The sequence below is a fragment of the Podarcis bocagei genome (assembly GCF_964188305.1).
Source record: "Podarcis bocagei genome assembly, chromosome: 10".
NCBI classification, from domain to species: Eukaryota; Metazoa; Chordata; class Lepidosauria; order Squamata; family Lacertidae; genus Podarcis; species Podarcis bocagei.
The window spans coordinates 53,846,779-53,982,451 of NC_138135.1; the positions used below are offsets into that span (position 1 = coordinate 53,846,779).

Genomic DNA, 135,673 nt, shown 5'->3' on the forward strand with positions numbered 1-135,673 from the left:
TATGACTGAAATTGCAGGCCCCAATTTTACATGCATTTGGTCCCTTTGTGCGGTTTCGATGCCTTTGAGACATTTGACCCCTCTCTGTTGTAGTCTTATTATGAATTGACCTTTCTCTTTTTCAGCCTGCAAAATATGTGTTTCCTTTTATTTAAAAGACTGTTATTTTCTTTACAGAATTATGCCGTTGCTGTTTGCTTCTTTCTACACCTTCGCACTGTAGGTAATTCCTCACAATAAAGCGTATGATTAAAAGAGGATATTTGGTACCTTATCACCACGCTTTCCCTGTAAGGTCAAGGGGAAGTTCAGATAGAAGATATCTGACACAGCCTGGGTGCCTTGCTCTCTCGGCAAGCTGTTTCTGCTTTGGTTTTCTCTTAACATCTGTGCCTTAAAGAGGATCTCGCACATCTCCACCCGCACCCTAGTTTGCCGAAATGTCCTTTCAGGCTCCCTCTGCCATTTCCACACACTGTATTTTGCAACAGAGCAACAATTAGCAATACGACTCCGGTGTGAGCTGCTATTTTCAATTTGTGCTTCACAAGCGTATGCTCGCTTTTATCCCTGAAACATAGCAATTCTCTTTGCTGTTGCTGCTGCTGGAGCTGTTGCTGGAAGGAAGTGCCCCCAAACAGAGAAGGAGCAAGGAACTGACAGTAGGCATCCAGGCATCTGTGTGAACAAGTGTTTTGGGGTCTTGAGAAGCTATTCATAGAAGGATAGGGGGGGCATGTGGAAATACCCACTCTAATTAAGACACACACAAAATGTGGAAGTCTTGTTAACGGTTAGCAAAGAGTTCACAAATCTAACAAGGGAAAGCACCGATTTGAAGATGGGAAATGACAGGGGTTTGAATAGTTCTGCAAGCTACGAATAGTTGGCTGCAGGCAAAAATTTCCACAAATACAGTATGCAGAAAACGCTTCTCTACATCAAGACCAGTCTATGCAGACAAAGAAAAAGATTATGTGCAAGTAACTGAGGGGGAGACAAAAAATAATAACTGAAAGGGGGCAAATAAACCTTTTGTGAAATGGTTGCTGGAACAGCACAGACATTTCTTGGCGCACGTGCATAAATCATTTGGGGCAGGCAGAAATCTATTTCAGATTATACCAATTGCGCAGTTGTGTCAAGAACCGTGAAGGCCTGCCTTCAAAGTTAGTGACCATCGTTTTATCAGTGATCCTACAATAATTAAAGATTTGCAGTAGGATCAAATTTTTAAAAAGGAGAAGTTAAGCTGGTGATTAAAAGACGTGAGAGTAGGTTGCAGGTGAGCCAACCTGAGGAGAGATACCAACCACTTGTCAAACACCCAAAGGTGTGACACCTGGGGAAGGTCCCCCAGTGAAGATCTCAATACATGAGCAAGTTCATATGGTACAATGATGATCCTTCAGGCAACCAGGTTCCATGTAGAGCTCTAAAACAGGGGTAGCTAATGGGGTGGTTGCTGGACTGCAGCTACCCAGTGTGGTGTAGTGGTTAAGAGCAGTGGACTTGTAATCTGGTGAACTGGGTTCGCATCTCCGCTCCTCCACATGCAGCTGCTGGGTCACCTTGGGCTAGTCACACTTCAAGTCTCTCAGCCCCACTCACCTCACAGAGTGTTTGTTGTGGGGGAGGAAGGGAAAGGAGAATGTTAGCCGCTTTGAGACTCCTTTGGGTAGTGATAAAGCGGGATATCAAATCCAAACTTTTCTTCTTCTTCTTCTTCTTCTTCTTCTTCTTCTTCTTCTTCTTCTTCTTCTTCTTCTTCTTCTTCTTCCAATTTCCCTTTACCATTGGTCATGCTGGCTGGGTTTGATGGGAGTGGTGGTTGGGTTGTCCAACAACAGCTGCAGGGCACCACACTGCCTACCCTTGCTCTAAACACCGGCACTTTGAATTGTGCTGAAGATTGTTAGGATGTTCTCAAACGCTAGTCATAGCAATCTAACAGCCATATTCTGGACTAACTCAAGCTTCCAACAATAGGGCTGCCATATGTCTAGGTTTCCCTGGACCGGAATTTAAAAGGCGGAATTGACCCCTGGGGAGGAATTTCTGAAAGGCGGCACTTAGTCCTGAAACTTAGGCAAGTCAGTCGAAAAATCGCTTTTTGTTGGCGTTTTCGTAAAAAGAAAAGAAAAGCTGAACAACTTTGGGGGTATCCTGGTCTTTACTTTTTGAAATATGGCAACCCTATAACAAGCCATCAAAGGCAGTCAGTGAGAAGCTGTCAAAGGCATTGCAGTAATCAACAGTGAAATCCCATATATGTGAAACCCACTTATTCTCAAGGAAGCATGTTTAGGATGGCTGCCTAAGTCTGAAGCGTGAATGACAAGGGCAGAATTCTGTTGTTGACAGAAAAAAAGGCTGGCGGTTCTGTTTAGAAACCCACAACAAATGTTCTTGATATACAGTGTTTTCATTTGCATATTGAACCTGAATGCACCTAAAGGTGGACCTTAAAATCATGCTGAATCTTCAGCCACAACAAAATCTTTATGCCCCTAAAATCTAATGGAGATCCTTCTTTGGCAAAGTTGTTTGCACTTCATTGGCAGTGCTTCTCAAACTTTCTTATTCTTCCATGAACCACTTGAAAATGGGCTGAGGGTCTTAGAGGACCAACTTAAGGATTTTTCTGCCTGTTGTAGTAATGGTAATTCACTGCACTAGATGCTGTGCGATTTAATTGTATTTTTATTGCTTCTTTTCTTTCTTATATATTATTTTATTGTACTACAAGTTGAATTCTATACAATTCAAATTGTAATACAATATATAATAAAGAACAGAAGCAATAAAATACAGTAAAGATCAAAAGGAATATTTAAAGTGATGAATGTGCTTTCTCCCACCTTCAGCTACAAATCCACATGCATGCTCCAGAACACCTGAATGAAGCTTGTGCATCACTGGTGGTCTGTGGACTTCACTTTAGGAATCCCTGATATACAGCAAATCATAAAAGGCAGAATTCCTGTTCTTGCTGTTTGTTGTTGGGAGATGGCAGTGCAGACAGGAGGCAGCTCATTTGGAAGGATGCAAACATGTGGCTGCTGAATGGATAGGTGGCTTTGGTGTCCTGATGATGTCACCAAAGGTACATAGCCAATTTTAATTTTTTTATCTCATGTAAGCCCATCATGTGACATATCATATTAAAGCCCATGAAGTTCTGAGGAGATCAGTATTTTTAGTTTTGAAATATCTCATTCTGGGCTGAGTTTTAAAGGTTTTTGAGTAGTCCGGCAAGGCCCAAATGGGTGTTTTTTATTCATTTCAAACCCACATAACTAAAAAATGGGATGAAATAAATCAATTAAAATTTAAAATTTAAACTTAGTTTTGATCATTCAGCAAGTATACAAAATATTAAGTAAAATTGATTGCATGAGGTTAAAAAAAATGGACCACTTGTTATGGAATGATCCAGCAAGGCATTGCTTGTGTGATGCTGACTAAAGTGGCCCCTATATTCACTGGCACTTCCTAATCATGTCAGATAATGAAAGAAATTCACCTGCATGCTTGTTCAATCTGAAATGGTGTCCAGCTAGCAAACTTCCTCACTAATCCCCTGGCGCTGGGTATGTAGATATTCCTGCTGCCATTACGTTTTCCGCATGAAATCTTATTCCACATCATGCGACTCACACAAGTAGGCTACCTGTTCCTGCACTTGTTGTTCATGCTAATTGGCCCTAAGTTTTAAAAGCCAGCAGGCAAATAAAACAATGCAATGACATTTCAAGATTCCAGTGTTGTTTCCAACAGGGACATGAGAATGACTTATGGCTGGAATTCATAACCATTGCATCCTTGAAAAACGCAATGAATAATCTTGGTGATTACTCTGTTGTGTACATCTTTTGTCTTTTAACGTTGCTCCTGACAGACCGGCATCTCTCCTAATGTTCCTACTAGTGGTGTTCATTAATTACTACACAGAGAGTACTTTGTACATTTCTGTTAAATGTCAACAACAAAGGTGTTTAGACAGAAATGTTGTAATGTTGTTGTGATGTTGCCGCCACCAATTCATAGCTTCAACTCTGCTTGATTAACAGTCTAATTTTTAAGCTTTCTATACCTGCAAATAAATTCTTTTTAAAGCAGTAGTAACTGATCTGGCAGTACGATGTTATAAACAATGACATTATACTGCTCTTTAGTGATTGTTATTTTCAAGCAGTCTAGAAAGAGATGGTGGCGAATATGCTGATGACTGGATTATTAGAAAGATTTGACTTGAAAAAGAGAACATCAGCTTAGCAGTTATCCAGCATAGCTATTGATGGATACATTTCAGATTCATGTTTAAATTGCAGAATGGACGCTTACCCCTTCCACTGGGTAGGAGGTTGTTGTGGATCCTCACACTTGGTCACCATCCCGGGGCAGTAAAAGACGGAATGCACATGGCCAGGTGGCCATTGTGGGAATTTGCCTTGGCTGCCTGGGGTGATGGTTCAAGTTCCCGCCAGCTGCTGCAGTTCAAATTGGCCTCCTCGGAGATAGGTACCTCACTGGCTGAAAGGGCATGTCTGCATGCATGCCCTGGCACCTGATGGGGCATAAAAGCCAACAGTGACTTCATTCCATGATGCCTATGTTCTATCTCCATTGCCTCTAGTTTCTGGTAACTCCAAGTGGGAAGAGCACTGTTGCACTCAGATCCCGCCTGCAGGCTTTCCATAGGCATCCAGTAGGCCACTGTGAGAACAGGATACTGGTCTAAATGGGCTTTTGGCCTGATCCGGCAGGGCTTTTATTGTGTTCTTACATTCATCCGTATCTACTCCAAAAGGACCAAGACTTAACACTTGCATTTCCAACAACAAATAAGCAGCACTAGATATTCTGTAGTGCTGGGAATGAGAAACTCAAAGGGAAGAAGATCCCCGATGAATGTGTTTATTATTAATTTGTTTAGATAACTCTTACTTTACAGTTTTGGGGAGAAAAAATATATTTAAGACCTCAAATACAACATTACAAAATGCCAGATTAGAACATTACAAATGAAAATCTGATTAAAAAACGCACTAGAGACCCACATTTAAAGGAGGACAACCTGGAGCTAGCCTTGATATAGGAATTTGGACAGTGGTATTTTTCTAGAAATATATGAGCTGGAACTCACAATTAACACCTCCATTGTTTTCTTATAATGGCAATGGCGCCCAGCTGAGAGGTGCCGGAACTGAGTTCCAGCGAGTTCTGGCTGAAAAAAAGGCCTGGACTTGGGAGCTGTGTGTAACATGGTGGCCCTTGAATAAGGAAGCGGAGCCCCATTTTGGCCAACATAACGGACCTGTGAACCTTTAGAGAAGTAAAATATTGTGATGGGCCCTGAGCTTAATGAGCCTGCAAAATCAAACTCGTAACATTCATCCACTTGACTGTATCTGGATAACTCATTCTGTCCCTTCACAAAAGTTGAGGAACAGAGCCCCAGGTGACCTGGGAGAGGCATGAATTACTCTTTACTGACAGTTGGCTTCACGTCAGTTCCATCAAATTGTGACAGGCGCTGTGTTGGAAGTTGATTGTCGGACTGAGGCGCCTCTGAATGAGGCAGGTTGGGGCAGTGCAAAAGTGCCAGAAGGTTGCCTATGGAGATAACAAATGTGAATGCCTTTGACCACAACCGTGACTCAATGCTGCAGGGTGTCAGAAGACATGCCATTTATGTCCCTCAAGTTGGAAGCTGGCCTGATGATAGCACCGGCTAATATGTAGCAGACGTTGTTAGCTATTGGTCGTTAGTTTCCTTGTCCCTGTGAGGCTATTGAGCACCTCTACACTTAACTGAAATGCCCAAGTCTATTAGAGAATATCATTCAAGATATGCCACAGTCTTTCTGGATATTTGCTGTAGTCTCTCCTAGGGAAGCAGCTGAAGCAGGAATCTCTATATGAGACTACAGGGACAATTTTGGCTTCTGGCCTGACATAAAAGCTAGGGAAATTCTAGTACCTGCAGTTTTGGGCTTCTTACAGTGCAGGATGTCATGATAGATTGTCAGTGTCTTGGTTATAATGGATACGTCTGAGCTGAGCATACTCAGCCTGCTTTTAAGCATCTGGTTTAATTGCTTCTATCATGCACTCAGCTTGTGGTATATCTTGTGTTTCTCTGAGCTGATGGCACTCGCAGAGTCAGGCAACTACCGCCACAAGCCGTTATTTCCAGTTGTTTTCTTAGGCATAGATTTCATCAGGCGTACATCTCTTTTTGGATCTTTTATTTTTTTGCTGAATATTTCACCAGCATTGTGATCACTTGCTCAGATGCACCCACTGTGAATGAATGCCATATGGTAGGGTGGTGAGGAACTCAACTGCCATCAACCCCAGACAGTATGGCCAACAGTCAGAGATGGTGGAAGTTGGGGATCCAGCATTATTTGGAGGGACATAAGCTCTTCATTCTTGTGCTATGGTGCTCTTTTTATAGTGCTAAGAGAAATCCCAGGATAGGATGCTGTGTGCATGTCATAATTTTGCAGTAGAACAAGAAAAACTACAGGGGAAGTCATCAGAATTTGGATCAGCTTTCCACAGGATTTAATTTTAATTTTTCTTTGTTTGGAGTACACAAAGTTCTGAATGTGATCATGTGTGGATGATCAGGAGTAACATTTAGCTGCAAAGGAAATAGCAGCAGCAACTATTTTTATATAATATAAACAATGTTTGTTATTATTTTCATTGTCACCAGTGACATTTGGAACCCCACTTTTTCTTCTAATAGTTCAAGCTATGTACATGACTCTCTCTTATGTGTTTTCTCTCAAAAACCCTCTGTTGCAGGCAATTGGTTCAGTCACATAGCTTCATGGTGGCATCTGGATGCAGTGGCGTAGTGTGTGGGGTGGGGCACAGGGGCTGTTGTCCTGAGCACAAAATTGTTACGAGCATAAAATCTAAACACTTGGTGCTGCCTCAATGCAGCTGAGTGCGTCCGTTGTTGGGCTCCATTAAAAATGGCTTCTCCATGCAAAGCAGGAAATGACCTCTCCAGACAATGGAACAACTCTTCTTTTCTTATCTCTGTGGCTGCAAACTCCTGGGTGGTGCGGATGCTGTTAAGCAATTGAATGATCATGTGTACTTCGTCTGCTTCCCACCCAACCTTCAGGATGGCCCCGGGCACAGGCAACCTATGCTCTGCCACTGTCTGGTTGTCTCCTTTTCTAGACTGCACACAAACCATACTCTTAAAGCACACCCTTCCCCAAAGAACTCTAGGAACTGTAGTTTGTTAAGAGTGCAGGGAATAGCAAGGGGTAAACAGCAGGTGGCGCTGTGGTCTAAATCACAGAGCCTCTTGGGCTTGCTGATCAGCAGGTCGGCGGTTCGATTCCCCGCAATGGGGTGAGCTCCTGTTGCTCAGTCCCAGCTACTGCCAACCTAGCAGTTCGAAAGCACACCAAAAGTGCAAGTAGATAAATAGGTCAGTAGTCCTCTGGCGGGAAGGTCAACAGTGTTTCTGTGCGCTGCTCTGGTTTTGGTGTTCTGCTGAGCCAGAAGCAGCTTAGTCATGCTAGCCACATGACCCGGAAGAACTGTCTGTGGACAAACGCCGGCTCCCTTGGCCTGTAAAGCGAGATGTGTGCCGCAAACCCAGAGTCGTCTGCCACTGGACTTAACTGTCAGGGGCCATTTACCCTTTTAAACAAGAAATCTCTTTCTATATGCACGCACACACACTTTAACTGTATGATGTGTATGAAGCTCACTACATGACTCTGAACTGAATTGTCACTCCATCTACATTTCTATCCATATGAGATGCTAAAAGAGCAGTTGCTCCCTTCCACAGTCAAAACTATGTCCTAAGTTCTACATCTCCAGCAGAGGGAGTAGTCCTTTGTCACCACTCCACATTAACTGGATTAATTTATTATCATCCGTGATAAATGCCGTTGTTTCTTGTTTCGACACCTAGATGTGGCTCATGATGCCTCTGTGCAAAAACACCCCCAGGGTACGATCAAATCGATGGCAATATAACATAACATGAATCACAGTTTACAGGCGGGGGGGGGGGCAGGGATGAAAGTAGCCTCAGGTCTGTCTGTCAAATAAAGTTTTGAAAGAAACCTTAGCAAGTGAACCTATGACAATGTTGGGATGGGATTTTTTTTCCTTCGGAAATTCTTTTAGCACTAACTCACAAGGCTTTTCTTATAAATAAGCTATTAGAAACACCACTACTGTGTTTGTAATAGAAATGCTCACTGATCCTTGACTGTAGAGGTATCATGGCACTTTTGAAATAAATTCTATCCTTATCTAAAGTTGCTCCAACCCAGAGGGTCCTTGTGCAGGAAACGGCTCTGCTACATCCAAGAAGTTTGCCGAATGCAAGAGGTTGTTTCTCTCTCTCTCTATTCACTTCAGTGTCAAGGATTACTTTGCACCAAGACTGTACTTCCCATTCTGCCTTTATGAATTCATAAAGGCAGAATGGGAAGTACAATTTAAGAAGCACACACCATCTTTGAAGTAGCATGTAAATCCAGAGTCCTGTAGGGGATCTGGTATAGCGAATTTCCCACTAGACACCTGTGAATGCACTCCAGAATCATTTGATATCACACAGCGATTGGGGTACACTCTGTCAGTTTGCATTTCTTAGTGCAGAAAGTATTGAACAGATGTGTTCTTTCCTATTCTACTTAGTTCAAGAGGGTTGTGGAAGCTTCTCTGCGTGAAAGAAACAAGCAGAAGGTTCATGATGTTTGGGTTATTCCTTCAGAGAAGCTGAGTACAGCTGGCTTAAACTGGTCATGTTATCTCTTTCTGCCCAGGTCATGCTGACTATAATAGTGAGGCCAGAAGGAGTCTGGGTTTCACTCTCTCTTTCTGTCTCTTTTTCATTCTGGTGTGGTGATCTATATATAGTGTTAAGGTTTTAGACTTGTTGTAAGTTATTTTAAATTTAAGTTAAGTCTGCTGCAACTGGTTTTCTATTGACAGTGCCAATCCTGAATGTATTGGATTTGTGACCATTATGCACATTTGCCTTCAGTAGCAGTAAAGCTCTGCTGGATGAAGGACAATTGCCTCTGGTTTATTTTTGGGGAATCCTGCAACATGTTTAAGTTTTCACTGTGCTAACTATACATTGGAATCTACTCTGGATCAATATTGAGTAGAATTTCAATGACACACTCTTCAGCCATACATGGGACATCTAAGGAGAAAGGCAAAAACACCTGCTTTGAACAACACACTTGTGCACTGCAAATACGGAGCTTCTCCTGGTGTTGTCGTGGCTGCAAAAGCCATAATACCACCCATGGATGTTAAATGAAGGTCATTTCCATGCCATCCATCTATTTGGCTGTGGAAATTTCTGATGGCCCAGAGGAATGAGGCAAACCCAATATCACACTGGGAGGACACCTCTTTCTGATACTATGGCTTGCATTCAATGTAGCACTAAAGGTGAGCTTCCATCAATGCAAGGATGCACTATGCTTCCTCAAAATCTGGTCTGGGGATTCCTCCAGCTCAGATTCGGAGGCAGTATGGGGCAAGCATAATGGGAGGAAAGGAGGAAATTCCCGTTGCACTTTGTTGTTGTTTAGTCGTTTAGTCGTGTCCGACTCTTCGTGACCCCATGGACCAGAGCAAGCCAGGCACTCCTATCTTCCACTGCCTCCTGCAGTTTGGTCAAACTCATGCTGGCAGCTTCGAGAACACTGTCCAGCCATCTCGTCCTCTGTTGTCCCCTTCTCCTTGTGCCCTCCATCTTTCCCAGAATCAGGGTCTTTTCCAGGGAGTCTTCTCTTATCATGAGGTGGCCAAAGTATTGGAGCCTCAGCTTCAGGATCTGTCCTTCCAGTGAGCACTCAGGGCTGATTTCCTTAAGAATGGAGAGGTTTGATCTTCTTGCAGTCCATGGGACTCTCAAGAGTCTCCTCCAACACCATAATTCAAAAGCATCAATTCTTCAGAGATCAGCCTTCTTTATGGTCCAGCTCTCAGTTCCATACATCACTACTGGGAAACCATGGCTTTAACTATACGGACCTTTGTTGGCAAGGTGATGTCTCTGCTTTTTAGATGCTGTCTAGGTTTGTTGCACTAATAGGAATCTTTGTGCTGGCTTCCACTACCTCAATGGTTTGGTTGAATATGGCCCTCTGGTTCACAACTCCACAACTGAGGTATGAGACAAATAATCCCACAATGCGCTTGTCATGGAAGAGTGAGAAGACACCCTCTAGTCGGGAAGCTAGAGGAGGACTTTATTGCTTCTCTCCAACTAGAACAGAGAAGCAACGGGGAATCTGCAACACACCCCTGATACAGCTATGTCAGGCGCCATCTAGTGACTAAACTACATAGTGACACTATCCACACAATTGCCTCCTCATTTGTTTTGTAGCACTACTTTGAAATTGTTTTGAAGTTCTTTTTCTCCTACAACTGTTCCAGGGAGACCTTCCCAGAAATCAAACATCAAGCAATGCCTATTCCCTCAAATAAATGCAGGCATTATGGTATGATTTTAACCTTGAAGGGAACGGGCTGACTTACAGGACGCCAGAGTTGTTTTACATAGCATTGTCATTAGGAAGTCTCTTGAGCAGAAGCCCTTGGGAAATGGTGCTGAACCAGTCGGCAGTAGCTGCTATTCACAAGTGGTTTTCAGGGAGAGATGCAAATAAAGATGACTGCAGTAATGAGTATTATACCACTCCTAGGAATAATACCATGAACAAACATAGAGGTCAGCATACGGAGTCTGGAAAGAAAAGCTCCCACTAGTATCACAGAAAACATAGCTGGAGTCTTAAAAAGTAAAGCCAGGCAGACAAACAAGGATGAACTGTATTAATGAGTTCCCCTGTTTCTACAATAAATTACGCATTCTCAACTGAAGATCAGTGGTACAGTGTACATTAACAGTTTTCTTTTTACAAAATAAGTTGAAGAGGCACCTCTTCAAATCATCAGAGATCAAGTTCAAAGGAAAAGCAAGCTGTAGTTCAGTATGGTGGTACCTCGGGTTACATACGCTTCAGGTTACAAACTCCGCTAACCCAGAAATAGTACCTCGGGTTAATAACTTTGCTTCTGGATGAGAACAGAAATTGTGCTCTGGTGGCACAGCGGCAGCGGAAGGCCCCATTAGCTAAAGTGGTGCTTCAGGTTAAGAACAGTTTCAGGTTAAGAACGGACCTCCAGAACGAATTAAGTACTTAACCCGAGGTACTACTGTACTCTCTCCAACACGTTCAATTTCAGCTAACACCTTTAAAAATAAAATAAAAAACTATTTAATCATTTTTTCAATAATAACAACCACAAAACACACATACAACAAAATCCACAATAACACTAATAATACAATTTAACATTACAAATTTGAGTATTGATATACCTATGACTACACCTTTTAATCAATATTTCCCCACCTCTCATCCCCCTACTTCCCACCACCGTCCGCCTTATTGCTTAAATATTCCTTCCAGATTTCTTCATATTTATCCATTCTTAATTTGCGTTGACATGCAATTTGTTCATATGTGGCTAGTCTGTCCATATTGTCAATCCATGAGCTCAATGGAATCTTTTTGCGGCTCTTCCAATTCATCAGAACAAGTTTTTTTGCTTCTAATATGGCACGGTACATCCATTTTTTTGGACCCCTTTTAATCTCCCACGTTTCTGGTATATAATTTAGAATTAAATTCAATTCCCCTAAATAACAATTTCTTTTTATTATTCTTGCTATATATATCTTCACCTCACACCAAAATGATCTTATCATTGGGCAGTTAATCATAATTTCAGCTAAGACCTTGCAGGAAACACACACACAAACACACACCACCTCCACCATCACAACTTGTTGTCAGTCAAGAGATGGCCTTCTTCTGTCCTGACTTTAGGCCCATGCCCTTCAACAATTCTCCAATGAAAATAGGGATGTCCTATTCAACAACAACTTTATTATTTATACCCCACCCGAGTGGTTGGCACAACCCAGTCAGATGGAATCCTGTGCATTTGAATGTGCATTCCTCCCATATTAACCTGCCCATTCATTGAGAAAAACTTCTTCTTCAGGTGATCTCCACAATGGGGCATTAGGCCATTTGCTTGGTTGTGATGCTCCACTTCTGGAACACATTCACCAAGGAAGCTCACTTTGGAACCTATCCCATTTTCCTTTAGGTACCAGGATTAATTCATTTTTAATGTGTGTTGTCCCTGTTATATCTTGTTTTTTTTGCTTTATCTCTTTAATTCAAACTTCTTAGGATAATTGATTGGAAAGGTGATGTTCAGATATGCTAAGTAAACAAATAAATACTATGGCTTGGATTCAACATAGTGCACTGGGGCTGTCCTTTCTCTCCTCCCATTGCACCTTCCCCCAAATCCACTCTGGAGGGTCAGGAAACCCCTAGAACAGTGCGGAGGAGGGAGATTGTTCTGTCCAGCAAGCAGAAATACTTCTGCCAACAGAATGATCCGAACAGCATGATGTTGAATGCCTCCCTATGTTTACCAATGTAATCATCTGGTAGGAGAGACCTAAATTGCTTTAAACTTCTGTTTGGAAAGACACCTGGAGGTATTGCACATGGTCCGTTCCAACAGTGAAGCCATATGCCTACCAAAGTTTGATTTAAGCAACAGCAATAAAGCCCCAAACATTTTCTAAGTATTAATGAGAATCTCGGACTTGTTAAAAGCCTGAGGTAGAACCTTAGGCCATTAACCCCAGCTGGCCGTTAAACCTCAAGAAATGCCCAGGGCTTAGGTCATTACAATTATTCTGAGTCTCCCGCATCCACCCCCTGAAACTCTTCCATTTAATACTTCAGTCTCAGCAATGTTATTCTTTCAGCTTGCCTATTTGTCTTGTTTATATTAGTGTCACTGTAAAGAATGATGGAATAGTCCACAAAGTTTGAAATGCAGTCTACGTCTGAAAGAAAGTAAAACTCGGGGAAAGTTTGTATTTACAGGCATGGATGGATTGCAGCCTGATAAAGTGCCAATTTGTTCACACGCCACGTTTGGGCTCAGAAAGTACAAGGTGAAATCAGCAATGCTGATTCAAGACTAGGCAAACCGGACTGTCTTAGGAAAGTGGGAGAGCACATCAAAAATATCTATAGCTAATGCTTCCCCCAGTTATCAAAAGTCTGCTTTGAAGGAAAGACAATTGGAAAGGATTGTAGAGTCATAGTAGCCCTGTTCTTTGTCCATTTGACTAAATACATATGGTGGGATTGGGGTTACAGTGGCTGGCCCCAACCTCAGCCTCTACATAGGGAACCTTCAGTTTGAGGAGCCACATTCCCTTCTGGACCGTATTCCAGGGGACACATGCTGGGGGAAGGGCTAGGCAAGAGGCAAAAGTGGACAGAGCAACAAATACGAATTTTACCTTTCTCTGCTAGACTAGTTTCTGGACACACACCTTTCACCTAGGTGAGCAAGAAGCGTGATCAGAGATCAATGACAGATTCCAGCCAGGCAAAAACTAGGAGGGTGCAAAGCAGGGACTGTGAGGGCTGTGTGGCCTCTGGATGTGGGCTCTGATTGCATAATGGCATGTATATAGGGCTCTGCTCACGATCCGTATAGTTAAAGCTATGGTTTTCCCAGTAGTGATGTATGGAAGCGAAAGCTGGACCATAAAGAAGGCTGATCGCCAAAGAATTGATGCTTTTGAATTATGGTGCTGGAGGAGACTCTTGAGAGTCCCATGGACTGCAAGAAGATCAAACCTATCCATTCTGAAGGAAATCAGCCCTGAGTGCTCACTGGAAGGACAGATCCTGAAGCTGAGGCTCCAATACTTTGGCCACCTCATGAGAAGAGAAGACTCCCTGGAAAAGACCCTGATTCTGGGAAAGATGGAGGGCACAAGGAGAAGGGGACAACAGAGGACGAGATAGCTGGACAGTGTTCTCGAAGCTGCCAGCATGAGTTTGACCAAACTGCAGGAGGCAGTGGAAAATAGGAGTGCCTGGCTTGCTCTGGTCCATGGGGTCACGAAGAGTCGGACACGACTAAACGACTAAACAACAACAAAGTGCAACGGGAATTTCCTCCTTTCCTCCCATTGGAGGAGTCGGACACGACTAAACGAAGAGTCGGACACGACTAAACGACTAAACAACAACAACAACACTCATGACCAGGCCCTTGGCATAGCCAATGTTGGTGATAACATCTCACCTTCACCCAATTGGGTGCATTTCTGGAGGGTCACCTGACATGATCCCGCTCCACGCTGTACTGTCAATGTGTGAAGAAGAATATAAGAAGAGGGCTACAATTTGTTCTGCTACATGAATGCAGAAGAAAGTGTGCAAGCAAGTTAGTAATGTGAAATTCTAAACCAGTTCCCAAGACAGATTGAAACAAAAACAAAAAACTTTTCTCCCACCCTTTTACCCATTGACAGACCAGAAATACTGTTCACAAACACAAGTGGGTGTAAGGTATGTTTCAGATTTTGGAAACAAAAAAGATTCCTGCTGCATTCAACTTGCCGCATTCTACAACCAAACCCTACCAAAGACCAAAAATGTCCACTTTGCACATTAGCAATCTAAACTCCCAGCCGATATTTTTTAAAGCTCAGCATGAAAGCTGAACTGTGAGACTTTTCTTGCTTGCTTTTGTTCTCTTGTGGTCACTTTATAAAGCAATAAAACAAATTAAAAATTCAGCACCACGTTTTAATTCTTCCACTCATTTCTTGATTCTTGTTTCATACCATGGCTTCTTTCCCTCAGACGCTGCCCCACTAAGCCTTTCTTTAATTCAGAGGCTTCGGCAATTTTATTTTTTTGAATGCCCTGGTTTGACATATCTGTCCCTGACTTTGCATTCTGTAAATAATAGAGCATCTCTGCCAATTCAAAGCCTTTCAACCCCAAATACACCATATTCTTTCAGTGTCTGAAATACCCAAAGGATTTTTCTGAGAGAAATCTTTCCATATCTGTACTAAAAGAATCGCTTTAGGCCCTCAAGGTAGCATGTCTAGACAAGCAATAAACTACCTAATGTGCCTTTATAAAGTTAATTAAAATGAATTTTACCAAAGGGCTCAGATTAACCATGGCCAATACATATTAGTGCATATGGCAAGCAATGTCTCTTGGCCTCAGCGGTATAGCACACTAATGAAAACCAAGTTGCATCATTGGGGAAGATATTGACTATTTAATTTCTAACCAAGCATGTTGCCTATCATGAAACTGTGGAAGCTGCTTGAATATGCTCACATGTGATTTATGTATATTGATTGGATTAAAGAGGCAGCTTGTTCAAACATCATTCCTACTATCACAGTTTTTCAATGCAGAATAGGCTTAATGTAAGGAATAGCACAAAATGTTCTGTGTGTACATGGGGTGCCCATAATGTGCTTTGCTGCACTTACCACCCTAGATCTGGTAAATGTAATTTGATACACACACATTTATGATTGTCACATGTGACAACATGTGTGTTTTCTGCTGTTTCTTGGGCTCAACAATTTAAGCTCTGGGCACTACAAGTTAAGAAGAATATTCACCAGCTGGAACATATGCAGAGGAGAGTGACCAAGATCTGGGTCTGGAAATGAAACCTAATGAGGGATGGCTGAAGGAATCGGGTATGTTAAGCCTGGAAAAGAGGAGACCTACAGGAGCTATGATAGCCATCTTCAGATATCTAAAAGGCTGTCAAATGGAGGAGGGAGCAAGCTGGCATTCTCCTGCTCTGGAGGGTAGGACTTGAACCAATGGATCCATGTTACAACAAATGAGATTCCAATGAAACATCAGGAAGCACTTCCTGACAGTAAGAGCTGTTTGATAGTGGAACGGGCTCCTTTGGGAGGAGGTTGGATAGCTATTTGTTACGGATGCTTTAGCTGAGTTTCCTGCATTGCAAGGGGTTGGGCTAGATGACTAAAAGCTGGTTCCTGTTCTTCTTGAATTACGTCAGAGGCCTCAGTGGAGGCCTTGTGGCAGAAGAAGCCTCATCACAGCATTGGCTGTGGCCTTGGTCTTGCCATGACATTGAAGGAGGAAGCGGGACTTCTGTGATTGACACCAGAAGCTGGGGAGACTTCTGTCAGTCCAAGATATTCTGCTCAAAACAGGACAGTGGCAGGTTTGCCTAACTTGCTCACCCCTTCTCCTGGGTCCCTCTCCACCCCCTGCCTCCGCTGCCAGTCCCTGACACCAGCCATCCAACATGACTGGAAGTCATCCAACCTCATATCTAGTTTGGTTCAACAACCAACAGCAGGAGAAGACCATGATCATGGCTACAAGACTCCTTAATGCACACACTTAATGAGGTTGTTGATTTTAAGTAAGAACCCGAACAATTTACCTCTGCTACCTTGTTATGTCCAGACCTGTAAATAAGCCTTTGGAAGATCTCTGAAAATAATAATCAGCCATTATTCTTTCTTGAGCTAGAAGTTATCTTGAGCAACAGTGAATGCTTTGCTTTTGAATTTATTCCTATATTATTCTTTATTTTCCTCCTGTCAGAATTAGTCCATATTGTCCCTTAAACTAAGAATAGCTTTCCTTTCACACAGTGCATGATTTCAGTAAAATCTCCCCATTCATCCTCGGTCTTGATTTTTAGCATTTCCATTATGGAGTATTATTTCCTGTTGTGGTTTTTCAGCTCTTTGAGAGAAGGCACGTTTTAACAGCCCCTTTGTTTAGGGGAGGAAAAAGAAAAGAAAGGAAAAAGAACCCAGCAATCACAAATCTTCAAGTGTGTTTAGTAAGCGTCTTCTTTTATTTTTTTCCTCAGTTCACTGTTTACCACCTGTGGGTTTTCTTCATTTCTAGAAGACGCTATTATCTCAAATGGCCTATTTCTAATTGTGATGGATTTAATTGCTTGGATACAAAAGTCTGTTGCTAGCTGGACAAATTTAGAAAGAGAGGCTACCAGGGTACACATGTCTTGGGATGAAATGGGAATTCTGCTTATTGCTTCTGTCCTTAACGACAGTGGATGTCACCAGGTTTATGAGACCATTTCTGGAATTATTGTCCCCTTAAGAAGTATTTCAATTCCGGACCATCTCGGTGGGGGATCTCCATAAAAAACCTTCCTCCCCCCATATCTTTTCCCATTCTGTACTTTATTTGAAATGTGTGGTGTCACAGCAGCAACTTTGCCGCCAGCCACTGCTGCTTCGACTAGTTTTGGAAGCTGACAACAAAAGCACATATGCCAATATTTCTTGATTTAGGAAAAAAAGAAGAAGACAAAATGCAAGTAGAAGGGACTGTGTTGAAATCTCACCAACCAGATTGAAGCACTTCTAACAACAAAAATGTTCAAATATGGATGCACACCAAGAGTATAAATGCCAAGTTCAGCTTCACTACTGCTTGTATATTATTATTATTATTATTATTATTATTATTATTATTATTTATTTTCATTTCTGTAGCACTTCATATTTAAAAAATAAATAAATCTCAAAGCAGTTTACAACACATTAAGACATCCAGTAAAACAAATTCAAGCTTCAAGGAAAATATTTCAGATCCTTCTTCTGAGTGATTTGCTTTCCTCAGTGGCCAACATGGCACCCTGAGATCTCCACATGGTCACAATTGGATCTGCACCAGTCGCAAAACGCACCTGGCATCTGGCTAATTTCTAACACTGCCCCTGAGGTATGATCTCTCCGAGCTGCCTCTTCGAGACTGATTTTTTATTCTTATCCTACTCATTCAGGCCACTAGCGGTTCAGTTTGTCTTCAGCTGATTCCGAAAGTGCTAGCTAGAGAAAATCAGGGTGGCGTGTGGAAGAGAAAGGAGATATTGGGGCTGAGTGTCTCTACACCTGAGGGCTCCTTAGGTGAACAAGAGCTTTGACGCCAAAGTAAAGCTAACTTGGCTCATTCCCCTTACATTTGAACAAAACCAGGTGATTATCCCAGGATCTCTGTGGAGTATATATGCAGTGTGTACATCATTAAAAAAGAGATCTCTTGTTTTCATACATCACAAGGCATGTGTGAAATACTCTTGGCACTAATGGTTGCAATATGTGTCGAAATAGTTCTCAGCTGTGCCACATCTCAAAGCAGTTTTAAAATCTTCCACAACACGCACGTAACACCCTGCTCAAAAAGAGCAAGCACGTTTATTATAATGGTGCCAACTGAGGATGGAGAACATTCACCGCCTTGAAAGAGACAGCGTCCAATGGACCCACATCAAAGCCTTGTGCAGCATTAAGCCATAATTTACCTGGCACAGTTGTGGAGGTGCTGAGATAGACCGAGACGATTCGCTCATATCCTAGACTAAAAAACCCCAGTCTTTCTGAACCACTGGGAATCTTTCCATATTGGCATCCAGGGGAGTTCAACACATGGAGGTGAGCAATCAGTGAAACTCATAATAATGCTGCTGCTATGAAACCCCAAGACGGAACATAATCCAAGCTAGTAAATCCTCTGTTTGAGAACAGCAATTCTTGTTTATGAGCTCTTTAGAAATTCTATTTATCAGCAGAAGGCTGCTTGCTGGACTCTTTGTGTTGCTGTTTATTAGAGTATGATCTGATAACGCCTTTGTCCAGCTTTAATTATGCAAGATTCTGCTCCCCACCCCACAAATAAAAACAGACAGTAATTGATAGTGGTTTTTTCATTGTTTTGGATGGGGCTTTATCATCTTGCTGGGGATCAAGAGAAAACACAGTTAACTGCCTTTGTCATGCATAACAAATACAACCAGTTCCAGCCGCAAACATAGACTTCTCCCCATCTTTCTCTTCCCTTCCATCTTTTCCTCTCTCTCTCTCTCTTTCTTCATTTTTTTACAAGGATCTCCTGGTGGTTTAGATAAGCTGTTGATTGTATTAATTTTGTTATCAAAACCAGTAAGGTAACTGCACCTTCTAATTCAGTGATTTATTATCCTTTGTCAGCTAGGTAGAGATGGCCTTTGATAGCAGGAGAGAAAGAGGTAGAAAACTGTGGCAGACCCTTTCTGTTTTCATTGGGGGTTTGGACAACCATTTATTTTGCTTAAATTTGCAAACAACAACTTTAAGAAGCAATATGAGGTGGGTTGTTTTTTCCCCTAAAAAAAGAATTTTAGTAAAACACCTTTCATTTCAAATAGTTGCATTACAGACTTTGGAGATTCCAAAGAGGAACTTCTATGACCGTTTTCCAGAAACATACATGCTTGTGTATGCATTGATGTAAATACTTGTCAGGCTTCTAGGAATCTGATTCCTCCCACAGTAGCAGCCAAAAAGCAGAGAAACAATAAAAGTTCTTACCATGTAATTTATTAATATTCACAGAGAGAGACAAAGGAATACAGTCTTCCCTAAATAATGGCATTGTTCCAAGTCCCACCTCCCCTATGTCTCTCCTGTTCTACGTCACCCCTGCACCGGCTAATCTGAGCTTTCTGCCTCTGAGCTCTCTGTTCTACTACCCTCAATGCTTGCCTGGTCCTGGGAGAGGGGGGTGGGGTCAGGAATGCTTTTCAAGCACACTGATTCTGTCAGCTGTCTCTCCCCTGGTGCTTCTTCTTTCTGCTGTTCCTCTCCCAGTATTTCCCAGCTTCTCCCCTCTGCAGCCTCTGAACTATGCCCTTCTGCAAACCACTGTTCTAAATCTATACTGTCCTCCTGTTCTTGGGAAAGTTCTGGAGAAGGTGGGTGGGGGTGGCTCCCACTATTCCTTCTCAGTCCATCCCCTGACATCACTGCAAGTTTGTTCTGGATAGAATGCATAGGATAACAGACAAGGATGACCACAGGAAATTGGTGAGATCCACTGCTCAAATTTTCAGTGAAAATTATAGATTTAGGACACAATCTTAACTCCTGAACTTAGGAGGACTTATTTCTGAGTAGACATATGTAGTTCTCAGAACACAAGGACCTATTGGAGGGGTAACTGTGACCTCGATGCTGAAGTGAGTGTGTGTAGAAGCATTCAAAGTCTAAGGAACCATGGAAGCTATACCTCCCTTGCATTTTTGCACCTGAGACACTGGCATGGCAGCACTGAAGGTCTAATGGAGGTCCCATAGGATGCATTTTCACCACATCCAGCTTGTAAGTTTGGATGTGAAAGGGAAAAGGATAGGCAGCATTGGGAAAGGCTAACATCTGGCTAGGCTTGCTACAAATTGGGCCTGAACTTTGGCAAGGACATGACTTGTTATGGGCTCAGGGTTCTGAACTGGGAAATCCATTTCTGAAACTTTCAGATTGAAACTTTGGCACATTTGTGAACCAAAAACCTTAAACCACTTGGGACTAAAACCATCTTTTTAGAACTGTCTTCTGTATGAAACATTATTTGTCACAAGTGGTTTTTTTTAATGAAGTATTGTTTTTTCCAGAATCTTTAGTTCTTTAAGGTACCACCTGTGCCTTATCTGTAAAAGGTGGGGGGAGTCCATTCTTCACTGATGGATGCTGTATAAATATTATGGTCAGGGGTGAATTCCAAGGTTAAACAGGGAAGGTGATATATACTCGTTTGATGAAAGGGGCAGACGTTTGTGTTCAGATCAAGCCCATGTGCAATTGGGCTGTGATTAGTCACAGTCCATTCAAAGGGCATACATGACACTGACAAATATTTCCAATGACAAATGCCTAAAGCATAAAATAGACACTGGCGATACTTGGCATGCTGACCTCTGTCCATTCAGAGCCATATTTGACCTCTTAAAATAATGAAAAGTTCTGAAAAATTGTTCACATATTGAAGAGCAATGGAGGGTACAAAGCTACAAGATTATGATGAAATCATCCATTCTCTTGAAATTTCGTTCTAGCCAAGTAAGGGTTAGGACAATATGGACATGAGATGTCTTTCTGAAGGAAAACCCTGTATAGGGAAGCTTTTAATGTTTGCCGTTTTACTATGTTTTTAATATGTGCTGTAAGCCATCCACAGTGGCTGGGGAAACCCAACTGGATGGGTGGGATATAAATGATAAAATTATTATTATTCTGGAATTCATCATGCACACTTTTGACCCCTGCACTGCAAAACTGGCCAGACCAATTTTACTTACCATGAGAAAAACACACTGCTTGTTTAACAATATATTTGCATAACTCCCAGGTGCGTGAGTAAAAGGAAATGTTTATTGCTTTTAACCCGTTTTCACAAATGCACATCACAACAATGCACACAGCAACAAAACACCCCCCCCTTGCTCCATGACCTACAACATTTCCAAATTTAGCAAGGAAATATGAAATGAGATCAAAGAGCAACTCAGAATGAAGAGAAGGATGCCTGGGCATAAGATGAAGCAAGCAAAACATCATTCCAGGAGATGGGAACCACTATCACCCTTATTCATAGAATGATAGACTTGTAGAGTTGGAAGGGCTTCTCATCTAGTTCAACCCCATGCAATGGAGGAATTTCAACACATGGTCCTCAATCCAGTTTGAAACCATACTGGCTCCTGCTTAGCTTTGCAAATGCACTAGCAGTTTTATTGCTGCGCCACTAGGAGGTCATATACATTTTGAACTTCTGATAGGTCACTAGTGCTAAGTTGTTCATGTTTAACATGGATGATTTCAGTAACCACTCACAAACATTTTACTGTATCTGTAAGATTTTCCACAGTGAAACAAAGAACCAAAACCACTGAACACCATTTTGGGCAGAGTGGCAACAGCTCTCTCTCCTCTTGTACCGCCATCTTCATGAACAGGATGCAAAATGCACAATGTTTTACAAACCATGACATTAGAGTCTTGCTACTGAGGCATGTTGTGATTTGCAATAATTTAGACAGCTGTTTGCACTTTGAATCTTTTTTGCATATACATACATACCTCAAAGATAAAATCAATAAAGTGTGTACAGCCATAAATCAGTCTCTCCCCCCCCCCTCTTCTACAATACAGTGGTACCTTGGTGTCAGGGAATTGCCATCAGTGCCGGAGGGAGAGAGCGAGCTCCAGAGGGATCCCAGAGAGCGTCCCGGGATTGGGAGAGGCAGCCCATCTTCTGGGGAAGGGAATCAGCGCAGGTCCAGTGGAGAAGGGGGGCAGATGGGGGAATCTGAGAGGGAGTCACATGACTCCTTGCCGGGGACCAGCGGGGAGAGGAAGGGTCCTCCCCTGCCTACGCCCTCCTTGCGCAGAAGGCTTCCGCGCAGGGAAAGTAGGAGGAGACTGGGCGTGAAAGAACTTCTTTGCTGGAAGAAGTTTAAGAAACGCCCACTGACGGATTCTGCCAGCGATTGAGACAGCCACGGGTGAGTGGCTGTCCGGACAGAAAAGGTTCACTTAGGCAACTCAGCCAGGTGTGGGCACGGGCTTACGCACGAGCAACCCCTTGAACCATTACACTTGGCTTACAACCATAATCCGTTCCGGAGGTCCGTTTGTAAACCAAAACAGGCTGTAACCCAAGGCGCGCTTTCATCAATGGGGCCTCCAAAAATTATTTGTTCGTAATAATAATAAAAAAGGGTTGTAATCCAAAAAAAAGGTTGCAAACCGGGACAAGCACTTCTGGGTTTGACGTGTTTGTGATCCAAAATCTATGCAAACCAAGACGTATGCAAATCAAGGTACCACTGTGTTTCAAAGAAGGACCTGACATTTGTAATCAGAACTAGGTTCCAATGCAGTTGATGCAACACTATTGGTGCTGCTTCTCATACTTAAAATAAACCACATAGGGAAGGAATGCGACTCTTCCCTACCTGACTTATTTTAAGACTCTTGACTGAGTCTTGTGGCAGCTTAAAAGACTGACATATTTAATATGGCATCAGCGTGTGCTGGCTGGAATCTGCTGCGTTGAAAGTTCATGCCACAATAGCAGCCTAAAGAGAATCCAAGCCTGAGCTGCAAAGGAATCTGAACTTGCTGCTGCTCTGGTTTTACCTGTCTAACTTCTGATGTCATAAGGCATCAAGTGATGGGCAGGCAGGCAAGGTTGTGGCTCAACCAGATTGGGGGTGGTGGCAAATGGTGGGCTTAGTTAGGCCTACTGACTGGAGGTTCACCACTGATGATGTATAGCTTCCTTCAGCCAAATAATTCTGCACATAGGATGGACGGTGTGGAGAAAATAAATGGCCCCTTCAGATGCAGAGCGTCTCATGAAGGTACTTCACACAAATCTAGAAAGTGGCAAAACTGCATGAAAAGAGATTCATTATAGGTATTATTTACACTTGAGACACTTCGCTTTTTAAAAAATAGAAATAAAAATAAAATAGGCCCAACTCAGGGTTGAGATACCTGATGAATTTAATGAATAGAGGCTTCTCTTAAACCAGTTATCTATTTCTGAGCCTCTGGTACATGTTGCTATCACCCTTTTCAAGCTTATCCCCCTGACTGTAAGAAAACAGAGACGGACATGGTACATTGGGCTAGAAACTTTAGTCCTCATCTAAAATTCATTCATTCAAAAGGTAGAGGCAAATAGCAAAAATGAGCACAGATGCTCTTTGCTAGCAACTGATGGAATTTTCAAGACGAGCTTTAAATAATTTATGAGCTTTACCGAAGAGATTTTGTTTGTTTGTTTGTTTGCTTGCTGGTAAAGGTGGTACTATCTATTAATGGCATCGCCTTTCCTTCCCCCAAGGTATTCGTTCGATATCTGACATTTTGTTTTGTGCCGGCTTGCATCGCACAGAAGAGACAGTTGCGGGGAATTCTTTTTTTAAATCGCCATTATTTAATGATTATAAATTTGCATTAGTGGAACTTCGTCATCGATGGCACTGTGAGCCTCTTAAAGTTAAGGAATCGCAGCTGCATTTGGCCACTTACCCTGCAAAGGGCTACAACTCAATGGTGGAGCACACACTTTGTATATCATTGATCCCAGGGTCAACGCCGGCCTTTTCCAGGTACGATGAAACCCTGGACAGCTGCTATCAGCCAGTGTTGAGGCAATACTGAAGTAAATGGTGTGGTGCTGTGTAAGGCAGCTTCCTATATTCCACCCAAAATAAATACTCATTTTATTTAAAATGTTACATATAATCCCGCACACTGTCCAAAGTGAAGAATGTATAAAGGCTGTAATCTTACTCCTACAGAAATCAACGGCAAAAATCCATTTATATAAATAGACAAGGAATTCAGGGCAAAGCACAGACCCTCCAGGAATCCCTATTTTCCAAGGACAGTCCCGTATTTAGAGAAGCCATTCCGGTTTCTGATTTGAACCCAATATGTCCCGCTTTTCCTTAGGATGTTCCTATTTTAATCAGAGAAATGTTGGAGGGTATGGTGTTATGTATCCCCGAGCCGAGGAGATAAGTAACTATACAACCTTTAGAAGACATCTGGAGGCAGCTCTGTATGGGAAAGTATTTTAATGTTTAATGTTTTATTATGCTTTTATATATGTTGGAAGCTGCCCAGAGTGGCTGGGGCAACCAGTCAGATAGGTGTGGTATAAATAATAAAATTGTTGTTGTTGAATAGGATGTCCCTATTTTCATTGGAGAAATGTTGGAGGGTATGAAGATGTGATACAGAATCCTGTCTAATTATTGTGTGATCTGATTCATGAGATGGTTAAATCTGCTGAGAGGGGAGATGGTCTTTCTAAATGAGGACTGCTAGCCCCGTGCTTTCTGTAGTGAGTGATGCTGACAGGCTGTCCTGAATAAGAATAAGAGGGGGATCCTAGACTATGGTGAATTTTTTGTTTGTGAACAGAATGGCCTGAAGGGATAACCATATGTCAGAACCTGAGGAAGCAAACACCGCTTTCGTTTTGCCATAATTCGCAAGGCGCATAAGGGCGTTTGCAGCAAACAGCAGCAGAGGGGGAAGCCCCCAAATCATACCCATAGATTCTCTGACTGCTCTGTTCATTTCTTTCTAAGGAGATGACACAATCTCTCCAGGTGTGTGCGTGTGTGCGTGTGTGTTTGAGGGAAGTTTGAATGGATGTGATAAAAGAAAAGCAATTACAGTGGGTCAAGAAGCTACTCTTGTGAAATGTTAAAACAGTTGGGAATCTCTTTATCCCCTTCCTAATCACAATTGAATTCATTTAATTTTTTTTTTATAAAAAAAGAAACTCTAACCCCTGACATGGACGATCATTTAATTCTTCAAATATGTGTCTAATGAAAGGTTTGGCTGGCAATAAATCCTTTCAGAAAGGACGGAGATGTACGTAGGACAGAGAATGGAAGATTAAAGCAGCGCAGGAAAAACTACAGACTTGATAACAATGAGGGTTACACTTAGCTTACGTTTGTTAGCAAAGAGAGCTGGAATATATGAGAACGGTGTTCATTCCTTTCCCGGTGGCATTTTGCAAAATGTGGCTTATGATTAAAGGGGGAAAGGTTTTATGCTGCTCCTTTCTGTTCTCCCTAGAGGTATGCCTGCATTTAATCATATTTTTTTACAGAAAGTAAAAGTCACAGAATTCTAGAGGAGTGAGCAGGCGAAAGAGACAAAGAACAGTGTGAGGAATATCTGAAAGATATTTTTATCAATAGATTTTTATCAATAGATTGTTCCTTCCATGTACATTCCACTTTCCTTTTCCTATGGCTAAAATGTACTGTTCATATATAACTAACCAGGCATTTTAATTTAAGCCTCTTTACCCAAATATTCTGAGTTGATTCAGTCTCAATGATAGTCAAATAGTGCAGAAGCATGTGAAGAGAGCTTTCTGATTTTTCATTAAGATCTATCTAGACATGCTCACAGGAGGTTGCAGGTGCATTATCTACATTTAGGGTTGCCACACACCTGGAATTTCCCGGATACATAACTGGAATAATGCAGTCGAAAGCAGTGTCCGGGTGGAAAACTGCTAAATGTCTGGCAGTGTTGTTTTTGCTGATTTCCCTCAAAAATACCTCAAAAACATACACTTTCTTCACAGTTTTGCACAAAAAGCTCAACAACTTTTCTGTCTGGATTTTCACTTTTTGAAATATGGCAACCCTAAACTAGACTCACTGCCACTGTGCTTTTTTAGGATCTGAAAAGCAGCAACAGAAGGAGATTGAATGCAGTGATTTCTTATGGAGGTGAGAGCTTCTTCGAATGCATGGATCATTGCTACCCGCAAAGGCTCTGTGTATACCTTGAAGTGCACAAGAGGCTCTATAATTTGTACCCTGTCCATCTAACTGGGTTGCTCCAGCCACTCTGGGCAGCTTCCAACAAATATAAAAGCATCATGAAACATCAAGCATTCCATCCCTGCTGTAGAACCATTTCCTGGCCAAAAAATTATGAAAAATGAAGAAATTCCAGATTTTGCATGAAGTTAGCCTGGCAAACTGGTGCAAGGGCACACTATACATACTTTTCCTGAATACTGTCAGAGCTGAGTCTGTACTTGGCACAATATGCTCAGGTTTAATGTCTTTAAAGGAGCTGCAACTCAATATTGCCCACATATCCAATGAATATTCTTGGTAAAGAATACTCATCACATAATATTTCATGAGAATTTAGCCTGGCAGGTCATTTCTACTTCTTCTTTGCAATGTCTACAAATATTGACTAGATTGGCATGAACAGCCTCCTTGCTCCAATTTTATTTTTAATTAATAATTTCACAATACTTAAGACTGATCTCTAAAGAGGAGCATGGCTGAGTCAAAAAGGAACTTAACATTCATGGGATATGTCTCTAAATTATGTGACCAGCTCTTGAGATGCTTTTCCTTATTAAGACCCCCCTACCCTCAATCTTAATCTAATAGAAACTTAATCAAATCGTAGAAGCTTTCCCTTTCATAATATTGAACCATCTTATCTCACATTGATATTCACACACAGCTCTCATTAACAGTAATGGCAGTAACATGAAGATATCAGGGGAACAATATAATTCCTTAAATGATAGCACTTCGAGTTCTAAACAGATGAGACTATTAGCAGAATATATGTGCTTTTCTTCATATTCCTGCTTTGCGATTTGTGGAGCATGGGTATATTCCGTCCTAGGATCTAGTCATTTCTCTGCTCTGTTTGTCAGTACATCTGATTAGTGATCAGATGTGAAGAATTTTCAAAAGTTAAATAAAAAGGAAAGCTTCTCTGTTTATATGGATGGAGAATAGTTGTTTACCTTTCTAACCAGCCTGTTTTGCTGGGTGGCTTACAGACAGCTAAAAAAAGGTAGAGACCCCTGACCATTAGGTCCAGTCATGGCCGACACTGGGGTTGCGGCGCTCATCTCGCTTTATTGGCCGAGGGAGCCGGCGTACAGCTTCTGGGGCATGTGGCTAGCATGACTAAGCCGCTTCTGGCAAACCAGAGCAGCGCACGGAAACGCCGTTCACCTTCCCGCCGGAGCGGTACCTATTTATCTACTTGCACTTTGACGTGCTTTTGAACTGCTAGGTTGGCAGGAGCAGGGACTGAGCAACAGGAGCTCACCCCGTCGCGGGGATTCGAACCACTGACCTTCTGATCGGCAAGTCCTAGGCTCAGTGGTTTAACCCACAGCGCCACCCGCGTCCCTTGGGATGCCTTAAGAATAGCTGAAATGTGATCCCAGCATGACGCTCCATTGAACAGCTGGAAAGAAGCATTCTGCACCAGCTGCAGCTTCTGGACTGTCTTCAACGGTAGCTCCACATAAACAGCATTGCAGTAGTCCAAACATGGCATTATGAGACCATGGGTTATTGATGTCAAGCTGTCCTGGTCCGGAAATAGCCACAGATGACACACAACTGAAGCTGGGCATAGGTACTCCTTGTTGCTGGGACTACCTGGATTGCCAATGACTGCTTGGAATCAAGGAGCCCTCTCAAGCTATGAACCTGTTCTTTGATGGGTATCCAGAGCAGGCTGTCTGCCTAATTCCCAAACACACTGTGGTTAGGTGACTAACATGCTATAATTCAGAAACCCATGCGGGACTAGCTATTGCAGAAAAATATATATTAAAGCATACCTTCAGCAGTGTGTGATGGAGGAAGCTCAGGCAGTGTTCTTTAAGGTGATACAAGCCCTGTTTTTCCATTACTGTCCCTGTCATTGAAATCGCAGGGAGTGTGACAGACCTCTGCCTGCTAGCTACCCCATCCCCACTCCACTATCTCTCTGTCCATGCATTGAAGGAAGATCTGAAGAGGAGGCCCTGCTGTATCCACACTGGCTCATCCTGATGTAAAACTCTGTACAGAGACTCAATCCTTTTGGGGGGGGGGCGAAGGGAGCCAATATGTGTAAAGCAGAGTCCCCTCTTCATATCTTCTGCCCCAGCATGTGAGGCAGGACCAGCAGGTGGGGAAAGAGGAGTGAATCTTTGGAAGCAGGGCCAGATTTAGATGAAGAGAGGCCCTAGGCTACTCCACTTGTGAGGCTCCTCCCCACCCCCCACCCTCACAACTAGAAGAAAATAGAAGTGTTATAAACAAAATTGAGTGAAGCCAAGGATGATGACGGGCATTTAAAATTATGCAATTCACAATTTCTCCTCTATTATTATTGTTAAATACCATGGTGATTTTAAAAAATGCATTAAATTAACACTGAAAAACTTAACTTAACTTTGTAAACTGAACTTTGTAAACCTTTTGAGACCTGGGCAGGCTGGGTCTTCCTGACAAGGCATCTGACCCTCACCTGAATCTCATAGCTTTCTTGAAGAGTGCTTTGGTCTGCCCACCAGATACCAGGCATTCTATTATTCAAATTAGGTCCCAGTGTTTTTGTTACAATCTCCTTTTCAATTAAGTAATCAATTCTAATCTAGAATTTAAATTCTCAAAACTTTCCTATTTGTTAATTCGAGCAAGTAAACTATTGCTCTCACTTCATTACAAATAGTGTTTCTACCTGCAACACACTTGAGCAAACCTGCTCCTCTTCCTTTCACAGATATTTTGTTGCCATTTGCCACTGTTGCTGCCTCTGATTAGTTATCATTTAACTCTTAGGGGGAATAATTAGCACCACACATCATGTGCATGGAAGTTTCCAAACCAATTAACCAACTAGAAGGATTACTGTTAATAGCACCAGTTCTACTATAATTTGATATTGCTGGATAGTTCTAATGAACTGCAAAAGCATTTTTAGTTTGCTTTCTGTTGCCACCCTAGAACTTTTCTTTATTAGTGCCACTTTGTTTTGTACGATTCCTTGCAAATAAAGGAAAACAACTTTTCTGCTTGTATATGTTGATAATATAATTTTGGTTACTGAGGACAAACAAGATTGTACAAAAACAAGGTTGGGTGCAGGCCTGGCCAGGACATAGGCGTCCTGACTGTGACAAAGGTAACCTATGTGCTTGCTTGCTTGCTTAAAAGCTGTTGGGAACTTCAAGGTCCCTGCTCTCCCTTCTTATGGTCTTTGTACTGGACCTGGAGACTCCAATAGAGAGCATTCCATGTCAAGAAGGAGGGCAAGTGGGCACTCTATCAAATAACAGGGCAGGAGTTACACGGAGCCTTTTCACTGGTGGTGCCCATTGTATGCCTCACTCTTCCCAGACCTGCTATCTTTTGGCCTGTATTTTGGAGCTTTATAATTTAGGAAGCCTTTGGAAGAACTGTTGACAAGTCTTATCAGTTGCTGACATATGAGCGGATTTTATTTGCTGCTATTCTGGGCTTCTGGTGCACCACGGTTTACACCAGCGTAATAGAGTTGGCCAGGATGCCAGAAAGGATACAATTTATAAGCTTTCTCCATTATCTGCACAGCAGGGAGTGTTCAGTCAACAGTGCAAAGGCTGAGCTGAAGCATTTCCTGCTGGTTACCTCATTCAGCAATAGGGGTCACTGTTTGGTAGTACCCAATTGGTTAGCTGTCAGATTCTAGAGCTCCCTATTGGTGGCTCTTAGATAATTCACAAAATACAGAGTCCATTCATAAAACACAGTGTTCATTCATAAAGCAGCAACATAAATCTCTATTGCTACATATTGGGTGTATATTTCAGTGGTTGAACGTACAGGTTTATGGCCATGCTGTAGTGTAGTGCTTATGAGACTGTGAATAAAAGGTGGCTGGGCTCATTGTCTCGGGGTTTGTGGGGAGGGGGGAAGAGGGGACAAAACTTATTTCCAATAAGTGCCCCCCTTATTTCCATAACAAGTCCTTGAGTCTGTACTCTGAATAGTGACACCAGGAACTTAGAAGGTGCAGGTCTTGTCAGTCCAACCCCTGCACAGTCTCATCAGGGCTGACCTTAAGGCAATTGGAGCAATTTGGCCAAATTGGGCCCCGCGGGCTGATCCTAAGGGGGCTCCCGCACCAGGGCAATGTAGATGGATTTTATTTATATCTATAAGATTTTGTAGACTTTGACTGTGAACTGGGGCCCTACAAAAAAAATAAATATTCAAGTTGCACCCCACTGCTTCAAATTGAGCCCCACTGGCTAGCCCTGAGTCTCATAGTTGCTGGGCCTGAGTTGCCCTTGCACATGAAGTCTTGGGTTTACAGTTTTGGGAGAGGGGAGACTGCAGCACTGGGGAGAGGGCAGGCTGGCGAGGCCCCCTAGATTTAGAGGCCCAAGTTGTCCTGCCCTCACATGAAGTCTTGGGTTTGCAATTTTGGGAGAGCGGAGATTGCCCGCTGGGGAGCAGGAGGGCTGACAAGGCCCCCTAGATTTAGAGGCCCTAGGCTTCAGCCTACTTAGCCTATACATAAATCCAGCGCTGTTTGGAAGGAGGTTCTGCAAGGTTGCTACAGAAAAAGCATGTTTCAAGGAAAAATCAGATTAAAAGAAAACAGTATTCCTAGGGAGATGGAACTGCACATTCTAGGATAGCAGTGCTAAATAACCTAGATGCTAAAGTAACTACAATAAGGACAGAGTATATGAACTTTGAGCCATGTAGCTGGAAAAGACCTTGCAATGTTGAAACTTAGAGGAATTCAGATGGGAGTCTGAAAGGTGATGCAAGGATTTTGCAATCTCAAAAATTTTCCAAGTTGGTTTTACAGTCCAGAGAATACCTATAGCCAAGACTGTGCTATGTAATCAAACCACTAAGTTGAGACTATAAAAACTGTAGAGAGAAACCATAATTGGGCAAAGATATATGTAGCACCCCAAGGAGCTGTATGGAGCTTCATCATCGTCCTGCTCCACCATCTCTCTATGCTACAAGACTAATCACCTATTAGAGGAACGATCTCTACAGAGCATGTGTGAATACAACTGACTAAATGAAATTAATAGATGCTTTTGCCAACTGGTACCAGTGCCTTGGTCTCTGTGCATGATACCCACTTCAATTCATGGCAAGTGCAATGTGGTGCAGAAGGTCAAACCCCTTCTCCCCCTTCTTCCAATGGTCTACTGCGCTAAGCAATAAATACAAACTAGAGATGAAAAACAGAGAAAATATAGACATCAGATGAGGCCGAAAATTATGCATAACGGTGATTGCCAATAAAAATCAATAACCAGTGGAGTTAATACAATATAATAATTGACTATCATAAAACCATTCAACTGTGTTAAATTAGTAGGTAGGCAAAGTATGATGTTACTAGAGGCCAAAGGGACTAGGAGCAATATAATGACAACCTTTTCTCCTTTAAATACCATGGTTTTAAATAAATATGCTATAAAAGGAAAGCAGAGCTTGCCAGTTCAGCGCCGGATATCAGGGGTGCTTTCCCAGCCATCTGCCATAATTTGGGTCACTTTGGTAAGAGTTGCAGAATGACGTGAAAAGTGCAAGAACCAGTTTACCAAGCAACTTCTTGCATGCACAAACAGAGCCCTCTTAATGCAAAAGGCCTATTTGGTCCCATCTGAGTAGCCAGAATCTTTGGGGCTTTGATAATGTAGATGTAGATGTGAGTGGGCTTAACAAAATAAATTAAGATAGAATGGGAAAACCTAGCAATACAGCAGCAAAGTCCATTTTTGACCTGGAAAGCAATGACTGAGTGTATATGGGCAAGTATACTTAGAGAGGATTATCTTTGTCTGATAGCCCACTGAGCAGTGTATCAATCTGCTTTGCATATCATTTCCTAATTTGATAGGATACCTGTCAACATTTTGCTCATTTTTTCATTTGACACCTAAATTCATCCTGGTTGATCTGGGAAAAAAACCTTGAATATTTAGGTCCAAGGAATGAATCATTTACCTCTAGTGATCCTTTGCAGACTCAATCATTATTATGATCATGATGACAACAGCGACTCCTGTTCCTTCATTGATAACCATCACATCGGCCAAGAATGTCTGAGCAAATGGACAGAAGCAACTCCATTACGGATCCCTTTAACAGGATACCCTATTTCTGGAGGGAAAGTGAAGGTACAACCCCTTCCCAATCCAACCAAGATTAAGGTTGCCCAATGCCTAAACTGCCAAAGTTGTGAAGATTGCTACAAGGTAGGCAAAACCTCCAGGTCATAGCCAAGTTGCCTGATAGGCAAATTCCTACCCAGCCCTGAAAATACAGCAACGGCCATTGCCATGGCAAGGTCAATTCAATGAACAAATGCAAAATTACAGGTGTAGGTGGGTGGGTTGATTCGATGAGGAAGAGCTGGGTGCTGGTGACTGGAGTGGGCTGAATTCAAATCCCCCAGAAGTGGACCTGAGGGAAGCCTGATTGTTCCCTTGGGCCCACCCCCTGAGAGCCCAGACCTCCGCACCAGCTTGCCATTGGCCAATCCCGCAAGCTGGCACGGAGCAGGATTTCAAGCCAGGAGTGCGAGCCGATGCTCACGCTCCAGCAGGAACAGCCCTGCATCGTTGGCAGGGAGAAGGCACTGGCCACCCCACAAAGCCGCCACACCCCTAAAAGGGGGTAAACCGACTTAGGTGTCATGGCTCACAGTCATTCAAAGCATTATATTCAATGGATGGATGGATGAATTCATGAAAACACTGGAGATTGTTCCACTACCCTCTCACCCACCCAGAAAAAGAAGCACTTCTGGGGACTGCTGTCGATATGTTCAGCCTGAACAGAGAGTCAATATTATTACTGCTACATTCCTGTGTTGCCAGTTGTGAGCTTCCAATATTGTGCCAGTGTTATGGCTAGAAGACTGTAGCAAGGAAATCTAGACAGACCAAAAGAAAAAGATAAATGAATCTGCTGGATCAGACTAAGGGCTCATCTAGTCCACCATCTGTAAAATCTTCAAATCGGGTTTTTAAAAAGGTTTTTGTTTGAAAAGGAAAGGGAGCATGCGGTGCTGTAAAATCTAATAACCCAGTAACTTTCCTTTATCTGCATGCATTGAATGACACTGATCAGGTGCCTTTGCCCTGCTATTCTGTTGAGGCTGGCAGCAAATGTCACTGTTATGGGACTGGTGAGTACTTGAGTCTGACAGCCTGGCCAGTGACAAAGATTTATTACCTAGTTTATCTAACAGATGGAATGTTGCCCAGTAGCGACAAGTGAGGGTTCTGAGGCTCGGTGTTATGACCAAAGTAATGGGATAATTCTCCTGAATGCAAACATAATTTTGGGCAAAGAAAATAAATATGCAGAAGTAGCTCCAGAGGAACAGTTCAGACACCAGCGTCATTCTGTGTATTTCAAAATAACTTATTCATGTAGATGCATGAACATTTCTCCTGAGTGCAAGAGAGTCATTTCTTCAACTACCTATCCAACTACCTATCTTCCTTCACCAGGTATAATTCAAAAGCACACCACCTATTTACCACAGTCCTTTTGAGGCCTCTGTGCAAGAAGCTTGCAAAGAAGAGATACATATGCAGCAAATGTCAAAGGTGTGTGTATGTGACAGAAAGAGGTGGGCAGGGGGAGAGAGACCAGACACAGGTGTGTGTGTGTGTGTGTGTGTGTGTGTGTGTGTGTGTGTGTGTAAGGGTATCGGGGGTTGCTCGAGAGCAATCAGGCAAATGCCTCCCTGGTCGGCTGTAAAGCCTTGTTATTGGTATCAAAAAAACCTTCACCATGCAGAGCGCCACTATTCCGTGTCTTGCTCATTCACTGGCAGAATCTGTGAGTGGGTGGTCTTTAAATCTTCCCCAGCAGAGTAGTTTCTTGACGCCCAGTCTGCGCCTCCCCTCTCTGTGCGGAAGCCTACTGCGCAAGGAAGGCGTGGGTAATGGAGGACCTCTCTCCTCCCCGCTTTGCTCAGGCAAGGAGTCCTGGCACCACCTCGCCTCCCCCGAGCCCTGAAGCTCCTCTCCACTGGAGGCATGGTTACTCTCCTCCGCTGAGGAGGTGCTGCTTCCCACGATCTTTGGGGGCTCTCTGTAATCCATCCGTCTTTCCCCCTCTCGCCCCTGAGCCGATGGCAGTTCCCTGACAGTGTGTGTTCCAGACTAAGGAATTCCCAGAGACTGAGTGTTGTAAGTGCATGTTCCAGCCTCTCCTCTCTCACATTTCACATGTCACAATCAAAAGTTTAAGGACATAAGCAGTTCATACTGATTGGGCCTTCTTCATGCAAAGCAAATTCTCTACCACTGAGCTATGAGAAGTTATGGCTTAGCCACACATGCAAAGGATTGCACTGTGTGTATACTTTGTCCATAGATGCTTCCCTCACCTTCTCTTGGCAATTCCAGAGAGGTTGTAGGAGTGGTTCTCCTCACCAATGCATGTTTTTTTCTTTTTTCTTTGCAGCATCTGCAAAAGATCATTTGCCTCAAAATGCCAGCCTGTATTTAATTCAGATTTACCTCTTCCATGGGAAATCTGGCCAGTTAAAACAAAAACCTGCTGCTCACAATTGTAGGTGATATCTGAACAATCTGTTTGCAATATTAAACACCCGTTTAGAAGCTAGACACGTTACTAGAACTTGGCACACCTATATCCAAAGAGGTTGGGGTTTCCTCACTCTGTTCCTTTTCAGGTAAACACGGATCAAACGAGATGATTATTGTGGCACAAATATCACAAAGCTAAACAGAAAACTTTTTTTCAAAACAAAACATTTTTTATTTAGAAGATGGAAGTACCAGCAACCATGGCACTTTTGAGAAATACATTTCTATTTATAGCATTAGCATCTGCGCAAAGTTGGAAAATAAAATACTTGTTTCCTCCTGTTCCTGTACATACCCCAGTGATGGGACAGCAATGCTGTATGTTAGTTGCTTTCAGCCATGTAAGCTGGCTAGAGGGGAACTTCAGTGCAATATATTTTTGGACACTTGCTTCCCTGTTTCTCAGTCCACAAATACCACAATATTCAGTTGGGTGTGATGTTTGTCAGTAACATGGATGCCTTGCATTCAGTCTTTCTCTAACCTACCTTGAAACATAATCGTATGGTGAAATAAAGGATGCTCACATCCTGTGACATTTGTTTGTAAAGCTGACATTATTGCGTTGAATTTAACATATATATTGCTGTCCATAAGGTGGAGCATGGATGCTCTGGCAATACTTCTTTGCTCTTCTTCTCTTTCTCATGGGACTTCATGAAACTGCAACACAGAACAAAAGGATTGCCTCTCAGCCTTCAGCCCAGCCACCCATTTCTTCCAGATAAAATTATTAAGAATAGGTTGGGAGGATCTGCAGATCAACAGCCTGTCTGTGCTGATCCCACAGCAGTTAGTCCAGCCCTGAGAGACTGGTTCTTCCAAACCTCAGCGCCTAGAGTACCCAAAAGGAATTTTCCCAAGAGAAAAAAGTAAGTTGCCTATAGGGCAAAATATGGCCTATCGGGTACTAAGGCTCTGTACACACTATTACTCTGAGGCACATTTGAAGCACATTTTTACCCTCAAAGAATTCTGGGCTTGTTGGTCTGAATTCTAACTGTGAGGGGTAAACTACAGTGCCCAGAATTCTTTGGGGGAAAATAATGGGCTTCAAATAGGCTTTAAAGATAGAGTGTGTACACGGCCTTCAAGTCCTTTCACCTGAGGAGCTATCATGAAGAAGAATTATACTTGAAGACATCCACAGAGATATGCAAATAGATGTACACTGTCTCCCACAGAGTTTGGCCCCATCCCTGTATGATGGTATGAATGATGTTATGTGTTCTGTCTCGTTCTCTTTTCGTTTGTAGCTCTGCAATATTTATGATGTGGTAATGCCCAGAAAATCCCAGCCACGGTACCACTATAAATTAAATAGTATTGAGCAGTATTGACTACATTTCCCATTCTACACTAAGGTTTTAGAAAAGAAGGTAATTTGTTGTTGTTTCCCCACCCGCCCCTTCCCTACAGAGTCTCCACAGACTCTGGGAATGCTATGCACTCATTAATAATGGGGCAGGAGACTACTGGTAAGTGGAGTGACTGTTTGATCAATGCGGTAGTCACTGGTGTGAGCTCTGAAACAATTCTTCCACTGACATTTAGAAACTGCACTATTGAGACGAGGGTTCTTGGGAGCACTTGCTTTTACTCAGCTCCAAATGTGGCATAAAACTCTTAATAGAAGCTCTGCAAGTTCAACTTCTCCAGCCCCATGTGTACCAAAATATAATCGCGTGTAAATCATGTGTAAAACGTATAGAGTTATGGGATGGGAAGGAACCTGAGAATCTCCTTCCCCACCAGAGACTGAAACCTTCATGTAGGCTTACTTTGAATGGTTGCTCTCCAGTGTTATGTCTTTTTGCACCATAACCTTAAAGAAAATAAGAGCCGCGGGGGTCATTTTTTTCCAGCTTCCACACAATTAATGTCTAAGTCCTACTCCTAATGTTGTGCACTCTAGCAGCCTCAACCCCCCCCCCAATGTCCACACATTGGTGATAATAACTGAAAAGGAGATGATGATGATGATGGTGATGATGATACACTACTCATCTGACTGGATTGTCCCAGCCACTCTGAGTGGCTTCCAACATATATAAAAACATAATAAAACATTAAACATTAAAAAGCTTCCCTATACAGGCCTGCCTTCAGATGTCTTCTAAAGCTTGCATAGTTACTTATCACCTTGGCTTGGGGGTCACATCATTCCATACCCTCCAGCATTTCTCTGATGAAAATAGGGACGTCCTAAGGAAAAGCAGGACATACAGGGTTCAAATCAGAAACCGGAATGGCTTTTGTAAATCCAGGACTGTCCTTGGAAAATAGGGATTCCTGGAGGGTCTGTGCTTTGCCCTGAATTCCTTGTCTATTTAAATAAATGTTTTTCCCCGTTGATTTCTGTAGGAGTAAGATTTGCACCCTTTACACATTCTTCACTTTGGACAGTGTGCGGGATTATATGTAACATTTTAAATAAAACGAGTATTTATTTTGGGTGGAATATAGGAGGCTGCCTTACACAGAAACCAGGACTGTCCCTGGAAAATAGGGACACTTGGAGGGGGAATCAAGGGTGGATTCGGATTAAACCAGAGCCTTTCTGTTCACAACCAAGGTTATGGATCCATCATAAACAGGTTTATCTGTAACTCCAGACTTGGGCTTCAGTGAAACAGTATCATGCCCCCATTGCCAGGTCAGGCTGTCGAATAAATCCTGCCGCTCCTCCAAAAGAGGAAGCAAAGAAAGCACCGCAGTACAAGGTCCTTCCAAGGAAGAGAAGAATGGGTTAGTCAAGAGCCGAACATCTCACTGCACAGTCAGCAGTGGGTGTAAATTCTAATGCTGGTGGTCGACTTGTTTTTACAGGCTTTGGGTGAAGAAACTGCAGAGCATGTAGCTGTTAATAAGAAGCACTATAATGGATTAATAATTTACGTGCCATGTGAGGTAATAGTCTGAGGGCATCCAGACTAAAAGAAGAGAGGGGACATGCCTTCCACTTGTCTTACGCCACAAGAACTGTGTAACTGCTATTACATAAAATTAGATTGTTCTTCCAATGTAATAGCAATTAAATATATGGTCCCTTGCCATGACAAGTCATTCGACCCCAGAGAAAAGACCTCACTATATAATTTGATATTGTAGTAGTGAGGCCTGAGTAGGCAGTGTGGAGAAGCCCTGGAGAAAACCTCATGAGGGGGAATGTTTTGACAATGTTAGGCCTTCTCTCTGTAGTTTATCACCACAGCAACCATGTAAGTCATATTGCTGCCTTCCACAAATAGAAGCCTCTTCGCAGAAATGCCACATTACTTTCTGTAGCCAGAGCCTCTGAAATTGAGCTCCAAATTGGAAAATGTGATTCTTTAGCGAAGACCAGCTTTCGGGGTATATCCCATTCTCTAAACCTACCTCCAGTTTTGTCATCTGAGCTTGAGGAAAGTTGGCTGTTGGTGCAAGAGCTTCTGATTTCCTCCACCTGGCTCCTCTATCTAAAACTGTAGTCTTAATACTTGTCTACTCAGATAGTAAGCTCCACTGAGACTCAAATAAGTGTGTGCAGGATTGTAGCCTAAATAAACAGGAGGAGAGAAAAAGATCCCTTGCCTCTCCAGTTGATTCACAGCCATAATGGCCTTGATGTCGGCATTACAAGTATTAATAAGAGTTCAGGGTTTGCCCAAGCTATAGCGAACAATATGCAAGGTATGTAAATATTAATCTATTTTGTTCTATATGGGCAAGACTGCATATTATACACACATGGCATTGCACTTGATCACTTTGAAAACATCATTAAGCCAAGCGGTAGTCCCTCCCGCCCCCCTGCCCCCCCAGTTTGTGAAATAACTCCCTGAAAAGACTCTGCTTTCTATTCATTGAATTTGGCAGTTCCCACCACATTGTAAATGATCACATTATATGCAGCATCTTAATGCTGTGCAGAATGTAGATGCCAGGGAGGATAATGAATAGGGCAATTGGTGAACCAAATTACATTTCCTACGTAAAGCCCCGATCAGCCCTAGTTAGCATACTCATAAGTAAATAGTTAGTTATGGGAAGGGTGCTGGTGATTAAACGAAAGGAGAAGCCCATCTGTTTCGGAAAGCGGAAGGCATGGTAATAAATGGCGGCCTTGGACAGAAATCCCAGTGGGCAGAAGTGGGTTCTGTGGAAACTCTGTTGAATGAGAGTCATAATTTTGTTTGTTATTAATAGCTCTTTACTGTTTCAGAGCTGTTTATACATGCAATCCGGCATTTCTTCCCATCTGTTTCCTACTAATCTGCAGCGTCTGGCTGGATCCTGTCAGTTTCTAGATATTGCATAGATTAATGGTTGGCACAGACATTTTAAAGTGTTGAAATGTGGGGTGAGTGGATGTGAGATGAATTTTCCTTTCCTTGGACACATACGGAAATAGCCCTGTGATAGTTTCTCTATGTACCCTGAACTCAATTTTTCATACTACCATAAAGGTGTAGGTCATAAAGTTACTGTAAAGCTGTAGAACGAATAGTTGCCCAGCAGAATGTAACATCCCAGTAAAAACTGGGACCTGAGTAATCCAGAACACATGAAGCATTAACACAGTCATTTCCATTTCAGCAGTGGTGTAGTGGAAGGGGAATGGAAGGGAGCACAGCTTGAGGATTTGTGGGGTTTTTTTTTCAGAACAGGAAGAATTAGAAGAAGAAGAAGAGGAGGAGGAGTTTGGACTTGACACCCCACCTTTCACTCCCCTTAAGGAGTCTCAAAATGGCTAACAATCTCCTTTCCCTTCCTCCCCCACAATAAACACTCTGTGAGGTGCATGAGGCTGAGAGACTTCAGAGAACTGTGACTAGCCCAAGGTCACCCAGCAGCTGCATGTGGTGGAGTGGGGAAGCGAACCCGGTTCACCAGATTACGAGTACACGGCTCTTAACCACTACACCACACTGATGATGTCATCTCCTTGAGTGCCCAGGTGAAATTGACATTAATGCTCCTTGGCCAGTGAATGAAGTGAAATTGAGGTTTTTCAAGGCCTTTTCTCTTTTTACAGGGTTTCTAACTTACTCTTTGAAAGATTGTCTTGCATTTCTAACTCAAATATGAAAGCTACATTTAGGCTGTCTGGAGTTCTTTTGTTCAAGCTCAATGTGTTTAACCTATGCAGTCAGAGGAAAGTGTGACTGAACTCAATGGAAGTTATTTCTCAGTAACCTTTCTTAGGTTTGTAGTAACGCAACAAAAAAGTTGAGTCTTTAGGACTCAGCAGGACTCCTTGAAAGATTAGCTGTTCTTCCTGTTGGAAAGACTGGGGCAAGTAATCTTTGGTGAAAGAGCCCCAGCAGAGATTTAACATGACAAAATATGAAGCAATGAAAAGTGTGGGAATATAAGCTGCAAAACCTTTAGAATGTGCCCTTCCCAAAGTATTCCATTTCCCCAGCACACATATAGATCACATGTTTGGTAAGTTATAGAACGGTATAGGAAAATGCTAATTTCAGACTCCAGTCTTTTTTGAAACAAAAAGGCTGGTTAAAGCCATGCAGTTGGAGGAATTAGCTCAGAGTTCATCACACACCAAATTCACATGTAGACTGATTACAACAAAAGGCTTGGTTGCTCTGTCAGTAACTCCTTTGTGCATTAATTAGACTCAAGAATATTGGTTATATGAGGCAGGTTACCATATACTTCATTTTTGGCATAGTATTTCTTTACATAGTTGCTGGCAGTTTTGGATTGAGAACATAAGAGCCTGCTGGATCAGACCAATGGCCTATCTAGTCCATCATCTGTCTCTCAAAATGGCCAATCAAATTCCTGTGGGAAACCCACAAGTAGAACTTAGGCACGAAACACTCTTCCCTTCTGTGGTATCTAGCAACTAGCTCCAGCTGTAGGGAGATGGTTATGTGGCTTGGAATGTCGCTATGGAGGGTTGTCATGAATAGCTTCTGAACTTCTAAATGTATCACTACACTGCATTTGACCCAAGTGAAATGATTAAAAAAAATCAAACTTGGTTCATTCCTTTTCTTAAAAGCTACTAAATCACTGGGTGACTCCAAATTCTAGTTTAGTGAAATGGAGGAAAACATTATCCATCTACTCTATCTGCACCATTAATTACTCCATAAATCTATATCATGCCCCACTTTTTAGTTATCTTTCCTCATCTAAAAGCCCCAAATGCTTTACCTTTCCCATGTAGATATCCACCATTATGTAATTGGTTATTCTGAAATCCGCTTGACTCTACATTTATCAGCAATATCAGTTTCTAAAAGATATTTTGAGTAGGATTTTATAGCTATAATGTAGTCATGAGAAGCAGTTATAAATCCTTCTGTCCAAGGTTAATTGATACTGTTGCTATTGTTACTGCTACTGTTACTTGTCATTAGAAGGCAGAATCCCCAAGAGATGACTCTGTTGACTACCGTTACTTATCCCTGAACTGAAATCAGTTGACCACAATGACAATTAATTGACTTCCGTTTGTTGAAGAAGCATGTTTGCAGAAAGAGATCTACATTGAGTGTTTCTTGAATCAGAATACGTTTAGAAATACACTGCTGATTTTGTGGCATCCCCTCGTTTCCATGGTAATGGGCACATCTGTGGATCTACATTTAACTGAACTGGAATCTGAAGTTGGGTTGCAAGGCAGAATGTTTTTAATCAAATGCAAATATCTAACATTGAGATAGAAGGGTGCTATTTTGCTATTTCTCTCTCTCTCTCTCTCTCTCTCTCTCTCTCTCTCTCTCTCGTGTGTGTGTGAGAGAGAGAGAGAGAGAGAGAGAGATATGACTGTTTAGCCATTCCTAAATGCAGATGCTCCATAGAGACTGAATAGCTTCACTCCTGATGCCAGGATCCTTTCTTGACAGTCTTCAACTTATGTCAGGATCCTTTCTTGAATTACCTAAATATTTAAGAGTCTGATTCTGAACAAATTCAAGCTTTGTCCTTGCTCCCCATTATTGCACTTTTGTAGGAAGGCATCAAAGCCTTCTGCATTTTCTATCCTCATTGGAACACTGGAGTAGCAAACCAATTCGAAAAAGAAGAAGAGGAGGAATTTGGATTTGATATCCTGATTTATCATTACCTGAAGGAGTCTCAAAGCGGCTAACATTCTCCTTTCCCTTCCTCCCCCACAACAAACACTCTGTGAGGTGAGTGGGGCTGAGAAACTTTAAAGAAGTGTGACTAGCCCAAGGTCACCCAGCAGCTGCATGTGGAGGAGCAGGGAAGCGAACCTGGTTCACCAGATTACGAGACTACGGCTCTTAACCACTACACCACTCTGGTGTGGCACCTTGTTAGCGGTTTTGGAGAGAGAGAAAAAGAATGAGAAGTAGGAAGGGAGTGCTGCTTACTCTCTCCATCAAGACCTTCCAATAATAGTGCCAAACCAGAGGGAGAAATGATGCTCATCAAAGGTAAAAAGAGAGTGGTAGACCACCAAAAATGGCTTGGTGGGCTCGGTTTAGCCCCTTGATCTAGTGTCTTATGCATATTTAGCAGCGTTTAGTATGTTCACCATTTGAGGTTAACAAAACGGGACATTTCTCAAAACAATGGGCCAAATAAGGTATGTTTCCATTTATGCAATTGACAACTAAATGTTTTTTTAAAAATGTACACAGTACGTCTAGGGAGTGGTACCCTGATGTGCGGGTAAGGGCTTTAACCCTTTGCTTCCCATAGGAGAGGGCCCTGATCTTCATCAAGGTGCCTATTGACTTTTATTTATTTTTTAACAAAAGCGGGTGGGAAATAAATGAATAAATAAAATTAGTATTATCATTCAAAAAATGTTATTATGACTAGTTGGGCTCAAAGTTATAAAGTTGTTAGGTAAAATGTAATAGCTAAAACTGAATAGCTATTTGATCAACAGGACAAATACCGAGGTATTTGCAAACACTGGGGTGAAAGGAATTGTCTGACCCAAAAGCTGATAAGTGGAAAGGGAGACAAGAGTTTCAAACTGGTGCTTCAGGAGTTCCAGTGTCATGAACTGGCAGGTCAGCGGGGAGGAGGAAGAGGATTCCTGGTGGGGTGGGGGTAGCCAGGACTGGGACATACTGGGACAAGCTGGGGATGAGAAAGGAAGTTCTCACAGGCTGATGGAGAATGGCAAGGGAATGGAGATCAGTGCACAGGAACCAGAGCAACAGAACCCATCACTAGAGCCAGAGGGGCCCCAGTCTCCACAAACACAACAGGAGCTGAGGTATAGGGAGCAGCAGAAAGGGTGCTCCAGGAAGCTGAGGCAGACAAGGACCCTCAAGCCTAGCAAATTCATTGGCCAGGTGGGTCTCGCTAGCTCAGGGAGGAGGCATGTGATTGCTCAGTTGGAGTAAGCTTGGAACAGGTGAGGCTCATCTGCCTCATGAAGCCCAGATGCAGCAGTTAGCAGGCAAAGTGCAAAAGGGAAGCAGAGCTGAGGTGCTGTTACTATTCAGCTACCTGTGTTGATGGAGCTTGACTTAGATGTTCCTGGATTGCCACAGGACTGTGCTTTGGGTTTGACTCTGGACTGTGCCTTGACTGCTGGACTTTGGAATTGGCTACTTGGATTGATGCTGGACCTCATTTCCTGACCTTTGGCCTTTGCCTGTGTGGATTGATCCCTTGGACTCAGCATACTGACTTGCTGATAGGTAGGCCAGGGGTTTGGGCCAAATAGCAATTTATACAAAATTACCCATGGACTTAAATCATATATTACATTCACAACCAGGAAATTACAGCAAAACAAAAGTAAGGGGCTCATGCACATTTCCTTTTGCTCCGCCACTTTCCTCTGGGAAAACCCATGATTTAGCGCTGAATCCAAACAAAGGGGTTTTCTGCGGAGTGCTGTTTGTTTTGATTTGGTGATAAAAGGTGTGTTTTTCAGAGGAAGGTGGTGGAGCAAAGGTGCAACAGCTCAGAAAGCAGGGGAGAAGCAGAAAGCATGGGACAAAATGCCTAGGAAGCACAGTACAGGTGGGAAACCACTCAGACCTGTGGTTTCTGGGACAATCGGAAGTGTGGCTGAGCCCTTGGACTTAGTCCACATTACATATAATAATACATAATAAAAATAATTTATTGGTTGTTAACACTTCCTGTATGTCATCCATATCACAGTGGACTTTTATATGTTTGTAGTTAAATTTCCCATACTGCTCAGCTTGTTTGGTGCTGCTCCCTTTTTCGGGTTTTCCTTGGCCAAAGATTGGTCAAGTGGATAAGAAGAAAACTGAAAGATGCTGAATCTCCAAGACTGTCCTCAGATTTAGCTGTTTCCTGCCTTCCTCTAACCTAGAGCCTGTTTTTGGTGGCTATTGTCAATGTCATGTGTATTGCAAATGCTTCACAGCAAACGGCCAGAACACTCAATGTTAGAAGAAATCAGAGAAGTAGTAGCCACAAGGAAGGTAGAGGGACTATTGAATGGAAGGAGATGGGAGGCAGAAGGATATCAGGATGGTGGTTCCTCCTGTTAGTGTTTGGATATGTGAATAAAAATATGAATAGAAGTTCCTCTGTGTAATGCTGAGTTGGAATTATAGTTCGTATGGCAAGATATATGGGGTAGCTCTCTATTGGCAATTGTGTGAATCTGCCCTAGTGGAAGAAACAGCTTGTTGCTGTATAGTGTGACGATTCAGAGCCTTCATTTGCCTCGGAAACAAATCTTGGTCTATGGAGAAATCTGCAAATTTGTAAGTAGTGTGAAATGAGGCTCACAGGAAGATAAGTTTTTCTTTTTTTTGTTTGCCATCCTTTGGTAATGTCAATTTCACTGTGTGACTGAGAAATATAGGTTAAATGGCAAGATTCCGGTTCTTTCATTCTCTTTTCTGGGTAGTGAGATATTGGCTGAAGACACTTTCCTTGTGCCCATGAGCTACAGCTACAATAGTGTTTTACAGTAACAAAGAAGACTATGAGGTTAGCAGATATCATGATTATAGCTAAAGGAAGCCAGCAGCCATATAATTAAACTGCCACTTTTAAAATATGCTCTCCATCTACATTTCTTTTCCATTTGAAAGCTTAATTCAGATGCTAAGAATTAATTTAAAATTATGTCTTCTGCATCAGTTTCCTTTTGCTCTTGGAAACTAATTTTGCTAAATAAAATATTGCAAAAGCAATATGGAATCCTAAATGCTCCACTGTGTAGCATGACTTTATGACTTTGTTCTTATGGTTCTGCAAATTCTGCCTTGTGTCTATAGTGTCAGCCTTATTCCTTATTATCCCAGGAAGTCATTTTCTTCGGATCTCACTTATATTAACTATAGTTTTGCAGGAATAGGTCTATTGAAGATGCTGCAGAGCAAAGCTATTAATAAGCTTGGATACATGCACATATTCTCAATTATTGTGGAATAAATATAATATGCAAACTAAAAGGCTACATTTGGAAGAAAAATCCAACAGCTGCTCCTGAAAAGGAAAGACAGTAAACCAAGAAGGGAGGGATTCCTGAAAATAGCCATGCCTTTTAAAGATTTTAATCTCGACAAACCCTTTACTTCTTCAGGGTTGCTTATGACAGAATTTTAAAGAGAGCTGCATTGCTGTAGCTGACGGCTTCACTCTAAAGACAGGACTATAGCAGCAGGCAAATATTATACTTGGCAGATTCAGTCTTACTTTTTTATTATATATTTTCTAGATTGTTGGTATTCTAAGTTAATTAATGTCGGCCTTGTTCATTTAAAAAGGAGAGTTGTCTTGCTGGCTTTTGCAAGATTTGGCATCTTATCTAGGTTACTAATACATCTAGTTATTAATACCATAGAACACTTTTAAAAAATACCCCTCCCCCCCAAATTTGCTATTAAACATTTATCTTGCTTTTCTCTTGGAGCCGAATTCTTCTTGGGAGAACGAAAATAGGCTTTATTCATTTTAGTTCTGCCTTGCACAGCCTTAGTTACACAAGTGGTCCCCTATGAGATCCTATCCTGATCTTTTTTGAACTCGACAGAGGGAAATAAAACCACTTGATTCCAGTGAGAGGTCCTCTGGGGCTATTCAGCGAGGTGGGGACTGAAGGATCATCCTCTTACTGTGAACTGTTAATTTCTGGTTACGGTTGTATTTGTACACCAATGGATTTAGTTAAGAAGGCATCATCATTGCTGTTAATCTTTGTAAAATTTTAGGAATATCAATTTAAATATTTGCTGGATTCAAGCCAAATGCAGGCACCGTTTCCTCCTTTCCTTCAACAAAGATGTGGTCTTATACCCTGTTCCATTAGGGAAAATCTGTGCATGGACATAAGCTGCTAGTGGAATTTCCTTTACCAGTTTGTTTGTTTGTTTGTTTGTTTGTGTGTATATGATGATTGTGGATATGCATCTGTGCCACGACCCACATTCAGATGGGAAGCATCCCATGTGGTCCCCATTAGATCTGCCACATGTGAATAGGGAAGCGGGTACCATCTTGTATTGTAACAGAGATGAGAATGTGCATCTCCAGCTAGTAGTCTTCTGCTACTAGGCAGAGAGACCGCTTACTGTGACAGTGGCAACAGTTGTGACTCAACGCAGCTGCCAGCAAGCCGAGCGTGGGAAGTAATTGCCCCTTGCGGCCGGCTGACATTGGCCCTGGTCTTGGCTGGCTGTGGGGGCTGGCAGGGTTTCCCGTCAAGAATTTATGATGGAAAGTTTTGCTTCAATGTATATTCATTTCTTTAAAAGCAATTACACACTGGCAGATTACAACAGAATCGTTTTTGCCCATGTCCATACCTTTTGCTTTTAAAACCTACAGCGATTAGTGCAGTCGACCTTGATCTCCACTTAGGATCCGCCCCTCAGCTTGCCCCTGATAGGGCAATTTTGAACTCCCAACCAGGGAGGCGATTCAACGGTCAGATACCATGCTGGTCATTTTGTCCTTCAGGGGTCTGAGGGGCTGCCCCCTGGGCCGCAACTGCCACGCATCTTCCCATGGCCATTGTGGTTGCATTCGTGAAAGTTTAAATGGAAGAGGAGATAAAAGTAAGACTGTGTACATAGCATGACGGATCAGGTGCAAGTTCTATACAAAAAGAGTTAAAAGAAAATACAATTCAAACCTACCCAAAATATTGTAATGTCAAAAATAGTTTTTATGGTGGTTAGGCAGATTTTGGTAATGTGAAGAAAAATAATCGCTCCCACCTCTAGGGGGAAATAATAATAATAATAATAATAATAATAATAATAATAATAATAATAATAATAATAATAATAATATCCTGCCCATCTGGTTGAGTTTCCCCAGCCACACTGGGCGGCTTCCAAACGAGTGTTAAAAACAATACAGCATTAAAAACTTCCTTAACAGGGCTGCCTTCATATGTCTTCTAAAGATAAGATAGCTACTTATTTCCTTCACATCTGAAGGGAGGGTGTTCCACAGGGCAGGTGCCACTACCAAGAAGGCCCTCTGTCTGTATTAAGTAGTGGGTTGACATAGCAGCCGGCACAGCGATTTCTTCAAGTAGCTCTTTATTAAGATAAGCTGGAATAGAACTGACTGCGAACAGCTCAGCCGGCCTGTATTTATAGGCAGCCGGCTGTCAACATTGTAACCACAACAGCTCAGAGTTCCCGCCTAAACTAACTGCCGCGGACCTGAGTGAAAACTATCTACAGACCTGAGTGAAAACTATATACAGTATCCCCCTGTTGGCCCAGGGTGAAACTACACTACATAACACCCCTCCCCACCGAGATAAGGCGTTAGTTACAATCGTAATGGTTTCCTTATATACAGCACTACGCGTAATGGTTCAATTAGGCACAAAAGCATATCGGTTACATTTCCCATACTTAGACCAACAGTGATACCTGTCCAACCACGTAGTCCTTTAAATGAGTTGGGCGCTTGGAAACTCTGCCAGACCGCCGGGGACTGGTAGCCAAGTCCGGAGGGCCACACAGTTCTCGCTGAGGCTGTGGTGCGACCCTAGGTGGTGTTGGAACCAACTCCCCTGGATCCGCTGCTGTGGGTGGAGCCTCCGCAAGTGGAGTGGTCTGAGTCTGTTCTGAGACGGCTTGGTTCGGCTCCACGCTGGCAGTTTGCGAGGGAGGTGTAGGTGGGGCCTCGCCATCTGTACGTGTCTCTTCTGGAGCCGCAAGCGCAGTTGGGGGCACCTCGGTAGTGTCTAAGTCGCCCACCCTGAGCCTAAGCTGGTCTATGTGCCGTCGCCACAAACGTCCGTCCTCGAGTGCCACCTGGTACGAGCGAGGTCCAGTGACTCCCACTACTGTGGCTGGCACCCAAGGGATGTCCCCCACATAGTTCCGGGCAAAGACCTGGTTTCCTGGGACAAATGACCGTGGTGCGTTGGCACAGCCTGGGGGTTCAGCCACGGCAAAGTCTGGGTGTAGCCGGTCGAGCGGTGACCTGAGGCGGCGGCCCATAAGCAGTTCAGCAGGACTCCTCCCTGTGGCCGCATGAGGAGTGATGTGTTGCACGAACAAGTATTCGGCGACCCGCTCATGCCAGTCTCCCCGGTCCAGGCGCGCCAATGCCTCTTTTGTCGAGCGCACCATTCTTTCCGCTTGCCCGTTGCTGGATGGATGAAAAGGTGCCGTTAGGGCATGGCGGATGCCCAGTTCCAAAAGATACCGCTCAAACGTGCCTGACGTGAACTGCGGTCCGTTGTCAGAGACAAGGACATCAGGACACCCGGATGACAGCTTCGGTAGTGGTGGAGGGCATCAGGGTGACCTCCAGCCATTTGGAATAGGCGTCCACCACTACCATAAAGGTCCGGCCGTGAAAGGGGCCAGCCAGATCAATGTGCACCCTCGACCAGGGTGTCTTTGGCGTCTCCCAGGTGTGTCCCTTAGCTGCCGGTGGTGCAGGCCTCGACTCTTGGCACGCTTGACAGGCGGATACCCAGGCAGTGATGGCATCGTCCATATTAGGCCACCAGACGTAACACCAAGCCAACGCCTTCATTTTGACAATTCCCGGGTGGCCAACGTGCAGAGCCTCCAGGACGCGCTGACGGAGTCCCTGGGGAATCACGACGCGGTCTCCCCACAGCAGACAGCCGCGATGAGCTGAGAGTTCATGTTGTCTGGTTGCGAAGGGCTGGAACTCCGATGCAAAAGGCCCTTGTGGCCACCCCCTCCACACCCAGTTGAGCACCCGGCTGATGGTGCGATCCTGGGCAGACGCGGAGGCCACAGTGGCAGCCGATACAGGCGCTGCCGGAAGATCCTCAATCAGAAGGAGCGATGAAGCTGGAGCCGGGTCTTCCACAAATGCTGGAAGAGGGCAACGGCTGAGGGCGTCGGCATGGCCCATCGATTTCCCCGGGCGATGGATGAGCCGGTAGTGGTAGGCAGCCAGGAAAACAGTCCATCGCAGCATGCGTGGTGAGAGGACCGGTGGAGTTGGACGATCACCGGCGAGGAGGCCCAGGAGTGGCTTGTGGTCAGTGATGAGGTCAAAAGTCCTGCCATAGAGGTATTCATGGAACCTCTTCACTCCAGCCACAAGTGCCAATGCCTCCTTGTCGAGCTGGCTGTAATTCCGTTCCGCCGGAGATAGTGTCCTGGAAAAGTAGGCGAGCGGTGCTTCTCTTCCATCTGGAAAATGGTGACTAAGGACAGCACCGATGCCAAAAGGTGAGGCGTCGCAGGCAAGGACCAGCGGTCTGGATTCACTGTACTGTACCAGCACACTGTCTGAAGAAAGGAGAGCCTTGACCGCGTTGAAGGCCGCCGTCTCTCGATGACCCCAGGCCCAAGGCGTCTTAGTGCTAAGGAGTCAGTGAAGAGGCTCAGCCACTGTGGCTTTGTGGGGCAGGAACACGTTATAAAAGTTCAGCAGCCCCAGGAATGCCTGCAACTCCGTTTTGTCCTTTGGGGTGGGGGCCTGCTGGATAGCGCGGATCTTGGATGTGGTTGGATGAAGGCCGGAGGCATCGATAAGATAGCCCAGGAACTCTACCTGTGGAACGGCAATCAGGCACTTCTCCCTCTTTACCTTGAGCCCGGCCTCCTGGAACCTGGTCAGCACGGCACGGAGGCGCTCGAACAGCTGCTGGTGTGAGTCTGCAGACACCAAGACGTCATCAAAATATGGTACCACGCCCGGAAGCCCTTGCAGGAGACGCTCCATAAGGCTTTGGAAGATGCCAGGAGCCACACTCACCCCGAACTGCAACCGGCGGCAACGGAATGCCCCCCGGTGGGTGACGATCGTCTGGGCTTCAGCAGTGGCATCATCGACTGGCAGTTGTTGATAGGCTTGGGCAAGGTCCAGCTTAGCGAAGACCTTACCCTCACCCAGGGAATGCAGCAGGTGTTGGACAACAGGAACCGGATAAGCGTGCTGCTGAAGTGCCTTGTTGATTGTGCACTTGTAGTCAGCGCAGATTCTCACCGACCCATCTGGCTTGACAGGCGTGACGATGGGGGTTTCCCACTTTGCGTGGTCAACGGGCTCCAAAACTCCTTGGGCGATCAGTTTGTCCAGTTGTTCGTCCACCTTAGCCTTGAGAGCAAAGGGAACCCGGCGTGGCTTAAGCTTGATGGGGGCGACTTGTGGATCAAGGCTAAAGGAGATGGGCGTACCAGTATATTGTCCCAAGGTGCCGTCAAAAACCTCGGCAAAGTCTTTGACCAGACCCTCAGTCTCTGCGTTAGAGATGCAGTTGATGCCGGTGACTTCCAGGCCGAGGGCATCAAACCAGTCTAGCCCTAGGAGGCTTGGCCGCTGACCTTCGACCACCACCAACCGGAGCAGGCCCGAAAAATCCTTGAAGGCGATCCGGAACCGGCCAACGCCTACCACGGGAATGTCATTTCCCTGGTAGTCTCTCAGGTGTACGCGGTGAGAGTCGAGTTGCCTTTTGGATACTCTGGGTACCAGTCTTTTGATGGTGCTCCATGACACGACGGACAGGGCAGACCCGGTGTCGATCTCCATGTCACATGGAGCTCCTTCAATGAGCACCGTGACGTTCAGCTTGCGTCGCGTAGACGAGTCGGTTTGGCCAATCGTGGTTCCAGACGGGCAGCGGCAGTTGGTGAGAGCGAAACAACTTTCCTTGGCAGACTGGAGTGAAGACTTGAACTTGCGAGTCGATGAAGGGGGGGTGTCAGACGGAGCCGATCGGCAGACCTTAGCGATGTGGCCCCTTCTGGAACACCTCCTACAGATAGCGTCTCTGAATCGACACTTGGCACGGGAATGGTCGCCTCCGCAGCCAGCACATTCCGGTTGGCTCTTGGACTTCTGTTGGAGCTTCCTGCGCTCCTGCTTTGTCTGGTGCACGTCATCGTCTTCACTGGAGGATGCCTCATCACTGCTGGCCTCTTCATGATGCACCGGAACTGGCCCCCTAACAAGACGCGGGCTGCTGGACTTGCGGATCTCCTGGGCGGAGCGTTCAGCAGCTTCTGAGGCCACGGCCTCCTCAATGGCTTTCTGTAGCGTGAGGTCTGGCTTGGCTAGGAGACGCCGTTGCAGATGGATGTCCCGGACCCCGCAGACGATTCGATCCATCAGGGCATCGTCTAAGTCTCGGAACTCACAGTGCATTGCAGCCTGTCGCAGGGCGGTGGCGTAGTTGTTGATTGACTCCCCCTCTGCCTGGTTCCGGTGGTAGAACGCATGGCGGGCAGCAATCTTGGACGGCTTTGGTGCGTAGTGGTTGCGGAGCTTCTCTTGGATCGTGTCCCATGGTGTTGCCTGGACTGCTTCAGGCGCAACCAATGCTCGGGCCGTCTCAAACACCTCAGGCCCACAGAGGCTGAGGAATAGGCCCCGCTTCCGATCCACTGATACTGCTGTCAGCTCGTTGGCTTGGAGGTAGCAGTCGAACCGAGCGAGGTAGGAGTCCCATGACTCAGAGGCTGGCGCAAACGGCGGTAGAGGCACAAGTGAAGCCATGATTCCGATGCCGGCGTGAAGGGCGATGGATGGAACACAGTGCTCTAGCCAGAACAGTCAGCTCTGAATTGGTTCTGCCCAGTGATTTCGCTCAGTGATTTCGCTCAGTGATTTCGCTCTGTGATTCAGCTCAGTTCAGAGGCTGGCCGCATCTGGCTGTGCTCTGATGTCCATCATCCCATCCTCGTCGCCAGTATTAAGTAGTGGGTTGACATAGCAGCCGGCACAGCGATTTCTTCAAGTAGCTCTTTATTAAGATAAGCTGGAATAGAACTGACTGCGAACAGCTCAGCCGGCCTGTATTTATAGGCAGCCGGCTGTCAACATTGTAACCACAACAGCTCAGAGTTCCCGCCTAAACTAACTGCCGCGGACCTGAGTGAAAACTATCTACAGACCTGAGTGAAAACTATATACAGTATCCCCCTGTTGGCCCAGGGTGAAACTACACTACATAGCAGTCTGGTTCCCTGTAACCTCACTTCTCACAATGAGGGAACCGCCAGAAGGCCCTCGGCACTGGATCTCTGTGTCCGGGCTGAACGATGGGGGTGGAGAAGCTCTTTCAGGTATACAGGACCGAGGCCGTTTAGGGCTTTAAAGGTCAGCACCAACACTTTGAATTGTGCTCGGAAACGTACTGAGAGCCAATGCAGATCTCTCAGGACCGGTGTTATGTGGTCCCGGCGGCCACTCCCAGTCACCAGTCTAGCTGCCACATTCTGGATTAATTGCAGTTTCTGGGTCATCTTCAAAGGTAGCCCCACGTAGAGTGTATTGCAGTAGTCCAAGCGGGAGATAACTAGAGCATGCACCACTCTGGCGAGACAGTCCGCAGGCAGGTAGGGTCTCAGCCTGTGTACCAGGTGGAGCTGGTAGACAGCCGCCCTGGACACAGAATTAACCTGTGCCTCCATGGACAGCTGTGAGTCCAAAATGACTCCCAGGCTGCGCACCTGGTCCTTCAGGGGCACAGTTACCCCATTCAGGACCAGGGAATCCCCCACACCCACCCACCCCCCTGTCCCACCAAAACAGTACTTCTGTCTTGTCAGGATTCAACCTCAATCTGTTGGCCACCATCCATTCTCCAACCACCTCCAGGCACTCACACAGGACCGTCACCTTCTTCACTGGTTCTAATTTGAAAGAGAGGTAGAGCTGGTTATCATCTGCATACTGATGAACACCCAGCCCAAACCCCCTGATGATCTCTCCCAGCGGCTTCATATAGATATTAAAAAGCATGGGGGAGAGGACGGAACCCTGAGGCACCCCACAAGTGAGAGCCCAGGGGTCTGAACACTCATCCCCCAACACCACTTTCTTGACACGGCCCAGGAGGAAGGAGCGGAACCACTGTATAACAGTGCCCCCAGCTCCCAGCCCCAGCATAAAAGAACAGTTTTCAGGACTTACCTATTGCCAAACAAGGCATTTATTGATACGAAAAGTATAGTGATTCACAGGAATTACTATTCCAAAAGTGAAAAGAGCACATTGTGACTTTAGGACTGTAGCCTGTTAATACTTAATGCTGGAAATGTAATTTCAGAGATTACCCCAGGCATAAAATATTATACATTCAGAATAAACACCACTGGGTGATTAGCTCCCATCCTGAAAGCAAATAAGTCATCTTGTCTTTTAATTAGCAATTGATCATATTTATGATTTAATAACTGCTCCTATGATGGAAAAAAATTAGCTATCCTTACTATAATTCGATCTTTCCTTCCTTCTGGAAATACCCTCCTTAGGAAATAAAAAAGCATAGGTCAGTGCTTCATAAGGATTGCATTGTATTATTTGCTGACACTTCCCTTAGAAAGAAAAAGTGGATAACCCTCTACTCTTCTAGTCTCATTGACCACAATGGCTTTGTCCATAATGGATGACCCTACATAGCCGTAGAAACCTTATTAAAGTATATTTTAACGATTGCACCAGAGATGTGAGTGCCCTGCTAACAAATTGAAATGTCAGGTACGCTGTGACCCTCAAATAATATTAAAGCTCCCATTGAAATGCTTACCTGAGGTATTATGCTGTGAGAATACATCAGTTCAGTTCCTGGTACTGTTAAAATTATTATGTGGAATGTTGCAGATTGAATCCTCTCACCAAAGGAGAGGGTTTTTTGTTGTTTTTGTTTTAAATAGACTGAGTAAAAATGAGATGTTGTCAGAGAACCTTATGATGAACCCACTTCATTAACTCTGAGAACCATTTTGAGAAAGAGAAGGAGTGAAACGTTGATTGATACTCACTCAGGCATGTCATTTTGTAAAGAGAAAGAAGTAACATCCAAATCTGGATGAACAGCCCTTTCTCTTTTTGTTTTAAATGGATGATTTTATTACATAAGCCATAAGCTTCTCATACAAGACGTGGAAGCTTCCACTTTGTTCCCAGGTTGCCACAAAAGACCTTTTTCATCATTACTTTTAAACTGCTCCCCTGATGCTTTTATGTGGAGAGTGGGGCAGTTATTACTTCTCTGGCAATGCTACTTGCAATGAGAAATATCAATGAAAAACTCATAATCATAATCCTAGCAGGCCCAAACCAAAATAACAATGATAAGCAATAATAATAAAAACAAAAAATATGCATTTTTCTTCTTTAGCCCTGGCTCCTCTCTGAATCATTTTAATGCAAGAATGGCGACGGTATTCATGCATTCAGTCTGCCACAGTAATTGCAACTTAAATTAGTATCTCATCTGTAGATTTACTCATAGGGTTAGAGGTACATAATGTGATCTTTCCTGTGCCTTTTCAATATAAAGTTTAATAGAGGATAGAACTTCACTGCTTTCGCATAGAAAGGCATTGCTCTGACTTCAGCAGATTTTGTAGTGTGGTATACAGTGGTACCTCGCAAGACGAATGCCTCGCAAGACGAAAAACGCGCAAGACGAAGGAGTTTTCCGTTTTTTGAGTCGTTCCGCAAGACGAATTTCCCTATGGGCTTGCTTCGCAAGACGAAACGTCTTGCGAGTTCTTGCGAGTTTGTTTCCTTTTTCTTAAAGCCGCTAAGCCATTAATAGCCACTAAGCCATTAATAGCTGCTAAGCCGCTAATAGCCGTGCTTCGCAAGACGAAAAAACCGCAAGACGAAGAGACTCGCGGAACGGATTAATTTCGTCTTGCGAGGCACCACTGTACTTTCATTTTGTAGTGCCATCTAGGAGGCTAGTCAAATCAAAGCCATGCTCTGTAGCTGTCACTGCATTTTCAAGAAGTGCCAGCACCTTCCAATTATAACGAGAGTAAGATAAAACTGGAGTTTTATTTAGGTCACATTTACTTGCAATTTTTTTGCCACTCCAAAATGGAACGCTTCTACCTGGCAGTGTGCCTGTGCTGTTTTCAATGGAGTAGATTAGTCTGAAGATTACTCTGGCAAGGGCCTCTTATGCCCTATTCCTAGAGCTCAGGGTTCACAATCGCCCCTCATCCCAACAAACACAGCTTAACTAGTATGACAGGAAAGCATCAGGAATCACAAGATAGAGAAGCCAGCAGGAGAACACTTTGGTCTCCCAGGACATTCAATACAGGATCTCAAAGCAGCTGTCTTATTACAAAAGAATTTCAGAAACAGACTTGAAAGAGAAGTTGCTGAATTACAACTTATTGCTAAACTGAAAACTATGGAGAGACCTGGTCTGAATAGAGATATTGGATTCTTGCCTCATTACATATGCTAAAGTTATTTTTGGTCATCTGCATACTATCCCTTGCTTTCTCCTGTAGGACTAATTGCAGTCGTTAAGTCATCAACAGGTTCACCATACCCATCGAGTCAATCACCCATCTCCTACTACCCTTTGAGAAAAACCCCACATCCCACCCTCCCACTATATATGAGGGTCTGGTGACTTCTGTTTCAGTGTATCTGAAGAAGTGTGCATGCACACGAAAGCTTATACCCAGAACAAATTTAGTTGGTCTCTAAGGTACCACTGGACAATTTTTTATTTTTTTAAATTTATTTCAATCGCCCCTTTACTACGGTCAATATTTTTTGTTTCCACCTTGCAAAGCCTGTCCTGAGTTTAAAATTCCACTATGTTCACAGATGAGATGGATGTGGAGTGATAGAGCATGTGCCTTGATTGCAGAAGTTCTCATGTTCAATCTTCAGCATCTCGGGTGGAGGTGGGAATGACTCTTGGCCGTAATCTTGCCATCGGTTGATGCAGACAATCTTGAACTAGACAGACCCAGCATTAGAAAGCTTTCTAGGAGTGCTGTGGGTCTTAGTCAGAACACTTGCAACACAAATACAGTGGTACCTCAGGTTAAGAACTTAATTCGTTCTGGAGGTCCGTTCTTAACCTGAAACTGTTCTTAACCTGAGGTACCTGGGGCCTCCCGCTGCTGCCTTGCCGCCGCCGCATGATTTCTGTTCTCATCCTGAAGCAAAGTGCTTAACCCGAAGTACTTTTTCGGGGTTAGCGGAGTCTGTAACCTGAAGTGTCTGTAACCCGAGGTACCACTGTAATGTGCTGACATGAGTAACAGTACTATATGTCTTTGAACTGGGATTAGCCCAGTTAACAAGGTAAACAAGACACCTTTGGATGCTGTACTTTGAGGAAGGGCTGTTGCTGAGTGGCAGAACATCGGTCATCGTGAGGTTAAAATGGGGGCAGGGCAAGAGGCAAGCTCTTTGGAGGGAAAATGTGATATAGATTCAATAAATCTATGCATGCCCTTGGTGGTGGTGGTGGTGGGGGAGAAAGCGATGCCTTTCATCCTCACCTTTAAAATAAACATGGGGTTCATTTTCAAGGAAATGAAGACAAAAAACAAACAAATAAATCTGAGGTTTATCCCCCCCCCTCATGCCAACACACACAGCTAAACTATAGTATGACAGGAAAGCTACAGCCAATATATTACCATGAAGTGTGAGATGTGCTTGGATAGGGGAAGAACAGCACTTGAAGAAACAATTGCCCCCACAGGAAATTTTGGCATACCTCAAAATATGTTATTCCTATTGGATGGAGACCACCAGCATATTCAACACGAGGCACCATGGAGTCATAAATCGGCAATTACTGGAGCAAATACTGACTTAGCAAAATTTCCACTGGTGATTTGGAAGTGAAACTTCTTTGTCCAGCTATTCATTTTCTCGTTTTAATGATAATTATTGAATATCTATACTCATTGGTAGACATTACCTTACAAATGCTGAACGCGCCATGTTATGGCGCATTAAAGTGCTGATTCTCCCACCTCCCCCTCTGCTGAATTTGATATAGTATAATTGTCTTGGCTTGTTAAAACTGATTCAAAATGAAAAATAGAGACAAGCACTTGTTTAGAACACATAAGAATTTTAGCTGAGAAATGTAGTTTTTGGAACTTTGCTATTTGCAGTGTATGTGATTTTTTATTTTTTTAAAACTTGGTACTGCAGAATCAGAACAGAGGTGGAAGGCCATTGTCTTTCTTCCTGGCTTGTGGGTTTCCTGAAGACAAAATGTGGGGAGAAAGGTTGAGGATGCATTAGTTGCCTCTAGCATACTGCCTCAAGCATCTCTCAGGCTATTGCCTCCTCAGATAGTCCTGCCTCCTGGGAACCAACAGGAGATAGCTCCCATTCATTCTTATTATAGTTTACCTCCCTGGATTGTTGGCAAATGTAAAGAGTCCATATCCTTCTCAGTATGTTCTGAGATGGCATGCTTCACTACAAGAAAGTCTTTTTCAGTCTGACTTTGCTGTTCCTGACTGGTGGGTTCTCTCCCCTCTGCCCTGAGGACAAGGAATAAGATGAGGCTATTCCCCTCTTAAATGTGTTGCTTCTTTGGACATATTTTTTTTGTACAGCGGTACCTCTGGTTACGTACTTAATTCGTTCCGGAGGTCCATTCTTAACCTGAAACTGTTCTTAACCTGAAGCACCACTTTAGCTAATGGGGCCTCCCGCTGCTGCTGCGCAATTTCTGTTCTCATCCTGAAGCAAAGTTATTAACCCAAGGTACTATTTCTGGGTTAGCGGAGTCTGTAACCTGAAGCGTATGTAACCTGAAGCGTATTTAACCTGAGGTGCCACTGTATAGCCTAAACCGAGTGAATAGTTTTGCATATTTTGTTACACTACCTTTTCAAATTTCTTTCTTTTCTTTAATCTTGATAAGGTAAAGGTAAAGGGACCCCTGACCATTAGGTCAAGTTGTGACCGACTCTGGGGTTGCGGCACTCATCTCGCTTTATTGGCCGAGGGAGCTGGTGTACAGCTTCCAGGGCATGTGACCAGCATGACTAAGCCGCTTCTGGAGAACCAGAGCAGCACATGGAAATGCTGTTTACCTTCCCGCCGGAGCGGTACCTATTTATCTACTTGCACTTTGACGTACTTTTGAACTGCTAGGTTAGCAGGAGCAGGGAGCTCACTCCGTTGCGGGGATTCGAACCACCAACCTTCCGATCATCAAGTCCTAGGCTCTGTGGTTTAACCCACAGCGCCACCTGCATCCCTTTAATCTTGATAGAATCTCTTAATTAGGAACTGGGGTCTGAGTGTGTGCTTTAACACCCCAATGTTTATCTCCTACATTCCAGTTCACTTGTCCACCCAGGCTGAATGCTTTAGTCCAGACACCTGTCTCCAACTTGGGGCCCAGATCATCTCTGGACAATGGACACAGTGGCGTAGCGTGGGGGGTGCAGGGGGGGCCGGCCGCACCGGGCGCAACATCTGAGGGTTAGGGGGCGCAAATCCACGGGTTAGGGGGCGCAAATTACTTGCCTTGCCCCGGGTGCTGACAACCCACGCTACGCCACTGAATGGACATGCTGGTTAGGGCTGAAGGGAGTTGTGGCACACCTGGTTGGGGAAGTCTGTGTTGTATGTGTGGAGGAAAACCTTAAAACGTGTTGGTTTTTGGACCTCCAGTCCAAAAATAGACCGGAAGCATTAGTACTTCACCCAGCAGAGCTTTACTTGTGCTGAAGGCAAATGAGCATAATGGTCATAAATCCAAATATATTCAGGATTGGCATGGTCCATAAAAATCCAGTTGCAGCACTTACAGAAACTTATAAACTTAACTCATAATAAGACTAAAACTTAACACGAAGCATACTATGTACAGAATGCCATAACAGAAGAAAGAGAAATAGAAAGTAAAACCCACACTCCTTCTGGCCTCACTATTATAGTCAGCATGACCTTAATTGAGAACTAGTTCAAACCAGCTTCCCAGAAGATATAACCCAAACAATCATGACCCTTCTGCCTGCTTCTCTCACACAGAGAAGCTTCTAGTAGCTTATAGAATCCTCTTGTATCAATTGGAATAGGAAAGATCAATACTTTCTGCACTAAGAAATGCAAACTGACAGTCTGGTATGGTATCTAGATCACAGTTGTGTCTGTCAGAGTTGCTCCTTCCAAAGTAATGAATGCACAGAGCTTGGGATTCACCCCAGGGTGCACCGAGGGGGTGGCAGTTGGAAAATTGGAGGGAAGCATAGCATGCTGACTCAGGTGAGATTTGATGGTCAGTTAGTCTGATCCAGAAGAGCGCTTCTTAACTCTTTCCCAAGGCTCCCAAGGGACGGCCAAAACCGAAATGCCTGATGGCTCCTTCTATACATTAAATTCAGGAGACCAATAGAAAGGTGGCTTAAGTCTCTACTCCCTCTTTGGAAAGTCAACAAAGTCTAAATCCAAGGACTGTATTTAGCTTGCCCCCCCCCCATTTTAGAAGGGATTAGGCTTGGAAGTCATTGTTCTGCTTTAATTGCAGGAATAATTATTATGAAGCAAGACTTGTTGGGATTTCCTCCTTTTAAAGTTTTTATTTTCAGAAGAACGAATGCCAATCAATAGGTAAGCAAATCAATAAGAGTTAAAACTTGAAGAAAGGGGAAAATAGAGATAGCAGAAGAATGTCTTGAGATAATCCCCCTCCTTATTTCATAGCCAATATAAGCAGAATAATGAAAAGATTCTCCAGAGGGAAGGAAGTGGGTTTTGTTTTACTTTCTAGGCCAGTACGGGGCTGTTTATCTCTTTTTAAATCTTTCACTATAAAGATATGGAATCAGTTCTGTTGACAAGATTCAGGCTTGGAATTGTCTCATAGAATATGCATTTATTGCAAGGACCTCACTTTTCTCAGTCTTTGTATGATTTCACCTTGGCATGCAACAAAAATGTCAATATTTTAATTTATGTAAAGCTCAGGCCTTACTAGGTGCGCCATAGCCAAGTTAAGTCATATAGCCTAAATTTTGTGTCTTGGATTCAGCTGCTCATTACAGAGGGAGAAAGAATATTGAGTGTGTCATGGAATGCTTAAAGAGCACACTATTCAGTATACAAGACAAGAACTGTATTGTCTCTTTGAAACAAAAATGGAGGAGCAAGAGAAAAGTCTTGACTCCACCCACAGCCTGGTGAAAAGGGGTTTTGGATTCCACCCTTTATCTAGTTCCAGCAGGTGACTAAACTATATAATGGCAGTAGCGACATAGAGTCCACTTACAATGCAAAATAATTGCTTGTGGAAAGTGAGAGATTAATGAATGTGTTTGACATGATTAAAGATCATCACATCAGACCAGGAAATTCTGTTGCGCTCATACAGGGTGGACATACAGGATGGGGCTTACGCAGGGAAGTTTAACCCCAGTACACTGAAAATCATGTAAGTAATGTGCTGTAGTATTATGTGCTATACTCCTGTATAGTTAGCTTTCTTGAAAATATGCTTACAACAAGTGTTTGGTGTATATAGCTATGCCTATTTGACAAATATAGAGGATTTTATATGACAATTGTATTTGGTTGCCCTGTTTCCCATGGATCAAAGCTGATAGAAAATTGCACCTGTAATGATAAAAAGTCAGTATATATACTTTATTCTAACTATACTCTTTTCCAAATTAGTTATTATCACTATTAATTAATTGCTGGTTAGATAATTAATGTCTCATAATCCCAAACTGCTGGTAATGAATGGTTTCATGGGAATCGGTGCTTAATGAAAGCGACTCTACCTATCCCTTGGTAGTTTGTGTAGGCAACCATTTTACTGTCTATTTCAAAGGCACTAAAACTCAATTATTGTGAATATTAACAAAGCCTTTAAGTGGGGTAAAATGTACAACACTTTTTCTGGTGATATACTGCTCTTCCTTTGGGGAGGGTATTAATTTATAGTTTTGACTGACAACCAGAAGTATACCTTAAAACTGCTAAACAGGCTGAGCCAGAAGATGTTGTGTGTGTGTGTGTGTGTGTGTGTGTGTCTGTGTCTGACTGTCTGTCTGCTTTTAGCTCCTCGGGGAGGGGGTTGTTCTTTCAAATTTAGCCACATCCAACACATGAACTTTATTTATTGATTTATCATCATCATCATCATCATCATCATCATCATCACTTTTAATTTGTATACCGCCTTTCTATCTTACAATACTCAAGGCGGTTTACAAGCTGATTTTTATACTTTCTTATTGTGATTTTAAAAGAGTGAATATTGGAAATAAAAGTTTATTAAAAAAACAAAAACAAAAAAAACAAGCTGATTTTAGATGGCCTTCAAGAGAAGTGTGAACTATTAGTTAGACCTGATGAGGCTGTTTCCTAGTCCAGTCAAACCTCTTATGTCTGCCTCTACTTGCATCCATTTTGCCCAACGTCCGTGGCAAACCCGGAAGTAACCAGCGGGTTGCACACCATTCGCACATGCGCAGAAGTGGGCAATCGCCACCTGCGCACAACGGTCCTCTCCCAAGTGACCTGTTTTGACCTCCGGAACAGATTATGGTCACAGGTAGAGGTTCCACTGTATATAAATCCCAAAGAATCTCCTGTTGTACCTCACTCATTCCATTGCTTAGATGAGCTTTGCAAATTGCCGAACAAACCTGCAAAGAGAACATTCAGCTTTGTTCTTTGTTCTTGCATGCATACACTCCACCCCCCATGTTATAAAAAGCATTGCCAAGTGAACATGGACATTGTGGTATGTTTTGCTGGTGGCACTTCTTCACTAATGTCCAAGGTCACTGTCAAGAGTTCAGCCTACACTTGAGTATGACCCTGGCAGAGACACATGCCAGACTGGCATGTTCTCTCCCTCCTGGTCAATCGTTCGGGAGCTTCAAAAGCTTTCTTCAGCCCGAACATTGCAGCGACCGATGCCAACTGACACCGGCATACTTAGGGATCTGCAGAGTTTGCACATCATGTGTAACAGACCTCAGCAACTCAGCATTTTGGCTAATCTACTTTTACATATAAACACACACGGAGCACTGCAACATGGCTCCCTCTCTCTCTAGCATCAGACAGCAAAAAGAGAAAAAGAACAAAGGACAATAGTCCCACTTCATGGAACACAGTAACACAAACATCCTGTCTCCGTCACTTCCCACTCTGTGGAGTCAAAACATATACCGTCATGTGATAGACAAAAATCCCAGGACTGCAGTCATGGAGCAGGAATTCTAACAGTCACTTCAGGACACACCTCACGGGTAGCAGCCTAGGAGTCACTTTGTAGTGGCTGCTTCCACCCATGCCTGGTAACATTAGTAAGCCAAGCATACTCGTATGGGCAGTGTCACCAGCATAGTTGCTTCCATTGCCCATGTTGCTAGTTCTGCCAACAGCAGTTCGTACACGGACTGGGTCTCTGGTGCTGCTGTTGCCAGATCAGTTTACTAATACGCAAGTCTGTGCTTGTTGATATGCCATCCTTTCATGTGTGTTCATGGGGTTGGGGAGACAATAATCTTTTGACTAAAAGGGAATGCTTTTAGGACTCCAGTGAGCCACTGTTGCAATACCTCATTAAAATTAATCACCAGTTACTTTCCACCAAATGAATCCTGCCCTGCTCGTAGGATATTTGTTCTCATGACTGTCCTAGGGAGATTATTCCAAGCTTCTCTTCGGTAATGATAAGCTGCGTCTTCTGATCTCGAGCCTAAATGTATCAATAGACAGCTTATACCCAGATGATCTTTCACCCCTTTCTCTTTTAATCCAAATTGCTTTGTGTGAATAAAAATGTGCACAGTTGCATATTAAGGCTTGCAGAGCCGAACTTGCACTATACCTCCATCCAGAGATGTGCACTATTTATATTAAGTAAATGGCTCCATCATTTGTCTTCCAGAGGCACTTCTCCTTTCATTTACGGTCACTCTTGATTAATTTTGGCTGAATATATCCATCCCGCTGCACTTTTAGCTTCCGCCAAAGAGAAATCTAAAGGCAGTGTTTGAAAAGGAAGCCCTGTGTACAAGCAGATGGTAAAACCTCGGATGAAATTAAAAATCAAAATTAGTAAAATTAAAAACCATTCTTCACTGTCAGAGGAAAATTGTAGGGTCATCACACAGCGGAGCTGGTCTGTGCGTTCCTTTGGGCATTCCTGCTTTCACTCAAACACATTTTGGGCCACCAAAGTATATTTCTTTAATTTACAATGAAGGTCTACCATCTGTGAACATTTGGACTTCATCTTGCTATATTGGTTGGGCAAATGGTACAAAGTCTGTTTTAACTGTGGCTGGTTTAAGTACCAGAGCAATGAACAGACAGTTCTGTGTGCAATTTCCCATCTAGTTCAACGCAGTACACTTTAACATAGGCTTGTACATTTTATTTGTTCTTATTTTATGTCCAGTAAACTAGTCAGGTTCTGTGGTACTGGCAATCAATTTATTAAGGATTTGGTCAAAAGCACCACATTCAGGCAGCGTTCACACCTCTTTGCAAAAACAGCCAGCAAAACAGAGCCTGCCATCCTGTTTTCGATGTTGGTGGCAGAGGAAACAACAGGTAATTAATCAAAAAAAGGCTTAACCTGACATGGGTTAAATGTGCCTTATCAGTTAATTTGAATGAAGATCTCCAGAGTTAAAAATGCAAGCACCTCATCATAGCATCCAGTACAATTTGCCGAACAGATGCAGTCGCCCATGACAGCCGGTTAGTCAGCCTCTACTTTAAAATGTCAAATTAAGCACATCACACAATTTACCTAGGCAACTTGTTCCTTCTCGCTTTCTCAAGATGGAAACGGTCTATCACACAGACAAGATAAATCTGCTCTCGTACACGGAAGGCCCATTTGACAATTCACTTCATTAGTGGATGCAACTCTAGGTTTGAATTGGAGAGTTGAGACTATGAAGTTCTTCGCTCTAGCCCTCTACCCATGAACTAGACTATGTCACTGCTGCAGGTACCCTCTTCCTTTTTCCTGCTGAAACACAAGAAGGGCAGCTGTCACCACAAGCCACATTACAGAGCAAGAGCACTGAGGAGGCTAAGACCCCTGGGAAATGTACTGGCCCTGGGCCTTGGCCCATGTTCACCCTGAAGTTGATGCTGTCTTATGAGCACTAAAAGAGGATTTCTTTTCATTGGCTCCAGAGTTTGGCAAGGCCTTGGGCAACGTCACTCCCTGCTTTCCTCTCCATCACTGCCCATTTGCTTGATCTCTGTCTCTGGGCCCAGTCTGAAACTGCTGTCCGAAAGGAGAAGGGGAGGGGAGACTGCTATATATTTTCCATGCACTTGTCACCGCTTTCAGCCTTGAAGAAGGCAGGGGAACAGACAGAGGAATAGCATAGCTAAGAACTTTGCAGTTTCAGGTGTGCCCAGGGCTGCAAACCCAACCCATGTTGCCACTAATAGATTAGGGCAATGCTTTTTCCCCCCTGGGGGTATGCAGGGGTACGCATACCCCCAAAACATTTTGTGAATCTTTGTACTTTTGTCCATTTGAACTTATCTGGGATAGGAAGGTCTAATCTGAGCTAAGTCCAAGAATCTAATCTCGGCAAGTCCTAGGCTCTATGGTTTAACCTACAGAGCCATCCGCGTCCCTTAATACTTACCGCTATACAAACGAGGAGGACCTTGCATACCAGAGTTCAAATCCCTGCTCAGCCATAAAGCTCATGCCTCATCTTACTGTCTAGTGTACCTCACAGTGTTGTTGTGAGATGCGAGAACTATGTACTCTCCCTTGCTCTCCTCAGAAGAAAGCTGGAGTAGAAACGCAACAGTAAATCAAATATTTCTACTTACACTTAGGAAAAAACCAAAGTAACTCCAAAATTTATCCACCCCTCCCCTCTTCCAATATCAAACCAATTATCTTAATGCGCTTCGTGTAAAAGGTAGTGTTCAGCTCATTTTAATGCAATACTAAACATATTTTGAATCCATCTTGGTGAAATGCTTTAATTAACTAAACCATTTCTTTCTGGACCCCTGTGTACTTGGTGCAAATTAATGGCACTCAGCATGCCCATTCTCTCAGCCTTACTGAAGCTTGCAGCCGCTGAATCCTATCTCCCATTCCACACACCTTCCATTTGCACAAATGATTAACTACCTTAAGAACTCGTTCTGCCCCTCCCCCAATGGATTTGAATGCTCTTATGTACTATAAAGCAAAAGGCGGTGGGAATGCAGCAGCGCACGCGATTTCCAATTGATTCAGTGATTCCATTCCAATCATGCTAGTTCTAAGTATTCATGCCATATTGGCCATGGACAAAAGGCATATTTATTTGTCATACCAAAAAAGTAGGAGATAAGAGAACAAGTGTATCTGTAGCTGCACTACCAAATAAATTAGAGTCGCTGTGAAATCTTGTCTAGTTTTGCAGTTCAAGGGGAAATCCTCATATTTGGGCTCCTTGTTTTGATAGGACATGTTAAGAAGCGATCTGCAGAATACTGTGGAGCGCATCCTTCTGAATATTAATGAGGAACAGAAAGTGAAACAGAGACATTATTTTTTTTTTTTTAAAAAAAATTGAATGTATATTCTAGCCGGTGGAGATTTTGTCTGAAGATTTTGCTTGGGGAGTTAAAAACAAAACAAAAGCCTAATTGTCCTGCTTTTGTTTCACCATATTCAGGTGCTTTCCCATAATGGAATAGAGATTTGGTTATTTTTCAGCAAAGTAATTCTGTTCATCATTTCTTTGCCTTTGCCTTTTTGCAAGATGGAAGCATGTAAAAAAGAGCAAAAGAAATGAAATTACACTTTAAGATGATCTTCTTACATATTTCTATTTCAACCCATCATTCACTCCCATCCAACTTCCCCAATACTCCACTTAACAAGTTCAGGTGGTGGTAAGGAGGGCTCCCAAACTCCGTCATTGCAGTCAACCTCCTGCACTGAGCATGGAAACATCCAGAGTTGCCAAGAACCATGGGAAATGAAACCTCCATGGTTACCATTATCCACAACACTGCCATGAGCATGCTTCTAAGCAGCTAGGGATGGACATATCTGCCAATTTCAGTTTCTCTCCAAAAAGTTCCTATCTTCAGGTCAGTATAGACTCAGTTACATTAGCAAAGAAAATGTGTTTTATATGCATTATAACACCATGATACCAGGTGGTGCTGTGGAGTTCCATCTTTCGCCAACGTGATTTTCCACTTCGAGGTTTACAACATGTTTTCCTGAAATGCTTTTTTTAATGCGTCTAGATCCTGCCTTTGTTACTCCATCAGCTTGTGGGTGTTTTTGCACCCACAAAAAAATTGTCAGTATTTTAATGCACTTTTCTAAACTTTTATCATCTAAACCTCTTACTTGCCTTTTCTCTAAACTGAAAAGTCCCAAAGGTTCCAGAGAAAAGGCGAGGAAGGCATGAAAGGCAGCTATAAAATGATGCATTGCATGGAGAAAGTGCAGGGAGTAGGGGTGACACGTGAGGGGACATTCGGATGTGCTCACACACCCTCTAGACACAGCCTCACACAATCTTGTGAATGCCTGAATAGAACTCATTAACGAAGGTGACTGGCTGAATGGCATTTGTACTTCTTTGGTTGATAATATGATATAAAAACAGACAACTTATAAACCAGAGTGTTTTTCCTTTTTCAAGCAACTGAAAGCTAAGACTGAAAAACTTGTCACTGTGGTGTGTCGGGGGCAAATCTGAAGAGCTTTCGGAATGAATGGCAGAGTTAAAAACAAATAACAAGCAAGGTCTTCTAATATGTTGCCTAAAATTTTAAGGGCTCATCCCCAATATTCACGTGAGGTTAATTAAACAAGAAGCCTTGAAACTCCCCTTGGTTCTCATTAATGTCATTGACACAGAGTTGATTGGGCTCAACGGTAGTTTCACTTATGTAGACAAAAGCACAGTTGTAATTAGCTTGGGGTTTTTCCATGGCCAATTCATATTCAGTACAGTGGTACCTCGGGTTAAGAACTTAATTCATTCTGGAGGTCCGTTCTTAACCTGAAACTGTTCTTAACCTGAGGTACCACTTTAGCTAATGGGGCCTCCCGCTGCCATCGCACCACCACGACGCGATTTCTGTTCTCATCCTGAAGCAAAGTTCTTAACCTGAGGCACTATTTCTGGGTTAGCGGAGTCTGTAACCTGAAGCGCCTGCAACCTGAAGGTACCACTGTACTGGCTTCAGGTTCTAGATGTTACCATGAACAAGTTCCTAGCAGTGTCTAGGTATGTTGGGAACCATGGGGACCACATTTCCTGTAAGTTCCGGGGGCCCTGGCCACTGTAGAACACAGAGAAGCCTGGGAACACACAGAGCTTCCCATGCCTTCCCCATTATTCAGCAGTTCTTATGGGTGGTGGCAGTGAAAACCCATGCTTGCATTGGATGTAGTTTTCACTTAACTACCTATACTGTGTAGCAGCAGTACTTTGCTGCCTGAACAGTGGCCAGCCTGGCGGGAACATGCCTCAGAGCCTCCTGCCCAACCCCGGGGTTGCTACTACTTACCTGGATGGTGTGGGGCAAGGCAGGGTGGCACTCAGGATTGGGCTGAATGGCTACACTGACAAAGCCAATCTGGTGTTTCTGCCAGTGCACCCACACAGCCCTGACCTCACCACTGCCCACCTGTAACCCTGCACAATCCCAGAAACCAGCAACAGTGGTGTCAAAAGGGTGGCTCCATTGCGCTGCCCCACCACTCTGGCTGCTACTCCTTCCTACCTACTGTATTTTTTGCTCTATAAGACGCACCAGACCACAAGAGGCACCTAGTTTTTGGAGCAGGAAAACAAGAAGAAAAAAAAATTCTGAATCTCAGAAGCCAGAACAGCAAGAGGGATCGCTGCACAGTGAAAGCAGCAATCCCTCTTGCTGTTTTGGCTTCTGGGATAGCTGCGCAGCCTGCATTCGCTCCATAAGACGCACACACATTTCCCCTTACTTTTTAGGAGGGAAAAAGTGAGTCTTATAGAGCAAAAAAATACGGTATGTTTCTTGTTCCTTCCAGTGCTGACTGATCTTCCCTCCCCAGACTTATGGATAGGTCTCTTCCTCAGCTGCTCTGGAAGAATGAAGGAACCTAGCAGGGACACAGCAAAGTGCTGTTCAGTACAGTGTGCTTCTTTAAATGAGTGTATGGCAGTGAGGATGTTCTTGCTAGGAGTTCTGGATAACCCAAAGTGAAAATGGGCACTTGGAAAGACGTTAGTAGCTGCTGCATGTATTGGCAGCTGTTGGGGAGGATGGAAGCATGATTACAGACTGCTGGTAATCTTCATCGCTCATGCTCCCTTTAATAATGTGTGAATTGGCCCTTACAGATCCGCTTTGAGTGCCAAAATGCCGAAGCCAGTAGCATGTAGAAAATCGCCACGCAGATGAACTCTGTTAAAGCTCAGGGGTGTGAAGATACATGGTTGTAGAAAACAGAAAAGTCAGCTGAGGGCAAAAGCATAGGTCAGGTTATTTTATTTGCTGCAACACTGCCCTTAAAGAAAAATTAAAGAACGTAGTCTTCCTTTCAAGCGACACATAACACATTCCTCTTTCCCTTTTATGAAAAAAAAATCTGGCAAAGGTATAACTTTCAAGTGACAATTGTAGCCTGACCTGATTGATTTGGATAATAGACTTTAGACGTCTTTCTGTGATAGATGATTCCTTAAATCTTTATCCCTTTCCTTGACAAGAAATGCCAGACGGTTGCCAATCAATAATCAGTCACTTTGAATATAGCCATTCACTGAACCGGTAGCAGCACTGCCATTCCTTTACTAATAGCTATGGCTATTGAGGTTTCAGTTCTGAAGTCTCCAAAGCTTTATGAAGCCAGTGTTAGTACTGTGAATGACTTCCACAATGAACACCAGGCTAGCCCACATTTTATGCATGACCCGAAGAAACGATGATGGTGAGAAGACAAAGATTGCTTTGCAACACTCAACCCTTTTTACATTATTATTATTATTATTATTATTATTATTATTATTATTATTATTACTGCAATGAATTAATATGGATTTCCTTTTGGAACATGCTGCCTGCAGTACTATTTGGGAGAGAAATCTTTTTGATGATGATTGCTATATATTAACCACCTTCCATGTCCCAAGGGTTTGTACAAAATATAACAACAACTAAAACACCATTACAGAACTAAGAGAATATGAGTTTTAAAGCAATAAAGAATGGACACCTGTGTCCATCCAGTGGGTAAATAATAATAAATATTTATTTATACCAGCCACTCTGGGTGGCTCCCAACAGAATTAAAAGCACAATAAAACAACTAATATTAAAAACTTCCCTAAACAGGGCTGCCTTCAGATGTCTTCTCAAAGTCAGATAGTTGTTTATTTATTTGACAACTGATGGGAGGACGTTCCACAGGGAGGATACCACTGCCGAGAAGGCCCTCTGCCTGGTTCCCTGTAACCCCACTTCTTGCAGGGAGGGAACCGCCAGAAGGTCCTCAGAGCTGGACCTCAATGTCCAGGCTGAAAGATGGGGGTGGAGACACTCCTTCAGGGAAAACTTGATGGAACAAAAATGTCTTCAATTGTTTCCTGAAAGTGCAGATAGTGAGTGCCCTTTTTGTATCTCAACAGTGATGCTGTTCCACAGAACAAGGACAGCCATACCGATATATTTGAAATTCTAAGGAGAAACTCACTTGAGGAACACAGTGACCAATTAGGTATATAAGGGGTTCCACTCCTGGCCCCTGCACTTTGGCAGAATATGCAAAAATGTGCCCCGCCCCCTGTTCTACCCTCTTCTGGGTCAAAAAGGACTCATGTGTCGCTAGACACACATCAGTTGGACGTGCCTAAAATGGTTGCCGGCTGTATTACACTCCACGATGCTGAATGTGGCATGTCATGGGACCATAGAAAAGGGATAGGAATAAATATTTTCATCTCTTTCTCTGACCATGCTCTAGGAGATAATAAGGACATAAATTGAAGTTAACCAACACGGAGCCCTTTGTCATTTGACATAAGGCCCCTTCCTTTTTTTCTTTTTTCTTGAAAAAAAAGGCATCCTAATAATACTCAGAGTCCCTTCCCCACGAGCAAGTCCCTGGCAGATGCTTTATTGTTGTCTGTTGTTTTTCCTCTGGGGCTGTACATTAGGTTAAAATATCACAAATAGCTGCTATTAAAGTGTGAATCACAGCAGCTGTAATTTTTCATGACAGCCAAAGGAAATGTGACATGTTGAGGAAGCCCCTGCCACTGATACTAATGCTCAGATCTTCAGGCAAGTGTTTAATGACATACTCAGTATGCTGTGCAAACTTCCCTATCTACCCAACAAAAGGTTACTGCTAGAGTGCTATAAATATTTGGAAATGTCACTACACAATGGTGAAGGAGGGCTCTTTATTGCTTGATGAGTAAAGACAAGGTGACAACTGGATTCCTTCCCTGTTGCCATCCCGTCCATTTCAGCTTAGTTTTATATATCATATAATTTTATTGATCGATTTGTTAACATTTATTGGTCACCCATAAATCAGTGCTCTTTGGGTGATGAAAAAATTAAAACAATTGAAAACACAAATTGAATAAGACGCTAAACAAATAACAATAGATAAGGGGGTGCGAATCATACAAAACAAAACAGCTGTATCTTGCCAACAAAGGTCCGTATAGTTAAAGCTATGGTTTTCCCAGCAGTGATGTATGGAAGTGAGAGTTGGACCATAAAGAAGGCTGATCGCCGAAGAATTGATGCTTTTGAATTATGGTGCTGGAGGAGACTCTTGGGAGTCCCATGGACTGCCAGAAGATCAAACCTATCCATTCTTAAGGAAATCAGCCCTGAGTGCTCACTGGAAGGACAGATACTGAAGCTGGGACTCCAATACTTTGGCCACCTCATGAGAAGAGAAGACTCCCTGGAAAAGACCCTGATGTTGGGAAAGATGGAGGGCACAAGGAGAAGGGGACGACAGAGGACGAGATGGTTGGACAGTGTTCTTGAAGCGACTAACATGAGTTTGACCAAACTGCAGTGGAAGACAGGAGTGCCTGGCGTGCTCTGGTCCATGGGGTCATGAAGAGTCGGACACAACTAAACGACTAAACAACAACAACATCAGAGAAAAGATTAACAGTCAAGTAATCTAGTGTTAAGAGTTTGGTGGAGGGGCAGGCTCACCAAAGATATTGTAAAGATCTAGAATTTGAGTGCCAATTTATATTATTTAAATGGGCAACAGCCACGTGCCAGCTAACAGAATATTTGGAGACATTCAAAGAAAAGTGGCTTATACCAAAATGCACTTCTGACATTATGAGCCAAATATATCTTCATTTGTCACAAAACACAATCTAACAATGAAATAGATGACACACTTTATAATTATTGTGTGTACATTTGCACAAAAGACAGAATCCAGTGAACTATTATAGCATTATTAAGTAAAACTGAGCCATACTATGCAGAAGGAAGCAGTAGTGTCCTTTGAAAAAACACCAGACAACTCCCAACAGGATGAGGCTCTACTTTCAACTAAGCTCAAGAGACAAGGATTGGCAGACATTTGAGAATTACTGTCTGAAATAACTTCATTGGAATGTGCGATGCAAGGACCTTGCCTGGGAACCGTAATAAAAGATAATGACTGAAGCTGAAGCAGCTTTAAACAAACATTCAAAAGGTACTTACTGAAGCAGACAAGAGTCTTCAGGTGTTTGAAGACAAGGAACTAAAAAATGGATGATCTAAAGAACATAGAAAGAAACCCTAACACAAGACTGAAACACCCCTGGAAATGACAGATAGGAGACAGATATACTAAGGCTTTGCTTTGAGGCAAAGAAAGAACTGGCAATATATATAGAGAGAGAATGCATTAACAGTTTGTGTTGCTTAGACTGTGAAATATTTGTGCTTCGCATATAGCTTCTATAGTTGGCCTAACTTATTTTGGATAGCTGCTGCTCTTGTGAAAATGGCACAATTTATGTAAGCTGTGTCACAACCCTACACAGGATTTAGGCTAGAAGGTTGCAAACTGATGTGTGGGGTGGGTGTGGGTGGGTGTGATGAACTCCATATTAGTCCAACTCAGTGAGAAGACTCCAGCGCTGATGATTTGAGGTCCGTGCCTTAGTCAATGTCACATTAAGACACAATTTTATGACTATGTATTGTCCATCAAAAAGAGAACTTATTAAGCTGCTCCCACTAGTTGTAAAGAGAACACAAGACAGCATGGCAGAAGCATCCTTGTATTTCCACATTTCTTTTGTTCCATTGCTGCTTCTGGTCAAACAAGTTTTGTAGGCTTTTGAAGCACAACTAAATCAGAAGTGATGGTGGGATGTTTGCACACCATAAGCAATGATGTCTCTATGATACCGACAACAATCTGAAAAACGACCCTCTGTCTCCAGCTGTAGTTGGTTTCAGGATTAAGTGGGCAGTTAGCTCCACAGTTTATCTGTTGTCTCTAGCAACCCTAGAATGGAACGAATAGAAGTCGCAAACATCAGAAATGTGTGTACGTTTGTATATGACTGTTTCCCTAGTTCTGGTGTGGGTGGCTAAGAGAAGTTTTACAGGAAGAAATTTTGCTTTTACTGGTGCTAAGAATTACTGAAATTTCTGGAGAATGCGTCTTGTTTCATACATAGGTGTTCATCCTGTACGTAAGCAGGTTATTGTCAAGACACAATTTATCTTTAGATGGCTCTGCTTTCCCATCCAAAGGAAACTAACTAGCCTGGACCAGGGTTGATCACCGAGGTGAGCAGTTAAAATGAGAGGCGATAAACCAACAGAAGATGATCTGGGGTAACAGTAGCAACATCCTCAACCAGCTGGAAGCTTCATGGAAAAAACTGACCTCAGCACAGAGAGAAGACATTGGAAGGGAAAGAAGAACAAAGATGTTGCTGCTTAAAGGAATAATCAGTTCCCAAGCTCCCAGTTTCACGTCTAATACTAAAATCAATGGCAGCTCATATTTCATTGATTTTAAACCCAACAAAGATAGATTTGATCATGTATGTCCCTGTGGATTACAGTTACTGCTATGTTTGCCAATATGTTTCTTTATAGGCCACTCTCTCTGTTGCCACAGTTCATTAGTGTTGGCTAGCTATGATTTATTCAAGGCTGCCAATTAGCAGCTATTTTGCAGAGTTTCAAGAAAGAAGGCTGGCTCTCAACAGAGGGTATAGCTGCAGTATTTGTGTCCTCTGGTATACAGAAAATGTATCTTAGGCTGAAATGAATGACATCAAAGGGGTGTTTGAGAATGGACTCAGAAATCCCTTTTATGAATGTTGTATTGTTAGAGATTAATGGTGACTTTGAATGGCCTGTTAAGCAAAGAAGAGGATTTGCAATAGCCATGAAATGATGTCTCATAGGAACACAGAAATCTGCGTTATATCAGGTCAGACAATTTGTCCATCCAGCTCAGGATTGCCTTTTTCTTAAACATGGTCTCTGGCCAGAGTTATTTTCTGTCACCTGTTCCCTGATCTCTTTTAACCGGACATTCCAAGGATTTGAAACTGGGAGCTTCTCCCAAACATGTGCTGTACCATTGAGTTATGATTCGTCCCTTTGCTTGCAGTAGGACATAATATCATTTCTCTGCTTAAGGTGTAGCTGGATGATTCAACCAGTTCTTTTTAGGGATTGATCTGTCAATTCCAGTTCTGTTTCTAATTTTTCCAACCAGTTCTCCATATTTCAGCAGCAATTTGCAGTTTTTAAAAAATCCTCATAAAAATTCTTAGTATTTTTTTCCTAATAGACACTTTTTGTATGCAATTTTGACTAATGTATACATTTTTGCAAGCAACGTCTCCTAACGCAACACATTATTCTGTTATTTTAAGAATTATATTCATTTTTATGCACATTCCCTTTCTAATGTATGCATTTTCATACACATTATTGGATTGCAAAATTCAGATAGGTGCAAATTTTGAAAGATGACTATTTTTGTTGTTGTTTCTCATAATTGTTTCAGAAGCTGTGAATTTGATAGATTCCGCTTTAAATGTGAACTGAATCAAATTTCTCTCCCACCCCCATTACAAATATTACCTGCCCTCTGCGCAAGTCAAGAAGCATAGCCAGAACTGACACACACAGAAATATAGGGAACTGGCACCTTTGAAAGTGGGAAATACCTTACATATTCAAAAAGCAAACTTTTTCCAGATGCAAGAATGAATTGTGTTTTTGACTTTTAAGTCAGAAAAAATGTGCACCCACTATCAGATTTTTTTGGGGGGGGGGGGAATCCATGATGGTCTTTAAATTGGAAAGTGAGTTTGGGGTGGGTTTCATTGGCAAATGATAGAATGTGATTGTGTCATATATTCAGCAGGCATCTGCATTAGCTTAAAGTAAACGCCTATGAAAAAGTTATATTGTCCTACATTTTATTTTATCCCAAATCTATAAGGTAATCAGCATTGCCAGCCCAACCCTGAGCAGTAATTAAAGTGCTCCCCCGAGATGATGGGGTTTTTTAAAAAACAAAACAAAACAAATTGGACAAGCAAACCCGTGAATGTTCAGTGAAAAGGCAATGAATAATGTACTTCCCCAGTATATGTAAGAAAGTAACATTTAAGTATAGGTAATTAAATAAAAAATGTTTCAGGCCCCTGAGGAATGATGGTAAGAAGATACCACTTAGGCCAAGTGTGACAAAAAGTGATTACAGAGTCTAAATGAGCTCCAAGTACTAAAAATGTGTAATTTCCAAACTATGGCATAAACCTCTTTAATTTAATATGGAAGACCAATGTAATTACTTCTACAAATGGGCAATTTCTTTGGCTTTCTCAGTCCATTATGTTGACACTAGGTTTCTCAATCTCTTTTTTTTAGTTTTCTACACATGCATAAAATAACACTCCAGAATCACATTGCTATTCCATGCTGATACAATGTGGGGAGTGCTGGTCTATTCTTTTGAGGCAGGGATGAGGAACCCATGGCCCTCCAGGTATCGTCACATTCTTATCTCCCATCTACCACAGCTAGCACTACCAATGATCAGGGGTGATATGAGTTGTAGTCTGGAAGCCCATATTTGACCCATCTCTACTCAAAGGACTGTCTTGTACATGCAGTACAATCTTGAGGGTGAATAGGGAAAGGCATAAATGTCCTTGGACTCCTTTTTCACCAAAATAGTCCACTCGGATATTAAAGAAGCTCATCACTCACAAGTCCATAACTCAGGTCCTCAGGCCAACACAAGTGCCTTCATTGTTAAAATACGGTGAAAAGCTTCTCCATAATTTCACTATTCAGCTATAGAACGCTTTTTGGAATGCTCTCCAAAGCAATGCCAAAATTGCCATTAAATACTTAGACCTTCCGGCGCCTAGCCGCTTTACAAAACCAAAAATGGCTCCCCCTTTCTGTTATTATTTTAATAAGAAAAACTTCCACTAATAAAATGCAAGTGATAAAAAACTCAATCAGTTTTATATATACACACTGTAACCTCAAATAAAATGTAGATCAAATGGAGATAATTGAGTTCACGTAGGTCCTGAGACATATAAAGGCTGTGAGTTGCTCAGTGCTTTTATGTTAATTAAATTATTAACTCATTAGAGAAGCTTGACACATAAAAAGGATCATTATTGTACAGATACACTCACTCATACAGATAGCCAGTCGACACATGGCAAGTACTTTCTGAAACTGCTTTACCAATAGTTCAGTGTCTTTGATCTCAACACTGTACATAGTATTTGAAAATATAGTACAAGAGAAAAAGGACTCAGAATAGTCATTTTGTCCTTTGTTAATAGATTTTCTGGGCAATTAAGGTGTTATCCTCTGCCTCATACACTTTGTAGTCCCTTTGTTTTCTTTTGTAGTCTCTTTGTATTTCATTCCGATAAATAGTCTTTGATTATTAATTTTGAGTCTATTCTAGGTTAAATTGTTAGAATAAGTTGCTGTATAAGACTTGGGTGACAAGAATAGTGAACTGAGCATTTTCCAGTATATCTTCTCTGTGTTAAATATGTTGTTTAGTCGTTTAGTCGTGTCCGACTCTTCGTGACCCCATGGACCAGAGCATACCAGGCACTCCTGTCTTCCACTGCCTCCCGCAGTTTGGTCAAACTCATGTTGGTAGCTTCGAGAACACTGTCCAACCATCTTGTCCTTCTGGCGGTTCCCTCATTGCAAGAAGTGAGGTTACAGGGAAGCAGACAGAGGGCCTTCTCGGTAGTGGCGCCCTCCCTGTGGAACACCCTCCCTTCAGATGTGAAGGAAATAAGCAGCTATCCTATCTTTAAAAGACATCTGAAGGCAGCCCTGTTCAGGGAAGTTTTTAATATTTATTGCTGTACTGTTTTTAACACTTGATTGGGAGCCGCCCAGAGTGGCTGGGGAAACTCAGCCAGATGGGCGGGGTATAAATAAATTATTCTTATTATTATGTACATAGGTTCAGAAAACAACTCAATTCATTTAAACTGAAGTAAGGAACTGATATCAATGTAATGTTAAAACCCTAACTCTACAAAACAAACCCATTTTTTTAAGTCACAAGAGCAGGTTAATTACTGTTTCGCTAAGCATGGGCGAAGTTGTTAGAGGCATGCTAAATTTTCTGGAGAGTTAGGGTTAAGGGAGGAATTCTCAATGGCCGTGGCAACAGCCCTGGGAAACTCTGAAGCAGCTACCCTGGGAGATTCAAAGGAACTCTCAATTGTAAAACCACTGACTTGCAACTTAGCTAGAAGTTCAGTCCCAACAACTGTAGCATTACCAAGATGATGGTGGGTTTCTTTGTTTTTATCCCACTACAGGTGGGATACCAGGATGCATGTGTTATCATTATCAAGACTCATTTGTGGATGGTTAATGGGTTTATTGCACTTTTTGTACTTCATTTTCTTCTGCCTTCACCGTTTACACCCCCCCTTGCACTTGTGTGTATATACCTTCCAACGTAGGGTAACACTTCATTCATCTGATGAAATGAACTGTAGTCTATGACAGCTTATGTTAATCTTTGTTGTCGCCGGCCCCTACCCCCCGGTCTAGCTGCTCTATGTTTGATCAAAGATCAGATTGTGTGGGGGAGACACATCATAAAATGATTCTAGACCATGTTCTGCCTCTACTGAGGAAGTCGCTTGATTTTAAAGGAGGGGAGGGACGGAATCAGATCAAAGTGCTACCTGACTCTTGAATATCTAAGTTCTTTCATCCTTAAAGTAATTGTGCGAAAGCGCTAAAGCAGTGCCACTATGTGCTGTTCTGTCTTGCAAGAAAATCACTCCAAGTGCCTATAGCATATATTATTTCCTTGAAACTAAATGAAATGAAAGAAATGCTGGCAGAAATGGTCTGATGTCTTTGAAAATTCATTTTGTCCATTAACTACTAGCAAGACTTGCATTTCTATAACTGACTTCTTATAAGGGAGCTCAACTGTGAAAAACGTCTTCAGTCCTTGCGTTACAGCCTGATTCCCCCCCCCCCTCTTCCTTTTTTTAAAGGCAGTGTGTGTCTTTTTGAAGCTTTGAAGACAGACTGGTTCAGACATCCACTCAGAACTAGGTTTTCGGGAGCTAGTCTTGAAAGAGCTTGCTAACAGTAGCTACGCTCTGAAAGCTAGTAACATTGATGACAATGTCCTGATAAAGAATCCCAGCCCAGACTCACCATTATTTGACTAGGCATGAATTTCTGTACTGTTCAGCTTCCCAATGCTACAAACTAGCATTGGTATTGGAGAATATGGAGGTGGAAGGGTAGAGAGAGACAGAAAGAAAAGAAGCAGCGGGGGGGGGGGGACTCAGTAAAAGGAATAGCTGTAGCCATAAATGTGATGAATGGCTTGCTAGAAACTACATTAAATAGCAGCAATATCAGTTCCAAGATGAGATCTGCAACATTCTTATTGCCAGGCTATGTGGCTGGATGATTCACTGTATGCTCACTTTTCATGGTCATCTTTTAATGGTATGTCCTGTGTCACTAGTCATTTGCACTTGTACTGCAGAAGACTCATGTGCTACTGCCTACCATTCCATCACACATTTCTCATTTGCCAGAGTATTATTAAGGGATGGGAAAGAAAATTAGGAATCTGACTGGTTGGGCCTCCTGTTCCTTCCACTAACAGTGGATTTATTCTCCGCCTTTTATCTAGCCTGGCATTGAGCTCTCAAGTCCTTCTGCCAATGAAATTACTTTTCTCAATTTTCCTCCTGCACATTACAATCTCACTGTATCACGAGTTTTCGGTTGGCAGAGGCAGGCATTTACAACACAGCAAACCAGAAACATCACCCTGCGGGTGTAATTTCTGCTATCTTAATAGGGGTAATGCTTACAGTTTTGAGCTTAGTGACTTTAGAAATCAGCTTCCTAAGCTAGCTACACATTTTGGTTCAGCCATATTGGGAATACTGCGGGTTGCTCTGATCACGGAAAGGATATTGTTGAGCTGGAAAAGATACAACCCCCCCCTAAAATGACCCTAGGAAATGCCTTTGTGACCAGGAAAGGTTAAAGAGGTTGGGGCTTTTTAGTTTTGAGGAAAATAATTATTAAGGGGGAGGTGACAAAACTGTTCAGTGTGGAAAAAGTGATAGATTTATTTTTTCCTTTATCGCTTATAGAACTTGGGATCATCAGTACTGAGAGCTGCCCTGTGAAATCAGTGCAGAAATCAGATTTCAATGACACTGGGATTGGACACACATGTGCCCCCCCCCACCGTAAAAATGGAGGCGGAAGAACAGAAGCCAATAAGAACTGAGCATGCTCAGTGGGCATGGAATGAATTTAGGAGGTGAAGGAGGCGGAAAATCAGAAGTATGGGAGTGGAATAGTTGGAATTCTGACCTGAAGCACTGCATCTGTTTTGATATATATTTCAAACTATCTCATCTAGTTCTGTTCCTACCTAATTCTTCAACCTTGACAATGCTTTATTGTTTCAAAGTACTGTTAGGTCTTCACTTTAATTAAAAGTCACTAGGGGACATACAACCCAGAAAGGTCCTGGTTAACTTTCATATGAAATCATATTTAAGGCCACCTCCATTCATTCCTACATGTTTAAATAAAATACATTTGCATCTCATGGCTCTGCTAACAGCTACTGAATAGAGTGAATAATTATATCAAGGCATTTTTGATTGCTTGCGTTGTTGACGATTGCTCAGTAAATCAGCCGACTCTTCCTCCGCCCTCCCCTGATTGCAAGCTATATGGGTATTGTTTGGCCTCCAAGTTCTATTTTTGAAACTTAACTTGGCTGCAGTTACTTGGAATTCAGTGCATTTAGCCACCTTCTCTAAAGCCAAACATTGCTCGCAAAACAAAGCAAATTGAAAGTTTCCCATAAGGGCTGTGAAATTTCTAGCCTGCTTCACTGGAACCCGGACACTTAAAATTAGTACTCTGTTAACACTAAGCTCTTTTAAAAATTCATCTTGATTTACAGCTTTAAGCCAAATCTCTTCTTTCTTCTGCTTAGGAAAGCTCTCCAGTATATTAAGCAGAGATTTGCCATAGTCCTCTTATCTGTGCTGTGATCCTGGAAACCAAAGTTGTTCTATGTAAAGGGCCTGCATTTTGTTTAATAATATACTGTTATAGCTTGAACTATTTTTTCTTACCATGGGAACCTATTAAAGGCAAGGTATAGATTTTCTGCTGGCCATTTTCAGACATTCTAATTTTATCAGCCTTGTATAGGGAAGCTTTTTCAAGTGTAATGCTTTATTGTGTTTTTATATATGTTGGAGGGATGTGGGTGGTGCTGTGGGTTAAACCACAGAGCCTAGGGCTTGCCAATCGGAAGGTTTGAATCCCCGCAACGGGGTGAGCTCCCATTGCTCGGTCCCCGCCAACCTAGCAGTTCGAAAGCACATCAAGTGCAAGTAGATAAAGAGGTACTGCTCCAGTGGGAAGGTAAACGGCGTTTCCGTGCGCTGCTCCGGTTCGCCAGAAGCAGCTTAGTCATGCTGGCCACATGACCCGGAAGCTGTACGCTGGCTTCCTCGGCCGATAAAGCAAGATGAGCGCCGCAACCTCAGAGTCGGCCACGACTGGACCTAACGGTCAGGGGTCCCTTTACCTTTATATATGTTGGAAGCAGTCCAGAGTGGCTGGGGCAACCCAGTCAGATGGGTGGGGTACAATTGTAATCAACATGTTCACCAAATTATCCAGGTTTCTTTCAGGGGAGGCATGGTCAATTTGTATGACTACTACTACTACTACTAGTAGTAGTAGTAGTAGTAGCAGCAGCAGTAGTAGTAATAATAATAATAATAATAATAATAATAATAATAATAATAATATAATAATAATTAATAGTAAAATTTCTTACTTATACCCTGCCCATCTGGCCGGGCCTCCCTAGCCACTCTGGGCAGCTTCCAAAAGGATATTAAAAACACAATAAAATAAGGCAAGGCAAGTCAATCAAATTTTAAAGGAGTACATGATCCAAGCAAAGTGAAACATTTTTGATGTGTGTGTTTGTGTTTAATCTCTCCTGATTGATCAACGATACTTTAAAAGGATTGTGCTTCAAATGTATAGACTGAATTTCAACCTTTCCCATTGGTCAGGGTCTAAATTCACCACCACCTTACGATTTGCCATAAACAATTGTAAATAGTGGGTAATTCACTAAATAGCAGAACAATAATGCGCAATGAATAATGACTGTGTTTTAACAAATTCTTTGGCATAGAAAAATGAGGGAACTCTACTGAAATTTATTTTAAAAATATTAGCAGCACAGAGAGGAACAAAATTGACTCTCAGGAAGAAGGCAAAAATCTGCAATCGGCTAATGAAAGTGATAGGTAGCAATTTAACATTGTACAAAATGAAGCACTAACTTCTAGCTACACCTTCTGGGACACATTGCAACTGGGGCCAATGGCATAACTAGGTTTATACAAGGGTCCTCTAACTACAGGATAGAATTATTGGTAAGTCTCCAGCAGCTACCCCTCTTCTTAGAAACATACCTTTGAATACCACCTCTGAATACCAGATATAGTCTGGGGCATCGTGCCTTGTTGAAGCAACCGATTGGCCATTGTTGGCAGACAAAATGTTGAATCAAGTAAACCATCGGTTAAACCTATCCTAGGAATCCTGCTTAAAATTTAAAAAATCTATTAGATCCACACACTGCAAGGTTATATAGAAATGAAAGACTGTCCAGGAATTGATAAAAAGCATTTGATTGGATTTTAATAACAAAAACTCAGACAGCCCAAGCCCAAGATGTAAAGAATAAGCACAGGAGCCAACTCCTAAGGGCCATGGTGGCTTTGGCACCAATAAAATATTTGAGCCCCCCCCCCCCAATTGATTGGCACCAGTGTGTTGCACTGTGTCATGTGATCAGTTATGTGGGGCAGGGCTTACCTGGGTCCCCACAATATTTTATTCAAGCTGGCACTCCTCAGAATACGGAACACTTCTGCAAGGTCCAGCAAACTAGAATGCATGCTTTTTTTTTAAGCGCTTGACTCAAAAGGCTGCAGTTCTTTGATGATGAACTGTACCGCACCCACTGAAGAAACCTGTCAGTGGTTACCTCTCCTTGTGTGATGTATGATAAGTTGTCTGTTGTTCTGATAAAATATTTTGACACCTGAAATTTAGAAGCCTGTCAGAACTGTGTGTGTTGGCACAGAGGTTTCTTCTTAACTGCAAATGCCACAAAACACTGTGGAAATTTCCTATATATTTGTGTAGCATTGGGCGGCCTTAAAAAAAAAGCACCACCTAGTTAAGGAAATTTACCTCTCTCATGTGAGACCTTCTGTGAGATTATTGCACTGCAAAGGCCTATGATACATCAGGGGGTCTAACATGATCTGCCAGTGATGACAGGCCAGTAAATGATTAGGAATCCTCTATCTCCGTAAACCATATGGCAGATGATAGGAAAGCACTTTAAAAAACACACAACTGTTTCTTAAAGATGCTCTTTTCCTGGTGCTCCTCTCTAATCTTTGACCTGATCTGCAAGAAACGATCATTCTGGTTGCCTTCCTGAGAGGTTTCTGTGAGTCACACTAAGGTGCTTGCAATCCATCAAATGCCTACACAATAGTGTCTGTACAATATTTAGCTTGCAGATCTGCATATATCTGAAATAGTTAAAAAGTTATAGAATTTAGGAGAAGAGGGTAGTACTCTCATTTCCTAGGATTCAACAGCACCAGAATCATATATCCAAAAGTTTATTCAAAAGCATACAAGAATAAGAGAGGGAATAACACACACACACACACACACACACACACACACACACACACATATATATATTTGCAACACTTTTATTAAAAACACACAATCTGCACTGGAAAATGTACCACTATTAAAATAGTTGGACTGATTATTAACATAAACAATAGCAACTTATAACTGTGTGCATAGCCATTTGCTAATCCGGTCATCTATCGTATTATTGCTAGATAATCTTTGAAGAAAATAAATTGTTAACCTAATACAGCTCAAAAGATTGCTGGATTTTTCCGATCCTTTGTTTCTATGTCTGTCTGCCTTACTTTGTATTCCAATAGCACAATCTCAGGAATATCCATGACACATTGTTCTGATAATTAAAAGCTATTTCTTGTCCCCAACCGATCCATTTCACTGTGAGTGTGTTAACATGAAACATTACCCAGCTCTGAGGTCTGGATATTGATTACTTCCAACTGTACATCTGCTAATATGTTGGGTTTTTTGGTTTTTTTTGGTAGAATAGATAAATGTGTTTACCCCGACACAAAGAAACACACACACACACACACACACACACATCCTACTTTCATAGCCAAGAGATATGAGAGAGAAAGAGAAAGAGATCTACAGGAGGTTTAATTGTCCCATTCCACTTATTTCTTTACCTCCTCCTTTGAATCAACAAGTTCCAAGCCAAAATCCTTTGCCATTGTTTTTATGAAGGGCAAATTGTTGTTTGGAAGTAAAACAAACAAACAGCAACACTTTTTTTTATAAAAAAACCCAAACTTTTAAAACAACAATGCAAAAACAACTGAAAGATAATAATCAGATGGAGAAGTTGATACGGCTATTTTGCTGGTTGTTAAAAAGAGTTTATAATACATTAAACTGACTCCAAGGAGTTTAATTTTCCAGTGCTTTTACAACCACCAACCTTTCTTATTGAGAAGGTCAATAGGCACAATATGAAGTCTTGTAAATCACAGCCTCACTATGCCTGTAATATCTAATGTGACCCTATTCACACATCTTAAAAATTATAAAGCCCAGCAAATGCTGTATATCAAACAAATAAATCAGGTGCCATAAATATAGGCTTCCTTTTAGTTCTAGACAGAATAATTCGCCCACATTTCCCATGTTTGAAATTGTTTTTCAGCTTCTCCAGCAAGTCCCCTTCTTGGTATTCAGAAAGCAGACCTCCTGCATTTAATCTTTTAAAACACTTAATAGGACCAAAGCTGCCTGAAAGCATTTTCTTTTAAAGAAATGACCTCACTTAAGTCCTTAATGAGTACAAACATGAAAGAAATGAAACAATTACATTGCAATCATTCTTAATATTTGATTTTAAATGTTATCATTTAAAACTGTGGTATCCATCGAAAGGAAAAGAGTAATGGCAATTAAAGTACAAGGGTGACCTAATTTTCTATTCCACTGTCTCAGGTATAATATTTTATGTCTTATATTTATAAGAGATTCTTTTCATGCAGACGCCAAGCGATACAAGAACACCGGCCTTTTTATGTGGATCGGTTCAGGGAATTAACTCCCCCCTTCTGCCATTTGTTTGAGCCACAGCTGCTGCCACTTGTGTTGTAAATCTTCTGTTATAGTATTCAGAGTAAACTTCATACTTGGCTGAAGGAAATCAGACAATATAAGAGCTTGCTAACATTCTAAAAAATACATTGGTGAGGGACCTAGTACAAGGCCACACATCCCCGTGTTTTTTGTGTGTGGTGGTACAGAATCTGCTAGAAGGCCTGTGGCCATTTTATAGCGCTAATGATGTGTTTCATGGAATATATTTCCCCTTCTCTCAGCCAAGCTTTAGTGCCTTACAGTAGAGAACCAGAACAAACCATACTGAAATAAATGAGGTTTGACTTGCTAATATAGCTTAAGGATGAGTTTGATAGTTCTATGACTGTTTTAGGAGAAATTAATCCACTGAGGTACGATATTTGTTTTATATGCCTAAAGTTCCCAGATTAAAACTTTGTTACCCTCTATTAAAGGCTGATCCCTTCTATTTTCCACTCCTTATCAGGTCCACCCATCTGTTTTTCTGTTCCCCTGACCTACTGGTCTCTTTGCAAACAAATATTAAAGGTAAAGGGACCCCTGACCATTAGGTCCAGCCGTGGCTGACTGTGGGGTTGCGGCGCTCATCTTGCTTTACTGGCTGAGGGAGCCGGCGTACAGCTTCTGGGTCATGTGGCCAGCATGACTAAGCTGCTTCTGGCGAACCAGAGCAGTGCACGGAAATGCCGTTTACCTTCCCGCCGGGAAAGCACTTTTTGGCTTGCTTTCGAACTGCTAGGTTGGCAAGAGCTGGGACAGAGCAACGGGAGCTCACCCGGTCGCAGGGATTCGAACCACCGACCTTCTGATTGGCAAGCCCTAGGCTCTGTGGTTTAACCCACAGCGCCACCCGCGTCCCCTCTCTCAGATATTACCCTCTTTCTCCATTTTCCTATCCCAAATAGTTTCTTCCTTTCTTATTCTTTTGTTATTCTTTTGGCCGCAGGTGGTGATGAAAATGAGCACGTTCTTCTGACACTAAAACTACACACCTCTGAATGCAGCATTGGCGAAACAATGGGATGTAATAGACAGGTTATTTCCCCATCTCTTCCTCCACTATTGATTATCTTCAAAAGAGCTCAGGACTCCAGCCCCTTGTGTGGAAGGGGAAATTTCAGTAAGTGTAGCTTGCATGACTATTTATTTATTTCATAAATTTATCTACCTTTTGATTGCTTAACCTCACCCTCCACCGCCCTGCCAACAACGCCTCCTAAAATCCACTCTTCTACACAACTTATTAAAGACTCAGGAGCCATGAGCTCTTTTGTATCAAGCCATCATGTGTACAAAGTCATACTCCAGCCTATTCATAAGGGACAGGGCTGAGAAACTTCCATCAGCCCCAGCTAACCATTGCCACGGGTCAAGAATCATGGGAATAGCAGTCCAGCAACATCTGAAGAACCACTGGTTCCTCAACTCTGTTTTATGTCATGTGCTCTGCAGTCAAAAACAGATGTGAGTAACAAACTACCAGCAGCACTTCCATTTCAGTTAGATTCAGGCTCCATTCAGAAGGCACTTTATTCAGTCTTCCTGTTTCCCTACCTGTTGATTTCCGCACTATGTGATCTTTCACATGACATAAACACCGCTTCTGGAAGTCTAGTGGAACCCAGCAGAAGTTTAGTGCTAATTTCCATGTTACTTGTTTCCAGAAAAGAAATCTGTTTGCAACTCCGTGAACTTGGTTTCCATACAATCTCACATCTCAGCACTGACCAGACCCAGTGGACCCTTAAGGCCCTTAACTTTCTTAGCTGTGGACAGGCTGTGTGTCTTCAAGTTTTAACATGTAACAAACAAACAAACACCCTCCTGGCTGTGCTGTCTGCTGGAGGCACAGCCAGCTTTTATGCCTGACTGGCAGACCCCATGGAAGACTGGCTCTGCCAGGTCTACTACCAAAGCATTACTCACCCAATAGTGCCCTAATTGGCACAGACAAATGTTAAATTTTGGTGGGCGATTCTGCCAGTCCCTGCGGCTGTCCGGCACCAATATTGACATTGGCCAACCACGAGGGCTGATAGCGCTCCTTCATTACCTGGAAACCACATCGGGAAATCGCCACCACTTTCTGAGTTACGGTAAGCAGTCTTAACATGTCAAAAAAATAAATAAATTGTAACTATAGCATCCTGCTTTGCTTTGCTTTGCTTAACTGTACAGAAAAGGATGAATCCATAGCTAAATTTAGAACAAATTATTATTTTATTACAATAGCAACCTAAGCCTAATAGATCACACAATATCTTTGAATGCTTTCATATGAAAAGCCAAGAATAATAAATAAGCTTATAGAATTCTATTTATCTCATCTGACTATATGAACTATGAAGGTAACTTCCAAAACGCTTCTCTTTTCAAATCCTTAGGAGCGTGTTTTCCTTTGCTGCATTTTTGCATAGATATACTTCATAAATATGATTACAATTTTCTCTCTGATACACTTTCAATTTACTATTTATATTGGCCATATATTGAATATCAGTGTCACATCAACTACAGAGTGACTGGATAAAGAAGGTCGTAGAAGTAGCCATTATTTTCATTTTTTAATTTGCTTTCCACCGCCATGAAATTTTATAAGCTTAATATTCTTTTAAATTATCCTTTCTGCACCCATACACGAGGGATATGTATGTGACTTTGAATGACATTTGCAGTTTAGAAACACACAGGTTGGTATCTAAAATTCCCAGCTCCTGAGGGAACCCAGAGAAAAAGCAATATTCCCACAATGGGAAAGGAACACATATAGTAAGGTTAATTAGATAATTCCAAAAAATGCTTACCTGCCTAGGCTGACCTGCCATCTCTCCCGTCTCAAAGCAATGACTAGAAGGATAATAAATGTTAAAATAATTTTGTTGCTTAGAAAATGCTGTATTGGCTGACTGTAATTGTCTTTAGGAGCAATCCTCAGAAGTTTAATCAAAGTGTCAGATGCCAAAGGATTATTGGTACACTCACAAATATACTACAGCATAAGCTTTCATGGACCACAGTCTGCTTAATTAAAAGCATGAAGTGCTATCTCGAGTTGCGACTGGGAGTGGGAATTGTAAACTGGGAGGTCAATTTAAAGGAAAACGGAATGCTGAATTTCTGTATTTCATTTCCCTCTGACTTCCCCATTTAAATAAGCAGCTAGTAAATACTGGGAGAATAACCACAATATTAATGACCACCCAGCATTTATAAAACAAAGCCATACACCAGAGGCAGATTTAGGACAGTATGATTGGTTCCGCCGCACTGGGTGCTGAGTGTAGGGAGCACTGCTTGGTGTCGCAACTATGACATAGTGAATTAAGCAGAATGGAGGGCGAGAGGTGGGTTCGTATTTTGGCCTTGAACAGGGTGCTGCTGAAATTTTAAAGACCAAATTCTGCCCCTGTATACCCATCTGCTTGTAAGTACAATGGTACCCCTAGTTAAGAACTTAATTCGTTCCGGAGGTCCATTCTTAACCTGAAACTGTTCTTAACCTGAGGTACCACTTTAGCTAATGGGGCCTCCTGCTGCTGCTGCACCTGCGCCACGTGATTTCTGTTCTCATCCTGAAGCAAAGTTCTTAACCTGAGGTACTATTTCTGGGTTAGCGGAGTCTGTAACCTGAAGCATCTGTAACCTGAAGTGTTTGTAACCTGAGGTACCACTGTATCCCCAATGAGTTCAATAGGACAGAAGTGCAGCCTTATTTTACTGAGCTGAGGTGTAGCACCACATTTTAAAATCACCTCACGAGGAGATGTAAAAATGAGAGACTGTTCAAACATGAAGCTGGTGCTTCTCTCCATAACCACTATAAGGAGAAGGCAGCCTTAAGCCCACAAATAGGGTGAGGGAGGAAAGTTGGCAATGAGGGCGCAGGTGACAGAGAAGCTTTTCTGAAGCCGCCTCAACCATTTTCACAAGGGACAAATTTGTAAAGCGTGTTCTCCCTAACAGAGAGCACGTGTTGCGGTTGGGGTAACAAGCCACCTTGCCATGACTAGGCAGATTTGTGAGAGACCCAAGCCCTTTAAGGGGTTAAGATTGGGTTGCTGGGGTAGTTTTGTTGTTACCAAATTTGGAGGAGGGGTTAGAGTCTTTAAATACAGGGGCCAGACGTTGGACTTCCTCTTGGCCGTTTTGCATCGGATCACCCGCCCTCCCTCCCTTTAATAGGGTGGTTTTCATGGTTCGCTTGACCTTGCTATGCCTGTCATGGGGTCGTCCGCCTTGGTGCGGGGGCCTGGTAGGAATTTTGCCATTTGGCTGATTGGCTGTTGCCATTTGGTTTTTGCCTACTGCGTAGCAAATCGTCACAACTTGTAAGGTTGGCGGTTAGGCATTGGTTAAATTGGTGCTTGGAGGGGTAAGTGCCTATCCCTCCAAATGATGCGAAGGGAATTCCGTTAAAGGAATCCAGGGGCTTGCCATTCTTTTCGTCCTTGTCCCCGGAGTCGGACTTGGGCCGTGCAAGCCCCACCGGAACATGAGGGTGAGTAGTGCGAGACTGATGCCCGGCTTCACTTTCTCACCCAATACTTGTTTCCCACACTGGCTTCCGTTGGTGTCCGGTATGCCAGCTCTGTCCCTGAGGGCATGGACAGATAGTCATAACCAATGCCTAAGCAACCACTCACATTTTTTGTATTTGAATAAAGTTGTGGCCAAAATTATGCCAAAAACCTAAACAAAAATTGATGTGTGAAGTGTGAATTTTTTGGGGGTGGCAATTGTGGGACTCAACACGCAATTACACATTTGCCGTATGCAAATTGAATGGAGGGAAATGGCAAGCGAAATATCAATTTTTAAAATGCATTTTTTTTGGGGGGGGTGTTAATTCTCTAGACTAGATTAAAACACTCAGAAGTAATACACCCCAGTATGCCCATAGTGTCATTTTGTGAGATTGTATTCAGTCTTACCCAGAATCTTAGCAAAAAGAGAGAGAGAAGGAACGGTGTCAGGTTATTCGTTATGCTTCAAAATCCCTTGGGATAGAAAGATTGGGAGGGAGATAAAAGTGTGCTGAGGATACCACTGAAGGCCTACTTCAGACACTTTACTGGCTCATCAATCCTTTTGTGTGGTGGAGGAAACAAGTGCCTCTTTCTACCACATACCTAAAATTACATGTCATACAGACCCTTCATAAAGCAACTTATCGGTATGAAGCCCTAATTTGCACAAAAGAAGAAGAGAGGGAGATCATGACAGGGAACACATACACACAGAGTCTTTTTTCTAGCTAAAGGGGGGGGGGTGATTTGTAATTATTTCAAACAAGTAGATTCCAATAAGGCATTGAAATGTGGCTGGCATATATGAAAGAAATAGCCAATTATCTCAAAGGTATGTGGTACGAGGGAACAAAAGCTGTGAAATTTGCATCTTTCAGGCTCCTTGTTTATACAGCTGTAAGCAAAAGACAGATGTGCAAAGGAAATGTTGTTTTCTCTGAGGATCAGAAAATATAACATGGTAAACCTCACCTGTGTTTTATGGCTGACTTTCTGGGGAAACAGGCAAAGGGGTCTTTAAAAATGTAGGCCACAGATCTTAAAGGTGCTGAAAGTCATTATATTTTAGTAGGACCAAATATGCTGTGGAATTTAAGGTTCCCAGCCGTCCTTCATTCTACAGGGATGTCCCTTTTTGCCAAGTCATGACATCTCTACAGAATATAACAAATGTCCCTTATTACCACACTCCCAAGTTCCAGGGCAGCTTATTAAAATTTTGTCACCCTCTAGAGTGAAACTCAAGCTGGCTCCCTTATGTGAAAAAAAGCGCTAGCAGTTCAGACGTGAAATGGATTGCCTCATATTTTGCTAGCAAAGTTAGATCTCTGAACGACTTGAACCCAACTGAACAGCATCTTGCACTTTGCAGCTGAAGAGACCTTACTTTTTTTCCTAAGGAGTTAAGCAGCTCTTCTCCTGATATTTCAATGTGCAGATATACAAAAAACATAATACACACCCTGCTGAGGTGGCCTGGATTGGACCAAAACTCATCAATGGGATGAGCTCTTAGCCATCAACAGCTGGAGCCAATCTGAAAAATCATGGAAGTTGATGTGAATGCTTAGGCTTGACATACATCAGGAAAATTCCTGACGTGTTCTGGTTTTGGTTTCTTTTTTTAAAAAATTGGTGGCTTTCTTTAAAAAAAGCTCAACAACTTTGCAGGTCTCAGGAATTTTACTTTTTGAAATGTGGCAACCCTATGAATGCCTATCTTTGGCTGCTTCGAATGATGATATGTGCCTGCAGCCACCTTACATCTCCTTGCTTTCTCTTGGCCTTCAGGCCTAGGTAAAATCAGGTCTGAGCTAATGGTCTCAAGCTGAGGATGCTCAGCCAATGTCTTCCCTTTTTGTGCAGCCTGTTTAGATGCCCTTATGAAGAGAATGCAGAGGCCAATTTAATCAAAGCTCCCCAAATGAAACATCCAACCCAAACCAAAGTAGTTTGTGCTACTATATGTCAGCTGACTTCTTCTGAAACAACTTCCTTAAATGGCCAAATGCTTTCTTTTTCACCCTTGTCTGGAACTCAAGCTGAAAAACAAGGGTAGACTGTACATTGATGTCAGTATTGTGGGTAGTAGAGGCAAAATCACCCATCCCATTGGTATGATCCATTACTTTGAGAGGTACTCTTTGTGGGTTGGTTTAAGCTAATTCATATCTCCAGAAAGTTGCCCTACTCCCATTTTGACTGCCGCTTCTATTGTTTCTGACTCCTGCTTTAACATCTGCTTCACTTTTTAGCCTGAGAATAGGGCCTTCCTCCAGACAGCATCAAGCCTTTGAACTTAAGGAGAAAAACACTGGGACACTGAAACAGATAAGCCAAACTGGTTCACTGAGCAGGGAGGCATCAGGAAAGATATGTTCTGTCTCTTTTCTAATACTACACACAAAAACGCCCACTGTGAAGAGGCGGGGGAAGGACTAAAATTACGGCATACGGGATTTCCTCCCTCTTAAATCATTCTAAAATCACAGAGTACACTTTTCAGAACCCATCAATTAGGTATTAACTTTCAGGGGGCAATTTAGGATCAGGGGAATATATTTTATTATAGTGTTATGAGTTTGTGGGTGCTAGAAGCTTCTAAATTCCTGGAACCAGTAAGTGTTAGAATTTAATCAAGGCTTGGGGTGTTAAAACTGGCTGCCAGACCCGTGTGTATCAAGCTGTGTACTAGACATTTCTAATTCCCTAGAATCAGCAAGTGTCAAAAGACAATTGAGACAGGCTAGCCTCCTGTATTGAGGTGATAGCCATTAAGACAACAAAGCGTGAAAGGAACTTGGTGTGATATGTAAAATGAATGTGGCCCCTCCCTCAACAGATAAAGCCTGACTGTGAGAGAAGCAAGACCCTCTTGGAGTGTTAATGCCACAAACTCCTCCCTTGCAAGCTGAGGCTTTATGTATGTGTAAATAAACCATAAATCTTAGATACCATGGTCGTCACTGTACCTCATTTCCCAGAGGAACACTAACCCTGGGTAAAGTGCACCTGGAACCCCTAAAATCTTGCACCACTTGGAGAATGGAGTAGCGTGCAACAATATGTATTTAAGTCATATACATATATATAATCAGATGGCATTTCTATCTCACGCATTTCCACTGACTTTTACTGTACATCAACAAACATGGGATGTATGTGGGTAATGCTGCAGAAGCAAAAATGGTGCTCTGTATTTGCCAAATGGTGCCAATATCCCTCCTTTCTCTCACTTCCTGCATTTAATTGAAACTATAAGGTCAAGTCAACAAGACTGAAACTGGTGCATATTTCTTGTGCCCAAGATGCTCAGATTCATTTTCTTTTTCTTAAGAAAAAAACAAGAATACTTTTTCACCCCTTCCGAACTATGCATGCCAATATATGGACATATTTAGCAAAGTGCCCTTGGGAAATAAAAGAACATGTGAAACTCATTTTTTATTTTCCAGTAAACTTCACAACACTCTCTGTGATTCCATCCTTTCGATGGATTTCTAGTTTATCTTATGTGTGAGAAATGACCTTCTAACCTATGTGTGACAGTTGTTTGGCTTTTATTAAGTGCCTTGTTCACTAGCAACGTTGGGGCATTACTCATATATATTTGTGTGTGCTACTTCAGTAAGCTATGGAGAATTATTTTTATATTGTTAAATGCAGTCTCTGGCTGCATGCCGCTTAAACATGGCTGGTGTCAGGGAGAAAGCTTGCCAATTTAGTTTTCAGATGTGTCTGAAAGACAGCTTGGATTTTCCCTCTATATGTGAATTTGTGAACATCTTCAATTTCTTTCTTTGGAAGTACAGCACTATAGAAAACACACACACCCCAATCTCAACCTTACAGCTGAGGGTGCTTTAGGAGGTGGTGTTAGGGCTGATGGCAGAATGCTCATTACATTGTGGGAATTTTCCCAGTGTGCCAGTAGAACGTTCCATTGCCTTAGATATTCTGCCTGCAAAACAGGAGGGAAATAAGGTGGGCATGGATGCAGCACATCTAAAGCCTCTCTCCATTTTTCAGACATGCAAACAGAAATGGTGCAACTCTAGCAGTCAGCAGGAGGAAAAAGCTGCTGCGCTGCACCTTGTGTCGTGGCTACACCAAAATAGCAGAGTGATAGATCGGTGGTTGTTCCATAGATCTGGGGTATCGCTTCCCTTTGGCATAAACACGTTAGGAGTACTCTGGGCATTATCTATTAAAAGGCTCAGTAATACAATTCACTGAAAACCACCCTGTGAGGGTAACACTCAATAGCCCTTTCACATCCTCCACCATCTATCTGATGAAAATAGGGATGTCCCATTCCATGATAATTTTGCTATTTATACCCCACACATCTTATTGGGTTGTCCTAGCACTCTGGGCAGCTTCTAACAGACATAAAAACATAATAAAACATTAAAATTTTTAAAAAACCTTCCATATGCAGAATTGTCTTCCGGCGGCTTGGGGGTTGGATAACTCCATACCCCCCAACATTTCTCCAATGAAAATAGGGACATCCTAAGAAAAAGCAGGACATTCCAGGAACAAAACATAAACTGAGACAGCTTCTGTAAATCACGGACATCCCTGGAATATAGGGACACTTGGAGGGTCTGCCCTTTGATGCTGTCAACCATTCTTTGGCATTAGAAGAGAAGTAAACTCTGTGTGGTTTATAATGAAAGCCAATATTAGCCTGTAGTCCTGTACTGTCACTGGGGTTTGCCTCTGGGTAGGCATGCATAAGATGGAACTGTTGAAGTTGTTTTGAAGTAAATGTTACTACCATCTCACTTGACTGATTTAACTAAGGAAAACATTTCTAAAAAGCATCCAGTATTAGCAATATTCCAGACAATGCAAGTTGTAAATTTATAATTTTGTTCTTCAAAAATAATAGCTCAAAAAAAGCTGACAGGTTACTCTAATTTGCATATCAATTTATTTTCCAAATGAGGCTTATATAGTATTTTCCAGTTTTGTTTCACAGTTGTGCACAAATCGCACTAGACGTTGCGTGCCTGACTGAGAGCATCCTTCTGGCCATTCAGCATGTGAATCAGTATTCTGATCCAAGGTTCCATTTATGTTCTCATGCTCAGATGGAGTTACTGCACAAAAAGAATTCTGAATTCAGTTCAGCGGAAGAAGGAACCTTGTATGCAGCTCTTTACGGACATAGAGACAGCCCTACAGAAAGGAGAGGTAGGTGTGCATGTTGGAGCCACCACACATAGAATGAAAATAGTTCAGCAGCCTCATACACCAGCCTCATACCCAGCACTGCCCTTCCGACGTTGAGCATATTTAACTGAACGTGCTTTGAAGCCCCCTGATGATTGGGAACCCAATTACAAGGGGGCTGTTCAGTCAAATACACATAGAAACCCCCTTCAGACCTTCTTGCCCAGCGTGGGAAAGCTGGGGTGGTACAGTCAGGTCAAGTGAGTGAAGAGATATTGGGAGCAAAGCTGACATTCACAGCCGAGTGAGAACCTGAACAGGACTCGCAGATCTGGGTGACGACAGTTTATTAGCGAGGTTCTGTTCAGCTCCTTAGCACAGTATTTTCCTAGGGCAAGGTAAGACCGAGGAGTCTAGAGGCTGGACTGTTAAGGACAGCACAAGCGACCCCCCTCACTTACGTGGAGGCTATGTTGTGAGGCCCGTGAGCATAAGTAAAATCGCGTAAAGTGGGGAGCATCCTCCAAGCACCCTTTCAACGTCCTCTCCGCTGCTCTCTCTTCAATCCACACCAAAAATACCGTATCCAAAAATATCCACAGCTAGAACTTGAAACTCTGGAGCTGGCAGAAGGACATGTGGGAAATTGGCTATTGCTGCTGCGCTTCCCTGCACTTCAGCTGTTAGGCGGGGAGGCTGAGCAGCATAAACAAAGCCCCATTGCATCTCTGGTCTCTTTGGGGCTTCCTCTGCCCTCATTGACGTACTCTTTGGACTCCATGGAGGGTCTACTCATGAGCCATGAGGACTCTCCAGCTCTCTCCTGCCATTTCTGACTTTGAGTGGAATTATTTAATTATTTCCCAGCGCTGCGTACATACAAGTCAATTCCACGTAAGTGTGGGGACATCTGTACATCGTTAAGTCAATGTGCCTGAAAACAATACACCCACTTAACACGTAGTAAGTTCCATTAAACCTAGTGAGACTTTCCTTCTGACTAAATGTGCTCATGATTGAACTGTTTGCCTTTTGCTTCCCGTATTTGACTACTGGGAGAAGGGAGCCCTAATAGCGCCAGTACTAAATGAATGCAGCGTAATCTCTTCTTCACTTATTATGTTTTAATTTCAAGAAATAAGATAAATGTGTGCTAATTCAAGTTCCTCTATGGGAGGGGGGAAAAGAGCATGTGGAAATCTCCATTAAAGACTCCCAACTAACTGCTTCCCACACCTGCAAGAGATTTCAAAGACATAAATTAGATTGAGCCCAGCATCAGCTTTGTAATATTCAGCTCTTTGTGCATCTGATAGGAAATCAGATTGCAAGTCCTTCCAGGAGAGTGCATTAAAGGTGACAGAACAAAGCTCTTGTGGAGGCCTCATGAAACAAAGACAATACCAAGTATTAATTCAGTGTCCATTTTGATTCCTTGCACTCAGAGGGGAAATGAGGATTGAGTGACAGCTTTATTTAGTAAGTCATAGGCTGCTGAAAATTTCATGAAAAGATGCAACTTGCATGCAAAACAGGAAGGCTTGTTATTAGCAGCCCCTGATAAGGTACAGTAAAAAAAAGAGAGAAGTGAATAATTCTCATTAGATGTCACCTGTTAAACAGCATGAAATATAAATTAGCTGCAAATCTGATCTACATAAAACGGGCTTTGTGTTTGTGGTAGGAACCTTATCAGACCATCTTTCATTGACATGAGGACTTTTTTGCTGTATTTTTTTGCCCTTAGTTTGGAATAATAATAGTTGCAGTGTTTGTTGTGCTCCTGTTTGGTGACAAAGATTGCAGTATAAATTTTGAGAGGGGTTTTTTGTGTGTGTCTATATTTGCTTCTTATGTGTTCCTTTACATTTTTGTACCTTCCCTTTAAAAATCTAAGAAGTGACTACTAAAGTCTCATGTAGGGTTGTCAGATAGGTATCCAGGAAATTCATTCTGGCTAGGGTTGCCATATGTCTGGATATTCCAATGATGGAATTAGCGTCCAGGGGGGATTTCAGGAAATTGGCAGAATGTCCAGGCTTTTTATTTTTTACTTCTTGAAATACGGCAACCCTATTTTTGACTTTAAGGCTACATGCACCATATATTCAGGGATGTGGGTGGCGCTGTGGGTTAAACCACAGAGCCTAGGACTTGCTGATCAGAAGGTCGGCGGTTCAAATTCCCGCGACGGGGTGAGCTCCTGTTGCTCGGTCCCAGCTCCTGCCAACCTAGCAGTTCGAAAGCACGTCAAAGTGCAAGTAGATAAATAGCTACCGCTCCGGCGGGAAGGTAAACGGCGTTTCCGTGCGCTGCTCTGGTTCGCCAGAAGTGGCTTAGTCATGCTGGCCACATGACCTGGAAGCTGTACGCCGGCTCCCTCGGCCAACAAAGCGAGATGAGCGCCGCAACCCCAGAGTCGGTCACCACTGGACCTAATGGTCAGGGGTCCCTTTACCTTTACCTTACCATATATTCAAAGTACATGACTTCCCCCAAAGAATAATGAGAACTCTAGTTTACCCCTGACACAGCTACATTTCCCAGAACCCTTAACAAACTACAGTTCCTGAGGGAAGTCATGTGCTTTAAATGTATGGTGGGTAGGCAGCTGAGGTGTGGGACAACAGCTATCTAAGCCAAACTGACCTGATTTATTTAGTGCTCTGTGGTTGTAAGATGTGTGATTGTCACAAAGGATGAGAGTCTCCATGTGATACCCATAAATGAGAATTTTATGTCATGCTGAAACATTGTGCCTGGTTTGTGCCTTGCACTGGGGATAGAGTACAAACATATGGACCACTGAGGTCATCAGTGACCAAAAGATCAGCTCATTCTGAAAATGATCCAGTGTTATTTGCAGAGTGACGATCAGCATCAATTGCATTAACAGCCTTCTGTGCTTTTGGATTCCTGTAGTTAGATGGCCTGATAAATTTCTGAGATGGTGATCTTTGTGATCTGCCACAGCTTGACACATTTACAACAAATACTTCTTTTGTCTGCTCAATGAGGATATTGTCGGGGAGAGGCAGGGCTGAAGCCAGAGTTTCCCCATCAGAAGCTTACTCATCATTTTTGCTGGGCGGGCATCCATTTGTTGAGTGTGTACCTCTGCCATCACGTAAGTGCAAGCAGTGTGCAGCAGTTTAGGGAGGAGCAAATTTGAGTCCCTAGAAATTATGTTCCTGGGGCATCCTTGAAATATCTGAGCTTGTGTCTCGCTGTCAATATTTGAATTCATGGGAAGCAGCTAGGCTTCTCAAACGTGCATGAAACTCATCCATGCATTCCTCCAGCTTCTGCCTGGCCTGGTGGAACTTATAACCTCAAAATCAATATTTTTCTTTGGAGAAAAATGCTTTGTCAGTGCCTCCTTTGCACTGATAATCATAATCACCTCCTGCAGCTGGTAAACCTATCAAACACTTGTTCTCCAGCATAGTGCAGAAAAAGTGGGCACTTTTTAATACTGTGGTCTATCTCCATAGCACAGAACAAAATTTCTAGTCATTCATTTACCCCCACAGTTGTGTGGGAATCATGAGCAACAAATGAGGGGAGGTTGGGAGAGCAGCCATAGTAGGTCTAATTTCCTCTTCAGTTTTAAACATAGCAGGAAGGTGAAGTAACAACACTCACACACTTACACTATCAACAGGCACGCAGAGGTTTTTGTCTGTGAAATAGTCCTCAGCCAGTGTCCAGAAGTCTCTCATCACAATTGTAAGATGTACTCTTGGCACAAAGGATGGTGACCGAAATATTTTATTTATAAACTGAAGCAAATATTGGGCATGATGAAAAGCCACTAGAAATCTATCTTCTCAGTTCCATTTTGACCTGCTCTCCAGAGCTTGTGTTAGATCTGGACTGGAACTGCTCCTGACCCTGGTGAACTAGAACACACAAATACAAAACATGGACTAGGCCCCTCCACATTACAGTGGTCAGGAATACAATGGTATCTCCGGTTGTGGATGGGATCCATTCCAGAGGTCCGGTTGGATCCCGAGGTTTCCGCAACCTGAGGACCGCTTCTGCGCATGTGCAGAAGTGGTCTACTGCTCAGTTCCGGCACCTCTCAGGTGGGCACCATTGCTATTCTAAGAGAACAAGGAAGGCATTCATAATGAGTTCCGACACCTCTTTTTCTAGAAAATAGCACTGGCTATATCACATATTTGTATGCTTCACAGTACTGGCAGTTTTCTTTTCATCCCCCAGTGCAGAATTTGCTTCCCCCCCCCTCAGCTTCACATGCAATGTTTCTCAACCTTGGGTCCCCAGATGTTGTTGGACTACAACTCCCACCATCCCTGAGCTCTGGCCTTGCTAGCTAGGGATGATAGGACTTGTAGTTCAAAAACATCTGGGGACCCAAGATTGAGAAAGTCTGATAAGATTTTCACAGAGCTGTCCATTACAACCCGAAGTGCTCTTCAAGTCTGTTAGGATTTTTTCCTAAAATAGTATGATATGCTGACAGTAACAGGTGGCTCTCGTAATCTTAGTTTTGTATTTCACATGGTAGAATTTAGAGATGCAAATAGCCCAGGGTTGATGTTCAGTTCTTTATAAATCTGCAGTCCACTGTCCCTCACAACACAGAGCAGTGTGGCTCTTCTGCACCTTACGGCTCAACTCATTCCTCACCCATGATCTAAAACATGTGGCTTTCTGTAGTCTGGCCTCAGTAACTGCAGGCATCCTATCGACACAGTCTGCTGCCTGCTCAGGATCAACATAGGACACCTATCAACCATGGAGCTATACTCAGGTTCAACTCAGAAAAAAGTGAACAGAATGAAAATACTTTCAAAAACATGGAATGGGAATGGTTCTTTACAAACCAGGAAGTCTAATTGGATGCCATCATTTCAAGGTTGACCAAAAAATAAATAAATAAATCCTTGCATAGCATATGCCTTTAATACTAGGGTTATATATATATGGGGACGCGGGTGGCGCTGTGGGTAAAAGCCTCAGCGCCTAGGGCTTGCCGATCGAAAGGTCGGCGGTTCGAATCCCCGCGGCGGGGTGCGCTCCCGCTGCTCGGTCCCAGCGCCTGCCAACCTAGCAGTTCGAAAGCACCCCTGGGTGCAAGTAGATAAATAGGTACCGCTTACCAGCGGGAAGGTAAACGGCGTTCCGTGTGCTGCGCTGGCTCGCCAGATGCAGCTTTGTCACGCTGGCCACGTGACCCGGAAGTGTCTCCGGACAGCGCTGGCCCACGGCCTATAGAGTGAGATGGGCGCACAAACCCCAGAGTCTGTCAAGACTGGCCCGTAACGGGCAGGGGTACCTTTACCTTTATATATATATATATATTTACCAAAAATGTGGTACTTTTATATCCATAGTATCAAAATTAGGGTCACTGCACATGATGTGTCATTGCACGAATCCTTATGAGTGCCTGGATGTGCCCATAACCCTGTGGCTGCGCATGCAGGTGTATCTGTGATCTGCTTCCATCTGTTTTCCCTGTCATCCTTTTCTTGGGGAAGAATAAAAAGCCCTCTTATTTTTGCAGTTGGGTGTTTTTGTTAAGGTGAAAAACCAATGGATCATCATTCACCAAAAGGCTTAAATATCTGCTGAGTTTTCTTTCCTGGACATGTTTATTGTCCGTAAGGTTGGGTTGCAGCTATTGTGCATGTTAGAAGGAGGCGGTTATGTTAAAAAAATATATCAATAAATGAGCGACATGAGCAAAAAGATAAATGCTGCATTATTTAATGCTTTTATTTAATATTGATTTTCTTTATAGTGATCATAGCTGGAGCTTATGGTTATAACTGCTTTTTACAATGTGGGCATCTTGTATGAAATAAAAATATTTGATGACACAAGGCTTATCACTGGATAGTGTACACGAGGGGCTTTGTTAACCACCCTGAGTTTTTGCCTCAAGCTGTGTAACTTCTTCAAAGATATTAATTTCATATGTTAATGTCTGTATAATCAAAGGGTCTTATTTACAGACTGGGACTCGCTTAATTTGCACTCTCTGCTTACCAGCAAAATTTTTACATGTTTCAGGCATTAAATATACAACTTTGTCACTTGATCACAAAGCTTTTTCTCTACAATAATGGTCAACCGGTGAGCTATGGGAATACGAACACACTAATCATAAAACAGCTAATGTTGGAAAACTATTCAGGAAAAGGATACAGAAGTTAGCCTTCTGTTGCTCGATACGTACATGCATGCTGTAAATTAATACAATGAATTCTCATCCAAATGTAATTATATATCAGTGAAGTACATACACGCTCTTCAGGCATTTTACTCATGCATAAAAGCATTATATCGAGGAGGGAGAGGTATGCTAAGCTCTGAAATCAGTCCACACAAATTTGAGTGTGAACTTGCAAGCCAAGGCTTCATCTGGCCCCAACCCACCTAGTAGAATAAGGACACCGTACAATGACTTTGGATCTCCCGAGATGGAAAACCTCCTGTGCTTGTGAAGGCTGTCCTCTTCAGAGGTTCACAATCCAACTCATGGAAAGTAACAGGGGCAACACATTAGGACACTCATATCCACTCTCACTGTTTGTGTGTTGCTTTTACAAGTGAATAGAACGCCTGAAGACTTAAATCTTTGCAATAAAAGGGATGTGCCGTGACTACAACATTCACCTTGTATCTGTAGCGTTTGGAAGCAGTCAGATCTATTTTGGATCTGCTCAGTGTCCAATATTTGTTATGTGTGTTTTGATCTGATCTGTTAAATCTGAAGGTCTCTCTCTCTCTCATACACACCTCAGTGATTACAGTGGGGAACCTAAGAATGACTATATAGCCTTTCTTTCCTGTGGGTGGTTTTTGCAAGCAAAGGAGCTTCTCCAGAGTATACTTTTGATTTTACATTAATAAAAAACTTTAAAAATATGTATTAGGCAGGTCCAGCCAAAGGCTTTCATGCAGGAAACTTTAAAGTCCCCACTTTCATATTTCTGGACTTTATTAGCAAAACCAGAAGGAGCACAAGCAGTGAGATGAGCTAATCTTGCCACTGGGCAATGACAGTATAAGGCTGCAGGCTTGCGATGCTCACTTCTTTTTCATGTTCAGGGGCCAACAATTTGCCTAGAATATTTCTCAGTAGATATGTATCTGTCTGTTAAGCTTTGTAATTTCTGCACAGCCAACCCTTCTGATGGGATGAAGCTTGCCAAATTTCAGAAAGATGGGTACAGTGGTTCTCCACAAGGGCAGACTTTACAATTGGGGTGGGGGTTAGTAAGCACATTCCCTCCCCTAGTTTTTTTGTGGGCAATTGGTGTGGAAAAATGGTAACATGAGGAAAGCGCCCCCTGGATATTAAACTTGTCAAAGTTCAGACAAATAGATTCAGAAGCTATTGTGCTAGGTTATTTTACCCTCATTATAAATTGGAATAGTCAGGTTTTTTCCCCTCACTGACCCCACTTCTCTGACACATACAACCATGGTTTGCCGCCATGACTCAATTGAAGCCAGTTATATGTAAGACTGCACAGGTGTTTTTGTCACCTATGATGTCTTATCAACCTTGAACCTATAATTTCAAATACTAAGTTACAACCAAACCATGGCTATCATTGGTGCAGACGTATAATGACAAACCTGGTTAATGCTATGAAGCAAAAGGGGTATGCATAGGAATTTACAAGTGAGATAATTCAGAAATCCATTTTTTATTCATTTTGGACAATAGATCCCAAGCTAGCTAAATATTCCGGTTTTTGAACACGGATTAAGTGTATAAGCAAATCCATAGTTAAAATGAGGAGTGAGTATATAAATATTTAGCTCTGTCAGCAGCTGAAATAGGAACTGCTCACATTTTAGTTTTGTGAATTAATGCATATTCAACCTAAAAAAGCAAACCTAAAAAAGGATGCTCTGGCTAGCAATGTAAGAAATACAACTTTGTCCTATCACGGTAACTAAAGAGTTTCTGAAAAATAATGGAATGAAGTGGCTTTATTGTTGTTATTTTTTTAAGAGGAAAGAAGTCTTTCCTTGGGCTATTATAATGAAGAAAAAGTGTTCCAAATGTGAACTAATGAAGTACTAAGTAATGAATATTTAATTTGTATAATTTACTGAAGTGTGCCACAGAATCAGAGCTCCATTCTTCACAAACATAACGTTCATTAGGCCCATAGTGTAGCCTGCCTGCAATTATTACTATTTTTTCCTCCTGGACTATTGCAATAAATAAAAGCCACAAACTGAGAAGGAGGGGGCAGAAATCCTGGAAAGTACAGGAGGCAAATAGCAACGAAGGACTGTGGTGTCCACCAAAAAGAAGTAAACTACCTGTTTTCACTCATAATAGAAAAGGGATAAGCAGGCAAAAGAGCATGAAGAAAAATAGAAAAGGTAATAGAGGCTTAGCTTAGCAGGCTTTTTGCCCGTCAGTGAAAACATTATTAAATTAGCTTCGCTGATGGAAGGAATCTCACAAAAACAGAACAGTATGATGACTTGGTGTGAGATTGTAGCAGTATTGATGGCGGGGAGATAAGTGCTACCAAAACTGTGCAGAATAAACACATCAGACTGAGGCGATCATATTTTTCATGTGATGTGATGTGAATTTTAATATAAGCATGGAGGAAAATGAACATCTAAATAGCACAAGATGCCCATGAACAAAGGGGCAAGCTCCCATAGGCTGCAGCTGGAATGGTAAATATCAAGCATTCTTCTTCTTTTTCTTATATTGAAAAGAATTGGGTTCTGTCATGCAAGAAATGCCTTGCTTCCCAAGCACAGATCCATGTTGTATATTTGCATGAGGGAAGCTCGCATATTTTAAGCAGAATCGAGACAAGAGGGATAAGCTGATGAAAGCCAACTCTTCATAAATTCATTTCACATGACAGGAGAGACAGCAGCAGAAAGTAGTTAGGTTGTTAAACTGGGGACACCCAAGTTCTAACGCCCTCCAACATAGCCATGAAGTTCATTGGGTAAATCCTAGGATAATCACTTCCTGTCAGCTTCACCTACCTCATAGGGTTGTTGTCAGGATTCAGATGGGCTGGGAGGGAAGGTGGGATTTACATCTAACAAAATAAAAATGGAATGTCTGTTCCTGGTGAGGCATTTTCCCCCCTTATTTAGTTAATTGCAATGTTTATAAGCCATAGCTTATATACCATATAAGCCTCCATAGCCTCCAACATTTCTCCAGTGAAAATAGGGACACCCTATTCCAACATATATAAAAGCAAAATAAAACATTAACCATTTTAAAACTTTCCTATACTGTACAAGGCTGCCTTCAGATGTCTTCTAAAGGTTGTGTAGTTACTTATATCCTTGGCTTGGGTTTTTTTTTTTTTTTTGCATAACTCTATACCCTCCAATACCTTTCCTATGAAAACGAGACGTCCTAAGGAAAAGAAGGACATTCGGGATCAAAACTGAAACAGGGATGACTCCTGTAAATTCAGAAATGTCCCTAGAAAATACAGGTAGAGACATTTGGAGGGTCTGCTCTACATTCAGAGAGTGCCCAAGCAGTGCATACTTCCCTTTGCCTGCAAAGGTGCGCCCAGGTTATCTGAAGTTGCAGCCTCACCAAGCTAATAACTCGCATTTCTTAGCAAAATATTTTGCCAGTGACCTGTTCTCTGAATACCTGATGCAATGTGACCTGGGAGGAAAAACAGCAGGCAGGCTTGTCCTTGCTTTTCAATCGATTTATCCAGCTTGGGCTTTGCATTTTCCTCTTCCCTCATGCAAATCTCCCTATCTTCTTTATTATTTCCACAACTCACTGTTTGAGTTATTAGAAATGATTAATATGCACAGGTAGAGGGGGTTGCTCTAGGCAATTATGATCTGTCAAAAGATGATGCCAGGCAGTATTTTAGCATCGTTTCCAAAAGGGAGTGAGAAAATAAAGAACAATTGTCAGGAAATCTGGGTGTTTTATGTGGGTTGTGTGTGTCGTCCCCCCCCCCCGCTGTCTGTAGTTGAAAATGAGGAACCGTAATGTTGGAACTCTGACACTGGGAGGCCTCAATTACCATAAGAACTACTGATGCCTAAGGCTGGCACAGTAATCTAATAAGGTATTAAGAAGAACATGATTTTGACAAATTATATATTCTAGGGGTGTAAATAGGCATCACACTGTGTGCTGCGTTTCGTCTCCCGTGTCCCTGAATGAAAGGGTAAAATTGCCCTTGCTATGGGTCACACTCATCAATTTGCATTCCTTTTCTCAGTGCCGTAAGTTAGCAAAAGTGCTCCGTCTGGAACCATTTTTGGACAGCTGGCAAGCACAGTCTATGGAGAGGCCCCCTGCCTGTCTGCTGTAATTCCTGCCCATTTCAAGACAGAATGGGCAGCTAGTTGTACATCATCCAAAAGGATCGGCCTTGGCAGCTTCAGGTATCAACATATAAAGAGCCTGGCAGGGTTCTGAACCAAAAGTCACTCCGTTTAACAAGCCATTTGCTGGAAGCAGCAGGAGGCAGGTTATTTTCTGAGCAGGAAAGGAGGCTGTGAGTTCTTTAGTGCATTATCTCAACTGTTCTGGGGAATCTATTTAGGTTGCAGGATGCAAAAACATGAGAGCTGAGAAACCACTGGCGGAAACACAGATCAACTGTAATAGCAAGTCGCTGATTCTAAGCCTCTTCACATGGAAGTTAGTCCTGTCAAAGCAAACATATTAGGAAACACTTTCAGGAAATGTCAACTGGTCACCCATTTACAGAGCATCTTAGTGTCAAAATAGGTATTGTTACAAAAGTTGGGCACTGCCCCCAAACACTGCTGAGCTAAGGCAAGATTCCAGGGGGGTTCCAAGCACTCGCCCAAGGTCTGTGTTCCTTTGAGAATCAAGGCACGGTGGAGGCTATTGTAGCTTTACAAAATCTGATCAATTCACATATTTACACCTGACTTTGAATGGAAGGAGTCCAGATCTTACAGAGTGGTCATCTCAAGAGGGGGTTGTTTCCCACAGCAGTGCAGCCCTGGAGTCCAAGTCATCTTTCCCAGCCTGCCTTCAGCCAGCCTGCCCAAGATGGATCTCTGTCTTTGATCTACCTTCTTGTTCCCAGCACACCTTGTCAAAGGAACTCTTTTCCTGTCATCTCTCTCTCTCTCTCTCTCTCTCTCTCTCTCTCTCTCTCTCTCTCTCTCTCTCACACACACACACACACACACACACACACACAATCAACTTGGCAACCTTCTGTTCTTTCCCAGGTGAGGCCATGGCTTGGAAAGGAACCTTAGCCTGTAATTTTCCACTGCCCAGGAATCTTCCCATCAATACTCCAAATATTAACTAGATTCTGACATTAATTTCTTGGGTTTAGCCTCCCTTTCATAACAATATGTTTCATGATTTAACATATCATAGGATGTATGCAAGCAACCATGCATGCTCTTTCTGTTCCAAGTAAGATATCATTTACTCATGTATGTTTTGTTATAAGAGAACTCAGTGCTTCCAGTTTAGCACCTAAGTAAAAATGCTATTCAATTAACAACAATAACCACCACCCTTTGGGTTTAACATACTGTGTTAAAGGCTTTCCATATTTACTCAAGCTCCAAAAATGCCACAAGACTTACAGCTATAAAGGGCTTAACAAGTACATTATTTAGTTAATGTTTGTATGATATGATAAAGAGCCAGTGTGGTGTAGTGGTTAAGAGCGGTAGACTCGTAATCTGGTGAACCGGGTTCGTGTCTCCGCTCCTCCACATGCAGCTGCTGGGTGACCTTGGGCTAGTCACACTTCTCTGAAGTCTCTCAGCCCCACTCACCTCACAGAGTGTTTGTTGTGGGGGAGGAAGGGAAAGGAGAATGTTAGCCACTTTGAGACTCCTTTGGGTAGTGATAAAGCGGGATATCAAATCCAACACTCTTCTTCTTCTTTTCTATCCTATGATTAGTTCCAGTTTCATTACTACCTTGGGTCTGGATGACTGTCAGTAGCAAAGTGAGTGACCAAAGTCCAGGTTTTGTATGTTCACTAGGATCGACATATAGACAATCCCTGTGAAGTGGGATCAATTGGAAAATTGGAGCCCTGGGAAGAGGAATAAGGGTCTTCTAACAACTCTAAGCACCCTTAACAAACTACAGCTCCCAGAATTATTTGGGAATAGCCGTGACGGCTCAAAGTGGTATCATAGTACTTTAAATGTGTGGCATGAATGTGGCCTCCACCACTTATTGAAATGACCAATACATCTTCCCTTTGTTTCCTACTCTCTCTTCCATTTCCCTGCCTTTCCTTTCTCTTTCTGTTCCCTGTAGACATGACTGTCCTATGGGCATTTCCTAATTCTTCTTATGGGCTTCATTCCAAGTCTGATCTCCACTGGATAAGCATGATCAGTTCCTGCAGTTAATGATACATGTAAATTATCATTAGCAGCTTTTAGAGTTGACGCTTGGGTGAGAACAACAGGGACCTCTCTGTTGAGCCACTCAGAATGATACAAGGCACGTACCCTGCATGCATTTTGAGCTTAAAATACATTCTTCACCAGGAGAAATCAGAAGCTTTATATGAAAAAACGAATTCTTGTAAACTCCTGCAATGGATCATGAGATACTAACACGAATGAGCAAGTAGCTCCCTGCAAGGGGTAACTCGAACTGTATCCTATGTGCCCTTTATTATTCCTGAAGCTGGTAATACAACAAAACAAACTGACTGATTTCTGTTAGGCATGCATTCAACCTTTTCAGCATAGTGTAAGAAAGAATATGGTGTTTGCAGTCCATGTCAAAGATGTAGAATCAGCATGAAATGAACACCAGCCCAGACATCTCTGCTGGTGCATGGAAGCGCTGGAAACACTTTCCAAAGGAGGATTTCTGTACTTCTTGCTCAGCTTCCATGTAGACATGCAGAGAGAAAGTGTTCTTCTGTATTGCTACAAACCTCCATCTTAAAATGCAGTGCTCATTTTCAGACATTTAAAAACATATGGCTATTGCCCTAGCCCACAACCACAGTTAAGATATACTGGAAGAGCAAGGAATGAGGTAGAATGTTTCTCGAAAGGATTTTTATCCTAGACACAACCATCCTTTCAAATTCACATTTTCCCCAATGTTTCATTGCAGTTCTCTAACCAAATAATGTGTACAAAAATCTACGAAGGAAGGTTCATAAAAATGCATATATTCGCATGAAAATATCACGCAAAAATGCATTGTATTAAGTAAATTTGCTTTTAAAAAATGGGCATATGAGCCAAAATTGCTCACAGTGTATATTAGGATAAGTTTGTAGAAAAATGCTGATGACTTTTCCAGAGAATACGTTTTTAAAAAAACAAAAAAGTTTCAAACTCATAGACCTGGGGTGAAAAACTGAGAAACTCAGATTGACAGATTTTCCCATCCCCACCAGTGTGAGAGCGTAACAATGAAATAACAGAGCAAGTAGAAGGAAGGAGTATTGGAAAGGAAACAGCATGACTAGACTTGAGGCAGAAAAGCTACAGATTCTATCTACTGACACTATCTACTGTTGATATTCACATGAGAATGAGTGCAGTCTGTAGATCCTCTTTTTTATTTATTTGAGACAATTTCAGTTGCTGCACTGCATGTTTGAAACAGTCCATGAATGTAGTTGAACCGCAAAGCAATCGAGTGTTGGTGTTTATAGGCACAGAAAGGTTTTCTCTCAAGGGAAGGATAATATCAAATGATATGTTTTTGGCAAGATGACAACCACCAGCATCTGAAATGATAACATAAGAACAACAACATTAAAAATGACTTGGTACTTGTATGTTCTGTATATTCCATCCAGCATCTCTCTTACCCCCTCCACACTGTCCTATCTATTAATGCTTCTAGTTTGCTACGGTGTCATGTTACTCATATGTAGCTTAGAACTACCTATTCCAATGATAAATTATTAACTTTGATACAAGTTAATCCTTTCAATGTCACCTCTTGCTGCATTATTAGAAAATTCTGTCTTGTCAATTTCGAATCCAGGGGGTTGGTGGGGGGAAATAACCATAGATTTTGAGTAAAACTGCCATCAATGCAGAATATCCCAAGAGTAATTTCCATAGGAATAACAAAGTGTTTTTAATCTTCCTATCAATATTAGACTTCTTCAACTTATTCTTATCATTTTTATGCATATTCCCTCTTCCTGGGAGAATTTTTCTCCCTCCAATCTAGCCTTTTCATTTGATGGAATTATCATTCCTTCTGCACCTCCCCTGCTGTTTCATATCAGCACTGAATATTTGTTAAGTACAGTCAAATCAATGCATTTTTTAACCTGGCTTATGAAAAATGTTTGCTTATTCAGCAAATGGAGCTAAAGATGTAAATTATGAAATGATAAAGCCTAAGGTTGCCACAACTTTAGGCCCCAATTCTGTATGGAGATGACTGCTGCAAACTGCTGCCCAAGAATAAGGAACAATAAAACATGTTTATTACCTGTAAGAAACACTCAGCCATCACACAAGATGGAAGCTCAGCTGGTTGGTAATTTTTAGAGATCTCTGATTTTTGTTTCAGATGTTCCCAAAACAATGCATTAAAAATCAAGACATTTTTAATTTGCCGGTGCATTTGCTTGAAATGCTGCCCCTGTGTCCATTTACACTTCACACTGCCTCTCAATTCCCCTATTCACACACATAAATGCACACACATAAGTACGCTTACTAATCAGAAAAATCATTCACATGCAAGTTCTCTCACATAACACTTGCACCTCTTTTTATCAAATACCCTCTTTCACAACATTTGACAAAAAAGGAGAGCGTTCCCTTTTCTGTTCAATCCTAACAGCACACATTTCCATCTTTTACTAGGCTTTATATACCGAGTTTTTAAAGTTCAGAGTGCCACTCATAAACATTTAATAACACCTTAACTAGGAAGTGTGTCAAAGCACAACAAACTAAAATGGTAGGTCTTATTGGCAAATATGTACAGAGGTTCTAAACACCTGTATTTTCCTTGGCCTGTATTCACAGTGGGTTCCCCCTTTTTTTCCTTTTGCTGAGTTTATCAGAGGGACAAGAGAGGTATAAATGACAAAGTTCATATATGTATTCAGTGCTTTAACTTGATATCACAGCAACTTCTCTATAGATATAGGAACTGCTGTACAATATTATTCAAAGATGGCTTTGGCATCTCATTTAGATGATAGATAGATAGATAGATAGATAGATAGATAGATAGATAGAGAGAGAGATAGATGATAGATAGATGATAGATAGATGATAGATAGATGATAGATGATAGATAGATAGATAGATAGATAGATAGATAGATAGATAGATAGATGATAGATAGATAGATGATAGATAGATAGATAGATAGATAGATAGATGATAGATAGATGATAGATAGATAGATAGATAGATAGATAGATAGATAGATAGATAGATAGATGATAGATGATAGATGATAGATAGATAGATAGATAGATGATAGATGATAGATAGATAGATGATAGGTAGACAGACAGACAGACAGACAGAGGGGGTTGTAGATAATCTGCCCCTGAAAATCAGCAGAACTCTCACTTCCAGGGTAAAGCAACCCCATCTGTTTTTACTGTGCCACATGCCATAGCTGGTTAATTTTATATGCCAAGTTTAGGACTTCAAAAACATTAGCTGGATCGAACAAAAAGATAGTTGAAACTATGAGCTCCATTAGGGACCTAGCTGGAGGCTTCATGTATACCTCTATGCCAGAAACTGAGCTCCCATGTAGCTGTCCTGTTGCTGCCTCAGACAGTTTGTGTGACATCTCCATCCTCTAAAGTTCCAAGATGAACAGATGGATATAAATCTCATAAACTCTTGTTGAGGCTAAAATTTAAAATATGCAGCAAAAAATGATAAACAAGCAAGCCATCTCCTTTGTATGCAAGTATATAAAGATGGATATTGTGATGATTTCCACAAATGGGGGACACACACACGCTTTCTCTCTCTCAGGACTCCAACACCCATAAATATCCAGCTATTTTCTCTGAATGTGTGAAAGGAACGGTGTTTCTCCTTCACTGTTTTATTGTTTTAAACACAGAAAGCTAAAAAGCTGCTACGGTTGTCATGCCGTGGTGACAATGCTTTATCAAGAGCAACTGAAAGGCAGAGCTGTTTGCATGTCAGTAAAGGATGCTGCGTGATTACAGCTGGCACGGTTGTAAATACTGCCAATAGACGTTTGCCCTAAGTTCGCATATGTAATGGAGCAGCATCATAGTTCATGAGGCCAGAGGAGAGACCTGAGAATGAATGCTCATAATACAGTTCTTGAGGCTAAGCATTAGTTTAGCTTTGTAATAGGCAGCTAGCTACGTTATACTGAGCCAGATCAGGAATTCATCTAGTTTAGTACTGTCTACGCTGATTGACAGCTGCTCTCCTGGGTCTCAGGTGCCAGTCTTTCCCAGCCCTGCTACTTTCAACGTGAAATGCCTGGAATTGCACAAAGTGTGTACTCTCTTGCTGAGCTGCGGCCCTCCTTCTAAAAAGAAGATGCAAACACCATCGTACTCCTCCAAATGCCAACCCTGAAGAATGGAAAGAACTCAGGTTCCATGAGTTATTAGTTACCATAGGTCTTCCCTCTGCTGATCGTAGGCTGGCAATGCTACCTTCAGTATAGGGCCAGGTGGTGATATTTCAGGTAGAGGGGATCAAAAGTGATTTAAGAATTACAGCAATTCTTTTCAGATGATTGTGCTTGGATAAATTCTGGATTTTAAAAGCAAGTACCGTATTGATTTGTTGCAGATTATTTATTAATACTTCATAATACCTGAACGCCGCAACCCCAGAGTCGGTCATGACTGGACCTAATGGTCAGGGGTCCCTTTACCCTTTAATACCTGCATTTCCCACATTTTTCATTTATGAGCAAAAATGATTTGAAACCCGTGAAGCTCACTTGGGCTATGTTCACATTAGTGGCTTAAAACAGAGCAAGGTCATTTCCCCCTGCTGTGTTCAAGTCCCATTTACACACCAAAGAGGAGGCAGGGATTACTTAATTTGTTTTCCTGTGCCTGTAAGCCACTTGCGTGGCGAGGCCCCAGGCCCCATGGTTCCCTTAGATAATAAACACACGGACACAAATGTTTAGGTTCATGGGATAAAATAGGCCATAACTTTAATGGTTATAAATGTGAGTGGTTTGGCTTAGGCGTTGGGTGAAACTGAACTATATCCTGACTCCTGCCCGTCTGCAGGGAGTCTCATAAGGGTAAACCCACCGGTAGGGGGAGCCTATGATATACATCATATTGAGGCACCCCCAGGGTCACTGATGGGGTCGTGGCATGGCCCTAGCCCATGCCCAGGCTTTGGGCAGAATCCACACCCCTGGATCCCTTTAACGGGATACCCTTAACGAGGAGCGGCAAGCGGAAGCTACAACCTCCCCTCCCATAAACAAGGCTTACCCAGTGCCTAACCTTACAAAGTTGTGACGATTGCTACAAGGTAGACGAAAACCAAATAGCTGGTGCCAATTTGCCAAGTGGAAAAAATCCTACGTGGCCCCAACAATATGGCGGCTGACATTAGTCCATAGCAAGGCCGTTGTCAAGCAAGGCATAAAAAGAGGGTGTGTAGGCTGGAAGATCCAGCGAGGTGGCGAAAGAAGAAGAAGAAAAAGAGTTTGGATTTGATATCCCGCTTTATCACTACCCGAAGGAGTCTCAAAGCGGCTAAAAATCTCCTTTCCCTACCTCCTCCACAACAAACACTCTGAGGTGAGTGAGGCTGAGAGACTTCAAAGAAGTGTGACTAGCCCAAGGTCACCCAGCAGCTGCATGTGGAGGAGCAGGGAATCGAACCCAGTTCACCAGATTACGAATCCACCGCTCTTAACCACTATACCACATTGGTCTCCCCCCAGCCGCGCTGCCATTTAAACAGCATTATTATTATTATTATTATTATTATTATTATTATTATTATTATTATTATTATTATTATTATCCTGGAGTTTTGATGCAGTAAAAAAAAAGGAAAATGCTATGTGGGGAGATAGGAGCAGTGTTTCACCAATATAGCAGCATAAAACGATTAAAAATTAAGCAATAAAAAAGACAAGGTAATAAATCATTACAAATGTAAAAAGTAGGATGTCATGTGTCCATCTACATTAGCAAAACCTTTCCTTAATGTTAAAAACCATGACTGTAGATCTGCCCATTAACTACTACAAAAAATGGCCCTTAATGACTTTTTAAAATTAAAACATGCAACAGTCAATCTATACCCTTCATCCATACAGATAACTAGGGTGTCAATATTTTGGGTGTCTATACAGATACCAGGGAGATAACTTATATATACAGTAGAATGCTGCCTCGTCCTTCATCTCATTCAACAAAGAAAAGTAAAAAGTATGGCTTCCTTATCTTAGTCCCACCCCTCTCTTCAGAGTATGCTTTTTCACATTCTAGACCTCCTGCACATAATACTTCTCTTCACTGTCAGTTTCAGGCCTTTCTTCCTTTCTCAACCTGTGACCATCATCACAGGATATTTGCATCACCTGTTTGGCTACAGCTGAGTTGAAATACAAAATAGAGAGTTAGAAACTTAAAGCTGAGATGACACAAAGGCAGAGCAGAGAATGTAGCTTGATGTATTGAGGTAAATGTGAAGCATAATTGATTTAATTCACACAGAAATGAAAATGTATGTGTATTAATTAATGAAGGTTTAAAATGTGAATGCCTAAATATGTATTGGTGAAAAGATTTAACATGGAGCTTTTCCATGGGGCTATATTAAAGCAAAGGAGAGCACTCTGAGCTCTTGCTGAGATAATGATTAATTTACTGATTGTTGTTCTCTGGTAACATGTGAGTGTTGTAACCTTAGATGATGAAGGTATTGGGTTGCAAGTATCCATTTTGAAGGGCGTTGCCATTGAGTCTTTGTCTCCCAAACTTCATGGACTGAAAATGTAAATGAAGCTCTCCTAAAGGGAGGGTAAGGCAATAAAGGCTGGAATGTAAGCTGTGGAGAGAGAGCTTTGCTTATAGGTCTGTTTGGATTATTTCATATTTTCTAAGATGCTGAGCCTGTGCTGGACAGCACAAGACATAGTATGGATATTTTTGATGCACATTAGCTGTTTTAATCCTGTGAGAAAGTTAGTTCAGCCACTAAAGTTTGAATAATATTTTTATGGGTCTGGACAATTCTTCACTTCCAAAAGGAGTCAGTTTCCTTGCATGTTGCAATATTAATAACAGTAAATACATATGGGAACTTCAAAATAACTTGAACCTGTCCAAGTACAGTGAACTCACCTAGCAAGGAGAAATATGCTAATACTGAGAGATGCTGAAAGCTTCTGTGTGCATTCTAAAAAAAAAAGTTTCTTTTTTTCTGATTTCACAAGTCTATGGACAAAAATGGATCAAAGGACTGCCTTACACAAAATACATTGCCCTGTGAATCTTACATTGAAGGCTGGTGTCTCTAGTACATTTAAAAATATATGCAGTCAGTGGCAAAATGCTAGTCCCAGCTAATTCTTTTGTGATATCTGTAAAGGCAGTGTTGAGGGGGTCAGATATGATTTTCTAGATGTCTGACTTTATATGAAGATGACTATCATCATACATCCCCATTTGTATTTCTTTATCTGCCTCGTCCAGTTATGATGTGATGGCTGGATGAATAAGATGTCATTGATTTCTTGCTAATCTCACTTGCTCCTCAAAATTGTATCACTTCCATTTTGACATTTCTTCAGAGTATGCACCCATCCCATTCTGTGCTTCTTCAATTCACTACTACATATTACTATCCTTTTTGTAGCTTTGCTATTACTTTCCTGTCGTGTGATGATCATTTTTCCAAGAGAATTGGTTTTATGCAGTTTTTAATTTCCACATGTGGATCTTTATTAGCATGTTTGCCTGTTTTAATTTTCAGACATTCTTAGCCAATATCAGCCACAAGCAGCATGGTCAGTGGTCAGGATTTATGGGAGTTCAGTAGCATCACACTGGGTATCCACGATTTTGGCTAATATAGAAAAGTGGTCAACATTTTATACAATTGCAGTGGATAAAATGGCTGCCACAGCAGGATTAGGGATTTGGCAAGGTGTCTTAGAAACCTTGCTGAGTACATTGTGATTTGCTCAAGCCAGACACCAACTGTGTTTGTTCTAGTCAGTGCTTCAACACATGCCCAAAAGAGTAGGTATACATCGTTTTGCTTAGTCACATCTGAATGTTTTGATGTTTTATGTCTGTGGTGCATATAGACTTTCCAAGGCTTGGCTCAAAGTAAGTAAAGGTAAAGGGACCCCTGACCATTAGGTCCAGTCGTGGCCGTCTCTGGGGTTGCAGCACTCATCTGGCTTTACTGGCCGAGGGAGCCGGCGTACAGGTCATGTGGCCAGCATGACTAAGCTGCTTCTGGTGAACCAGAGCAGCGTATGGAAATGCTGTTTACCTTCCCGCCGGAGTGGTACCTATTTATCTACTTTTCAAATGAATCAATGGCTTGTTTAGAGCATTTTATAAAGACAAAAGAAAAGGTCATACTTTTCCGGAGTAGCACAGTCCAAATTAGAAATATCTGTCAGAGGTACCAAAGTTTTCTCCTGTCAGCGAAGTTTGGGGCAAGTGTTGGAAGTAGGGATGCAAAACATCTATGTTCATTTTTTTCCTCATATTATGTTCCTGATCAGTTCTCCCCAGTAAAGTATTATCAATTTCCTATCTCTCTGACCTCTATCTGCATTATTCAAATGACTCTGCTAACAAGTTCATTTTAACTTGAAAAAGGGGCATGGTTTTTGTCCCAGGAGCTGATTCCTTAGGGCCAAATACCTGGAAGGCATCTTTTTCCAAACAGGGATGAAGATGCTGTGATGATGCTATAAGCTGGCGGAGTGTGTTTTTGGCTCCAGATAGAGCAGGCAGTGCTGTCATTGCTACATCAGTTTCCAGAGAAAGGACGTTGTTATGTTTCTGCATAACAGGATGCCAGCCTGCGTGACATGGGCTATTTCTGAACAGATTTTGATGCGACCCCTTTTCAGATTATTGAGCATGTGGCATTTCTAAAAATGTTCAGCTAGGTTGTAAAAATGAAAATAACAGCAGTCAAGGGTGTGGCCATTTTGCCATTTCCTAGAGGAACATAGAACCCAAATAAACATAGCTCAAATAAATTAAGCACATAAAAAAAAAAAGCATACTAATTCTGCTTGTGGTGTTTGTCTGTCAAAAATTCTACACTGCCAATATTAAGGAAAAACGCTGTCTATTTATTTATTTGTCACCTGATAGCTTCTAGGCAACTTACATTCAGGGTAAAAAAGTTAAAATCATAATGTCCATCAATAATGAACAAGGAAAAAACAACAACCTCAGAATATCAAATGATAATTAAAAAGTACCATGATGGGAGAAAACACACATATTTGTGTTTTTAATGAACTACTTGCTAAGCATTCAAGACTCTTCAGAACAAAGTGGGGTGGGGGAGGAAAGCTGGAACCCAGATAGGATGGCAAGAAGGCAACCAAACCAAGTGACAGATCGCAATCCCAGTGAATCAAACAATATGTAAATGGAGATAATCAAGAAGGATAACAGGAATGTGTGATCAAAGCGAAACACTCCCACCTATGCTCTTATACGAGTACATTAGCGCCATGCAACTGCAATAAAAGAGCCCAACAAATGTAACTTAGAATCAAAGAATATGACACCAAAGGAAAGCATGCAAAATGAAGTCAGAAATCAGCTTGAAGTGCAATGACTAAGGCACCAATAATTACAAATTTCCAAAATCCAAGGACTTATTAAAATATATTGAGATAAACAATAAACAATATTTTATTAAGCACATTTAATAAGACGCATTTGGGTTTGTAGCAAGCACAGGACAAGTATAATTTAGTTAGCTCTGAAATAACATGGAGGGTTACATTTAGCATGAACCATATATGTATGTTACAAACAATAAACCACTAAAACCATCTGAGCTGTTCTGATTACCAAACAATGACAAAAAGGGCTACCTTTCTAATAATATACTCGCCCTCTCCCTTCATACGCAATTATAGCACCCATCCATTTACCAAGTACAGTAAATGCTTGAGAAGTAGAAGCATAGAAACTTTCCTAATTCCACCTTTATATTTACAATAAAACACATCCTAACAAAGAAATTCTTTGCATCCTCAGTCATGAAATTAAAAGACTCCTGCTTATTGGGACAAAGGTGATGACAAACCTAGACAGCACCTTAAAAAGCAGAGACATCACCTTGCTGACAAAGGTCCGTATAGTTAAAGCTATAGTTTTCCCAATAGTGATGTATGGAAGTAAGAGCTGGACCATAAAGAAGGCTGATTGCCAAAGAATTGATGCTTTTGAATTATGGTGCTGGAGGAGACTCTTGAGAGTCCCATGGACTGCAAGAAGATCAAGCCTATCCATTCTGAAGGAAATCAGCCCTGAGTGCTCACTGGAAGGACAGATCCTGAAGCTGAGGCTCCAATACTTTGGCCACCTCATGAGAAGAGAAGACTCCCTGGAAAAGACCCTGATGCTGGGAAAGATGGAGGGCACAAGGAGAAGGGGATGACAGAGTACGAGATGGTTGGGTAGTGTTCTCAAAGTGACTAACATGAGTTTGACCAAACTGTAGTGGAAGACAGGAGTGCCTGACGTGGTCTGGTCCATGTGGTCATGAAGAGTTGGACATGACTAAACAACTAAACAACAACAACACAGGAATATGGAGGGTGGAAAATGTCAGTAGTATATATTTAAGATAGGATGTAGTTAATAGGATGTGGAAATGCAATGGCTGAACTGGAAAGTCCCAGTGGAAAAAAAATAGATCTCTGGTACTCTTGCTGTGATTCCTTTAAGGAGGCTTTCAAGGGAGGCCTTGGAAGAAATGTGCTGTGGGAAGGCTTACTAATGTATAGCACACCAATGTAATTTATTAACTAACAGAGGATGTTTACAGTAAATCAATTAGTGAATGGGAAACTGACACGTTTGCTTAAAACCACAGTGAGAGTGAGAAATGGATGTAATTTGGCACCTGACCCATCTCTCCTTAGAAGCAGTAATGACAAAGGCATTAGAGTCAATGAATGCTGAAGTTAATAGAAGTCAGTGGTTTGTAATTTAAGCCATGCAGATGATATAGGATTAATGGTCAAGCCTAGTCTACAGCTGCAAGACTTTCACAAGTAAGCGCAAACTATAAATTTGGACTTGGAATAAATATATAAAGCTGACTAACCAGACTCTGGGACGCGGGTGGCACTGTGGGTTAAACCACGGAGCCTAGGGCTTGCCGATCAGAAGGTCGGCGGTTCAAATCCCCATGACGGGGTGAGCTCCTGTTGCTCAGTCCCTGCTCCTGCCAACCTAGCAGTTCAAAAGCACGTCAAAGTGCAAGTAGATAAATAGGTACCGCTCCGGCAGGAAGGTAAGCGGCATTTCCGTGCACTGCTCTGGTTTGCCAGAAGTGGCTTAGTCATGCTGGCCACATGACCCAGAAGCTGTACGCCGGCTCCCTTGGCCAATAAAGCGAGATGAGCGCTGCAACCCCAGAGTCGGTCACGACTGGACCTAATGGTCAGGGGCCCCTTTACCTTTACCTTAACCAGACTCTGCCTATGGATACTCCTCAGTAGCTGGCAGAATAGCTCAATGGTAGATAGAGCATTGCATGCAGAAGATCATCTCCTCAGATAGGGCTGGGAATGCCTCCTGTGGAAAACCCTGGAGACCTGCTGTCGATCAGTGTAGACAAAACTAGCTGGCTTGACCAGTGGTCTGACTTAGTACAGTATAAGTATTCCAACTAGAAGATGTTAGGATATTTCCGTTCCACCTTAAAAAGGGGACAGGCTGTTGTGAGTCACAGCCTACATATTTCCTGCTCACAGGAAGTTTATGTTTTTGTATATAGCTTTTGCCTCTCTCTGCACCTGGACATCGAAGCAGGCAGTCATGTTTTCTTTGTTCTGCCCAACGCTGAATAAAGTTGTAAATAATGCTCTCCTGAGTGCATCTTTCGCTGTGCGAACTCTGCTGAAAGAGCGTGCACCAGCCTTGGAATGTGGCATGTTATTTCTGAGGCTCGTGTCGCTAATTGACTGATACTGTATCTACGGGAGATCGATGGATTGTCCGGAGACGGCATGGGGGCATGATGGCTTTTGTCTCCCTGGCAGTATCCCAACAGAAAACACCATATTGCATACCCTTCAACATTCCTCAGATGAAAATAAGGACATTCTATTCTACATCACTATCCTGGTCAAGGAATCACACAAAACTGCAGTATTTTAAGCTTAGAAAATTTTGATTTTATGTATTGCATATAGGGAAGCCTAGGGGGAAAAGAAAACCCCAAATCAATAAATACAACAATCTCACTCTCTCTGTGTGTGTCTGGAGACTATATGGCGCCTATATGATTTTCAATAGTAAATAAATATCGCAAAATCACAAAGACAAGGACTACCTATCCAGGCATTTGGATAGATAACTATTTTTTGCACCACACTTCCATCCGTTCCTTTGCTTTTGCCGGCCAAAAAATGATGCGAGCTACTTTTATTTGTTTATTGTTGTTGTTATATAGAAATGTAATAAATGCAAAACTGGGGAACAGAGCTATGTGAATTGCAAACTGAAGATTTAAGAGTGAGCAGGATTATTCTTAATCATTGCCAGTAGAGCTCTTGGTGTTGCTGGACCCTGAAAGACCAAGATTTGTAAAAATTATTTATTTATTTATTTATTTATCTATCTATCAAACTGGTGTATGAACTGGGCTGTCTCACTCGGTGCTTCTCCTGCAATGCACTATTTAAACTAGAAAAGACCAGACAAAGCAGGAGGAGGTGGTGGAATAGAGAGCAAACAAACAGCAATGTGAAATTCTGCACATATTGGCTTTCAGCTGAGACAGACTTGTAAATCTCCTTCTGACATACCTGGAATCGTTGCCACGTGAACTGGAGTCTGGGATGCAGCTGTGGCAATGTGTAGGCTCTGTACCAGATAGGGACTTGGCTAAGGGCTTTATATCTCGCCACCACTTGGCAAGTACAGTTGCATCTCTGAGGTCACCATGCCCAAACTATTGATTCTGGAGAAGTGCTGGAACAGTCTCATGGACATCAGAGGAGCTTTGAAACAATTCCAAATTGTTATGCTTTCCGAAGTATAAAGTCTTTAAAAAAAATAAAAAGTGCTAAGAGTGAAATAAAGCATGCCGTATGAAAAGGCACATTTTCTGCACTGCTGAATGTCACATTCCTATGTAGATTTTATATGGGGTCTCTTGGACAATTGCCATAGAAGGTCAGAAGATGGAAATAGACTATCATCTTACCTGCACACAACACTATTCTCCTGACCTCTAGGATGAGAGACAGCACCCTGAGATAGTTGGCTGTTGATTGGCTTATACAATTGGCTTACTGAGGAGTTGTCCCCACATATGGTAAATTTAAATTACCACTTAGCAAATGGTAGTCTGCATCCTGCCAGGAAGTCAATAAAGGATGGCTTACTCCCAGTGATTCTTGATATAAATGAGGTATCTGATATTTGAACCTTTAAAATACTGCATTAAAAGAAATTTCCTGGTTTCTTGAGTTCTCTGGAGTAAAGTTTTTTTTAATGGCCTTGATAATATTTCCACATATCATTGTATCATAGTTATTTATTTGAACATGGCCTTCACTCACACAGTATGATTTATGATGCAAAAAAAAATGTAGTTTAAAGTGGTTCTCCACTGCATGGATTTCAGTGGTTCTGCCATCACCCCTGGCCATTGACTGATGAGAATTGGGGGTCCAACATCTGCAAAACCTCGGGTTCCTCACCCTGCTTTGCACACAGTGCACTCCACTGAAGTTAATGGGGTTACACAGTGTATAGAATTGTGTTGTTAATTCGCTGAATACTCAGTCCAGTGCCTCAGGCAAAATTCAACTGTTACTTTAATTCATTTTTTATCATTTAAAATAATAATAATTCTTGAAACTAGATGTGGTATAGTTTTACAGTTTAATCATTTTATTACTTACAAAAGGGATTTTAAAAGCAATTCAATCCAAAATGGAATACATTTGACTGAAAAGAAAAACAGAGCCAGATGAATAACTGAAACCCTCTATAAAGGAAATTAGGGGCTGTTACTGATAACTGGATGAGATTTATAAGCTGGGAGGAAACTATCAGGAGGGGGAGAAAGATAAATAATCCTCAGGTGGAACCATTAAGTAAAGATCAATTGTGACAATTGCAGAACAGCTTCCCAAAGCCCTGGCGCTATATTGCCTTTCTCCATATTAATTAAAGATAGTCAACAATTACAGCATTCAGTTGTTTGAAAAGAATCTTTATACTTCCATTCCTGCAAATACGGCTGCTCTGAATTATATTACATTGGGGGTTTTCTTTCTTTCTTGTCCCCCCCCTTCAACATCAGTTACATTGGGAACTTTCTTTGCACAAAATCAGGCGGCTCCCTCTGATTCTGAATTATCTTCTCTACCTCCCCAGGGATACCTGCCATGAACATTGTTCACAAGGGGCTATCTCCAGAGATGCTCTTTTGGTTCAGGCAGCGGCAGAAATGAGAAAGGGATGGGAAACTTTCCACCCTTGAACTTCCATCCGCTCATCTAAGGTAAGATCCAAACCAATGTGATTTGCCTCCTATATTCCCAACCTGTCCTCTTCTCTCTGAAACTGAGAGCCATTCACTTATCTTCAGATCTAAAGCAAAGTTCTTAGATTAGAGCACTCGCATGTAAAACGGATTTCATCTCTTTGGTATCAGTGGGAATAAGCCATTTAAAATGCCTTCCCACACGCTGACTCTCAGGAACACATCTATTGCTGCTGTAAGGTGCATCGCCACAGAAGAGCATTGACATTAGATGCTGAGGAGCTTCTGTTTGCATCAATTAATCTGTTGCCTCATTTACATCTTGGAAGTCATTCAACAAGCAATGAGCATGCATGTGAAAACTGGCTCTGAGGGGTCACTGGTTTCAAAGCCTTCAACAGTTTCTGAACATACCATGCCTGCATAGAGAAACGCTGGCCTGATCTTCATATGCCAAAGAGTCTATAAGTCTAGAAATGGGTGCCTATGACTTGCAGTTTTACTACACATGTGTGCGACCTTTTTCATACCTTTGGGCTTATGCCAAAAGGTCAAAAGATAGAGCTAGCATGGCATGCAATGTTGGAGAGGATGCCAGCAGTGTATCCCCTCCACAAGAGGGTTCGGTTGCCTGCAGGATCAAAGGGGAGAGGTGGTCATTGAGATGATGTCTGGCTCCAATTCCCAGCAGCCCTAGCTAGCATTGCCAATGGTCAAGGATGATGGGAGTTAACAGTCCAACAGCTTATGAAGGGGAACAGATTCCCCACCCATGGTGCATAGAGTTGCTATAATATTCTAATTAGAAGTGGAAATTTTGTATTTTGTGGTCTTGACACAGCAACCAATAGACCCTACCATTTGCTAACAGATCAAGTCTTAGGTTCAAGGTAAAAGAAATTCAGTCTTAGACTATTGTTGCTGCAAAGATTATAGCTAGAGAAGCCAGAGTGTACATCTTTAAAAGCCTCAGTAACAGATTTCCAAGTCTTGAAATGCAAAAATGCAACCCTTTCCCTTTCCTGTCTGCCTGTCGTTTTTTTTGGGTTTTTTTGAACAATCAAGTTAAACCTCTTATGAGCTGAAATCCCTTTCATAAAGCATTAGATGTTTGCTCTGAAGTTTGGATTAATGTGATTGTTACCATATTGTTTTTTTAAAAAATCATTTGCATTCTTATTTTTATCCCCAAATGCTTCCTTGCACATTTCAGCATCTCACGTGGATGATATATTTACTATGTTTGGCAGATGTTAAAATGTTTGTTATGGTCTGATGCAGATTAGCAGGTTTCATTTTACTGTCATGTTCCTTTTCTACGTTGGAATACAACAGTTTTTATTTTCCATTACAAGAAAAAGTCAATCATACCAGGAAGAAGTTTCCCCACATCATGCATAAATTTCCATATAGCACTTAGGAATGAATTTTAATGCATATGTTATTTCCATTTCATGTTCCATTTAAGAGCATGGAAACTATAATCACAGAGTTGTCTTGATTAATTTTTACTGAAATACGTATAAATTGTCATAAATACCAATTTGTACTTTGTTGTGCATTCTAATGCATCCCCCCCCCAGCTCCATTTGCATCAGTAAATATTTCCTGCCTTTAAAAGCCTGTCTTCTGTATAAGTGAAAAAAAGAAATTTCACTCATCCAAGTGCTTTCATGTATTGCCTTCTGCTCTGCTCATGGAAGAAAACAACGGGAGACACTTGCATTCATTATAATAGAGGGCAGTGACTAGACAGCACTGGCTGATAGTTGGGTGTTACAGCCTTTCTATGTCCTGCATGTATCCCTCTTAAAATTAAACTTTCTGAAGGTTGAATAAGTGCTAACCAGGGATGGCTGGTGCTCACTGGGACTGGTGGGGTGGAAGCCTGGGAGACCAGCCTAGCCTACCTCATATGGTTGTTGTGAGGATTAAATGAGGAGGGCAAGAACCATGTATGCCAGCTTGACCTCCTTGGAGGAAAAAGGGGAGATCTAAAGGCGGTAAATAAATCAAGCAATGGGGAAATAGTACCTGCCATAGAACATAGTCAGGCACCTGTTCACCTGAATGTTGGCTCTCTGTATGATCACCTTGGCTCAAAAGTTTCCATTTTGCCCAGAAAGAATCTAGAATAGGGGATGCAGAGGTGGTGCCTGTTGGATGTTGTGTGCTACAACTCCCATCATCCCCGACCATTGGTCATGCTGCCAGGGCTGATGGGAGTTCTGGCAAATAAGAACAGGATTCTTTTGCAGTTCCTATGGACTCCTGGTGTTTGAAATGGAAAATGGATCCCTCCATGCTTGTGTGGGAAGCCTTGAATTCACAAATGCATGGTCTCCTCCATCTCCCGAGTCAATATATAGGAGTTGGGTTCAACGTATGTGCTGGAAGCAAGTTTGTGCATGTGCTTACAACTGGGGACCAAGCACAGAAAGGCTTCTGTTCACGTTGTAGCAGAATATAGTAGGAATTTCACTTCAGACCTTTGTGCTCCACACACAAGTGTCATAAGAGGAGCTGGACATGGGGAGCAGGGCTGGTGTACATGCCCAACCCACCTCCCCACTTTAAGTCAAAATGTGTTCATTCAGATGCCTGCCTAGGGCTCAAAATGATGCTGTATTCCTATTAATTGGCTATTCAAACCCCTGAGGTCTTGAGTGCCCTCTTGAATACCGCAATATACAGTACACAATTAGAATCAAACACATGCCTCCACCTTTGTCAATAAGGACAATCACCTTTCTTTTGTTCACCTTTAAAGCTTCCTTCCCCAAACCACTCTCCATAGATGGTGCGTGGTTTTGATGCCCATTTAGCACGTGTGATTTAGCTCAGTTGTATACAATGACACGTTTGAATGCTAAGATCTGATCACAATAATGGGCTCTCTCTCTCTCTCTCTCACACACACACACACACACAAAATTCATTGAAGGACATACCTTTTTTCTGGCACATAATCTTAAAAATGCTCATTACCTAAATGCTGGCCACTCATGCCAGTGTAGCCAGGTATAGACATAGTGTAGATTTTTTGAATTATCATTTATTTCTGAGAAGATCCTGACCCTGTGTTGGACAGCACAAGACATTGTAGAAATGTTTTAGATGCATCGTTTGAGGCTTTTGTTACATTTTCAAGAGTCCTGCAAGTAAATTTTGAATAATATTTTAATGTGTCTGGACAATGTTTTATTTCCAAAAGGAGGTAGTTCTTCTGTATCCAGTTGCTTCAAACTGCAGGATATTAATATCTGCAATAGATACTGTGTGATGAACTTCTGCAGCTGTATTGTGATAATTCACAGGTGGCACTTGCAGTGTATGGTCTTGCCTTAAATGGAAGGGTGAACAGGATAGCCATTTTGTGCGTTCCAGTGCGATAATTCTCTGACTGAATAGTTCCAAGTTACATTTCACAAATTAGCAGTAATTCCAGATTATTATTATTTTTTACTAAGGCTGAAAAAAGGAAATGGAAGCCAATTATACCTCATTGACGGGTGTTCCTGTATGGTTGTTGTGCTTACACTAAATGTTTAAATGTACATCTGAAAATGTATCCTACAATGTGGAGCAAAATCCACATCAAGTCTAAGGAGATATTCTAATTCCAAGGGGTGAAGGGGAGAAACACATTACCAATTTAGTTGCTACTATTCTGAGCCCTGGAGGCTTAATGTATTCCACCATAATGGTGCATTTTCACTATATTAGTTAAGATTGGCAGCACTTTCATCATGTTCTCCTTATTATCCGAAGGTGGCAGATTTTGTGTATCATAACATTGCCATAAAAACATGCTTTTGGCTCCAAACTGAATAAGGATTGCCCTTAGAGCATAATAATTTTATAAAATTACAGGTGAAGGTAGTCCACTGGTTTGAAGTAATTTCCATGCAAAGATATGAATGGCTTTGGTGCATTTTGGGATCATTTCCTCCAAATATATATATGGGAACATAGGCAACAGACAAAGAAGGAGTAGTTTATGTCTAAGTTTATACATAGCAAAGGAAAGGGGTTGTAAGTAGGGTGCCAATGATGATGAGCTTGAAATTAACAAAAAATAAATAAAAACCCAGCAGAGCTGAGATGTTCAATATGAAAGTGACTTAATGACATACTTCAATCAGATTTGTTTGCATGGATCCCTGTGGCTGATAGATTTTAAAGTATGTCATGGGTTTGCATTTCCCCCGTTTTCACAGCTTGGGCCACAAATGTAATGCTGTTTTAACCTGAGGGGAAAGCAAGACCCTTCTGTTTAGATTAACGGTGTCCAGCATTAACTGGAGATATGTCAGCATTTGGAAAAGATACAGAAAACTCAGAGGGTATGCAGAGGTTAGGAAATAAGCCCTGGATAGGTCCATGAAAACTGCACTCGACACGCTGAAAGGAAGTATAGCCTTATTTAGGCATCCTAATTCTTCTCGTGATGAAAGGGCACTATTGAGATAGCTTTCTTTCTTTTTCTAAGAAACATTTTGGCAATCTGTATCCTGCTTAATTGCAGTAGTCTCTAATCAGTTGCTAGTCAAAGCAACGAAGATAAAAATCAGTTAAAACTGTGAAATCAGTTAAAATGCCTACTGATATAAAAGAGTCCTCAGCGGGTGATGGAAATTCAACAGGGAAGAGGCCTGCCTGACCTCAACTGGAGGCGAGTTCCATAAAATAGGGCCCCTGCGACTGAATATGCAGCTGCTGGTGTCTACGAACCATGCATTGGAGCCACAGGATACTATTAGCAGTGTCTTCTCTGAGTATCTCACTGATCAGACAGAGATACAATGAGTCAGACAGTCCTTAAGGTATCTTGGACCCAAGTTGTTTAGGGCCTTCTAAACTACTACAGTGGTACCTCGGGTGGTACCTCGGGTTGCAGACGCTTCAGGTTACAGGCGCTTCAGGTTACAGACTCCGCTAACCCAGAAATAGTACCTCAGATTAAGAACTTTGCTTCAGGATGAGAACAGAAATCACGCAGCGGCGGTGGGAGGACCCATTAGCTAAAGTGGTACCTCAGGTTAAGGACATATTCAGGTTAAGCACATTTAAGAACGGACCTCCGGAACGAATTAAGTTCTTAACCCGAGGTACCACTGTACAAAAAACCTGACCTAGTCACATATGAGCAGCCAGTGCAAGCTTTTTAGCACTGGAGTAATGTGCTGGCAAAAGCCCACCCCCCTAAACAGTCTGTTGTGTTGCTGGCATCCATTTGTATGAACAGAGAATGGAGGAGTGCGTCTTCAGGGGTCAAGTCAAACCATTGGGAGGTTACAGCGCCTGCTGAGTCTGATACAGGAGAGACATGTTTTATGGCAGGTAGGGCAGATGAAGGTGTCCAGGTGCACCATGGCATTTCTTCTGTCTGCGTTCCTCCCAGCAGTCATTCCTCCTTTGGTCACTGCTGTGGATGCACAACCTGACTGCCTCCAGGCACTGTGATTGTCTGCAAGGGATTTCCATATGGTGGGGTTAACGTTGGCAGCCTTCTTGTCACGTTTGCAGACATCTTTGTAACACAGAATTTGCCAACAGAAGGGGGTGGACTTTGGTAATCTTTCATACTATGCAGCCCTGTGTGAGTGCAAAATTTGGCACCCCCTAATCGATCTTCTCAATTATGGATCTTCTTAATTTTGCACCCCCTGTGCAAACTGCCCACACCATCTTAAATCCATGCTGGTTTTGGGAAGAAAGCAATAATGTGGAATATAATGCTGAAATGCATCTAAGATACAAAACAAAATCTCTGTTGGATGAGACTAATGGTCCATTGGTCCAGCATTCCATGTCCCACTGTGGTCAACCAGAAGGTCCTCTGGGAACCAATAGTTCTCTCTTGTAGTCGCTTCTCAGCCTCTGTTATTCATTTCCGTAGTGTCTTTGAACTGGGAAGTTGCATATACTGTAGCTAATGTGATTGGCAGCCATTGATTGTCTCACTCTCTATTAATTTGTCTAACCTCCAAAATAAGTATCAACTGATGGCCATTATACATCTTGTAGAAGTGAGTTCCATAAATTAATGGCATGGTGAGTGAAGATGCACATCTTTTTGACTGCTTTGAAACCCTTGCAATCAAAGACATGGCCTAACAAGAGAAAGAGATGTCAGTTTAGAATAATTCCCTTCAAAGTGGAGCTTATTGCCTAACCCCAACCATGGGTCTTCCTTGATTCTCTGTGTTTAGTACAGTGGTGCCTCGAAAGACGAAATTAATTCGTTCCGCAAGTCTCTTCGTCTTGCAGTTTTTTCGTCTTGCGATGCACGGTTTCCCATAGGAATGCATTGAAAATCAATTAATGCGTTCCTAGGGAAACCGCCTTCAGACCAGGTCCGGGGAGAGTCTGTCCCCGGACCTCTTCTGAAGGCTGGGGGGGGGGACAAGGGCTTTTCTTCCCACCCCCAGCATTTTAAAAAACCCTGGGACAGCGGAGGACTTCTCCGCTGTCCGGGGCGATCTTAAAATGCTGGCGGGCGGCATTTTAAAATCGCCCCGGACAGCGGAGGACTTCTCCGCTCTCCGGGGCGATTTAAAAGCCCCTGGGAAGGCAGGCAGGGGGGACAAAGACTTTCGCCCCCTGCCCGCCTTCAGAAGGTGTTCCCGCCCCCCGCCCCACTTCGGAACAGCTTTCCGAAGTGGGGCGGCTGGGCCAGGTGTCCCCGCCCCCCCGCCCCACTTCGGAACAGCTTTCCGAAGTGGGGCGGATGGGGCAACTGTTCCCGCCCCCCCTCCCCCCTTCGGAACAGCGTTCCGAAGTGGGGCGGATGGGGCAGCTGTTCCCGCCCCCCCTCCCCCCTTCGGAACAGCGTTCCGAAGTGGGGCGGATGGGGCAGCTGTTCCCGCCCCCCCTCCCCCCTTCGGAACAGCGTTCCGAAGTGGGGCGGATGGGGCAGCTGTTCCCGCCCCCCTTCGGAACAGCGTTCCGAAGTGGGGCGGATCGGGCAGCTGTTCCCGCCCCCCTCCCCCCTTCGGAACAGCGTTCCGAAGTGGGGCGGATGGGGCAGCTGTTCCCGCCCCCCCTCCCCCCTTCGGAACAGCGTTCCGAAGTGGGGCGGCTGGGGCAGATGTTCCCGCCCCCCGCTTCGGAACAGCGTTTTAAAATGCTGGGGGTCGGCAGCGAACGCTCCCGACCCCCAGCATTTTAAAATCTCCCCGGGACAGGGGGAGATTTTAAAATGCTGGGGGTCGGCAGCGCTTCGCTCCCGACCCCCAGCATTTTAAGATCTCCCCGGGACAGGGGGAGATTTTAAAATGCTGGGGGTCGGCAGCGCTTCGCTCCCGACCCCCAGCATTTTAAGATCTCCCCGGGACACGGGGAGATTTTAAAATGCTGGGGGTCGGCAGCGAACGCTTCGCTCCCGCCCGCCAGCATTTTAAGATCGCCCGGGGCAGGCGGGGGGGGGGGGGAAGGCAGGCGGGGGGGAGCAAAGACTTTTGCCCCCCGCCGGCCTTCAGAAGAGGTCCTCTTCTGAAGGCCGGCTGTGGGCGAAAGTCTTTGCTCCCGACCGCCAGCATTTCCCTATGGGCTTTCGTCTTGCGATGCAAGCCCATAGGGAAATTCGTCTTGCGAAGCGCCTCCAAAACAGAAAACCCTTTCGTCTTGCGGGTTTTCCGTCTTGCCAGGCATTCGTCTTGCGGGGTACCACTGTACAATGTTGCTTTATTCCCATGAAAACCCTACTGAGTTTTGCAGCATTTACCTCCCCATAAGCATGCTTCGGATTACAGACTTATTCAATATGCCTTTGATTCCCCCTACAGTGGGACTAATAGAGTCTATTAAAAGACTGCTGAAAAGGAAGTTAGCACACAATCCATTGGGTATTTTACTAATGTTCCACTGAAATTAATGATATTAGTGGGGATATTGTAAAAGTATATTAAAATTAGGATGGATATGAAGCAAGAGAGAGATTTGTTCAGTATTTGTGTTTCCGTTTTACCCCTTTGCAATATGGTCTGTAAACTTAATTGTATGTACCAGGCCCTATGACAAACCTTGTACCTTTTTATCAGAAATGGATACCAGTGTTTTGAGCAGTACAAAACACAGGCATAGAGAGTTTCCCAGGTTCTGCTTTCTAAACTTTCTTTCATGACTCATTTGTACCTCAAATATTTGTCTGTTTCTCAAGAACAAAACATTATTATTTGAAGGTTGCAAGCCTGACAGGGTTCAAACTGCAGCTTCTTGAACTGGATACCAACACAGTGCCTGTCTCCTGGTGGGCTTAAGTTTTTATTTTGAGTTGCGCCTCTCTAGCATTTCAATTACAGCCCACAGCACCATGACTATGTGAATTCTTGTGCTAAATTTAATCAAGTGCTCCTCCAAGGTGGAAAAGAACATATCTTTGGAATTAATGGAAGGAGACAAATGAAATCAGTCCCCAGGATCTTACTTCTGTCCATTCACAGCCAAAGGATGTCCCAGAGCAAAGACCTTCAGCAGCAAGTGAAGCCTGAAGCCTGATAATGTAAAAACTTAAAATCGCAAGGTATGAAATCTATGAAAAATGGTACACTTCATCTGGGCTGTAGAATCAACAAGAATCTAATAAAGTTAATCAGATCATCACCATTCAAGTGCACATCAATTTGAATTGTTTCTCCATTATGAAGTGCTTGTCTGTAAATTATTGCAGAGAAAGCCATTTTCAAATTAATGTTGGAGCCATTAGAAAATACAAAGGGCATTTTCATTAATTAGAGACAGCTTTCTCTCCTCTCTTTTCATCATTACCTTTGCTACCCAGAATCAGTTTAGTGCTCAGATTTATTGACATATGTGATTCAGTGGCAGTATTTGTTTAGAGTTCATCCTATACCTGGTGGGATAAACTCATTAAGTGTAAATGAATAGTTATGTAGTCATCATCTGAAATGAGTCGGCACAGTCTTCTGAAGTCATTATGAAGCACCTGAACACAGCTGGAGCAAAAGTCCCTGTGAAGGTTATAGCTTCACTCCAAGTTTAACCAACATTTATGCCCATCATTGTCACAGAATATAATCTTCGTGAAAGAAAATAGGATCTTCATTTTATTTGAGGTTGGAGTTCTTCCATTCTGTGGACATGAAGCTTCCCAGTAGCAAGAAATTAGTGGGTGTGGACAGTGCTAGAAACTCAGATATATAAGCTAGATGTCAAATGGCTCCTTAAACCAAAGTTACAGTTGCCAAAGCGGAATGCAAAGGTTTGGGACCAGATGGCCCTAAAGTCACATTTTTCAATACAACTTTCTGGTTCCTGAAATCTGTTCTGATTGTGCAGAAAAAATATCATGGATAGAATTATACAGGATGTGCTGTTAGTGTGTGAAAACAGTCAAGATCCAAGGATCCCCAGGCATGCACCTCCAGATGGTGGAGACATCAGGCGCCATCTTGGTGCCTGGGCATCTTCAGTTGGTCACAAGTGGCCAATAGTGGCAAATTTTGAACGGGTGTGGATGCTTCTCAACAAACTGCACATTGTCAAACAGAATTGGCATTGTCAAAGAATGCAGAAAAAAGTGTTTAGTCCAGAAAGCTAAGAACAGGAGATGCATATATAGCTTCCCTTTCTAGAAGGTATGGGGAAGCTGAGGCTCTCCATTTGTTTTTGAACTTGTAGTCTCATCATCCCTGGCCCTTGGCCATTCTGGTTTGGGCTGATGGACATCCAACAGCATCTTGAGGGCCACAAGTTCCATTGTTGTTGCAGATATATGGTGGGTGGACCCATGTGTGACCAATCTTGCCCTATTCAAGCAGAGAACATGTGGGGGAAATTGAGGGGGGGGTCCTAAGTGTTGTTGGTGCCAGCTCCACCACCAATAGCCCTTCCTGACTGACTGCACCACAACTTCCTGTGTTGAGTGGGTATTTTCACGCATTCGGCTGAAGCACTTAGACTCATTCCAATCAGTGGTGCCCTGTGTGATGCCCAAATTCAGTGCTCTTCTGCCTCTCATGCTCTAGTCACACTGCTGGAAGGATACTGTAAGCCAGGAACGTCCCAACAGGTAGATCACTGAACATTTGTGATAGATTACTGGCTCCCCCCAAAGAAGCTCAACAAGTAGATTGCAGTCTTTTGGGAGATGGCCACCCCTGCTGTAAGCACAATGAAAAATACATGCTCTCCGCCTTTTTCTCAAAAATAAAAATAAAAATCATGCTTCATATGTGAGATGTCACTGCAAACTTTAAGAGGAATGACATCAAATTCCATATTTGCATTTGAGAGTTTTATGCTATGATCCTAAATAAAATATGGGGGGGGGGAAATGCTGCACAACAGAGACAAGAGCAGGATAATCTAGTGTCAGGCTACTCAAGCAAGCTTTGGGGCAGATGATGCCAAAAGGCTCTGACTCTAATAGAATTAACAGTTTTTATCAGTGTTCTCATAACCTGTTCCACATAATTCAGTTTTCCACAGACTATTATAAGCAATGAAGCCTTAGATCAGGTCATAGATGATGCCACCACCTGCTGTTTCAGAAACCAATGTCATATCATTACTCTCTTGTTAATGACGCACAGTCTTGTGGTAGTCAAGAAGGCCTTCTCTTCTGTTCCCCAACCATTACACCGATGTACCAGTGTGTCTATCTATATCTATATCTATATCTATATCTATATCTATATCTATATCTATATCTATATCTATATATCTACATCTACATCTACATCTACATCTACATCTACATCTACATCTACATCTACATCTATATCTATATCTATATCTATATCTATATATCTATATCTATATTATCTATATCATCTATATCTATATCTATATATATCTATATCTATATGAAAGATTATGGCACAGAGATGTTTAATGCAACTTACAAATGTGGCAAAGGAATATGACCTCAGCTATCATAGCATCAATTTCCAATCTGTGATGGTGGTATGAAGTGCAAAACTTTGTAGTCATTATCAGCTGTTCGTAGCAAATTGTTTCACTTCAAACAGGATGGAGAACAAAATGTCCTCCATCTTTGTTTGTTAGTTGAATACCACTCAAATATGTAAACAATGTTTTCCTCAGAATATTAATAGGCATGGCTAAGTTAGGACCATTAATTTCAGTGGAGTAAAAGTTAATTGAATACCACACACAAGTTCAATCTCAAACCATCAATAGTGATTTTGTCCTATACTAGTGGCTAACAAATTCATATTTATTTATTTATTTAAAAAACCCATAATATTAAAATGTTACTTTTTAAAATGTTTGCTCTGGTGCGGAAGCAATGGTGGTGTGGGTCAGGGCAGGCCCCTGCAGAGGTAGGGGGCTGCTGGCTTCATGGACTTAGGTTGCCATGCCAAGAACGAGAGTCCCACCCCAGACCTTAGACAAGGTCTGCCCAGGCCTGGTTCAGAGAGCAAAATCTGGAGCCACCTCAGGATAAGTACTGCAGCAAAGCCACAACTGCATGTATGATTGTGGAAGTTCCAATTTCATTCTTTATGTTTCTGGAAACATGATATACAGTATACCATCAAGTGCTCAAAACTGCCACCTCTTGATTGCATAATCTTTGTCATTTTGCACAGCCTTTTTTTTTATAAACACTTAAAAATAATAATAATCACAATATCCTTTAGCACTGAAAAACCACAGAGGTTAATAGTCTTCCAGAATATCTATTAAAGGTGACATAGTGAGCAGTGCAAATATGGTATAATGCCTGTCTTTGCATTTATTTGCAAATATGTACAGATATGCTCCATGCAAATTAATCCTCTGCTGCATTATAGGGAAGGAATCATGTTGTGTGGTCAAAAGGGTGGGGTAGAGGTAATCTGATTTAAGCACAGCATGTAAAAATTAATTGAAAGTCAGAACTCCATAGTGTTTATTATAAAGTAATTTCACACCAGCTCAGGATTAATAGGTGATTACTATGTTAATTGAACGGCAGCATGCTTTAGTAAAATACAATGAATTGTTTTTTTTAAGCCCTCTATTTTATCTGGGGGATTTGGTTGTGGTTCTGTAAAAAAAATAATTATTTTCTTCTTTTCCTTGAAGAAAACTGTTTGAAATTATTTTGGTGATAACCAGGTATTCTGCAAAGCTATGTAACATGGCTCATGTGCAAGCCAGCCTGCCAATTTCCTCTTCAGGGGACTATGCTTTGAACATGGCCTTGTCCCTGAAAGAAAAAACCCTTCCGTAAACCTCTGATTGGTTTATTTGGGCATGCTGACTGCTGTAGAGATGAAAATGGAGGTCATCCAAGAAATAAATGTTAGTTTTCCTCACCTTGTTGCTCTCCTTGACGGTATGATATTGATGATGATGGTGATGTTGATGATGATGATTAAATTATACCCCACCCATCTGGCTGGGTTTCCCCAGCCACTCTGGGTGGCTTCCAACAGAATATTAAAAACACAATAAAACACCAAACATTAAAAACTTCCCTTAACAGGGCTGCCTTCAGATGTCTTCCAAAAGTCAGATAGTTGTTTATTTCCTTGACATCTGATGGGAGGGTGTTCCATAGGGTGGGTGCTACTACCCAGAAGGCCCTCTGCCTGGTTCCCTGTAACTTGGCTTCTCGCAGGGAGGAAATTGCCAGAAGCCCTTGGCACTGAACCTCAGTGTCCAGGCAGAATGATGGGGGTGGAGATGCTCTTTCATGTATACTGGGCTGAGGCTGTTTAGGACTTTAAAGGTCAGCACCAACACTTTGAATTTTGCTTGGAAACATACTGGGAGCCAATGTAGGTCTTTTAGGACCGGTATAATATGGTCTCGGTGGCCGCTCCCAGTCACCAGTCTAGCTGCTGCATTCTGGATTAATTGTACTTTCTGGGTCACCTTCAAAGGTAGCCCTACGTAGAGTATATTGCAGAAGTGCTGTGATGTCAAATGGTTCAAACACATCTGCCCTCGCTGAAGCTCAGAGAGTTGGAGCTGGACGACCTTGGGGGACGATGGGGGAGCCAAAAAGGGGACCCCAAGAATTGTCTGAACTGGTGAGCTAGGAGCAAGGAGTTGGATCGAGAAGAGGGCTCCAGTCAGGTGACAGAGAAGTGTTCTGCTCTTGTGATATAGGATGCCTCTAGCCAGACACCTCCTAGAATCGAACTGCTACTGCAACTCCTCCTGTCAGTGAGGAGCCCTCCCCTTCTGGAGAGGTGACCAGGAGTCAGTGTTGATTCCACCTCTGTCACCTAGGAAATGGAGGTGCCAATGCAAAGAAATACCATTGGCTCAACTCACTTGAAGGCAGGGCTTTTTTCGGCAGGAGTTCACTGGAGCTCAGCTCCGGCACCTCTTTCTCTGGAAAAATAGCACTGCTTGAAGGAGTGCCCATTTGCTTGCCCACTCCCAAGTCTCTACCATTTGCTGTGTTAAGAGCTGTGTTTCAATGGGGAAGAGGCGTGTGTCCCTGTCAGATCAATGTCTTAGCTTGCACTTAGCCATGCCTTTCACTTGCTGTGCCTTGTAACCCTCACCTTGCTTACGTGTGTGTGTGTGTGTGTGTGTGTGTGTGTGTGTGTTTGGCAGAAATAGGGCTGCAAGTTTAAGTTCTTTGTCCGGCAGTGAGGACCAAGAAAATAGCATCCTTCCACGTTGGTTGTAACTTTGTTACACTGACTACAAGTTGCTATGCAGTGGTACCTCAGGTTACAGACGCTTCAGGTTACAGACTCCGCTAACCCAGAAATAGTACCTCGGGTAAAGAACTTTGCTTCAGGATGAGAACAGAAATCACGCATCAGTGGCGCAGCGGCAGCAGGAGGCCCCATTAGCTAAAGCGGTGCTTCAGGTTAAGAACAGTTTCAGGTTAAAAACGGACCTCCAGAACATATTACGTACTTAACCCGAGGTACCACTGTATAGGAAATGTGTCATAAGCAGTTGAGGTTTCCACTTGAAAAGGATGTAGCAAGAGTTCCCACAGATCTAAACATGCCAATCGAAACTGCATGTTTGATGCCACATGGAGTGAAATAGGACAGTTGCTGCCTCATTTCTGATTCTGCCTAATGTTGAGAAGTGTTACGTAGGGAGCAGTTCGCTCCACAAGTTTTTCCCAGCTGACAAAAGTGCAAGTGTAGAATGAGGACATGCGTATGATCTTTTTTATTAGCTAAATAAAAATGGCCTCTGCTAATGGCCCGTTATAATATAAACCAAGTGTGTATGTTAAAAACAAAGCAATGCAGCTACAACCTAATGAAGCAGACTGCCTTACTGGAGGGAAACAGAATAGCGAGGCACAGCTGGGATCTGAAAATGAGAAACTGCAAAGTTATTTGTGGAAAGAAAAAATGGAATCTCTTCTGCAGCCTGATAGAAGAGTTGATAGGGAGTGCGACCTTTTGGCTCACCTTTCCTCTGGAAAATGTTGCAGCCCAGACTGGGCTATTTGAAATACCACTATTGAAATATGTTAATTCCATCACTGCACTGCCACAAATGCTGAGCACGATCCCTCCAACTTTTTCTGTGAGAGACACGGTTCTTTCAGACATACATACTTCTTTCTAAGTACTTTAGAGGGCAACAAGGAAAGAAAATAAGAGGCAAGGGAAGTAAAGAAAGCTAACCTAGATTTTATAGTTATGGGTAATTACAGGATGGAATGGAATCACTTAAGAATGAAATATTTATTTTTGAAATATTCCAGTTACAAAGTAAAGGGCTAGGACGGATCAAAACGTTGTATAAAAACCCCCTGGTGCTGATGTGCCATTTTGCACGGACAAGTTCCTTATCAGAGTGAAAGATCAATGTAACAATTTGAATGTGTAGCAGTGGAGTAGAGGCAAGTGACCAGTTCTGTGTTTTGAGCTACATGCTACAGGCTGGCTTTCCATGTGGACGAGCAGCCACTGTGCACAGCCATTTACATCACCCTTTATGCCACTGTTTGCTCATGTGCATTGGGCCTAAACACAGTTGGATTAAGAGAGGGCAAATGCTGAATTATTCACATAGAGACGATGAGGTGTGAGCTGATGCCATCATGAAGAGTGCATCATTGACTGCTTGACTTGCCCTTGGTCTTCTTAAGTTATATAAGTTGTGGTTGAAGTAACTTCATGGTATGGGGTAGGAACTCAAGTGATAGTGCAAGGAAAAAGTTTACCTATAACACATTTCAGTTAGGAGTTGTAGTTATTTATTTTGTTTAAAAACATTCCTAGACAATGGGACACCGGTGGCGCAGTGGTCTAAACCACTGAGCCTCTTGGGCTTGCTAACCTAAGGTTGGCAGTTTGAATCCGTGTGATGGGTGAGCTCCTGTTTCTTGTCGAAGCTTCTGCTAACCTAGCAGTTCGAAAGCACACCAGTGCAAGTAGATAAACAGGTTCCGCTGCGGCGGGAAGGTAAATGGCATTTCCGTGAGCTCTGGTTTCTGTCATGGTATTCTTTTGCACCAGAAGCTGTTTAGTCATGCTGGCCACATGACCTGGAAAGCTCGACCTGAAA

At 42.5% G+C, this 135,673-nt stretch overlaps 1 long non-coding RNA gene across 1 annotated transcript; it reads left to right on the forward strand.

The window, feature by feature from the left end:
* The first annotated feature begins 46,639 nt into the window (after positions 1 to 46,639).
* On the forward strand, positions 46,640 to 120,211 carry LOC308596654. The gene is made up of 4 exons (XR_014012611.1): positions 46,640 to 46,753; positions 84,727 to 84,900; positions 93,406 to 93,508; positions 120,085 to 120,211. It is a non-coding gene; the product is annotated as an uncharacterized lncRNA (long non-coding RNA).
* The last annotated feature ends 15,462 nt before the right edge of the window (positions 120,212 to 135,673 follow it).